Below are 144,179 nucleotides of genomic sequence, written 5' to 3' on the forward strand. Positions count from 1 at the left end.
AATGGAGCAATGACTAAAGACAGGCAGAGAACAGTATTTCTCAAACTTCCAAAGTTGCACGTTTTTCATTCATCTAAGCAGATGTGCTCGTGCAGGGTTCGAACAAACATTTGAAACACGTAATCTTGGGGGGTACTGAAAGAACAGAATTGAGAAACACATGGGATAAGGCCGTGTGACTTTGGAGTTGCATGCATGTTGTTATCTCGGGGTTGGATACCACGGAGCAATTTTAGGACCTGAATTGTTTACATACTGTATCTAGATTCCCATTGCTTCATGTTGCTGCAGGATTGTGTGTGTAATGTGAGGGCATTGTCACTATCAAATTGTTGTAATCCATTTAGCTGAAGAATAAGGCCTAGTTGAGATTATTTCCACATAGGCCTACAGCGGGGAGGGGGGGGGGGGGGAATAGGATAGGAAAAACCAGATGGCAGTTTCTAAAACTGTGAAAGAAAACAAATATATCTTCATGTTTTTGAGGAGAGAACAAAGACAGTGGAAGATGATGTCTTGCAGTAAAAACTCTAGTGGTGAAGGCTACAGTACTAGCCCTTTGGTGTACTCCCTGCTTCATCACATTCAAACACCGCAGTAGACATCTCTACCCTCTCTCTGCCCTCTCTCTAAAGGGTTATGTCCCTGAAATAAAGGGCCACAGACTTAATTAACTCACAGGTGCTCCATCAAATCTGTAGCTCAGTTGGTAGAGCATGGCGCTTGTAACGCCAGGGTAGTGGGTTCGATCCCCGGGACCACCCATATGTAGAATGTATGCACACATGACTGTAAGTTGCTTTGGATAAAAGCGTCTGCTAAATGGCATATATTATTATTATTATATATATAAATCTAACCCAGAAACGCTACTGACCTGTTCTATATCCGCTACTGGGAATGTTCAGCAACTACTACACTGCTTCTAATACTGTTCATGATCGACTGAACTGACCGCAGTAATAGGCCTTTGCCTCATAGAACTTTGGGAGGGTGGTGTTTTTCCCCCCTTACCTTTTCCAAGTTCACGTCGGCCTCAATGATCTGGTGCACGGCGTGTTCCGAGAAGGAGGCGTTTCGCAGGAGGAAAGTGGACAGGGTCTCATTATCGTGGAGGAAATCCTTCAGCTTGAATCCTGTGGGAAACAAACACAACAACGTGTTCAAACTAGCCCTCTCCTATACCCCGACATTACTAGGTATGTGTGTGTGTGTGTGTGTGTGTGTGTGTGTGTGTGTGTGTGTGTGTGTGTGTGTGTGTGTGTGTGTGTGTGTGTGTGTGTGTGTGTGTGTGTGTGTGTGTGTGTGTGTGTGTGTGTGTGTGTGTGTGTGTGTGTGTGTGTGTGTGTGCTTGGATGGAATGATCTATTGTAATAAGCCTATTTAGCAAGTTTTGGATGTTCCTTCTGCCAAATCATGCTATTTTCCTTAGTTGCGGGTAGTGTATTAGCTTTCAACCTCATTCAAACTTTTGTTTTGCCCAATTGTCATGGAGCTGCATCTGATTGGTTGCTAGTTACTCAGGTGACCAACCCTACAAAACGATTGCCGGATTATTTGGATAAGCTTTCTTTTCGTATTTTACAGTTCAAATTACAGGACAGTAAGTTATACCTCCTCAGACCACACACACACACACACACACATCTAAACAAACAACTACGCTGTGGCTCCAGCGGCACAAACAAAAGCAGGTTTCCCCATAAAGGTAGCTTCATGAATAGCTTTTCAGAGGCTGGAGAAGAGTTTCCCTATGCAAATACTGACAACAACACAGGCTAGGACAATTCTGTACATGTCCAAGGCAAAACGGCCAAGATTGAAGTTGACTGGGGTCCATGAGAGGTAAAATAGCAATATACACACATTTGCTGCCTGGTAACATCTTCTGATTGCCGTTGATCATTTCAATGAGGTGCCTTTAACATTTCATTCATTTAGCAGATGCTCTTGTCCAGAAGTACTTAAAAACACATCACAATCGTATGAAGTACATTTTCCCTCAACAATTGACATCCCTCAACAACAACAAAATCAACACCAAACACCTTGCAGACTGTAGCCCATTGCCAGATTACATCACTTTCCATAATTCATTGTGTGTGAACTGAAATAATCAACCGTTGACAAAGACCTGTGGAGATTTGATTTGATTTGATTTGAGAATGAGGTGACACATCCGCAGAAGGCTGCCGAGAGGAGGACGGCTCATAATAATGGCTGGAACGGAGAGAATGGCATCAAACACCTGGAAACCGTGTGTTTTGACGTATTTGATACCATTCCACTTATTCTGCTCCAGCCATTTCCACGAGACCATCCTCCCCAGTTAAGGTGCCACCAACCTCCTGTGGACACATCACACTTTCAACCACAGTGACGACGTTCACACTGCAAATCGTCTGCTAACTCAAATCAAAGTTCATTTGTCATGTGGACAGGATACAGCAGGTGTAAACAATACAGTTGAAATGCTTATTTGCAAGCTCGTCCTTAACTTTATTATTTTTTTTCCCACCTTTATTTAACCAGGTAGGCCACTTGAGAACAAGTTCTCATTTACAACTGCGACCTGGCCAAGATAAAGCAAATCAGTGCGACAAAAGCAACTACACAGAGTTACGCATAAACAGACATACAGTCAAAAACACAAAAGAAAAATCTATGTACAGTGTGTGCAAATGTAGAAGAGTAGGGAGGTATAAGGCAATAAATAGGCCATAGAGGCGAAATAATTACAATTTAGCATTAACACTGGAGTGATAGATGTGCAGATGATGATATACAAGTAGAGATACTGGGGCGCAAAAGACCAAGAGGATAAATAACAATATGGGGATGAGGTAGTTGGGTGTGCCATTTACAGATTTGCTGTGTACAGGTACAGTGATTGGTAAGCCGCTCTGACAGCTGATGCTTAAAGTTAGAAAGGGAGATATAAGACTTCAGCTTCAGTGATTTTTGCCATTTGTTCCAGTTATTGGCAGCAGAGAACTGGAAGGAAAGGCAGACAAAAGAAGTGTTGGCTTTCGGGATGACCAGTGAAATATACCTGCTGGAGCGCGTGCTACGGGTAGGTGTTGCTATGGTGACCAGTGAGCTGAGATAAGGTGGGGCTTTACCTAGCAAAGACTTATAGATGACTTGGAGCCAGTGGGTTGGCGATGAATATGTAGTGAGGGCCAGCCAACGAGAGCATACAGGTCGTAGTGGTGGGTAGTATATGGGGCTTCATCCAGTTTGCTGAGTAGAGTGTTGGAGGCTATTTTGTAAATGACATCGCCGAAGTCAAGGATCGGTAGGATAGTCAGTTTTACAGGGTATGTTTGGCAGCATGAGTGAAGGAGGCTTTGTTGCGAAATAAGAAGCCGATTCTAGATTTAATTTTGGATTGGAGATGCTTAATGTGAATCTGGAATGAGAGTTTACTGTCTAACCAGACACCTAGGTATTTGTAGTTGTTAATATATTCTAAGTAAGAACCGTCTAGAGTAGTGATGCTAGTCAGGCGGGCGGGTGCGTAATCAGATGAAGAGCATTCACTTAGTTTTACTAGTATTTAAATGCAGTATTCAATATAAAAGTTAAGAAAAACTTCAAATCCAGAATATAATCTTAAAAAGAGCACAGATTCAATACTAGGTCAGATAAAATAAAAACACACAAGAACACCTGGTGTTTACGTGCAAAATGACATCTAAAAGAAGGTTCTGAATAAAAGTTGAAAATACGTATTTTCCAGACGTTGAAATATATATTTTTTGTAACTTTCTATAGCTGTACATCAATTCACTTATATCTACATGTCAATTAAGAAATAATTATATCACATTCAAACATTCTTATTCCAATTAAAAGAAAATGGAGCCAATTCAATATTACAGCTTGGAACACCTATTTTTGCCATCACACGTTAGCTTTTTCAAAAGTTTGAAACTTGCATTGATTATGCTTGAAGTTACAACCAACAGAACTCTTAAAACTCTCAGTAACAGTTACAGATAAGTTTTTCTTGCTTTGACTGTGATATGTGGTTGTTATCTACCTTAGCTGAATGCACTGACTGTAAGTGGCTCTGGATAAGAGCATCTGCTAAATTACCAAATGTAAATGTTAAAATGAACTTTTGCAAAGCATGCTGGGTATTATGCTAATCAGCTCAACCCCAAACAAGACCAAATTTGGTCGGACTGGACTAAATCTGAACCAATCATAGTCTATGTTTCACAGTACATAGAGCACAGAAGAGTGCAATAGAATGCTATGCCGTACAGTAAAGTACTTTAGTAGAGTAAAGTACAGTAGAGTACTGTAGGGTACAGTAAAGTACAATATAGAACATTATACTGTACTCTACTATGCTGTGCTCCACTATACTGTAATCTAGTGTACTATACTCAAATTTTCTTTTCTATATTAAACTGTTCTATGCTGTCCAAAATTAGATCTGAACCAATCATAGATGTCTATGTTTGGGCCAAATCAAAGCCGGTCTGGACCAAACCAACAAATCAAGTCCAGTGCGGACCGGACCAAAACTGAACCAAATATATTTTATTTTATCTTTATTTTACTAGGCAAGTCAGTTAAGAACAAATTCTTATTTTCAATGACGGCCTAGGAACAGTGGGTTAACTGCCTGTTCAGGGGCAGAACGACAGATTTGTACCTTGTCAGCTTGAGGGGTTGAACTTGCAACCTTCCGGTTACTAGTCCAACGCTCTAACCACTAGGCTACCCTGCCGCCCCTAGACGTCCATGGTGGGTTCAGATTTGGTCTGGACGGACATTGAAATCAAGGCCAGTGAGGACGGACCAAATGCCAATGTATTTTCAACGTCTGTGCTCACAGGGTCAGTAGCAGTACTATATCAATGTGTAGGGATACTGGCCCCCCTCTCTACTTGGCTCCTTCCCTCAACTCCTGGGCTCTTTCAAAGAACAAACGCTGGAAGTGGGTTCTGATGGCAGTGGGGGGTCGGGGGAACAAAAGGCCAGGAGGTGGCAGATTCCTGAAACATTAACCCCCCCCGGCTGGATGGACGTTTGAAGACATACGAGGTGAGTGGGTGGGAGGTCAAATAAGGTCTCTGAAAATCTGGGGCCTTGTCAAAAGCTGACAGACTTGTTTAACTGTCTAAAACATGCACCCCTGTAAATCATTCGAATCAAATGTAAAAAGGAGTTACAAATTAGCAAAAAATATCCAACAAACCATGAACATGCTTTAGAATTTTGCGATAGGTCAATTGAATCAATGTTCCTCCACTGGTCACAGTCCACCCCCATCCCCCCATGACACCTTTCAGTTAATTTACTCTGACAAATCCTTCAGTCTATTGTATTGGGACATTCACAGGCTTCTGTGAATTCCTGTTGAATGCCTGTGAAAAGCCTCTCTGGAGGTAAGCCATAGTAGCCAAGGGCTTGGTTTTTACAGGACTGTCTGACAAAACATTGGTGGCCCTAGGTCGAGTTCATGATCCTTACGGCGTCCGCATGCTTCCCAGCCGAAACAGTTCATGCATATATTATGATAACATTTTGCGATGTTTTCGTTCGTTTTTGGTCTTCGGTGAGGAATTTTTCAGCTGCTCGGGCACATGACACTTTTCTAGAGGCAAGCTAGTGTTCAAAGCCAAAGTCTCCACCCCTTCGTCTGTGATTGGTCAACAGTAGGGATTCTTAAATAATGTCTTTAGCACATTGTTTCATTGAGAAATACTGCACCAAACATCTTAGTTAGATGTCAAATTGCTTTACTAAGATCTCCTCTGCAAAAATGTCAAAATTAATGACAGATTTCTTTAATTATTTTAGATGAATTCTGACAATTTTGAGAATTGGCTACTGCGTCTCAAAATGGACAAACAGTACTATTGCCACTTTTTTCTTGTTTTTCAAGCGAATGTCTTTTAAAGGAGTATGAGAGCACACTTGTTCAGTTCGCCTAGCCGAGTGAGGCGCCAGCCAAACTGAAGCATGCTGATGCCTTTATTGTTAAACGTGAGATTAATCGATCTAGATATTACAACATGTCATGTTAAAATCTGTCTATAAAATGTGTGCCCTGCCGAACACCAAAAAGATGACCCTTCCTGAAATATATTGGATCTAAAACTAGAAAATCAAATCAAATTGTATTTGTCACATGCTTCGTAAACAACAAGTGTGGACCAACAGTGAAATGCTTACTTACGGGCCCTTCCCAACAATGCAGAAAGAAAGAAAATAGAGAAATAATTGAAAAGTAAAACACCTAATAATAAAAGTAATAATAGATACATAATGATTAACAATAACTTGGCTATATACTAGGGGTACCCATACCGAGTCGATGTGCAGGGGTATGAGGTAATTGAGGTAGATATGTACATACAGTGCCTTGCGAAAGTATTCGGCCCCCTTAAACTTTACGAACTTTTGCCACATTTCAGGCTTCAAACATAAAGATATAAAACTGTATTTTTTTGTGAAGAATCAACAACAAGTGGGACACAATCATGAAGTGGAACGACATTTATTAGATATTTCAAACTTTTTTAACAAATCAAGAACTGAAAAATTGGGCGTGCAAAATTATTCAGCCCCTTTACTTTCAGTGCAGCAAACTCTCTCCAGAAGTTCAGTGAGGATCTCTGAATGATCCAATGGTGACCTAAATGACTAATGATGATAAATACAATCCACCTGTGTGTAATCAAGTCTCCGTATAAATGCACCTGCACTGTGATAGTCTCAGAGGTCCGTTAAAAGCGCAGAGAGCATCATGAAGAACAAGGAACACACCAGGCAGGTCCAAGATACTGTTGTGAAGAAGTTTAAAGCCGGATTTGGATACAAAAAGATTTCCTAAGCTTTAAACATCCCAAGGAGCACTGTGCAAGCGATAATATTGAAATGGAAGGAGTATCAGACCACTGCAAATCTACCAAGACCTGTCTGTCCCTCTAAACTTTCAGCTCATACAAGGAGAAGACTGATCAGAGATGCAGCCAAGAGGCCCATGAGCACTCTGGATGAACTGCAGAGATCTACAGCTGAGGTGGGAGACTCTGTCCATAGGACAACAATCAGTCGTATATTGCACAAATCTGGCCTTTATGGAAGAGTGGCAAGAAGAAAGCCATTTCTTAAAGATATCCATAAAAAGTGTTGTTTAAAGTTTGCCACAAGCCACCTGGGAGACACACCAAACATGTGGAAGAAGGTGCTCTGGTCAGATGAAACCAAAATGGAACTTTTTGACAACAATGCAAAACGTTATGTTTGGCGTAAAAGCAGCACAGCTCATCACCCTGAACACACCATCCCCACTGTCAAACATGGTGGTGGCAGCATCATGGTTTGGACCTGCTTTTCTTCAGCAGGGACAGGGAAGATGGTTAGAATTGATGGGAAGATGGATGGAGCCAAATACAGGACCATTCTGGAAGAAAACCTGATGGAGTCTGCAAAAGACCTGAGACTGGGATGGAGATTTGTCTTCCAACAAGACAATGATCCAAAACATAAAGCAAAATCTACAATGGAATGGTTCAAAAATAAACATATCCAGGTGTTAGAATGTATTGTCATATATTGTCATGTCTTGTCCCTGTGCTTTCTCTTCTATTCGTTTCCCCCTGCTGGTCTTATTAGGTTTCTTTCCCTCTCTTTATCCCTCTCTCTCTCTATCGTTCCGTTCCTGCTTCCAGCTGTTCCTCATTCTCCTAACGACCTCGTTTACTCTTTCACACCTGTCCCCTATTTTGCCCTCTGATTAGGTCTCTATTTCTCTCTCGGTTTCTGCCTCTGTCCTTGTCGGATTCTTGTTTGCTGTTTGCTGTGTTCTTGTTCCGTCCTGTCCTGTTTTGCCTTATCATCAGATGCTGCGTGTGAGCAGGTGTCTCTGTCAGCTACCGCCCGCGCCTACCCGAAGGGACCTGCAGTCTGTTGCCGCTTATCCTGCAATTCCCCTCTACAACTAGAGGATTTCTGTTATCCCCGTTTGGACATTTCCTGTAAAGGATTAGGATTATGTTATTTCTGTTTGGACTTAAATAAACTCAGTTTCTGTTAAGTCGCTTTTGGGTCCTCACTCACCTGCATAACACCAGACCTGAATCCAATCGAGAATCTGTGGAAAGAACTGAAAACTGCTGTTCACAAATGCTCAAATGAGCTCGAGCTGTTTTGCAAGGAGGAGTAAGTACTACCCTCTGTAGCGGTCGGGTGCCAAGCAGTTGCTATACCAAGTGATGATGCAGCCTTTCAAGATGCTCTCAAAGGTGCAGCTGTAGAACTTTTTGAGGATCTGAGGGCCCATGCCAAATCTTTTCAGCCTCTGGAGGGGGAAAAGGCGTTGTCGTGCCCTCTTTACGACTGTGTTGGTGTGTTTGGACCTTGATGAATCCTTAGTGATGTGGACACAGAAGGACTGGAAGCTCTCAACCCGCTCTACTACAGCCCTGTCGATGTGAATGGGGGCATTCTCAGCCCTCCTGTTCCTGTAGTCCACGTCTTCCTGACGTTGAGGGAGAGGTTGTTGTCCTGGCACCACACTGCCAGGTCTCTGACCTCCCTATAGGCTGCCTCATCATCGTCAGTGATCAGGCCTACCGTCGTCGTGTCATTGGCAAACATAATGATGGTGTTGGAGTCGTGTGTGGCCACGCAGTCATGGGTGAACAGAGAGTACAGGAGGGGACTAAGCATGCCCCGGTATTGAGGGTCAGCATGATGGATGTGTTGTTACCTACCCTCACCATTTACATTTACATTTACATTTAAGTCATTTAGCAGACGCTCTTATCCAGAGCGACCTGGTTAGGAAGCCCATGATCCAGTTGCAGATCCTGGACTTACAGCTCGTTGAGTGCAGTCTTAATGCCAGTATCGGTTTGTGCTGTTAAATAGAAAGCTACGAAAAATATTGATGAAAATTGTATGGTTTACATCTTATCATGAGGTATTCTAAGTCAGGTGAGCAGAACCTCGAGACTTCCTTAATACTAGAGATTGCGCACCAGCTGTTATTAACAAAGAGACACATCACCACCCTTGAGCTTATCCAACGCTGCCGACGCATAGAAAACACAGCTAAAATATTATCCATGTTTCCGAGACGGAGTTTGTCACGCCCTGACCTTAGATATCTCTGTTTTTCTATATATTTTGGTTAGGTCAGGGTGTGACTAGGGTGGGTACTCTAGTTATTGTACGTCTAGGGTTTTCGTCATCTAGGGCTTTTGTATGCCTATGTTGGCCTGATATGGTTCCCAATCGGAAACAGCTGTTTATCGTTGTCTCTGATTGGGGATCATATTTAGGTAGCCATTTCCCCATTGTTAGTTGTCGGATCTTGTCTACAGTAAGTTGCCTTTGTGCACTCCAGTAGCTTCATGTTTTGTTTGTGCTTTTGTTTAGTGATTTTCTCTTTATTAAATTATGTGGAACTCTATGCACGCTCTGCGCCTTGGTTTCACTCATACGACGATCGTGACAATTTGCCAATAGGCGTTTATTTACTCGCTGCCGTAGTTTCATCTGGGTGCCCGCACGTCAGCCACTGTACCACTTTCTCTTCCGAGTATTGGGGATCAGGGCCTGATCCGGGGTGTGCAGTACGTCCTGTGCCGCTGACTCATTGAAGACGAACAGTGGTCACTGTTCTGATGTCCAGAAGCTCTTTTCAGTCATAGGAAATTATGGCGGAAACATTTTGTACAAGAAAACTTCAGATCAGTGCAAAGAAACTGTCACGACTTCCGCCGAAGTTGGTCCATCTCCTTGTTTGGCCGGTGTTTGGCGGTCGACGTCACCAACCTTCTAGCCATCGCTGATCCATTTTTAATTTTCCATTGGTTTTTTCTTGTCTTCCATCACACCTGGTTCCAATTCCATCAATTCCATGTTGTGTATTTAACCCTCTGTTTCCCCTCATGTCCTTGTCGGTGGTTGTTTATTGTAAGTGTATGTGTACGTCTGTACTGGTGTGCGTCGGGTTATGTTACCCATTGATTTGTATTATTATGTTTTCCGGTGGGTTTTTGTAAATAAACTGTGCCGTTGGAAACGGTTATTTCTGTCCTGCGTCTGACTTCTCTGCCGCCAGTTCACACCCTTACAGAAACACACAAAATAGCCCGTAAACAGCCCCTATACATTCTAGCGCCATTCTCGTAACACAATTGCAAAAGTCAATGTGAGATTATACAAACCCACAAAAACATTGATTTTGAGTAATTGAGTTGGAGCTAAAAAACTTCTGTGAACTTTCAATAAATTCCCTGGTTTTCCCGAAATCCCGGTTGGAAGAATCCTAGAATCAGTAGAGAATAAGATAGAAATCTGGAATCCTCCAACCAGGATTTCTGGAAAACTGGGGAATTTATTGAACGTTCCCAGACTTTTTGAACCCTAGTTGGAGACAATCTTATCTACTCTTTTAGATAGATGGCTCCACTATAGATACATTTTACAGTGCCAAATTGTATCTACTAAGACGTGGGTCCACAATGTGTACAACAAGTAATACGTCTCTGCCAAAAACAAAAGATATTCAGATAAAAAAAACATGACAAGGAAGAATATCAGATTCTTTTGGTCGATGTGAAAGCTTCGAGGGCTTTTAAGGGAAGAGCACTGTGCAGTCAAAGCTCTGTTCAGAAACTCAATGACACCGTGTATAATCGAAAAGAGCTTGAACTCAGCATGAGGGAAGCACAACACCTGGCAGAACCTTTCAAAGAGTTCATGATGGTCAAGCAAAAGACTAGCTGACATTAAAGTTATTGTGGAATTTGCTGTTATTGTGGTCCTTCAAATCTCTGATAACCTATTCAACTATCCTCCGTTCTAACATCTTTATCCCATTCAGAAAGGCTTGATTAATGGATATCAACGTGGATCATCAGGAGTATCTTGATCACACATGTGACTGTACTAAAGGGCATATCGTCAGTGCACTGTGACCTCAGGAGCCAGAATGACCGAAATCAACCACCACTGGTGTTTTTGATTCATTTTGATAACATTGCTAAAAACCTGTTTTTGCTTTGTAAATTATGGGGTATTATTTTAGAACAAGGCTGGAATGTAACCAAATGTGGAAAAAGTGAAGGGGTCTGAATACTTTTCGAATGCACTCTGAACTCAGGAGCCAGAATGAACGTAATCAACCGCCACTGCTGAAGAGATATTGCGTCATCCCTGTTCATACTTATATATGGCGGAGTAATAAACCGAGCCGCTATTGGGATGCGTCGCAATTTAAAATGGTCCTATCAAACTCTAAGACAGGTTTATCAATATCATGCTTAGACTAGTAAATAGGTCGGGAGACTGAACCAGGAATTGATTAGCAATATCTAATAAGTTAATGGAAGTATGTTAAAACAATTGACCACTAGTCATTAGAGAGAGACCTAGCACATCTTTCACCTCTATTGCCATGAACAAAGGCTCAAATCAGATTTCACATCTGTTTTGGCTCATTTGAATGTTTTAGTTGTTTGAGGCACCTACACTTATGCCTAATTACACCTCAGCCGAGATTTTTCTACTATCAGCCAGTGGATACACAGACACAGCAAATATATCATTTATTACAGTAGTACTGTATTTGCCTTGATATTGAAGTCTCGTCTGTATGTTGTTATACTACTCCCGTGAAAGGCTTATGCTTTTATAAAGTCCATTACCCAAGCTAATGTAATATAAGGTCACATGGCTAAGAAGGCACAGTCCTATTGAGTATCTCACACTCTTTACAGGAATCTCACACCACTTACCCTGCATACAGCAAGTAAGGGAGTAGAGAAAATCTGTCCTATCATGAATGACATATGAGAATACCTCCAAGCCATGTGCCCAAACATCAGCCCACCCCATGGCCTGCCACAACCTGCCAGTGGGGAGAGGCTCTGCCGACTTTTCATCCACCCACGGCCTCTCATATCACGCCATCACTGCCACTCTAAACACAAACTCATCTAAACGCTCATAACGGAATGTAATTATAGAAGAAATCTGAGTGTGAAATTGAAGTGGCATAACCTATCCATCTACAGTCATTCACAGGCACAGGAGGATCCCCCAGAAGACAGGTTGGAGCAGGACAAAAGGGGATGGGAGTCCTGCTGTGAGTCAGCACAGTGTAAGGGAATTAGTGTTAACACTATTTTTTCTGCCCAGAAGTGGGCATAACTCTCGGGGGCCAGATCAACGGGGCGGAAAGTTCAGGGCACGGCAAACAGAAATGCACTACGTAGACCTGGACCTACTGTCTATTCTAAGCAGTGAGTTCCCCTCAAATGAATTGCCCCCTGGTGTTTCTTGTGAATGTAGTAGTATGTGTGTAGTCTCTAATAAGTTGGTTTCATTGACCTCTGAACTATTGCATTGACCCATGGCTTATTTAGAGTCTCACAGTGGAGGTGTCATAATACCCATAAAACCTAGCGGTCAAACAGGGAAATGGTTCCATTCATTTTTTCCATGGGGGATTTTAGAAACACTTAAAATAAGGGCAATGTTTCTTGTCGGCTTATCCTGGCGTGACGTTTTGATAACCATGTAAATCTCACTCAGACATGGTGACTTTAATCATTATATTAGGCTGTATTTACTCTCCGATTCGAAAATGCTAATTAGCATCAAAGTAGACATCATCCAAAACTACAAATCCCTTTGTTAACAAGCATTGTGTCAATTCTGTGTTCACAGAATTGTCCATTTAAAGAAATGTAGCCAATTTATGAATTACCTAATTGAACAAAAATATAAACGCAGCATGTAAAGTGTTGGTCCTATTTTTCTTGAGCTGAAATAAAAAATCCCAACAATTTTCCATATACACAATAAGCTTATTTCTCGCAAATGTTGTTCACAAATGTGTCTACATCCCTATTAGTGAGTATTTCTCCTTTGCTAAGATAATCCATCCACCTGACAGGTGTGGCATATCAAGAAGCTGATTAAACAGCATGATCATTACACAGGTGCACCTTGTGCTCGGGACAATAAAAGCCCACTCTAAATTGGGCCACAGATGTCTCAAGTTTTGAGGGAGTGTGCAATTGGCGTGCTGACTGCAAGAATGTCCAACAGAGCTGTTGCCAGAGAATTGACTGATAATTTCTCCACCATAAGCTGCCTCCAAAGTCGTTTTAGATCATTTGGCAGTATATCCAACCGGCCTCACAACCGCAGAGCACGTGTAGCCACGCCAGTCCAGGACCTACACATCTGGTTTCTTCACCTGTGGGATCATCTCAGGGGGGGAATCCTCAGGAGTATTTCTGTCAGTAATGAAGCCTTTTTCTGGGGAAAAACTCATGCTGATTGGCTGGGCCTGGCTCCCCAGTGGGTGGACCTGGCTCCCAAGTGGGTTGGCCTACCCAGTCATGTGAAATCCATCGATTAGGGCCTAATACATCTATTTAAACTGACTGATTTCCTTCTATGACCTGTAACTCTGTAAAATCTTTGAAATTGTTGCATGTTGCATTTATATTTTCTGGTCAGTATATGTTTCGCTAACGTTAGAAAATGAATGGTGGAGAAACGTTTGGAATCATTTCCTTGTTTAATGGGTATTATGACTCATACTGTGGCACTCTATGGAGGTGCCTCTTACCTTCGGTGTTGGCCTGTAGGGTCTTCAGGGCTTGGATGAGGTCTTTAAAGCCGTCCAGATTCCTGTCATTCTGACTGTACAGCAGGATCTTCTTGGCATCCGAGAACAAACGAGAGATTCTACAGACATCCCACAGTGAAACAGATTAACAGAGAATACAATTGAATTGGTTCAAATCGAGTTATAAATGGGATATTTTAAAGAAACATTTAAGAGACCATTTTCTTTATTTGGATGTTATTCATCTAATGAAACGAGCCAAGTACAAAATAAAGTGTATTAATATTTTCATGTCTTATTAAAGGGAAACTATCCGATATAGAGCTGCAGCTTGGGGTGGGAACTCACATGGACTCATTGAAGTTGCCCACGACCCCAGGGGACTCTCCAGGAGTGGGGTTGCGGAAGCAGGGGTTGTTGGCGTTGCAGATGATGCCTTGGATCCACGGAAGGGTGCCTGCCGAGGGCATGGCCTTGTTGGGGAAATGACCTGACGGAGACACAGGCAGGGATACCATCAGTAACATCACCGTCAGTTATGTAGTGGTGAAAAAAAGTAACACTTCCTATTTTTTTCCAATGCAAAAGGTGGGTAAACTGTTGGGCAAAAGAATTTACTCTACTACACCACTGGTCAATGTACAGTACATTCATAAGACACGCAGAGAGAGGACGCGGGAGAGCAGAGGAAGAGATCCAGGAAGAAAGAGTCAACTTGCTATATGTTGAAATGTAATAATGTTTACACTACATCTATGAATGTAAAATAAGACTTTTCAAAGTATTCAATTCCATCTTTCTATTCAGTCTATTCACCCACTATCAACAGAGAGCAGACAGGAGAGAACACTGGGTAATCCAGCCACGTTTGAACTGATACTGAGACACTTAAAAGGCTTCTACATCAACCTGCTGGATCTACTTAGAGTGGTCTTTGAACATCACGTACAGAGCTCCAAAATGCTATTTTTGTCTAGGCAAAATGCAGGTACACCTGGATGAGCACAGATAGCTGATGTGTGTTCTCAGATTGCCTTATCGGGCCAGCAGCGGATGTGCTAGCATCAGCTAACCACGTCTTGTCCCATCCTAAGGGTTTCACTCAGCTGCTACAGACCTTATTGACGTGAGGGAGTGATTGCCTAAGTAAAATGTAGGACCTTGCCCCCCAAGATGCCGTCTCTCCCTCCCCGAGAGGCAAGCAGTTATTTGTGAGTGTTATCAGTAAACCTTAAGACTACCAACTGTCCCACTGCAAAGGAAAGCAGAGATAAGAGATAACCCCAGGTAGCCAAGTGTTTAGCAGATTCAGGGTGGCCATCTTGCTTTTAAGAGTGATCGTCTTCAACAGCCTACACAGTTTTACGACTTAATTAACTAGTGGGTGATAAATCGGAATCCTTAAATGGCATTTAGCTGGGCAGTTTTCAAACTATCACCATATTCAACATAAACCATTTTAAATATTCAAAAAGGGCATTATTTGGTGAGTTATCGCTCTGTCTTATCGCTCTATTTGAATTTTGAATCATTTTATTTTTTTGTGTGGTTTACATCCATACCCAAAAGCAATAGGTTAGCCAGGCCCTGTGCAAGGAAGAACATGTCTTTCCTATCTGGTGTTTGAGCAGTTAGAACATACACAGCAGACCCATGTGATGTATGATTCAAAGAATAGTATGCCTCTGCCTAGTGCCAAACCAAGACTTTAGGTGGAATTGAATGCAATTTCCCAGCTAATGCTTCTGTTTTCTGGCAGATGGAAAAAGCACAGGCTTCCGGAAATGAAAGAAATTGGATATTCTGTTGTAGACAAGGATTTCTCAGGAGATGTGTTCATCCCATTGATAATAGTTATTAGTGGCTGTATAAATGCTTTGTCCTCCACAACTATATCCTAAAGCACGTTTGTAGACTCTTACACAAAGTGGGATCAATATGTCCACCAGTTTGACTTTGTTAAACACATAGCTGTAACACTTTATTTTGTGTCTCATAAAGAATGCAGAGTATCGAGTCCCATACTAATAAACATAAGCTTCTTTAGCATAGGGGAGGTAGCTGGCCAATTGATTGATCCTGTTCTGTGAGGTCCCCCCAGAGATATAATTAACGGTAACCCAAGGTTTCTCTAGCATATCAGAACGTCTACTGGTTATCTCATTCTGGTGAAAAGATGCTTGGTTTAGCCAGTGCATGTCCATTACGTACATTACCTGTGCCAAATAGTCTACCTAGGCCTTGCGACCTTCATCAGCTTTCACATATAGAAAGGTGATCATGAGAATGGAGTGGCAATAAAGATGTCAAACTCTGAAACCCCCCTAAAACCACAAATATGTCCACCGCCATCATGAGCCACTTCACGAATAAACTGTCAAATAAAATAGAACATGTAATACATATATTTGTACCGTTTTGTCTGATCAAATAGGCCCATTTGCCTTAAACAAATGATCAAATAGCCCCCCACCACTCTTTTGCATTCAGAACAGCCTCAATTCGTCGGGGCATGGACTCTACAAGGTGTCGGATGCTGGCCCATGTTGACTCCAATGCTTCCCACAGTTGTGTCAAGTTTGGCTGGATGTCCTTTGGGTGGCGGACCATTCTTGATACACACGGGAAACGGTTGAGCATGAAAAACACAGCGCTTGTCACCTACTACTTTACCCCATTCAAAGGCACTTAAATCTTTTGTCTTGCCCTCCCCTTCATCTACATTGATTGAAGTGGATTTAACAAGTAACATCAATAAGGGATCATAGCTTTCACCTGGTCAGTCTATGTCATGGAAAAAGCAGGTGTTCATAATGTTTTGTACTCACAGTGTGTTTAAATATATATACACCGGGCTACTGCAGAGGCTGTCGTTTTGTGTACTTTTTCATAACGACAACTACAAGTTTGATGTCGGACGACAGTAGAATGTTCATGATGTCGCTACAACAATTGTCTATAGAAATGTTGCTAGACAGAAAACCAGCCTTTAGGCTATATTGCCAATTGGTGCCTGTCATACAGTGTATGTGTTCCCCTGAATCAACAACTACCCTAAGAATGAATTACGAAAGGGTTCCGCAAACAAACATTTTCCCCTGGTGCCACTAGTCCCTCTAGCTTTTACAGTTGTTGGCACTCGTCCATGATTTGATGATTTGGTCAGACCTGAATCACGAGTAATCATCTTATTAAGTCCTTTGTGGTGCTTTATTAAGAAGTAGACTACTGAGGTATTCAAGGGATAAGTTGTTTCATCCAACAAGTCCAAGCAGGAAAGCATGACTCAAGATATTTTGGATGTGCTTTAGACAAAAAACCCAGTCATAAAACATCCACACCTGATCAAGGCCCACCATAAAAATCAACACGGTTATTAGGCTGTATGTGAAAAACTACATATTTCATTATTTTGCCTGAGTTTGTTTACTCAAGTGGCCAGCATAAATGCCTCCACATGGCATTGTGGCATGTCAGTGCATGATATTGCTAGCTTGTATACTGTAGCATCTTTGGCCTGTACAGTGTACAGTGTATAATTATTAAAAGGCAACAGAGTTCATCCCCAGATTTCAAATCCAAATGTCTCTGTGGCCAAAACAGCAGGATGCGTTAACCAACCAGTTCAGTGTCTTGTGAAGAAGTGGGTGCTGAAACAATGAAAAGGACAGAGAGGTGCGTCCTACTTACACTCATGTTGTTCGTACGGAGGGTAGTTCAGTCTCACTGATATCAAAATGAAGAAGATCAACAGGGGCCATACTATCTCAATCAGCAGTTGGAGCTAGAGAGAAAACACAAACAAGAGAAGAAAGCCAGTCAGCATTTTCATTAAGGAGCATGGCCTATGGAAACCATGACTCCTCCTCCTCCTCCCCACTTTATTAGCGTAGGCCTAGCTTGTCTGCTAATAGTCTGGAGCTCTTAAAAGCTGTCATTCAAAATGGCTCCCTCACTGCAACATATAATATGTCTGCATCAACGCCATACGCAGGCAGGATGTAGCTCTCTTAAGATGGCTTTTATTAGTAACTCATTCATAATAGATGCAAAGCTATCAATGCAAACAACCCTGACTTCAAAATAGCCAATGTTACACATCCACATCCAGCAACAGTGAAGTCAACTCTGTTTAAGGGTTATCAGGTGTATGCTGATTGAATTAGGAGACAGAGAGTGATGTTACTCCAGCACATGTAAAGCCATCTAGAGGCAGGATTCTAAGACATGTGGGAAGACTAGTACAGACAAGCTGTAGTAGCAATTAAAGCTAACGTTGCTAAGTTAAAGCGCTGTCCCTGTGGCAGGGTTGGGGAGTTGTGAATTACATTTTTTGTTAACCTTTATCTATGCAGGTTTTTCTCACTGAGATAAAATCACTTTTTTCGAGAGAGACCTGGTACAACAGCAGCAGAGGGAACAAAGTTTCAGACAAAACAACTTAGATACACTAACACAACATGAACAAAACTATAGACACACATACACTACAACAATTACATATTATGTAAAGAAACACACATGCAACGTAACTGGTAATTTAACTTAATTTTGCAGTAAAATGTGTGAAGTAAGCAATCATTTCCTTCCTTTTTCGGCATCAGACCAGCCTTAAGGCGAACACATACTTCCCATCCGAAACAGTTCTGAACTGTAGACCCGGTATATTCTTCTTAATATATGACAATAATACAGTAATAATACAGTAATAATACAGTCATTTCAACATTTTTTGAATATACTGTAAACATTATAACATGAACATAATTATACATTCTATTTCACTAACTTATTCAATTACGTTTCCAATCAAACAAAGCTAGGGAAAAAAGTCCCAATTCCATACAAAGGACTTCTACACTTCACACAATCTGATATAAAGATGGACTGCTTACTGTTTGCCTTCTTCTGTAGGTAAAGTTCTTCCACAACAGCAAGCCCAGCTGAGTTGAGATGGACATCTCTATTCTGGACCTCTTACGCGCAAGCTTCCCTTGGCTCTAATTCTCTCAACTGAAATGACACACAGGCTGTGGTGACGTGGGGTAAAAAGACACCAGCAAGTCCAGCCAGCCAGCACACAGCTCAAAGGTACAAGGTCAAGGGTCACTTGTCTATCTGGAGCTGACTAGATCACATCTCTCCAATATGTCCTCCTCATATGGGAACTTCTCTACAATGTTCCCAGGCAGACTGAGAGAGAGAGGAGGGGCGGCGGGGACGTTCATACATGCAGATACTTACAGGTTTTTAGTGCTTCCGTCAGTGCACTAATCACCGATGATCACTGATGATCCCTGATGATCACTGTGATGATCACTGATGATCCCTAAACAGCTTAGGATTGTTTTTTGAATGTGATTTAAATAGTAATTTAGCGTATGCACTTGGGGCACTACATTTGAAGTTGTTAAAGGAGATCCCAATTTTTTTAAATTAAGTACATGATTTAATCAGCATTTCACACAGCATTTCACACAGATTTAATTATGTGATGTCTTTGATAAAAAATCACAAAGGTTTTGGGGCTATCACTATCCTGGGTTGCAATGCTCTACCAACATGCATGACAAGGTTATAGATGCTTTGTGAAGCCTCAATTTAATATGATTTATAAAGCCTTTATTAAGCGGTGCTTATTATAAAGCACAGGTTTATGTCATATTTTACATAGTGGGTTATGTCACATTTGACTTTGGTGGTTATGTCACACAGTTATGCACCCTTTATAGAGCATGACATACGGTTATAGATAATTTGTGAATCATTTATGTGGTGCTTATGAAGACTTTGCTGAAGTTATTGTTGTTAGGCCTACGACTTATCTCTTAATGTAGCATAATAACTGTATGTTATCATGTACCGAGCACTATGCATATGCAAAAATCTGACAAGTTCAAACTTTAATGGTGATACTTGCATGAGATACCATTAACAAAATATATATCAAAACAACCCTCCTCTTTGCATTAGTGTGTTCAGCGTAATCAGTTCATGAACCCAATAAATGGGACATGGGTATAAGTGGATGAGTAGGCTACAATCAGCGCCTCTAGCAGTCTTTCAAAGAACAGTCGGTGTACAGTTGAATTATCTCTCTGTATTTTGTCCTCACACAAGAGCCAGGTGGTCTGCGCAGGTTATTTGACAATATAAATGACAACAAAATAAATTCTCACAAATGATTAACGGACTTATTAATACCATGTTATTTTGCGGGGCTTCACATGATGTGTAGCCTGCAATAGCCCATAATGTACATTGGAACAAAGTAACTAAAGCTTGTTTCTAACTTGATTATTACCGTGTTTGGTGGCGATATGTTGCTTCGTAACGTGCGCAGAGATAACTCAACAAAGAATATCATAAAATATGGGATAGTGTTTATTTAATACGTCTACTTTTGTCTAACACTATGTATGTGTTTACTGAGAATATTCGTGACTTGTGGTGTTCTCAGGTTTCCTTTCAGAGAAAAAGCGAATATTTTTTTACAACTAAAATAAACCTGCATAAGATTGAATGTAGCCTATCATTAGGTATTTTTCACATAAAGAGTAAATCAATTTTACATGACAACAAAAAACGTCGTTGCAAATGTGCCCGAGGACTAGGATACAGCAGCCTTGTACATGTTTTCTAATGAAGTAACCTACAATAAAAAGCTACGACAAACACCCTTTTGCTATAAAACAAAAAGTCTATAATTGATGTTGACAATAAAAATATCAGAAGTTTCATATTTTTCTTTAGTAGATATTTCTACCATTGAAATAAGAGAGAGAAAACAAACAAAAAAACGATTTAGAGACAATGAATGAGTGGAAAATGGAAATAGCCTACCTTTTTCCAAAGGCACGAAATCAGACCCCTTTCAGGAATTAATTGAGGTTCCTCCCAAGCTAAATAACACTCCTTCACTACTTTTTTGATGTTTTTGTCTCGGCTTGTTTATCCAGGCATTTGTGATCTGTACACAGAGGAGGAGAAGCGTTTGAAGCTAGACAAGCTTTTATATGGAGAGAACCGTTGCTATATCCGCTTGTAGAACTGATGTTATACTCTCGGTCATGGATATGTTCTGTGATTAAACCCCCCTCTAGTGGAGCACGTGTAGACTCAAAACAGCTCTTGAAGTGCCTACTCGCACTTCCCGACCTCCTAAAACATCTGGAACTGATAATCACAATTAGGAGAATCAAAATAAATACCACAGGCCATAAATAACATAGGCTGTACATGTATTGAACGTAGTAGGCTCCATAGTAAAAAGGAAATCCACACAGAATGTAATATGAAAAATCACAACTTTGAATCCATGTTTACGTTAATTCTCAAACATTACAGTCAACACATAATATGGTCGTGTTTGACTTTCATGAGATCAAACCATTAATTAAATATTTCTCCTGATTTCTTCCAATCATTTCCAGGTTGCATGTACTGGTAGCAATAGGCCAATGATTAATCATATCGATCACTTCAGAAACAACAATCAGTTCAGCTGAGGGGGTGTAATTCTTTGTAAAAGACTGAAAACAGATTCCCAAAGGCAAAACACCCATTACAGTGTCATTGAAAGGACATACTAGAAGAGACAACCAGACCTGGGTTCAAATACATGTGTATTTGAGTATTTGTTATTGAAATACTTTATTTTCTGTGTATTTGACTATTTTCAAATACACAGCTGAAAACAAGTACTTTTATTTGAGTATTTGAATAGTTATTTGCAAAAAGGTTGACCAAATTGTATTTTCTACCTTTTCAAATACTTATTTCAAATCCTGTTTTCCAATACATGGTTTAAAATATTTTAGTATTTTCTACATTTTCAAATAAAGATTATATGAATGCTTGATTTGAAATGTATTTAAAAGTATTTGAAATTCCTGAAATGATATTTGAACCCAGGTCCGTTGAAAACAGTCATTTGCTGTCCAAAAATGGCATAGCATCTCACCTCTAAATCAGATTAGTTAAAATACATATTTTAATAGATGGATATCATTAGGCCCATGAAATAGTAAAATAATTGCATCATAGGAAATGCAGAGAGTCATGAAACCAATCTTAGTAGATTTAATTTACCAATATTGATCATTCAATATGTGTGAAATGCTTGATAATGTATGTCATATCAACAGAGAAATATATTTTCTGTGTGATTTAAATATTGACTGGCTCTCTCATCAAGCTGCCCACTCAAGAAACAACTTCACACTGTAACCAGTGCCTGCAACCTGGTTCAGGTTATCAGTCAACATACCAGGGTATTTACAAACAACACATGAATGAAATCATCAACATGTATTGATCACAACTTTACTAATGCTGCAGAAATTTGCCTCAAAGCAGTATCCAAATCCATAGGATGTAGTGATCACAATATAATAATAATAATAATAATAATAATATATGCCATTTAGCAGACGCTTTTATCCAAAGCGACTTACAGTCATGTGTGCATACATTCTACGTATGGGTGGTCCCGGGGATCGAACCCACTACCCTGGCGTTACAAGCGCCATGCTCTACCAACTGAGCTACAGAAGGACCACAATATAGCAGCCATATCTAGGAAAACCACATTTCCAAAGGCTGGGCCTAATATAGTGAATAGGAGGTCATACAATACGTTTTGTAGTGATTCATATGTTGATGATATAAAGAATATTTTCTGGTCTGTGGTGTGTAATGAGAAGCAACCAGATGCTGCATTTGACACATTTATAAAATTGCTTATTCCAGTTACTAATAAGCTATTAAGAAAATAACTGTAAAAACTGTTAGAGATACTCTGAATGATCGGCTCTGAAAAGTCAACTGACATTTACTCCTGAGGTGCTGACCTGTTGCACCCTCGACAACCACTGTGGTCATTATTATTTGACCCTGCTGGTCATCTATGAACATTTGAACATCTTGGCCATGTTCTGTTATAATCTCCACCCGGCACAGCCAGAAGAGGACTGGCCACCCATCATAGCCTGGTTCCTCTCAAGGTTTCTTCCTAGGTTCTGACCTTTCTAGGGAGTTTTTCCTTGCCACTGTGCCTCTACACATACATTGCTTGCTGTTTGGCATTTTATGCTGGGTTTCTGTACAGCACTTTGTGACATCAGCTGATGTAAGAAGGGCTTTATAAATACATTTGATTGATTTGATTGATTGATTGTTAATTCCCCTTGGGTGAAAAATTGTATGGTTGAGAGGAATGAGACAAAAGGTATGGCAAATAAGTCTGACAGCACAACTGATTGGCAAACTACTGCCAATTAATCAATCATGTGACTAAGCTAAATAAAATTAAAAATAAACTATGCTATGAAAGGAAGATAAATGATAACAAGGAATGATAGTAAAAAAAGCACCTTAAAAACATTTTGGGGGAAAAAGCCAACTCGGCTCCATCATTCATTGAATCAGATGGCTCATTCATCACAAAACCCACTGATATTGCCAACTACTTTGATTACTTTTCATTGGCAAGATAAGAAAACTTAGGGATGACGTGACAGAAACAAACACTGACACAACACATCCAAATATATCTGACCAAATTATGAAAGACAATAATTATACTTTTGGATTCTGTAAAGTCAGCGTGGAAGAGGTGAACAAATTATTGTTGTCTATCAACAATGACAAGCCACCGGGTTCTGACAATCTGGATGGAAAATTACTGAAGATAATAGCGGACCATATTGCCACACCTATTTGCCACATGTTCAATTTAAGCCTACTAGAAAGTGTGTGCCCTCAGGCCTGGAGGGAAGCTAAAGTCATTCCGCTACCTGAGAATAGTAAAGGCAACTTGACTGGCTCAAATAGCCGACCAATCAGCCTGTTACCAACCCTTAGTAAACTTCTGGAAAAAATAGTGTTTGATCAGATACAATGCTATTTTACAGTGAAAAAATTGACAACAGACTTTCAGCACGCTTATAGGGAATGACACTCAACAAGCACAGCACTTATACAAATGACTGATGATTGGCTGAGAAAAATGTATCATAAAATGATTGTGAGGGCTGTCTTGTTTGACTTCAGTGCAACTTTTGACATTATCGATCATAGTCTGTTGCTGTAAAAATGTATGTGTTATGGCTTTACACCCCCTGCTATAATGTGGATAAAGATTTACTTGTCTAACAGAGCACAGAGGGTATTCTTTAATGGAAGCCTCTCAAACATAATCCAGGTAGAATCAGGAATTCCCTAGGGTAGCTGTTTAGGCCCATTGCTTTTTTCAATCTTTACTAACGACATGCCACTGGCTTTGAGTAAGGCCAGTGTGTCTATGTATGTGGATGACTCAACACTATACACGTCAGCTACTACAGCGACTGAAATGACTGCAACACTTAACAAAGAGCTGCAGTTAGTTTCGGAATGGATAGCAAGGAATAAGTTAGTCCTAAATATTTCCAAAACTAAAAGCATTGTTTTTGGGACAAATTGTTCACTAAACCCTAAACCTCAAATATGTCTCCTAATGAATAATGTGGAAATTTAGCAAGATGAGGTGACTAAACTGCTTGGAGTAACCCTGGATTGTAAACTGTCATGGTCAAAACATATTGATACAAAAGTAGCTAAAATGGGGAGAAGTCTGTCCATAATAAAGCGCTGCTCTATCTTCTTAACAGCACTATCAACAAGGCAGGTCCTACAGGCCCTGGTTTTGTCACACCTGTACTACTGTTCAGTAGGGTGTTCAGGTGCCACAAAGAGGGACTTGGGAAAATTGCAGTTGGCTCAGAACAGGGCAGCACGGCTGGCCCTTAAAAGTACACAGAGAGCTAACATTATGATATGCATGTCAATTTATCATGGCTCAAAGTGGAAGAGAGATTGACTTCATCATTACTTGTTTTTGTAAGAGGTGTTGGTTGACAAGTTGAATGGACCGAGCTGTCTGTTTAAAATTCTAGCACACAGCTCAGACACCCATGCATACCCCACAAGACATGTCACCAGAGGTCCCTTCACAGTCCCCAAGTCCAGAACAGACTATGGAAGGCACACAGTACTACATAGAGCATTGACTACATGGAACTGTATTCCATATCAGGTAACTGATGTAAGCAGTAGAATCAGATTTAAAAAGCAGGTAAAAATACACCTTTAGGGACAACAGGGACTGTGAAGAGACACACACAAAGGTACAGACACATATATATGCACACATTGTGATATTGTTGTATGGTGGTATTGAACATTTTGTGTTGTGGACATGTGGTGGTGTAGGGATGTTATATGATGTACTGTTTTATCTTTAGCTCATTCAGTACAAACATAGTTCACTGTTTTATCTGTTGTTTTATATGTAATGTGGGTGTTTTGGTGTGTTTGGGCCCCAGGAAGGCAGCAGCTAACGGGGATCCCTAATAAATGCAAATACAAATTCCATGAATAAAAGAGGAAACAGAATTGGACTATGACCTTTCCACTCTGCCAATCTGAATGGGAAACTCAGCTGGTTCAGAGGTCAACTAGGCCTACTCAAAGCTCAATAACTTATCAACACAATAGCCAGGCTTCTGATCAGATAGAGCATATTCTCAGCAGACCACCTTCAACACTCTAATCAGAAAAGGGACAGTTCAAAGTTTGGAAGCCAAGTTGATGTCATCCCATTATAGGCATCAGGAGAAATCTGCAGGTCATGCCTCACTCCCTTAATTAATGTGAAAGATGGGAAGAATGTATTAGTAATATTTGCAGAAGCCTAGTACTGTGAAACAAATTACACAGAAAATGTAATGTTATTAACCACCAACATTTGGAGTACACTGATCTGTGACTGGTGACTCAATTCTTTCCAACTTCCATTGCAGTAAATTAAAGGTCCAATGCAGGCATTTTTTTTTATCTCAATATCAAATCATTTCTGGGTAAAAATGAAGTACCTTACTGTGATTGTTTTAATTGTAAATGGTCTAAAAGAAACAAAAGTATCTTCTTAGCAAAGAGCAACTGTCTGGGAGTGGTCTGAGTGGGGAGGGGAAGACGTAAAACTAGCTGTTATTGGCAGAGAGGTTTGGAACTCTCTTTCTTATTGGTCTTTTAACTATTTTACTGCAGGCAGGCCAAAACTCCAACCCACCAAAACAGGCTGAAATTTCAACACTGAATCTTTGACCTGTCCATCCATTTGACCTTTTGCTGCTGGGATTGGGTAACCCTACTACTTTGCTGACTCCTCCAACTGTTTTTCACAAGGTGTGTCTGCTCTCTAGTGGTGGAAACGAAAATGGAAAGAAATTAAACTACTTCATCACTGTACTGTACAAAGAGAAATCATCTACAAAATGCTAACTCATCAAATGTTGCACGTTAATCTATTTAAATTATGGACATTTCATTAAAACAAACACAGAGAACGCTTAATCTGTTAAGAAATGTTTCGTCTGCATTGTAGCCATATAGTTGATGATTAAAACATGGAAGGATATTAGAAAAGGACAAGGAAAACAAAGCACTCACTTGTTATGAGGACACACACACCTCTACACTCCCTACATTTGAGAAAGGGGTGCCTGCCACAGGCTGATAATGCACAACTCACTCAGCCTTACAAATAAAAACACCACGTGCACGCGCATACGCGCTCGCGCACCCACCCACACTCACACACTACTCACTCTCTCCCTGGTACAACAGAAAACAATGGAACAAAGGCCCCTTTTTGCCCTCAGACTGCCATCTCCCTGCCATTGCTGTACACAGCCTAGAAGATGGAACAGAGAAGACCAACAAGCGGGTCTCAGCAAGGGAGACCCAGGAAAAAGGTGGATAACCCGTATTTGGGGACAGACTACAGCATGCAGATAAGTCCTGGATACCGTATGAGAGTGAGGAAAAGCTTTAATATATCTTGGTGGGGAACTTTTGAGGAAACGTTTTGGGAAAAGTGATTTGTGGTTATTTTTTCAGATTGAAAGACATTAGATAGGTATGTCTACAGTACTCATTTAATTATGATTATGAGTTTGTCAACAAATTAATATTTCAAAAACGAAATGGGCAGTTGATAGAATATTGATCAAGTAGTTTAGGCTAGAGCATCATCTTTTCGCTGATAAAAACGCATAAATGTATTAGACTCATGTGTATGCTATGGGTTTATTAGGCTACTGTTCACTGTAGCCAATTTGGAATTAGATGAGCAGCAATTGTTATTCCATTGTCTTAATTTTAATTTGATAATCGTGACACATTTTTTTATTGGAACATGCCCACTTAGTTATTCTACAACCATTTACAATTGTAATATGTGCATCATGTCTTTTTAGGCCCACAACATCTCCAGTTTTCATCATGTCTTATTGCCTGTTATGTACCAGTGCGTCATCATGTGTGGTCACAGTGGATGGACAGAAGGCGGGTAATAAAACGACAAAAGTGGCGCGTTTGGAAATCGCGCGCTCCGCCCAACGTCCCGCCATCCTCCTGTTATCTAGTCGGGTGCCAAATGCGCAGGCGCAATGAGATGAATGGACTCTACATTCCTTTTCCGGCTGCACCTGCACAATCCCCCAGGAAGTGTGGTGCGATAAATCCTAAAGTATTAATCCCTTATACCTGGAGGAAGGAGACCGATATTAGTATGCATTTCGGATGGAACATACCATTTGTGTCGCCTTTCTAATCTATAAGTCGTTTAAATCGGCGCTACACAATTAATGCAGGGTAAACATAATACCGTTAACTCCCTGCAAGTTTGGGTTATTGTTTTTATTGTGCTGTAGCGTTGAGCTATTCGAAAATCGAACCCTGTCCTGCAATGGGATGCTGCGGTAGTACAGAGGTAAGATACCGATTTCCTCCACCCCATGTTGCATTAATTATTTTAATGTTGCAAATTGAACATAATGGAACAGAGATTAGGCTACATTGTTGCGACCGCTGTCATCCAATGACCATTCTCACCACCCCAGTCAGATTAGATAAGAAGCCTAGGCTATGTTCATCGGGGAAGGCTAGTGTAATCCCTATTATTATCGAATCCGAAAATTAAATATTAGGCTATAGGCTGTAGCTTCCATTATAATGGGACAATAATTTGTCTTATAGTTGTCTAGTGCATTTACCACCGACATTTCGCACAGGCTACCGTTTGAAAGCAGTTTTGCATACCATAAATAGCTCGTGAGCACCGTTAGCCTTGTAAACAAACCTCACCTCTCGCAATGTGCGAGATTTGAAGCTATTGAACGGCGCCTCGACAATGAAGGAGAGAGTATGGTTAAATGTTTGTTTTCAAAGCAAAGTGTAACGTTGATTTACAGTCGGCCACAAATATCCTTTATCTATGAAAATTAGATGTCAAAGTGAAATTGCGGGGGGGGGGGGGGGGGACGGGGGGACACAAAGGAAGTCAGAACTTGACATTCACGGTGACTGCTAGAAGGGGCGCGTTCCATTGAGGGACATTTTTTTGTGGCATATGTGAAATAATATTTGTGTTGCCTACATTGTCACGATTTGAATTGACAAAGACTTCTATAGACTATTTGCTAATGTGGCTCTGCCGATGTGTTGGTATGTTGTTTTCCAGAGGACAAAGAGAGAATGGAAACCCTTGGAGGATCGAAGTTGCACGGATTTGCCGTGGTTCCTTTTATTTACTGTTTTCTGTGTCGGAATGGTAAGTAGCCAGTACGACCAATTCATTTGACTGTTGAAAACAAAGAGCAATGTTAAAAACATACATATATATATATATAGGTTAAAACACAATAAATACAAGGCTCACAAACGAAAGTAGTTTAACTTGTCATGACACTCTTTTAAATGTCCAGCTGATTGATTGCCTGACAAGTGTCACCTGTGTCAGGTTGCTACAAGCATGCAGACAATTAACACCTGCTGAAGTGTAAATTTGAAGAGTACTTTGACTTTTGAAAATGGGTGACATATGGCTCAAATTTCTGAAACAAACAAACAAACTCATCTGAATAGATCAATTTACCATTCATTTTCACTGTTCTTATGTTGTAAACACAGGCTAACATCATGCAGCACTATCTATTACAGACATGGAATGACGTGTTTCTTGTTACATACAGTAGGGGTTTTCATCGATGTAAGCCTGTTATTTAGGAATATCAGTATATTTTATATTTCCTACGGCATGTGCCTACTAGCCTATACTTAGAGTGAATATAACTTTTTGTTTGAATCTACAACTGAGTAAAGAGTGACTTGAAGAATGATGTTGTAAAACACACACACACAAAAACAAGGTTATGGCCCATGTTTCCACTCAAGCTTTTTTTTCTGAGTAGCTTTAGATACCAGTAGCCAGTTAGCTGGAAATTGGCTGTTTCAAATCCCGGTCCTGGCGAAGGAGGGCAAAGTAGGAATTTATTTCAGATTGTTTCCATTGCCTACTGTTTTGTCTTTCAAGCAAGATACATAATACACCCTAAATAGTTCCAGGGACACTGGCACTGCACGGCAGATGACCCTGTGCCTCTTCCAAAATGTCTGGTGTGTTGTTTGGAGAGTAGAATAAGAATAGCTGTTGTAACAGATGGACAAATTAATTAGAATTCAATTTCTGTGATTTTAATCTGTGTACTTTAAAAAACACAGTTTGGTCAGCAGGATTTGGCTGTTGGTGCTTTTCATTACACTATCCGTAAGCTTCACAGTTAGACAGTCAGGATGGTACATTACATTTTATAGCTGTCAACAATAAATTTTTACACAATCATACTCCACTGTCACGCACACACAAGTGTATTGAATTTGCAGCATTTCATGTTTCTTTCAGGGGAGTATCTTTGGGTTCACCATTGCCACAGGGGGCGCAGCCCGCCTGGTCTTCGGATATGACAGCTACGGGAACACCTGCGGCCAGCGCAATGAGCAGATTGAAGGGGTCAGACTGAGTGGACTGGATCAGACGGACAAAAAGTGAGTCTTACTTTCCTGCCCATCTTTCAATCTTACTCCACTCTCTCCTATCTTTTTCTCGCCCAACTTTCACTCTTTTAGCTCAGTGGCAGTGCCTTTTCAAAACCCACCACTCTGTTTACAAATTCAAATGTTAGGGTGAATTAGGCCATTATTGAGAAATGTTAAGAAATGGCTTTGCCCTGTTAGAAATGTCAAAATGTAAATTATTTTACCACTGACATATTGGAATCTAGCATAAATAAAACCTTGAATAAATATGCAGAGGCATTAGGACGTTCTGTCACGCTGAACTGTATGTACTTACTGCACACGCCATCCTCTGGGAACACAGGTATTTCAGCCCACTTCATCTGCATGGCAGGCTGATTACATCCCCCCTTTGGATTGACTGTGTGCTTAGTGCTTGGCTAGTAGTACAGACCTGTGAGTCATCAGCAGAGGGTCATTTATTTATTTTGGTTGTGCCACTGAAGAGATATTAATGGCTTTGAAATCGCTTGGCTTGATGTTTTTCCCCTTAACGTTCGGATAGACTAATGGAAGATGGAATTGTTCATCATTTGAAAGCATGATGCTAGTTCCTATTGAACACCCATGTTAATGTGTCTATGAATGTTATGCGTTGTTTAAGGTTCTTAAAAGATTCTAAATGCAGAAGCGTTAATCATAGGGTGTGGAGAACGAAATTGGCTTGGTATCAGTTTGACTGTTAGTAAGTGACCGGAGGAAGACGTTTCAGGAGAGGGTTCTGGCTGACACAAGGAGGACCCTGTCACCCAAGCACTTTCAGATATCATTGGCTGGGAGTCTCTGTCTCTATCTGTTTTTCTTTCTCGCTCTCTTTTGCTCAATTTCTGTTTATTTGTATCTCTCTCTCTTTCGCTTTCTTTCCATACATCGTTGTGTACGGCTCTGTATCTGCTGTCGGCTGGTGCCAACACCGCCTTGTCTCCGCAACACTTGGCGCGGTCTCACCAGTGTTTTCCCCAAGGAGGTTTTTTTCAGCAGCAGTGGCAGTTTGCAGGGTGGGGGGTGATGACGACACTGCTCCCTCTTCCTTTGGAACATCCACAAACTGGCTGACTTGAGCACAACACCCACACAGTTAATTTGTGTGCTGAACTGTCTTCGGTTCCATTTTAAAGTGGAGAGTTGTATCAACAATGAGTAAGCTGATTTCACTTGTAGTGTGCTCTTGATCTGTGTGGTAGGGTTGTGTAAAAACATGCCTGTGGGCAAGGCCATTTTGAAATTAATAGCTATAGGGATATTGGACCCTTTGCTGTTCATGGCTATTGCGTTGATTGATACCCCTGTGACTAACATGCCAGTTTGATAGTCACTTATCTGCCCAGTTTGAAATCATCCTCAAACATCTAGTCCTGGGTAATAGTGTGTGTGTGTATTGATAGGCCCTTAAAAATGTATAGCGGCTTTATTGACTGAACTATTTAGAAATTCAACATCCTTTTTCCCTTGATGACCCTTTTCAGGCTCACTGGTCAGCTCCCCCGGTCCATTATCACCACATTAGCCAACAATGATATGCTTCATCAAAGCACCTTGACAACGTTGGCCTATTGATGTGACTGACACTCATACTAGGGTTGAATACAGGTGACCGGTATCCCGGGACATCCCGTCCAAGCTCCTTCCCAATTCTCGAGGAAAAATAATGACGAGACTCGTGGACCAGTAACATAACAATGTATGTCGCACTTATGCAAAAATACAAGATATGCAGGTGTGACAAGCTGCATGAATTGGACATATCAACTCTCTGGCTTCATTCATATATTAGACCAGTCTTCACAATGCAAGCAGCCTACCATATTTAGCCTACTTAATGTAAAGTCTCCATTATAAAACATCACTTAGTTGTGTAACTTCTATGAATTGGATTGCTGACTATCATGTGTAGACTACAAGCGACCTCTCAACGTAGTTACTGAAGAAAAGGTCCATTTCACATTCACAAATCTCCAAACTACAGTGCCTTCAGAAAGTATTCACACCCATTGACTTTTTCCACATTTTATTGTTACAGCCTGATTTTAAAATTGATTAGGTGTAGATTTTGTTGGTCACTGGCCTACACACAATATCCCATAATGTCAAAGTAGAATTCAGTTTTACATATTTATTTTTTTACAAATTAATAAAAAATGAAGAGCTGAAATGTCTTGAGTCTAAGTATTTGATCCCTTTTAGTATGGCAAGCGTGAAGTTCAGGAGTAAAAATATGTTTAACAAGTCACAAGTTCCATGGACTCACTGTGTGCAATAGTGTTTAACATAAATTTTGAATGACCATCTCATCTCTCTACCCCACATACAATTATCTGTAAGGTCCCTCAGTTGAGCAGAGAATTTCAACCACAAAGACCAGGGAGGTTCTCCAATGCCTCGCAAAGAAGGGTATTGGGTAAAAAAAAGCAGACTTTTTTTTATTTTTTATTTTTTTACATTTGAACTTTATTTAACTAGTCAGTTAAGAACAAATTCTTATTTTCAATGACAGCCAAGGAACAGTGGGTTAACTGCCTTGTTCAGGGGCGGAACGACAGATTTCTACAACATTGTAGTTACTCCCCAATACTAACCTAATTGACAGTGAAAAGTAGAAGGTCTATACAGAATAAAAATATTCCAAAACATGCATCCTGTTTGCAACAAGGTACTGCTGCAAAAAAAAAGTGGCAAAGCAATTAAGATACAAAGCATTATGTTTGGGGAAAATGCATTACTGAGTACCACTCTCCATATTTTGAAGTATAGTGGTGGTTGCATCATGCTATGGGTATGCTTGTAATTGTTAAGGACTGGAGAGTTTTTCAATGAAAAACAAATAATAAATAAACAGAATGGAGCTAAGCACAGGCAAAATCCTAGAGGAAAACCTGTGTCTGCTTTCCACCAGACACTGGGAGATGAATTCACCTTTCAGCAGGACAATAACCTAAAACACAAGGCAAATCTACACTGGAATTGCTTATCAAGAAGACTGTGAATGTTCCTTTGTGGCAGAGTTACAGTTTTGTCTTTAAATTTACAAAATAAATCTATGGCAAGACATGAAAATGGTTGCCTAGCAATGATCAACAATCAATTTAACAGCGCTTGAAGAATTTTGAAAAACCATAATGGACAAATGTACAATCCAGGTGTGGAAAGCCCTTCGATATTTACCCAGAAAGACTCAGAGCTGTAATCGCTGCCAAAGGTGATTCTAACATGTATTTACTCGGGCTTATCTAATCAAGATATATTAGTGTATTATACAATTATTCTACAAATGTCAGAATTTTTCTTCCACTTTGACCGAGTATTTTTGTCTTGATTTGTCTTGATTGTTGACCCCAAAAGTACAGGGTGGTGAATACATTCTAAAGGTACTGCAGCTTTGTGGCACTGGTAGAGGCATATAAACTTCTCACTGTTAACAAAAGCGGATGGTGCGTTATGCCGACACACTCGAAGCAATATACATTTTCAATATTGTTCCATGATGTTACAGTAACAAAAGTGAGTGCATGGGATTAGCTAGTCAGATTTGCAGGGATTTGGTACTGAATCTCTGCTACTAGGCCTGTTTCTTTCTCTGTTTGTTTAGCTGAGAATCTGCTCCCTGTTCGCCACCACAATAATCGGGTTATCACGGCGCTACATCAACGAAATGGTGTGGTGACTGACAGAACTTTGAGTTGATTAAATTGTGACTAATACAACAAACTTAGATTCCAGTCCATATTTTTATGTCAGATTTATTTAGTTGGTATTACATGCTTTAAAATAGCATTTTCCGGTTCGAACAGGAATACCAGGATGGGTGCATACACATGGACAGGCGCTGTAGACTGAGATCACTGGATTAATGCTGGCCCCAGCGTGTGTGTGTGTGTGTGTGTGTGTGTGTGTGTGTGTGTAAAGAGTTTCATTAGAAGGCTATTTTGCCAGTTTGGGATTTGATAAGGTTGATAACCAGGAGAGAACTCACACACACACACACTTGCCCTATCGGATGCACAGGATGTGAGTTTTGAATGACGGCACTCGCCTCAAGCGCAACCACCTGATGCCGAACTCCGCTGAGAATGCAGCTATCATGGGATTCAATTAAGGACTACACAGCTGTCAGTCCTGTTTCTCTCACTCTCTCGGTCGTGCTCTGTGCTTCCCCTCCTCACTTCATAATCTGTTGGTAGATCTTCTCTTCATGTCATTAGACAAAATAACACAGCATTGGTCTATAAAGTATTACTTTCTTGGTGGTAGTCAGACATGGTTTGTCTGCCAGTTTCTGCCATTCCGTGGGCAAAAAAAAAAAGTCTAGCATCATCGGTGGGGTGGTTAAATGTAGGCCCAGTTGAGGTTGTGTTCAGTGCTGTATTCAGTCCTGCCCTCAGCAACCTTTTACATGACCTACCTATGTGAGGCATAGGCTAGTGTCACATAATGCGATCATTAGTGACAACAAAGTCAGAGCTTAAGGGATTACTGGTCAGGGTTTATTTGGCTAATACTGTTAAGCAGCTCTTCATTCACAAGACAGGGGCCAAACGTAAACAATACAATGCTGTAGGTCTATTCTTCTGGCCATTGCTGCTGGTTGATGATCCAGGATCAGTTGATCCAAGTCCGATCCTAACTTTTAGCTGTTAGGAAGAACTGACCTCAAAGTCAAACTGCCCTCGAATATTCTGATCAATCCAGTATGACTTGATTTTCATATCGGTCTTCCTTTCAACCAGCATGCGTGCAGTGCAAACCACTGAGCCAGCTTATGAATCACCAGAACAGTTCATTTGGACTACGTTCACTTTAGCCTGACCGAGACATTTGTCTGGACCAGTGTAATTACACCGGCCTAGACATAGACTGAGCTTCACCAATGTAGACACTACTGACTTCATTCTCCCAGCATTGTAATGTTTGTCTACGTATATTTTGTTCATTTTCAGCTTTTGTGTGCAACACCCAGGACAATTGCTCCTGCAAGTGTGGGTGTGTGTGTGGGCGGGCAGGTGAGGTGCCCACCGCATAGTGTATAAAAGCACCAGATAGATGGACTACAGTGAAGGATTCTCTTATAAAAATGTCCTTGTTCCTTTCTATCTGTTCCACTTGCCAAGTCCCATGGACCAGTTCCAACAGCATCAGCAGCCAACGGCTCTCTTGTCTCGTGCCATTTTTTTATCATTTCTCGGTGAATAAGGTATTGTGGAGGCATTGTGCTTTGCTTTGTCCCCAAAACGAACAGGACATTGAGGGGAGGTGTAGGCTTCAGGACTTTCAGGTCATTTTGTGGCTTTTGTTTTCCTCTCTCAATATCACATTCCCATGCCCACATTTTTACATTCCCTTCTTTCTCGTGACTCATTCCTCACGTTGGTGATGAGGGAAATGGATTTTATTGATAAAGATCAGATAAACAAATTGCTGATATTCTCACATCATTTGTTACTCATTCCTTATGTAGGTGTTGATAAAGAACATGTCTGTCTGTCTTTTTTTTTTTTTTATGTCTTTAGATACGTGTTCTTCCTGGACCCGTGTAACATTGACATAGTGCAGAGGAAGATCAAGTCCATGGCCCTGTGTGTGTCTGTGTGCCCTGATGAAGAGCTGAAGACGTACCAGGACCTCAAGCGGTTTGCCGTGCACAACGGTGGGTAAAGTGGGGGCCCCAAGTGAAACGGAGTGAACACTGTCAGCGTTACGCTTTTCTACCGTCAAACCACACAAAAGCATAAAGACTGACAGCATATTGAACCATTCACTGATTCTCTATTCCTCTCAGTAACTCTATTGGTCTTGCTGTGGAACCCAACACATGCAAGGTATTGATTTTGAAAATCTGCTTGTCGGTAGCGGGCATGTCATGATTTGATACAAATGGAATTTCTTTTAGTCATCACAATCTCACACATCCATATGTTTTTTTTTTTTTAGCACCACAAATCTTTAATGAGAAGGCATACAATCAACTCAAGACTGTCCCATTAGGAAAGAGTGGTATGAGGAGCTGGTGTTTCTCTTCCCCAATCAACAGAAGGCTACTAGGTCATCTTTACTGCAACCATCCATCACGTCATTGACAGTGACTCACTGCCATCCTATGGAACGACAAACACTTTCCACAAACAGTGACATGCCCGTGACCCTGTGTGCCATCGACCCCTTAATACTTTCCTTTCATTCACACACACACACACACACACACACACACACACACACACACACACACACACACACACACACACACACACACACACACACACACACACACACACACACACACACACACACACACACACACACACACACACACACACGGTCTGGCACAGTGGGGGCACCTTGGCACACGTGGAGAGAGAACTAGATTAACAAAGGCACCATTAAGGATAATTCCACCCGTTGCTGTATGGGTTCTATTGTTTGTGCCATCCTAGCCTGTCCTTCAGCTAGGCTTGTGTGTCTACTGCCAGTACTGTATATACTTATCGTGACACACACACTCCATGTATGCCCCCACGATAGACTGGACTAGGTTTATGTAACTTTGCTGTCTGAAGGGGTCTTGTGTTCCGATTCGACTGGCTGTTTCTGAATTCCCGGGGAGGTGAGCATAACACCGTTAATGAGATTGAGGAAATGTGATTTCATCCGTCATTATGCATAACCTGCTCAGTTGCATAAAGGGGAAATTATGGAATCTGGATCAGGATATTTTGGTCTAGACACGATATTGTGCAATAACTTTGATCACTTTTGGGGAGTTTGAATTTCATTTAATGATCCTTGTGTTGCTTGGTGTGTTTTTATGGCTGCACTTAAAAATAATATTTGTCTCTCTTTCACTCAGGGTCGGAGCTGTGCTCCTACGAGCTAGCCGGCCACAAATATCCCAGCCTTCCAGAGAGGTTTGACAAATGTCCCAAACTTCCAGTTCCACCAAGGTAGGAAGACTTAACATTAGGGGTGCATTTCAATGTGTAATGCGATTTTTCACTATTCTATATATACTGAGATTTAATGTTCCAAACATATTGTTCACTATATGTCTGCTACAGAGAGATGAGAGAGCATAAGAAAATTAGTTTTGATCAGTCATGGAAATAAGTACTCTAATTAAAAAGGTGGAGAACAAGCAATAGGATGAAAAATACCAGAGTTTTGATGCCGGTACAGATCACTAGTGCTAGCTAACGCTACATAGCGGAACAAAAAAACTACATCAATACTTGGATTCAAAGTATCAATAGATTTTATTTAACTGATTGGTTATTTTCCCCTATCACTTATTTCAATAGTCTTAGACCGCTTCCGTTCCTCTTCTCATTCAGACCCATTAAAAGGACTTTCACTTAACCAGTCATGTAGATCAGAGATTGTTTTAGAGAAACTCCCAGGTCATGTGACATTTGACCTCTACTTCGCTCCATCCCACAGCAAATCTCTCCCGGTGTTTAACCGCTGCACGCCGGTGGACATCTCCTGCTATGCCAAGTTTGCTGAGGCTGTGGTGACGTTTGTGAGTGACAACAGCGTGCTGCACAGGCTGATCGCTGGTGTGATGGCCAGCAAGGTGATCATCGTGGGCCTCTGCCTGCTGGCACTAGGTGATGACCTCATTTGCAGGCGTTTGTTGTCAGCAGTATCTCAGGGGGAGGCTGGATAGGTATAAGTGATATGGTGACATCTCCACCAATCGGGGTTAAGGTAGAGCTACTGCCATTCCTATCCAATTATTTCAGATGGAGAGCCAGGGCAAGGGGATACGGGTTGTTTCTGGACAGGGCCTCCATCTCTGAACCCAGTGAGAGTGAATAACCTGACTCTTCATTGTATTTCTGTGGCCCACTAGTCTCTGAGCCTTCCCTAATGTGAGCCAGTAAGAATAGGCCTGCATAGGAACCATCTGTCCTGCTCTAGTGCGTTCTGCTGATTCCTCCATATCGGTATGATGTGTCAGTACACAGGCAGTTACTGTAGGTCAGACATGGACGGTGGAGAAACACAGTGCTGGGCGGAAAATACAGCAATGTCATCATATTTTTGATTCTCCCTTGAGACTGTAGGCCCTCTTTGGAATGAGAGGAAGAAGGCTTGAGGTAAAGGGCATGCCATGGGAGCCATGAACTTGTCCATTTGGGAGTTGAAGCTGACACCTTCAGAGTACATGTGGGTTAGGGTTGGACAAAGTTCTCCTATGTGTCGATTCAAGGCCATTTTTTTGTGTTTTTTTTGTATCCTTCCAATGAAGGAGACGGATTTGAATATTGTTAGCTGATCCTTACTTGGGGAACTCCTGAGTGCTTATTCATGATCCGTTTTGATTTTTTTTGGGGGGGTAGGGTTGAGGCCGAGGGCAGGGTTAGCTGATACTAGATCTGTCTTTTTAAAGGTTAGTTTAAGTGCTGTTTTTCCTGTGTTGTGCTGCAGTGCTCTCCATGATCCTGATGGTGATCATCCGCTACATCTCTGCTGTGCTGGTCTGGATCTTCACTGCCACGGTAGTCCTGGGGTCTCTGGGTGAGCTCACTTCCTGTCTCTCCTGGGCTTACTTCCTGGCCAGGGTTTTGATCAATCAAGGAGATCTGAAAACAATGACATAGTTTTGCAATTAACAGTCATTCTATGATAATTCTTGGCTGTTCCTCTTTGCATTTAGCAGTGTGCAGCTAGCTGTTCAATCTGTCAATGATGCAGCAGCTTAAAAGCAGTCTGTTTTTCTGTAGCGGGCACAAGCATCCTGTGGTGGATGTACATAGACTACCGGTTAACTGTCAACAAGACCCTATCTAAAGAGACTGAAGATGCTAAGGAGGAAGCTGAGATGTCCAGGGACAATGCCCAGGTGCTGCTGGTGTATGCCATCGCTGCCACCGTATTCACAGTGAGTACAGTTAGTGTTTGGGGTGAAAGGGAGACTGTGGGCCACCAAGTGTTGTATGTTGTGGGTGGAGTGTTGGGACATTTTGGGATGAATGTCTAGTGCTGCTTTAATCTCAAACTCCTGGCACTGCCCACTTTTTTATTTTATTATTATTTATTTTTCCTTCTCCTTGTTGACTCTCACCTTCCTTTCTCTCTCTCCTCTTGGCCGTATTCCATTTGTTTTAGCTCTCTCATCCTTTGTCTTCCGGTCTCTTGTCTTCCCATGTTCCACCTTGCTCTTTTCTCTTCATTCACTTGCATCCCTTTCCCTCATCTCTCTCCCTCTCTTTCTACCTCTGATAGTCTGCTTGATTATCCCCTTCCTCTCTTCTGTTGTCTCATCCTCTGATTCACTCTCTTCAGGTGATCCTTCTCCTGCTGATGCTGTTCATGAGGAAGCGTGTGGCGCTGACCATCGCCCTGTTCCACGTGGCTGGCAAGGTGTTCATCCACCTGCCGCTGCTCACCCTGCAGCCCTTCTGCACCTTCCTGGCCCTGCTCCTCTTCTGGTTCTACTGGAGTCTGGTGCTGCTCTTCCTCGGGACCACCGGTGAGGGAGGGTGTCCGGGACGGGGAAAGGGGCATTGGTCCTCTTTTAAATGTGCTTGAAGTGAAAAAGGGAGGTATACATAGGAGAGGGAAGGGGAATGAAAACAGGAGAGAGGGAAAACCTCTTTACATAGGTAAGTGATTCATTCCAACAGGACACTGCACTAGTAGGGTTCAGTTCACTGGGTTGGCCTTATTGAGGAACTTTTCCAAACTAGTCCCGACCACTAGACTGAGTCTGACATGTACCCCTCAGGGAATCCGGTCCAGAACGAGGAGACTGGTCTGACAGAGTTCCGGCTGACTGGGCCTCTGCAGTACATGACGTGGTACCACGCTGTGGGCCTCATCTGGATCAGTGAGTTCATCCTGGCCTGCCAGCAGATGACTGTAGCTGGGGCTGTGGTCACGTACTACTTCACAAGGTCTGGTTCAGAAGTGTTTTCATAATTTATGTACAAATGTATGTTTATTTGATAGGATATCGGCTATAATCATGCTTAGTAACAATATTTGATTTTATTGTTTTATTGTTCATTCAATTTATCTTAATTTATTTTTTGAAGATTGTTTTTCTTACACTCCTAGTAGTTAATACAAACTGAAATTCATGAGCATACAAAATATTAATGGATAAGAGCAATAAAAAAATAAGCGTAAAAACGTCAATGTCGTGCATTCTTAAAGGTCCTGCACAGTCCAAGTAAAAATAGAATGACCAAACATCATATTTTAACACTATTAAAATGCTCAGAATTGAAGAAATTGTACCCTTTCATTTCTCTAGCTATCAAAAAGCCTGAAAGAGCAGGGAGATTATATTCATATGAGCTCACTTTGACTGACCACTCTTTGAAATGCTCTTGTGGTTGTTGCCAGGTAAACAATGGGCCACGTCATTCTGAGCCTAAATAGTATACTGTACCTCAACCAATTTTTCTCTGCAAAATGCTGTCATGGTCAACAGAGCTGATAATGGACTATTGGATGCCAGACAAACAACAGCAGTAGTCAATTTAATTTCTATTGTTTTGTAACTAATTACACAAAAGGGGAAGGCAGTAGTGCCTTCCCCTTTAGCCCTCAGAACAGCCTCAATTTGTCGGGGCATGGACTCTACAAGGTGTCGAAAGCGTTTAACAGGGATACTGGCTCATGTGGACTCCAATGCTTCCAACAGTTGTCAAGTTCTTTGGGTGGTGGACCATTCTTGAAATGCACGGGACACTGTTGAGCGTGAAAAGCCCAGCAGCGTTGCAGTTCTGACACAAACAATTGCGCTCGGCACCGACCGTTTCCCGTTCAAAGGCACTTACATTTTTTTGTTTATCATCTACACTGATTTGAAGTGTCATCAATAAGGGATCGTAGCTTTCACCTGCTCCGTCTGTCATGGAATGAGCAGGTGGTCTTAATGTTTTGTGTATAGCTCCTATTTTTAATTTAATGTAATATATTTTGTTCTTGTCTATAACTGTTCTGTACTTGTCATGTATTTGTACATCTTATGCACACCCCAGAAAGAGTAGCTGCTGAATGTAAGTCTCTTTGGATAAGAGCATCTGCTGAATGACTCCAGGTCATCAGAGTGGGTTTGGGTCAGTGAGCTGTGCCAAGCAGGGTCAGCATACTCCAGGATGTGGCGCATGTAGCCTGTGTAAATGCTCACCAGATCTTCCTGTGGCACATGGAACCTTAAGGCGTCGAAGGAGAACGTTGTTTTTTCATTATAATAGTAGCAACCTGCTCGCTCCATTGTAAGACCTTCTGTACTGTTCCCCTGTAAAATGTTCATGCTATCACACACTGGGCTTCTGGCCCTCGATCCGGAGAGGTGGATTTCTTGTGAAGGACACTGATAGGACCTTGCACTTGGCAGGGTTCAGTGACGTTCTGCTTGAATGAGCCCACGTGTCGAATTTGTTCAGGGCCTGCTGAGGTAACCTGTTGTGCACGTGTGGACCAGATTTTAGATCGCCAACATATTTCCACCTACTGTTGATGACCCAGGGACGCACAGTCAATGACCGTAAGGAAGATGAGAAGGGCCCATTCTGTCAGCTCCTACCAGTCTGACAGGCTGTCTCGGTAGTGTACCTGTTTGCGGCCGGTCACAAAACGGCAGAACCACACTGTGAGGGGGCAGGTCTGACACCCAGTCCAATGGCCACGGGTTGGTGTTTTTTTTTTGTCAATCAAAGGCCTTGGAGAAGTCAGTGGTGACTAGGGTGGTTTATGGTATTCTCTCTCCCTCTACCCCCCTCCCCCATTTCAGGGACAAGAACAAGCTGCCGGTGACGCCCATCCTGTCGTCATCGTTGAGGCTGATGAGGTACCACCTGGGCACTGTGGCCAAGGGCTCCTTCATTATCACCCTGGTCAAGATCCCACGCCTCTTCCTCATGTACGTCCACAACCAGCTCAAGGGCAAGGTAACGCACACAGTTTACGCTCTTCTTTCTCTCTTCCATCTCCCGCTGTCCTTCTGTCTCTCATTTGATTGTATAGAGAATAATAAAATGCTGTCCTGAGTGATGTGCAAGCTAATCAAGGCTAGCTTTTTGGCTTGTCAACAATCGATTGAAATTGCAGTCGATGCCAACATGACCGTGGTGTCACATCAGTTGTGACATGGCATCGGCTATAATGACTTATGAAGCCTATCTTCGGTTGATCCGTTTAGGACAGTTTACAGAAGGAAATAGAGGGAACATTTTTATTGTAAAGTCCTATGCAGAGTTAAACTGTATTTTAGGTTCAGAGAGCTGTTTGGGTTTGGTACGGTGCTGGCGATTTTTAGGGTTGTTGGTTTGGATCATAAATGAGACACAATGACTAGGTATTTTGCTTTATTCTCCTTGGTGGTTGACGTAAGCTAGTGTCTTGTCCTTAGCCTGCTGTTTTGTTGTTACGCCCCAAGTGTTGTTCATTGACTTGATCAATGGAGAGACACCCTGCAGCACACTGAATTGAAGGGATAAATTAACATTAGAGCTCTGAGAGGGGAGGTAACTTTACCTGAGTGATGCTCTGAAAGAGAGCTGCAAAGTTCGGCATGGCAATCTGACTTTGGGTCTGTCTGCTTCTCTTTTGGTTTGGCATTGAGATGTAAGACAACCAAGATTTGGAGCTTTGCGGGGAACATTTTTCGAATGTATTTATCTATTTTTTTTTTAAGTAGTGCACCTCGGATACCTCTCTCTCACACAGGAAAATGCATGTGCTCGCTGCATGTTGAAGACCTGTATCTGCTGCCTATGGTGTTTGGAGAAGTGCCTCAACTATTTGAATCAGGTAGGCGCTCTTTCTTTCCCCCTAATTGGATCATTGTAAATAATGATGGATGAAGAGATGTTTTGTATCCAGCTTGTTCGCTGTAGTGACTGTAGTCTCTCTCTCTCTCCGTGTGTAGAATGCGTACGCGGCGACAGCCATCAACAGTACCAGTTTCTGTACGTCGGCGCGCGATGCCTTTGTGATCCTGGTGGAGAACGCTCTAAGGGTTGCGGCCATCAACGCTGTTGGAGACTTTGTCCTTTTCCTTGGCAAGGTGAGGGGGCTGCTGGGATAATGTAGGGATTCAGAGTAGTGGACATTCATCCCTATACTTACAATGGAATTTTTACCCCCATTTTCAGTCTTGTCTCATCGCTACAACTCCCCAACGGGTTTGGGGAGGCAAAGGTCGAGTCATGCCTCCTCTGAAACATGACCTGCCAAATCGTGCTTAACACCCGCTCACTTAACCCGGAAGCCAGCCGCACCAATGTGTCGGAGGAAACTCGTTCAACTGACGACCGAGGTCAGCCTACACGCACCTGGCCCTCCACAAGGAGTTGCTAGAGTGCAATGAGCCAAGTAAAGCTCCCAGCCAAACTCTCCCCTAACCCGGATGATGCTGGGTCAATTGTGTGCAGCCCTATGGGACTCCCGATTGTGACACAGCCTGGGAATGAACCTGGGTCTGTAGTGACGCCACTACGATGCAGTGCCTAAGACCGCTGTGCCACTCGGGAGTCCCCCTTTACAATGGGCTATTTAAGAATGAAGCTGTTTCAATATTTAAAATGGGGTTGACTTTTGTATTAATGCAGGATGTAACTAATGCAGTCAGTCGTCATTATCATGTCACTGATGCATATTTTCTGTGTGTGTGTGCGGTCAGATCCTGATCGTGACGTCAACAGCGTTCGCCGGTGTACTGCTGCTTAACTACCAGCGGGACTATGCAGAGTGGGTCCTTCCCCTCATCATCGTCTGCCTCTTTGCCTTCCTGGTGGCCCACTGCTTCCTGTCCATGTTCGAGATTGTGGTGGACGTGCTCTTCCTCTGCTTCGCCATCGACACCAAATACAATGACGGCACACCGGGCAGAGAGTTCTACATGGACAAAGCCCTGATGGTAAGCTTACGCGAAGATATGGTATACTGGTGGGATTTAAAAATATATATATATTTATCTATTTGCACATGTATGTAGGAGTGTGGTTTTGTTTATTGAGCACTTCTCATGACAGTAGAACGGTATTCAGCCATTTTTGGTCCATGTCAGGTTTATCAATGCAAAATGTTTTTTATAGTGTTGTGGAGTCCTACTGTTCATTTGAGTTGTTGAACACACTTTTTAAAATATTTATCTTCCCCCTCACTACATGCATCTTTGGATGCTCCATTTATCCTACAACTCAAAATCATCCAGGGATGAACATGTATTCAAAATGTGGCATTGAATTATTTTTTTCTGTAACCTTATGCTCTTCTTTTGGGAGAGCTGTCAGCACACTTGTCAGGCATATCAGGGGGGAAAGAAACTCACAAAATATGCAAAGTGGCTTGTTTCATGTAGCACACAACCTTGAACATTTAATGAGAGGTAGTGGGAGAAATCAGAAGGGAGCCTTCTTGACTGGAGTTTTCTGGATGGATGTTTAAAAATGTAGAAGCTGAAAGGAAATTGAAAATATTCTTTGTTTGGGACTCGGCAGTCGCTCTTATATATATATATATATATATATGGGAACACTAAAATAACACATCCTAGATCTGAATGAATTCAATACTTTTTTTCTTTATATAGTTGAGTGTGCTGACAACAAAATCACGTAAAAAATTATCAATGGACAGTCTGCGGTGCAACGTGGCGTTGGTGGATGGAGCGAGACATGATGTGCTCAATTGGATTCAGGTCTGGGGAACGGGCGGGCCAGGCCATAGCATCAATGCCTTCCTCTTGCAGGAACTGCTGACACACTCCAGCCACATGAGGTCTAGCATTGTCTTTCATTCGGAGGAACCCAGGGCCAACCGCACCAGCATATGGTCTCACAAGGGGTCTGAGGATCTCATTTCGGTACCTAATGGCAGTCAGGCTACCTCTGGCGAGCACATGGAGGGCTGTGCGACCCCCCCCCCAAAGAAATGCCACCCCACACCATGACTGACCCACCGCCAAACCGGTCATGCTGGAGGATGTTACAGGCAGCAGAACGTTCTCCACAGCGTCTCCAGACTGTCACGTCTGTCACATGTGCTCAGTGTGAACCTGCTTTCATCTGTGAAGAGCACAGGGCACCAGTGGTGAATTTGCCAAACGTCCTGCACGGTGTTGGGCTGTAAGCACAACCCCCACCTGTGGTTGTCGGGCCCTCATACCACCCTCATGGAGTCTGTTTCTGACCGTTTGAGCAGACACGCACATTTGTGGCCTGCTGGAGGTCATTTTGCAGGGCTCTGGCAGTGCTCCTCCTTGCACAAAGGAGGTGGTAGCGGTCCTGCAGCTGGGTTGTTGCCTTCCTACGGCCTCCTCCACGTCTCCTGATGTACTGGCCTGGCTCCTGGTAGCACCTCCGTGCTCTGGACACTACGCTGACAGACACAGCAAGCCTTCTTGACACAGCTCGCTTTGATGTTCCATCCTGGATGAGCTGCACTACCTGAGCCACTTGTGTGGGTTGTAGACTCCGTCTCATGCTACCACTAGAATGAAAGCACCGCCAGCATTCAAAAGTGACCAAAACATCAGCCAGGAAGCATCGGAACTGAGAAGTGGTCTGGTCACCGCCTGCAGAACCACTCCTTTATTGGGGTGTCTTGCTAATTGCCTATAATTTCCACCTGTTGTCTATTCCATTTGCACAACAGCATGTGAAATTTATTGTCAATCAGTGTTGCTTCCTAAGTGGACAGTTTGATTTCACAGATGTGTGATTGACTTGGAGTTACATTGTGTTGTTTAAGTGTTCCCTTTATTTTTTTGAGCAGATATATATTTTTTTAAATAGGCCAGTTAGAAATGTTAGGTTTAGGATGATATAAGCTGCAATACGCAACTTATGTGGCACTCATTAGGAATATAGGTTTTTGCTTTGAAACTGAAGTACCAAGGATTCTGTGGTTTAATGACGTAGGAAATGCATTCCTATGGTAAATTAACCGACACGGGTGCGTTTCCGCACATGGTCTGTGACATTGCTTTCCATTACCCCCTGCAGGAGTTTGTGGAAAACAGCAGGAAGCTGGAGCGGGTGGCGGAGCGAGGGCGGAGCCGGCCCACTGAGGTGGTGTCGGTGGAGGGGGCGGAGATGAAGCCCATGGTGAGTGAGAGCGGAGGGGGCAGCGACTTGGGCGGAGAAACTGAGGCGGTGGGCTGGGGCTTGGATGGAGGCGGGGGAGAGTGGGAGGAGCTGCAGGAGTTCCATGTGTATTACCTCCTAGCAGGGGTGCTGGTGGACTGGGCCCTGGGGGAGCAAAGTACCGTGGTCCCCTTGATCCTCTGCCTGACTGAGGACATGGTCCTCTTCTTCTTCGTCTACCTGCCCACCTCCACACTCTTCCTCTTCGCCACGCTGCTCCAGAAACCCTCCCCCGCTGTCGTGCCTCAGCCACAACCGAAGCCAACTAAACCGTCTTCTTCTCATGCTAGCTAACGCATGCTATCTAATGCACAACCACGGCATCCCCCTCACCCTCATCACTACTAACTATTCAATCCCTTTCATTTTTTTTCTCGCCTGTCATCTCCTGGCTATCTTGAACCTGAAGTGTACATTTTGTTTGTTTTTTGCTGCCTTTTCATCTCCATGGTGCTTTTTGGTAGAGAAGGACATGTCTGGTAGTGCAGATAATCAGCTGTCAGCTTAGAAAGATGGGAGGGGGGATGGAACACAAAGGAACCGTATGAAATGAACAGTCCGCCCCCCCAAAGTAAACAGCAGTGAGCAACAACGAGGACAGTTTTTATTCTGCAATGCTAAAAGGGACCCATGGGGAGATAGATGTATGACTCATATTTCCTGTCTAATGTACCGTGCTACTGGATTTCCTGCCAGAATTATTTAGACAGCTGTTAGGAGCTACTGAAGTTGCCAACTCTGTTTACTTGTAGATTTGGCCTTTCCTTATCTCATAGATACACTCAGCTAGCATTATGGGTAAAATTAATATTGTAATTTGGTAGTTATAGAGGTAGTATCTCCCCCAATAGTTTAAAGTAATAAGCTATGTGTATTTGTCATAATGCACAATCAGTGTTGATAACAGCAGCAATTCAGCTTTTACACAAGGATACACAGGTGTTTCCCTCAGCCCTCCTCTGAATGTCCAGCCTTCAGGGCACAAGATGGAACCCCTTACCCCCTCACCATTCCACTGCATGGTGTCCATTTTTAAAAAATTATTTTGGAAATGGATCTAACCCTTTTTTTCACCCATTCCATATTTTTTTAAAGACTGCATGCGATACTGTGAATGGAGTAATAACACTTGAATAACTTTGCTTTCCAGGCTCCAGGAACAAGTTCAGCTTGACCAAAATCAACTAATGGAACTTTTTAAAAAGACATTCCAAAATGTTTATTTTTACCAATGTGTAACATGTTTACTATGGTTTCACTCCAGGGAATACAATATTTTAATAAGAAACTGTAAAAAAAACAACAAAAAAAAACACTATGTAATGAAGCACTTTATATTGAAGCCCTGCATATTTTAAAAGGCTGATGCATTTTTCGTAGTGATGTCCTTTTTTATAAGACTAAAAAAATGATTGCCATCTAGTCGAACACAGTACTAAAATGTATTGAAACACTTTGGGTTGGACATTTGTCATGCAATGATATAGCACTTAGATGTGTGTTTTTAATCAACCACTGAAACTTAAGTACGTTAGACTCACGTTTGCATTTGAATTGTGCGCCATATAAAAGTTGTTTTTAATGTAGGTGTATTTTTACCAGATTGCAGCATACTTCTGAAAGGTCCCACCCCCCCAAGGCTGGCTGTGATTGATTATTTTTCTTACATTTTTGGGATGTACAGAAACAGAGGAAGCGATCATACATCTGTGTGTAACAGCAGGGGGAAGACTACTTCTAGTTCCCATGGTCTGGAGGGACTCGGAGACAAAGTTACTGCCGATTGGAAGTGTATCCCCCTTATACCTAGACACTTCTTCTTAGATATACAAGGGACCATGAGAAGTTTCTAGGTGTTGGGACTAGGGCTGCGGCGGTCATGAAATTGTCAGCTGGTCTCATGGTAATTGACCGTTAATTAACATGAACATGTTTAGCATCTCCTGGCTTCCACATAGCCTACAAGCCACTGATGCAGTCCTTTGGAACATCAACATTTAAAAAAAGTATACATCTATTTAATATAGCCTACAGGTCTAAATAAACATGATACAAAGAAAATGTAGTCTATTTCAGAGGAACAGAATAGCATACTCTGAATTGTCTTTATGTTTGGCCCTGATCTGGCTATGCTACACTTCACTAGTGTACCTACTAGGTACTAAGGGCTCATTTCTTTGAATTGGACATGACATTAACAGAACAATCCAGAAGGCTGCAAAGTCTGTTGCTTTTCTTAGAACTCAACCAATTGTGCCCTAGTCTTCACTTGGTTTATTCATCAAACCAGTCAGTCTTTATTTGGATCGATGGACATTTGACCTAATTGGAGTCCTCTTCCACTGTTGTGGGACGTCTCAGTAGAAAGCAAACTCAGACTTTGTAGCCCTCAAGCAATAACGCAACACCGTCAGTATTTACCACTACAAAAATGTCTTCCTACTTGCACTACAGTTTTTCAAGACAAACGGTCCTGGCATAGTGATAGCATCTCTGTGATGTTAGGTGAGGGGGACACAAACTCGCACTTTGCCTTAACCGGTTCCATAGGCTGCGCCCACTATGTTATTGGTTAGTAATGTGACTCCCATAAGTGAATAATGGGGGTAGAAGTGCTGTAAGCCTTAAAGTCCCCTCTTCTTTTTGCAGTAGATTTGTGTATTTGATACCCAGAGCACTGAATCCATCGACACGACTGAAGAACAACTGTCTCCCCCCCTTTTTTTTGATTGATTAATATAAGTCAGAAAATGCTACCTATTTTGTTTATGTGAAGGGGTTCAGAATGGTATGAATTGCACATTATGATATATGCCGTTATTTTGTAATGGGAGTTTAATAATGTGTTGACAAGACCTGAATAGTATTCTGAAATGAAGTGATCCTGGTGGATATTTTCAATGTTGTTGAAAGGAGAGGTGGCTGTGACTGTTCACACAACCTTTCATTTTCAGCCTCGTGTGAGCGAACAAGCGCCAGCCGTCCTTCACAAAAACAATGTTTCAAGATAGGAAAACTAAAGTATTTTGGTAAGCTTTTCTCTGGGTATTGCCCAGGAAATATTAAGAGCATGCATGTAAAGGTCAAACCGAATTGTCCTTGCCACAGAAATCTAATGCGCAAAGCATGTTAAGAATTGAATACCACAGGTGGTATTCATTTCAACACAGATCAATTTAAGATATCTGTTTTAAAATAGTTAAATGTCTAGCTTGGTCAGTCAGTACAATTTAGAGCTTTTTCAGAGGACAGAACTTTCCCAAGTGAGCAATCAATGAATCCACTTATGACACAGGACATACTACTGATAACTCTGCAATTATCAGGGTATGTGTCCATTATAGAAGACAAAACGTATGCCCTAGGGACACATTACATCAGGCACTACCAGTCATAACCCACGCTGTTCTGTTTGCCAAACTCGACCAGTCGACGCACACAATAGGAAACTCAAACACTGACAACTTGGACAGAGACGTTGTTGTGCAAAATGGGGGAACACTGATGGTGTGTTCATTTTCAGTTCTGGTTTATTTTTCTTTCAATTTTTTTTAAATTCGCCTGTAAAGCAAGCTGCTCCGCCAACAGCGGAGACACGATGCTTGATTTGCCAGCTTCTATTGCCGCGCGTAGGAAAGCCCTACTACTTGGAAGAGCCAGTATTGTTAAAGCCAGTAGTTACTCAAAACGATGGACCATAAACATCCTGCATGTTTTCCGTCCCGGTTTTATTCTCGCTCCCTTTTTAGAGCGGGCCATCAATATGTTGGGTGTGAATATTACGGCATTAGATCCACGTGACTTAACACTGACTTTACTGATAGAACAATAGCTTTACTCAGCAACAAAGCCACTGTTTTTCGAGATGAGTCAACCTCTTCTTCGTTCTTGGAAACAAACTGCGCGTCTATTCTTGTCACACAGGAATGGACAATTCCTAGAAACAGATACTGTTAAGAATAGGCAACACATCAGTTTAATTGTCTGGTAACACTAGCTTTTAGCTACTTCTCTGCGGTAAGGTTGTTTAACATTGGACAATGTTTGATTTTTATATTTATTATTTATGTATATTTGTTAAAGATAAAGGTAATAAATTGGAAAATGTACACTTGTCGTTCACTGTCTTAATGGTACTGTACACATATACTTTTGGCCATGTCGTATGTGAACACCTGCTCGTCGAACATCTCATTCCAAAATCATGGGCATTAATTAATATGCTGCTATAACAGCCTCTACTCTTCTAGGAAAGCTTTTACACTAGATGTTAAAACATTGCTGCGGAGACTTGCGTCCATTCAGCCACGAGCATTAGTGAGGTCGGCGCTGATGTTGGGCAATTAAGCATGGCTCGCAGTCGGTATTCCAATTCATCCCAAAGGTGTTCGATGGGGTTGAGGTCCGGGCTCTGTGCAGGCCAGTCTAGTTCTTCCACACCGATCTTGACAAACATTTCTGTATGGACCTCGCTTTGTGCACAGGGGCATTGACATGCTGAAACAGGAAAAGGCCTTCCCCCAAACTGTTTCCACAAAGTTGGAAGCACAGAATCATCTAGAATGTCAGTGTTAATGCTGTAGAGTTAAGATTTCCCTTCACTGGAACTAAGGGGCCAAGCCCGACTCATGAAAAAGAGCCCTAGGCCATTATTCATCCACCAAACCTTACAGTTGACACTGTATTTGGGCATGTCATGTTCTCCTGGCAGCCATCGGACTGCCAGATGGTGAAGCCAGATTTATCACTAGAGAATGTGTTGTCTGGTGGCGAGCCTTGCATCACTCCAGCTGATGCTGGGCTTTGCACATGGTGATCTTAGGCTTGTGTGCGGCTGCTTGGCTATGGAAAGTCATTTCATGAAGATCCCGACGAACAGTTCTTGTGCGGACGTTGCTTCCAGAGGCAGTTCGGAACTCCGGTAGTGAGGGTTGCACTTCACAATAACAGCACTTACGGTTGACCTGGGGCAGAAATTTGACAAACTGACTTGTTGGAAAGGTGGCATCCTATGACGGTGCCATGTAGAACATCACTGAGCTCTTCAGTAAGGCCATTCTACTGCCAATGTTTGTCTATAGAGATTGCATGGCGGTGTGTTTGATTTTATACAGGTGTGGCTGAAATAGTTGAATCCACATACTTTTGGGCACATAGGGCAGTTATATACACCATTTAAATTATACATGATATTACATTTCATAACACTTGTGTAGCTACAAAGTTCATGACAAAATATGCAATTGAAATGTATAAAACTCAACATGACCATAGTTTGAAATACCTACTGTAGTAAATTGTCTTTGGCATTAATTCCCTTTGGCAGTACATATACAGTAAATAATACTAATACAATGATTCAGTGAGAATATGGTTGGTCAGGTTTAGTGTTCTTGACCATAACTGACATTTACCTTAAAGGCATAAAACAAATGTATCTTGGGTCAAATCTGTACCAGCTGGGCCACTAACAAGATGGCCCTTCCGTAGTCTACAACAGCGTTACCCAAACTCAGTCCCGTGGGCCCCAAAGGATGCACGTTTTGGTTTTTGCCCGAGCACTGCACAGCTGATTTAAATAACCAACTCCTCATCAAGCTTTGATTATTTGAATCAGCTGTGTAGTGCTAGTGCAAAACGGGGCCCCAGGACTGAGTTTGAGAAACGCTGTTCTACAAGGTGGCATTTCAAACCCGTTGCCTAGTAAGTCCACGGGATTCATCACCATCCCTCTCTGTCCAGAGTCCCTAATGGTCACTACAGCTCCTCATCGTCCTCGCTGACCAGTATAGTGTCCAAGTCCTTGCGCTGTGCGCTCTCTGTGACAAACTCTCTCTGCTGGGCCTCCAGCTCTCTGAGCTCTCCCTGCAGGCGCTCCAGATGCAGCGCACGCCGGTTCCTCAACAGCTTCATGGGGAACGGGTTCATGTCACTGAAGGCAATGTTGGTCAGCTTCCTATTGGACAAGCCCAATATTACTCAACCTGCTTATTTCCATACAGTAGAATGAATCTATATGCTGCATGGCTAAATAAATCAAAATGAACAAGCTGTATTGAGCTAACCCTAGGTCTCTAATTGACCTTTTTGTCATTTAGCAGATGCTCTTATACAGAGTCACTTACATGAGCAATAGCTCCATCTCTGTGTGTTTGTACATGCATGCATTGGTCGGACAGGAGTTTCTGAAAAAGTGATGCCGAGTAAGTCATCCTGGCTATGTCTATACAGGCAGCCCAATTCTGATATTTTTTCCACTCATCACATCTGATCTTTTCACATCAAAAGACCAATGAATGAAAAATGAATCAATTGGGCTGCCTATGTAAACACAGCCCTGGTATCTCATCTGCTATTTGTTTGGAGATAAGAGACAGACTGTGGTGAATAGTGCCCTCAATGCACTCATCTGGCTGTATAGCCTCTTATCTCCCAAGTGTTGAGCCCATAGCTCTGCCGTCACTGCTGCTATCTGAATTATATATGGTGATGTCTGTCTTGGCCTATGGAAAAAAAAATAGCTCCTCAGTCTGCTCTGCCATTAACACACTGACTAAATAGGGCACCAGAAAAATAATGGTCTCAGAAGGTACAGGACAAAAAGCACAAACCATATAGATAATAGAACAACTTAACGGGTTACAAATGACAAGCTAAATATGGTTTGGTGGAATGGTTCAAAATCCACATAGGGGTGTATCAGGTGTGTTAGTGCTGGGCTTGGCTGTAACAAAACAAATGCACACCAGTCCTCCAGGAGTTTAAGACCCCTGCTATAGTGGTTCCTGTCCCACTAGAGAAACACTGACCTAATATAGTGCTATATTTTCATAACACTGCCTCCACATTTTGACCTTCGATGATTTATTGTGGCCCCCTCACCTGCCGTCAGAGATGGTCTTGGCAAAAAAGCGCAGGTATTGGTAGATCTCCACACTGTCATGGATCTTCAAGATGTCCTCCTCTTTGTACTTGAACAGAGCCAGGGCATACCGAAATATCACCTGCACAAAAAACATGCACGCATGTTTACATTAGAAGTGGTTTATTTACTACTACTAATCATTTTATGCCAGGTCAGTCATCGAGGCCCAAATTTGAATGCCCCTGGGCTAGGGGCTGTTTACATGTTTCCAGCCCAGGCTCTAGTCTCTCTCAGGTGGGGTACCTTGGTACCCTCATAGAGGAAGGCGTCCCACACTCGCAGGAGGATATCGCTGGGCAGGCTCTCTACGAACACCACGAGGAACCAGTTGAAAGTGATGAGGGACACGTCCACGCTATGCTCCTCAAAGTGAGCCGCCAGCCGGGGTATCTTCTCAGCCATGAAGTCCTTTAGCACACACTGGTCTGCCTGCAACATCCACACACACCACGTCCCACCAGCAGACGACGTTAACCGATATTGACATGTGACAAATCTTGAATTCATTACATCGTTCATTAAACTATGCTCTATTCAGTTCCATGTTTTGGAACAGATGCAGAACTAAAATGAACTAAAATCAGTTAAAACCACAACTTCCCATAATGTTGTACATTTTTTACTACAGTGGAGAACTTACAGAACTGTAGATCTCGATGCCATTAATGCTACGCATCTATGCCGTTGTTTAAAAACATATATCCTTGGAGCCGAATCATTACCTGCGAGGATATGAGCGTTTTGGTGTAGTAGTCCTGGGGCATGATGGCCTCCACCACAGCTACTAGACACCAGAAGGCATCCTGCTCACTCTCCAGCACCAGGAGAGCTATGGCTGCCAGCCTGAAGGGAAAAGGAGTGGCCAACGTCACAGTTGTCCTTGGTCATTCATTTGACATTTTAGTCATTTAGCAGAGGCTCTTTTCCTGAGCACACATTTTCATACTTTTTTCCCCCTTACTGGTTCTCCGTGGGAATCGAACCCACAACCATGGTGTTGCAAGCACCATGCTCAACCAACTGTGCCACACGGCACCCCATATTCTGTAGAGATCGTTTTGAGGTCTGACAAAGCTTGTTTTGTATATGTATAGCCTGCCCTGAGTAGCCAGATAGAAGAAAATGTATGTTTTAGACAAGACAATTATATTTTCACAAAAATATAATTGTCTTCGTCAGGCATTCATTAAGCTGAGAACACTGTGTAGGTAATTGTTTTGGAGTCGGCACTATATATATATATATCAGTTTACAACTTTGTCCATTAGATGGCAGTATTTCTTGTTTTTTATATTTTATTCAGCACACTGCTGACTAATATAGATAGTCTTGTGCACCTGTTGAGGCCCTGGCAGTAGCCGATGGTGGGGTTTTGCCAGGAGAAGGCCAGCAGGATTCGTTGGAGCTGCTGCAGGGCGGGGCTGGAGGGTGAGGAGAAGTGCTGATTGGTGGTGAGAGTGCGGTACAGGTCCAACTGGATCTGTCTGGAGGCCTGGTGGGGCGATGAAAGGCTCTTCTGGCACAGCTACAACAATAACGGAAGGATTTCATGTAGGTGGATGGAAAGATGGACAGACAGATATACAGTCCATTCTAAAAGTATTCAGAACCCCTCGACTTTTTTCTAATGTTGTTACGTTACAGCCTTGATCTAAAAATTGATTTTTTTAATATTTTAAATCCTCAATCTACACACAATACCCCATAACAACAAAGCAAAAATAGGTTTTTTAGAATGTTGGCAAATGTATTAAAAAAAAAACATTTACATAAAGTATTCAGACCCCTTACTCAGTACTTTGTTGAAGCACCTTTGGAAATTGATTTTTTACAGAGCATAAAGTCTTCAATTACACATCACCCATAACAACAAAGCTTGGCACACCTGTATTTGGGGATTTTCTTGCATTCTTCTCTGCAGGTCCTCTCAAGCTCTGTCCGATTGGATGGGGAGCATCGCTGCACAGCTATTTTCAGGTCTCTCCAGAGATGTTCCATCAGGATCAAGTCCGGGCTCAGGCTGGGACACTGAAGGACATTCAGAGACTTGTCCCGAAGCCATTCCTGCGTTGTCCTGGCTGTGTGCTTAGAGTCGTTGTCATGTTGGAAGGTGAACCTTCACCCCAGTCTGAGGTCCCGAGTCCTTTGGAGCAGGTTTTCATTACATTTTGGCAAACTCTAAGTGGGCTGTCATGTGCCTTTTACTGAGGAGTCTGGCCACGCTATCATAAAGGCCTGATTGGTGGAGTGCTGCAGAGATAGGTGTCCTTCTGGAAGGTTCTCCCATCTCCACAGAGGAACTCTGGAGCGCTGTCAGAGTGACCATCGAGTTCTTGGTCACCTCCCTGAGCATGGCCCTTTCCCCCGGTTTGCTCAGTTTGGCAGGGAGGCCAAGTCTTGTTGGTTCCAAACTTCTTCCATTTAAGAATGATGGGAGGCTCTTGGGGACCTTCAATGCTGCATAAATGTTTTTGTACCCTTCCCCAGATCTGTGTCTCAACACAATCCTGTCTCGGAGCTCTATGGACAATACCTTCGACCTTATGGCTTGGCTTTTGCTCTGTGGTACCTTACATAGACAGGTGTGTGCCTTTCATGTCAAATCAATAGAATTGACCACAGGTGGACACCAATCAAGTTGTATAAACATCTCAAGGATGATTAATGGAAACAGGATGCACCTGAGCTCAATTTCAAATCTCATAGCAAAGGGTCTGAATACTTGTGTAAGATACTTCTGTTTTTTGAAAAAAACTTTTCGCTTGTCATTATGCAGTATTGTGTGTAGATTGATGAGGAGTTTTTATTTTATTTATTACATTTTAGAATAAGGCTGTAAAGTAACAAAATGTGGAAAAGGGAAGGGGTTCCAAATGCACTGTAGATACTGTATACCGAGACACACTACCGTTCAAAAGTTTAGGGTCACATAGAAATGTCCTTATTTTTGATAGAAAAGCTTTAAAAAAAATTATATTAAAATAACATCAAATTGATCAGAAATACAGTGTAGACATTGTTAGTGTTGTAAATGACTATTGTAGTTGGAAACGGCTGATTTCTTTGTGGAATATCTACATAGGCGTAGGAGTCCCATTATCAGCAACCATCACTCCTGTGTTCCAATGACATGTTGTGTTAGCTAATCCAAGTTTATAATTCTAAAAGGCTAATTGATCATTAGTAAATCCTTTTGCAATTAATGTGCTTGTCCTCTTGCTCAGTTGTGCAATGGGTCCTCCCACTCCTCTTTCTATTCTGGTTAGAGCCAGTTTGCGCTGTTCTGTGAAGGGAGTAGTACACAGTGATCTTCAGTTTCTAGGCAATTTCTCGCATGGAATAGCCTTCATTTCTCAGAACAAGAATAGACTGACGAGTTTCAGAAGAAAGTTCTTTGTTTCTGGCCATTTTGAGCCTGTAATCAAACCCACAAATGCTGATGCTCCAGATACTCAACTATTCTAAAGAAGTTTTATTGCTTCTTTAATCAACACAACAGATTTCAGCTGTGCTAACATAATTGCAAAAGGGTTTTCTAATGATCAATTAGCCTTTTAAAATTATAAACTTGGATTAGCTAACAACGTGCCATTGGAACACAGGAGTGATGGTTGCTGATAATGGGCCTCTGTACACCTATGTAGATATTCCATTTTTTTTAAATCAGCCGTTTCCAGCTACAATAGTCATTTACAACATTAACAATGTCTACACTGTATTTCTGATCAATCTGATGTTATTTTAATGGACAAAAAAAGTGCTTTTCTTAAAAAAATAAGGACATTTCTAAGTGACCCCAAACTGTTGAATGATAGTGTACAGTAGATTGAGCGAATGAGAGCTACATTGTAAGGAGGTGAACTTGCTTAATCCAATACCACCCACCTGCTGGTAGCGATCTGGGTGGCGCTCCCATAGCGCGCGTGTGCGCACCCTCACCACCCAGCGCCACACCCGTGGGCGGTACTCGCACGGCACGCCGCCCCGCAGAAGGCTTTTGAGCTCCGAAGAGGGGCAGAGGTTGTCGGCCGGGCGGCCCCCCAGATACTGAGCCCAGCGGCCCAGCAAGAGTCTGTCCCCGGCCTCCTGCCTCAGCAGGCTGTGGGAGCGGATCTCCTGGGCCTGGATCTTGGCCAGCAGTTTTATGTCCTCCACCTCGTAGTCTGGGATGATCTTGAAGCCGTACTCGTCGTGCTCCCTGAGGGACAGCCAAAAGAAAAAGATCAATGGTTTTGATGATATAAAAATTTTCACTCATTTGACTGACTGTGTTGTTGATTTAATGTATTGTCTCTCTCTTATGTCTCATTGTTAATTATCACAGGACATGACAGCTGAAAGCAGCATGGTGAACAACAATCCAGTCCTGTCATCTGTCAGTGTATTGAAGCAGAGGAGACAAGGAGACAAAGAAGGAAGCCATTTTAGACTATTGAGCCCCTGTTACCTGACAGGGTTGAGTTTGAGCACGTCATTCAGGTCTCCCTGTAGTGGGTCCTCTCCTTGTAGTTTCCTCACAGCCTCCCGCTGGCCCGGTTCTAGAACCTTGTTCTCCTGCAGCTTCCCCAGTACGCCCAGATAACGACTCTCTATCTGACAGTTACGAGCCTCCAGGTATGCACACTGCAACACAAAATAAGCGCCCCCTAATGAAGACTAAGGTCCAAATTCAATCAACTCTAGTGGCCATGAGTGTTTCACACTAACCGCAATCCACTCTAACCCTCTTCCACTTTTATTTTTCTTTATTTTGACTATTTTCTACATTGTAGAATAATAGTGAAATAACACAGTAACCAGAAAGTGCTAAACAAATCCAAATATATTTCATTTTTGAGATTCTTCAAAGTAGCCACCCTTTCCTTGATGACAGCTTTGCACGCACTTGGCATTCTCTCAACTACCTCCATGAGGTCGTCAACTGGAATGCATTTCAATTAAAAGGTGTGCCTTGTTAATTTGTGGAATTTCTTTCCTTCTTAATGCATTTGAGCCAATCAGTTGTGTTATGACATGGTAGGGGTGGTATACAGAAGATAGTCCTATTTGGTAAAAGACCAAGTCCATATTATGGCAAGAACAGCTCAAATAAGCAAAGAGAAACAAAAGCCCATCATTACTTTAAGACATGAAGGTCAGTCAATCTGGAATATTTCAAGAACTTTTAAAGTTTCTTCAAGTGCAGTCACAAAAACCATCAAGCGCTATGATGAAGCTGGCTCTCATTAGGACCGCCACAGGAATGGAGGACCCAGTTACATCTGCTGCAGAGGATAAGTTCATGAGAGTTACCAGCCTCAGATTTCAGCCAATTATAAATTCTTCACAGAGTTCAAGTAGCAGACACATCTCAACATCCACTGTTCAGAGGAGACTATTTCAAATCAGGCCTTCGTGGTCGAATTGCTGCAAAGAAACCACTACTAAAGGACACCAATAAGAAGAAGAGACTCGCTTGGGCCAAGAAACACGAGCCATGGACATTAGACCGGTGGAAATCTGTCCTTTGGTCTGTGTCCAAATTTGAGATTTTTGGTTCCAACCGTCGTGTCTTTGTGAGACGTAGAGTAGGTGAACGGATGACCTCCGCATGTGTGGTTACCACCGTGAAGCATAGAGGAGGAGATGTGATGGTGTGTGGGTGCTTTGCTGGTGATACTCAGGGATTTATTTAGAATTCAAGGCCAGCATGGCTACCACAGCATTCTGCAGCGATACGCCACATCATCTGGTTTGCGCTTATTGGGAATATCATTTGTTTTTCAACAAGACAATGACCCAACACACCTCCAGGCTGTGTAAGGGCTATTTGACCAAGAATGAGAGTGATGGAGTGCTGCATTAGATGACCTGGCCACCACAATCACCCGACCTCAACCCAATTGAGATGGTTTGGGATGAGTTGGACCGCAGAGTGAAGGAAAAGCTGCTAACAAGTGCTCAGCATATGTGGGAACTCCTTCAAGACTGTTGGAAAAAGCATTCCAGGTGAAGCTACTTGAGAGAATGCCAAGAGTAGGCAAAGCTGTCATCAAGGCAAAGGGTGGCTACTTTGAAGAATCTCAAATATATGGTTACTACATGATTCCATATGTGTTATTTCATAGTTTTGATATCTCCACTACTATTCTACAATGTAGAAAATAGTACAAATAAAGAAAAACCCTTGAATGAGTAGGTGTGTCCAAACTTTTGACTGGTACTGTATTTGCCACTGAATAGCCCACATAGTGACTAGGCAGGCCTACCTTCACCATAAGGCTTTTCTCCTGCTCGGAACTGTTGAGCCATAGCTTGGTCAACTGGTAGATCTCAGAGTTCAGGAACTTGTTCTGGATCTTGTAGGCCTCAATGTCATCCTGTGAAAAAGATGAATAGAGAGCTAGGAAGGACAGGGTATGGGTATTTGAAGAAGCAAAGAAAAAAATGCTTCAGATTTGGACTACCAACATAATCTACTTCAAAAGACTCTATGGTTCTGGTCTGGGTCTTGAGGCCGGACTTCACTCTGATGGTTGACCGATCAAACCACAAACCAACCTTGAGGTTCTCTGTGTCTTCATTTAACTGGCGGAAGGCCTGGGCCTCCAGGCCGTTGGTGGTGGACACTGTGCGTGTAGGGTCGGCCAAGCAGGCGGACACCTTCTCTAACAGCTTCAGGATCACCTGGAATGATACCAAGAGACAATGATTAGATCAGGAAGTGTAGAGCTACACTGGGAACAAAATAGAATAGAATAGACCCTCGAATCCCAAATCAACCCCTAGATCTACCCCTACTTTGCATTCTGATTGGTTACTTGAAATTTCACCGTAATGCTTAAAACCACCTATCCAATCCTTTCAGGATAATGATGACGACATGCCTATTCTAATCCTTCCCTAGCTGACCTTCCTGTCTGAGCCTCACTTCCTGTTTTGCGTGGTTCTTCTTCCTCATCAGGGTCACGTTCTCCTGCAGCTCGGCCACGTGGGCGTCCCTCTGGGCTAGGCTCGTTCTCAGGTCTTCCCCCTCGGCCTTCAGCTCCAACAAGCGGCCTCGTAGGTCAGCGGCGTGACGCTCGTAGTGCCTCAGCAGCTCCAGGCGCTCCTGCTCGCCCTCGGCCGCCAGGAACTCTGTGCACGTCCGCTTCTCCAGCTGAGCCACCTCCAGGGCCTTGTGTAGGAGCCACACCAGTTCCTGGATGGGGGAAGGGTGAGAAATAAGAGGATAGGATGCAGGAGCAAGGTGGGAATACAAATTAAATGTAATGGAGCTGCTACTCATATTAGAAGACACTGCTTACTAGTGTGATTGATGAACTTTGGTCTTAGCTCTAACCTTCTGGGCCTTGACGTCCTCATCCAGTATGTGCTTCTCGTGCTGGAGGCAGGTCGTCCTGTCTGCGCTTTCTGAAGGAGCTTCCCGGAGCACCGCAGGCATGGTGGCACAGCTTCCCCTCGTCTTCTTCCTGCTCCTCGGGGATGGGGACGGCAATGGGCACAACCTGCCCTCTACAGGGGAGAGCTGGTCCCTGGGGTCCATCAACAGCAGCAGGGGTGTAGGGGTCAGGGGGTCAACGGAAGTCCGAGGACCTATACACTCTTGGGGAGAAAAGGTGCCACCTTGAACCTAAAAGTGTTCTTCGGCTGTCCCCATGGAAGGACCCTTTGAAGAACCCTTTTTGGTTCCAGGTAGAATCCTTTCCACATAGAGTTCTACATGGAACCAAAAAGGGTTCTCCTTTGGGGACAGTCGAAAACCCTGTTTGGAACCCTTTTTTCCTACGAGTGTAAGGGGGCATGGCCCTGTGGTTATTATGGACTGTGACAAATCACTAAAGTGTCAAGGAAAATGTATTTTAGTTTAGTCAAGAAAAAATGACAATACTGTACATAGTTATCAGACAATGAGAAAACCTGATCCTTCTGACTTCAATCAGCTGCCAACAGAGGGCAGAAGTATGCCACCAGTGTAGAACTCCAGTGTAGTGAGAACATCTCCAGAAGCTGCGGTGTGTGTGAGACGTACCAAGCCTGTTGTGGGCTGTCTGGGAGGGAGTCTTTGAGGGGTTCAGTGGGTTCCAGGGAGGAGGCACCTCCAAATGGAACACACTCCGACTCCGCTCCAGGGAGGACCGCTTGGAAAACAGACTGTGCACTGAGTTCCTGTAGGAGCAACACACACACAAACGTAACCATGCACACCAACACGCACGCACAGCAGTATCATTAACATGCAATCAATCTGGCCCACACTTTTGAACAAAACAACTAAACCAGCTGCACTGAAGGTGAAAACCCACTACTAAAAAAATACTTTCATCTCAAAGTCACTTTTGCTACTAAGTAAATCTTGGCAAGTTAGCAGATAATAAGCACCTGTAGTCACAAAGCCACAAACAGTTGTAATGACTACAATCAACAAAGTCCAACGTCAACTACTTCAACGTATCCCATGCCGTATGTTGTACAGAACCAGTCATATGCCTCAATCACAAATGAACAGGATAAGACAGGAACATCTAAAAATGATGAGGCACTTACTGAATCTCTATCAGAGGGTGTTTGATGGAGAAGTTGCTTAGGGGGTTCCGTTGTGGCGGCGCGGGAAGATTGGCGGCCTCCTCGCCTATGAGGCCTGGCGGGGTCTTCACCTTGGGCAGGAAGTCATCTACATTACAGGAAGTAACAGCAAAGAACAACGTAAGTGTGTTCCCTGGAGCCAGGGAACACAAAGGACACAGCTACTCATGTAACAAGCAGGAAACTTCCGGCTAAAGACAATGAGAGTGACATCATGGGTTGAAATACAGAGGATAAAGATTATGACTGGGCATCAAGACTTGTGTTAACTTGTTCTTCAGGTGAAGTTGTTTGCTCTTACTGTACTGCTATGAACTGAAGATTATCACATTGGGTGAGAGCTGGGAAAAAAAATCCAACCCATTGAAATGTCAAGATATTCATATATTTTTGCGTGAAAGGAACAATTTCCGGACTACTTTTGGGCAGCCAGGTTGTGCACGCTGGATGAAACTAGTCAAAATATACTGTTTTGTTCCTCCATAAGCTTTGTGAAATATTTTGGGCCTGTCAGGACACGCATGAAATACCTCACAATTCAAACCAGTTGGTAGGAAAGGTTGTGTCTGTACCAGGAGCAAACTCAGTTATGTTGGTCATAGCCATAACAGGGTAGTAACAATAACATAACTTTCATGTTGTTCATTCCAGACATTATGACTTGAACACTTGAATATCTTAGGTCATCTTATGTCTCTTATATTCAAGCTGTTTGCGCTTCAAAATAACACAAGGATGTACAGCACCAGTCAAAAGTATGGACACACCTACTCATTAAGGGGTTTTTCTTTATTTGTACTATTTTCTACATTGTTTCTTTGCAGCAATTTGACTATGAAGGCCTGATTCACGCAGTCTTCTCTGAACAGTTGATGTTGAGATGTGTCTGTTACTTGAACTCTGTGAAGCATTTATTTGGGCTGCAATCTGAGGTGCAGTTAACTCTAATGAACTTATCCTCTGCAGCAGAGGTAACTCTGGGTCTTCCTTTTCTGTGGCGGTCCTTGTGAGAGCCAGTTTCATCACAGCGCTTGATGGTTTTTGCGATAGCACTTGAAGAAACTTTAAAAGTTCTTGAAATTGTCCCGATTGACTGACCTTCATGTCTTGAACTAATGATGGACTGTTGTTTCTTTTTGCTTAATTGAGCTGTTCTTGCCATAATATGAACTTTGTCTTTTACCAAATAGGACTATCTTCTGTATACCTCCCTACCTTGTCACAACACAACTGATTGGCTGAAACATTAATTCCACAAATGAACTTTTAACAAGGCACACCTGATAATTGAAATGCATGACTACCTCATGCAGCTGGTTGAGAGAATGCCAAACGTGTGCAAAGCTGTCATCAAGGCAAATGGTGGCTACTTTGAAGAATCTCAAATACATTTTGATTTGTTTAACACTTTTGTGGTTACTACATGAATCCATATCTGTTATTTCACAGTTTTGATGTCCTCACTATTATTCTACAATGTAGAAAATAGTACAAATAAATGAAAACCCTTGAATGAGTAGGAGTGTCCAAACTTTTGACTGGTACTGTATGTTGATTTATTGGACCAGAATAGCCTGTAGCCTGTGTGTAGTGTAGCCATGCTGTGTTGTAACCATGGTTATATTTAGTCTGTGGGCCCTGCAGCCACCTGCTCCTAGTGCAGCAGGGTGTCAGACGTGCACTTCCTCTCTCTCTGGGCAATGCAGAACCACTTCCTGCAGCTGTCAGAGGGGCTGTAGCCTAAACCAGAGTTACCCAGACTCCTCAGGGGGAAAGAGCAGGGCACGCTGGAATCACCTGGGACACGTTCGGTAGGCAAACTTTGTGAAACTCTCAGAAATATGTCTCTGAATAAGATAGAAATATGTCTCTGAATAAGATAGAAATATGTCTCTGAATAAGATAGAAATATGTCTCTGAATAAGATAGAAATATGTCTCTGAATAAGATAGAAATATGTCTCTGAATAAGATAGAAATATGTCTCTGAATAAGGAATGTTAGCTCTGTTCATGACATTGCTATCTGCAACATTCTACTACTTTTACCCTGGTTAGATTTTGTTTACCACTTCATATTCTACAGTTGAAATACTATTGTAAAATTGGTGGTGCTTATTTAATTGACTAGCTAAGAAAGTGTGGCATAGCAACGGAGTAATTCCATTGGGTAATACAGTACTGCAACCAAGTCATATCTAATACCAAGTGGATAAAATCCAACTGAGCTTATCTTCACATTCAGATTGAATGACGGTACATTAACTTCTCCATTCCTGTAAAATCACTAATGGTATATAAGTGGCTTAAGTCTCCAGAGATGAAAGCGGAAACGCATCCAGCGTGAGCATTATAGCTTTGCGATCCAGTCAAGCCAGGAAATGTCTTCAATTTGCAGATGGAAAAATCAAAGCACATCTTATCAACGTTGTTTCCTGTCCCAAACCCCACCCCAGCAATCTCAACCTTGGCCAGGTCACCCATGGGACATGAACTCCACTTCAACACCGGAATGTTGAATCATTTATTTTCAATGATGAAAGCCTGTGTAGGTGAAAATAACCTTCAATCTTTTTCATGAAAATGCCATGACCCGAAAGGCTAAGTAGTAAATCTACATTTAGGGCCCAAAAAGGGAAGCCGAACCTTAATTTGTTGAGTACCTTTAAGACATTCTAATGTTTAGACAGCAAATACCAGTGTGTCAGTTATTATCTGTTTCGAAGTTGAAACATGAATGTTGGCTATGAATGAACATTCTTCTCTAAACTATTGCAACAGATAAAAGCAATCTGCCAGGGCCAGTCATTGTGTACAGTCACCTCCAAAACTATTGGCACCCTGGATAAAGATTAGAAATAATAGACTTGATCAAATAAATAATACAAATACTGAGCTATACTGTATGCAGAAAAAAATCTAAAAAGGTTTTAGTTTATAGTAGTACAATTCCTCAGAGAAAAACATTGTTTAACAAGCAATACAAAAAAAATCTCCCAAAGATTCTTGCCACCCTTTGTCATTACTTTGCCCACCTTCCACTTGCAAGGATAACGACACTGAGCCTTTTTCTATAATGTTTTATGAGATTGGAGAACACATTGGGAAGGGATCTTTGACCATTCCTCCATACAGAATCTTTCCAGATCCTTGATATCCTTAATCTGCGTTTTTGGACGGCCCTCTTCAATTCAAACCACAGCTTTTTAAATGGGGTTCAAGTCCGGAGACACTGATTTTGCGGTCAATTAACAATGTGTTTGGGGTCATTGTCTTGCTGGAAGTAATCAGGCCCACCACTGTTGTGTCGTCAGCATACTTGATGATTTAGTTGGAGACCTGCATGGCCACACAGTCATGGATGAACAGGGAGTACAGGAGGGGGCTGAGTTCGCACCCTGAGTACGCACCATACATACATATTCCTCTTGTCCAGATGGGATAAGGCAGTGTGATGGCAATTGCGCAATCTGTGGATCTGTTGGGGCGGTATGCAAATTGCGGTGGGTCTAGGGTGTCAGGTAAGTAGAGGTGATATGATCCTTAACTAGTCTCTCAAAGCAGGTGAGTGCTACGGGGCGATTGTCATATAGTTCAAACATATCCAGGTGTTAGAATGGCCAAGTCAAAGTCCAGACCTGAATCCAATCGAGAATCTGTGGAAAGAACTGAAAACTGCTGTTCACATATGCTCTCCATCCAACCTCACTGAGCTCGAGCTGTTTGGCAAGAAGGAATGGGAAAAATTTCAGTCTCTCGATGTGCAAAACTGATAGAGACATACCCCAAGCGACTTACAGCTGTAATCGCAGCAAAAGGTGGCGCTACAAAGTATTAACTTAAGGGGGCTGAATAATTTTGCACGCCCAATTTTTCAGTTTTTGATTTGTTAAAAAAGTTTGAAATATCCAATAAATGTCGTTCCACTGCATGATTGCGTCCCACTTGTTGTTGATTCTTCACAAAAAAATACAGTTTTATATCTTTATGTTTGAAGCCTGAAATGTGGCAAAAGGTCGCAAAGTTCAAGGGGGCCGAATACTTTCGCAAGGCACTGTAGATCTTTCTATGACATAGACTGATCAGGTGAAAGCATGATCCCTTATTGATGTCACTTGTTAAATCCACTTAAATCAGTGTAGATGAGGGGCGGCGGGGGGCGTTAAAGAAGGGTTTTTAAGCAATGTGACAATTGAAACATGGATTGTGTATGTGTGCCTTTGAGAGGATGAATGGGAAAGAAAAAGATTTAAGTGCCTTTGAATGGGGTATGGTAGTAAGTGACTGTGTGAAGAACTGCAATGCTGCTGGGTTTTTCACGCTCTACAGTTTCCCGTGTATATCAAGAATGGTCCACCACCCAAAGGACATCCAGCCAATTTGACACAACTGTGTGAAGCATTGGCGCCAACACGGGCCAGCATTCCTGTGGAACGCTTTCAACACCTTGTAGAGTCCATGCCCCAATGAATTGAGGCTGTTCTGAGGGCAAAAAGGGGGTGCCACTCAATATTAGGAAGGTGTACCTAATCATTTGTACACTCACTGTAATATTGAGCAGACAATATACTAGAATCAGCTGCGAGATGATCTTTTCTTGAGCAGATGATAGTGGGGCCGGAACTTAAGTACAAATAATTAGTAGACTGCAAATTGACTGCAAGAAGCCGAAACCGATATAATATTGAACTAAAACGTAACCATTTCAAACCTTCTTACATTTATATACGATCGCATGTCTTACAGACATTCTATTATCTTTATCAAGGGTGACAATAATTTTGGAAGTGACTCTATATTCTTTATATATAAATGCCTGATTTTACTATTGTGGAAATATTGTATCTTACACGACGGAAACTAGTAGCAAGGAGAGCTTCCTTATTATTTTGAAAAACAGATCTCTATTCAAAAAGACTTTAAAAAGGAAAAATAGGCCAGTTGTTTCCCAGTGCCAGACATCAGCTGACTGGACTGTTGGAGGAGCATGACACAAGTCTGTTGATCCTCCAGAAAGGTAAAACATTGGAAGGGCCTGTTCAGAAAGCAGCAACGTTACAGAATGTTCAGATAGAAATTAATTGTGTAGAACAGATATGACGGTCTGATATTTAAAAAAAAAAGGGAATCATGTCAACGCTTCTTATAGTATTTCTATCTGAACTCTATGGCCAAGTGGTAAGACTTTTTGAAAATAAGACATTACATGAGTTGTTGTTAAAGCTGCTTGGCTGTCTACCCTTCAGTGGATAATCCTGCCAGCCACTGTAAACTGGCCCAATGTACTGGCCTCAGGTCATCACTAGTTACCTCAGCCACAAAGTAATAACTATCAAATTGTATTTGTCACTGTGAAATGCTCACTCACAAGCCCCTAACCAACAATGCAGTTCAAGAAATAGAGTTAAGAAAATATTTACTAAAATAAAGTAACACAGTAGAATTACATAACAATAATAAGGCTATATATACACATGTGTGCGGGGGTACAGGTTAGTCAAGGTAATTTGTACATGTAGTTAGAGGTAAAGTGACAATGCATAGATGATAAACAGAGAGTAGCAGCAGTGTAAAACAAGGGGATGGTCTGGGTGGCCATTTGATTAATTGTTTAGCAGTCTTATGGCTTGGGTGTAGAAGCTGACTTGTGTGACTGGAGGATTTGACCATTTTTGGGGTCTTCCTCTGACACCGCCTGGTATAGTGGTCCTGGATGGCAGGAAGCTTGGCCCCAGTGATGTATTGGGCTGTACGCACTACCCTCTAGCGCTTTATGGTCAGACACAGAGCAGTTGCAATACCAGGCGGTGATGCAACTGGTCATAATGCTCTTTGATGGTGCGGAGACACCTGAAACCCCACCTCTTTAAGGAATACCTAGGATAGGATAAGTATTCCCTCTCACCCCCCCCCCCTTAAGATTTAGATGCACTATTGTAAAGTGACTGTTCCACTGGATGTCATAAGGTGAATGCACCAATTTGTAAGTCGCTCTGGATAAGAGCGTCTGCTAAATGACTTAAATGTAAATGTAAAATGTGGAAAGTTCGGAGTGCTTCAATTACCTGAATACACATTACTGCTTCCTTAGTAACCTTAGAGTGTAACAATGATGAGTTACATTATTCTTGTTTGCACAGTGCAACAAATATTGTAACATTAAAGCTTCAATTTTGTATGTATACTAGTTGGTTTTGCCCAATGTTACCCAATGTTATGTTCATGTGTCTTGACAGGCTTGCTACACTTGATGTGCACAGTGGATTTGCTCAATCACTGAGAGGAAGTGAGTAAAAGTATTTTGGGAAAGCTAGGGGTCAGTGAATAGGGAAATCCCTAGTGCCTAACCAACCAGGGACATGATATTTAATTAAGTTACTATGTAGCCAAGGGATGAGTGTGGTAAATATGAACACCACACTGCAATTTATTTATGTCTGTTTTCACCTCATTGATTTACAGTAAACTATTGGAGTGTAGTATACTCAGGTTTGGGGGGGGGGTATATCGCCTACATATCACGGCTAAAGGCTGTTCTTATCTACAACGCAACGCGGAGTGCTAGGACACAGCCATATACAGTGGGGCAAAAAAGTATTTAGTCAGCCACCAATTGTGCAAGTACTCCCAATTAAAAAGATGAGAGGCCTGTAATTTTCATCATAGGTACACTTACACTATGACAGACAAAATGAGAAAAAAAAATCCAGAAAATCACGTTGTAGGATTTTTAATGAATTTATTTGCAAATTATGGTGGAAAATAAGTATTTGGTCAATAACAAAAGTTTATCTCAATACTCAATACGTTTTCTGTAAGTCTTCACAAGGTTTTCACACACTGTTGCTGGTATTTTGGCCCAATCCTCCATGCAGATCTCCTCTAGAGCAGTGATGTTTTGGGGCTGTTGCTGGGCAACACAGACTTTCAACTCTCTCCAAAGATTTTCTATGGGTTTGAGATCTGGAGACTGGCTAGGCCACTCCAGGACCTTGAAATGCTTCTTACGAAGCCACTCCTTCGTTGCCCGGGCGGTGTGTTTGGGATCATTGTCATGATGAAAGACCCAACCACGTTTCATCTTCAATGCCCTTGCTGATGGAAGGTTTTCACTCAAAATCTCACGACACATGGCCCCATTCATTCTTTCCTTTACACAGATCAGTCGCCCTGGTCCCTTTGCAGAAAAACAGCCTCAAAGCATGATGTTTTCACCCCCATGCTTCACAGTAGGTATGGTGTTCTTTGGATGCAACTCAGCATTCTTTGTCCTCCAAACATGACGAGTTGAGTTTTTACCAAAAAGTTATATTTTGGCTTCATCTGACCATATGACATTCTCCCAATCTTCTTCTGGATCATCCAAATGCTCTCTAGCAAACTTCAGACGGGCCTGGACGTGTATTGGCTTAAGCAGGGGGACACGTCTGGCACTGCAGGATTTGAGTCCCTGGCGGCGTAGTGTGTTACTGATGGTAGGCTTTGTTACTTTGGTCCCAGCTCTCTGCAGGTCATTTTCTAGGTCCCCCTGTGTGGTTCTGGGATTTTTGCTCACCGTTCTTGTGATCATTTTGACCCCACGGGGTGAGATCTTGCGTGGAGCCCCAGATCGAGGGAGATTATCAGTGGTCTTGTATGTCTTTCATTTCCTAATAATTGCTCCCACAGTTGATTTCTTCAAACCAAGCTGCTTACCTATTGCAGATTCAGTCTTCTCAGCCTGGTGCAGGTCTACAATTTTGTTTCTGGTGTCCTTTGACAGCTCTTTGGTCTTGGCCATAGTGGAGTTTGGAGTGTGACTGTTTGAGGTTGTGGACAGGTGTCTTTTATACTGATAAAAAGTTCAAACAGTTGCCATTAATACAGGTAACGAGTGGAGGACAGAGGAGCCTCTTAAAGTAGAAGTTACAGGTCTGTGAGAGCCAGAAATCTTGCTTGTTTGTAGGTGACCAAATACTTATTTTCCACCATAATTTGTAAATAAATTCATTAAAAATCCTACAATGTGATTTTCTGGATTTTTTTCTCTCTCATTTTGCCTGTCATAGTTGAAGTGTACCTATGATGAAAATTACAGGCCTCTCTCATCATTTTAAGTGGGAGAACATGCACAATTGGTGGCTGACTAAATACTTTGCCCCACTGTACCACAAATCCCCGAGGTGCCTTATTGCTATTACAAACTGGTTACCAACATAATTAGAGCGGTAAAAATAAATGTTTTGTCATACCCATGGTATACGGACTGATATACCAGGGCTTTCAGCCAATCAGCATTCAGGGCTCGAGCCACCCAGTTTATAATCCTTTATATTGTAGTGCTTGGTTGCAATTTTGACTTCAGTTCAACTAACTGTATTTATCCCCTCATTAACAGTTAAGAGGGTTTTTCTACCTCTGCAATCTGCCGTAAGACATTGTAGTCACACATTGTCATAGGGTGTGTTCTGCAGCAGTGTTTGCAATCTTGTAGACTACATGGAGATTACATTTAAAATAGCTTGTATCAAGAGGGAGCGGCATAACTTGCGACATAATTGTTTTTGTCAATATACTTGAATAAAAGTTCATTTGAGGTACAAAACAAAGTATTCATATTAAACGTTTTATTTACATATTTTTATTTATTTAACTAGACAAGTTAGTTAAGAATAAATTCTTATTTACAATGATGGCCTACACCTGCCAAACCCTAACAACGCTGGGCCAATTGTGCGCCGCCCTACGGTACTCCCAATCACGGTCAGTTGTGATACAGCCTGGAATCAAACCAGGGTCTGTAGTGACGCCTCTAGCACAGTTCTTTAGACCGCTGCGTCACTCAGGAGACCCAACTTTAGTATGACATCAACAACAAACAGAAAATGTTATCAGCTATCAAAGCAAAACTTGTTCCAACTGGTTACAACATTTTCATAAATGAAACCGGTCATTGTTGATGGTACTGCAGTGGATAGCATCCATTTTACGGACTGCTGACCAATTCTGCTATTCTGTGTGTTTTTTTTACGCTGATCTTATTTTTATTTGCATTAACTTTAACTCTGTATTGTTGGAAAAGGACCCATATGTAAGCATTTCACTGTTTGGCCACACCTGTTGTTTCCGAAGCAAAAAAAATCCCGCTGAGGAACAGATATTGAAACTATGCAAAGTATATTGTTCCTATTTTATAAGTGTGGCACTGATTACGTGTCTGATGGCCTGGTTGCCAGATCTGTTTCTACATGAACAACCTTCTGTCTTTCAATGTCATGCCGAAAATAATCTTGATCGGTGTCTGGGGCCACTTCATCCTACTCTCCGTCTTACTGTACCTGTGCAGGTGGTGGGTAGTTCCCCCTGTCCCTCTGGTCTCTTGTGGTCAGTGCAGTGGCTTGTGGATTCTCCTGTCAGCTGGTCTCGGTGCTGCCATCTCTTCAGCTGCAGCTGCTGTAGCCAGTACATCATGGCCTCCTGGTTAGCTGCCTGAAACAGACAGAAGAGATATTGTTAGCCTACTGTACATACACGAGTGTGCCATGAGTCAGAATATCTGTAATGCATGACTTCTGAAATTATTTGGAGTTATTTTTCAATCAGAATGTACCTTTGTGGACCAAGATAAAGTATTCCAATGCCAATGTGTGAATATGAGTGTATTTGTCTTCCTGTATATCAAACATGGACACGATAAAGAATAATACAACAGTTTCTTCTACTTTAAGGAGAAACAGAATAAGAGATGCCTCCATTTTGTATTAGTAAGCGTTCCCATTCAGCTCTCATGATTCAGCTCTTTGACACAAAGGGATCTGTTGCTTTCTTATTGAGAGGAATACTGTAGATTGACACTACACAGCTGTGTGACCCAAAGAGCTGAGTTAACATGAGACAGGTATTCAAATACAAGAGCACCACTGTTTCACTGCCTCGTTTTTTATAACCTCTTAGCGGTCTTCCCCATCCCTCCCCCAAAAACAATGACCTTTCAGAAATTTTGATGACACTCACATTCAGAACAACGTCCTATATTTTAAACCCTGGTGATATAGTGAACATCTGAGGGTCCCTAATGTGATTCCCCTCTAATCAGGGACTCTCTGGCCAACCAATGACATTAGTCATTAATTAATTAACTATTCATTCAAGAAAACCAGCAGAACTGTCAACATCAAAGTTCAGATTTAAATACCCATTGAATTGAATATTTGATAAACCTTACCTTGAGGACAAAGGTGCGCTCGGGGGTCTGGATGTGAAAGGTGCCCTGCTCTCCTTGGAGGGGGTATCCGAGCGTGGCGCTGCACAGCTGGATTCTCCCCAGAGAGGTCACATCCAGCGCCGTCCTGTAGTAAAACAACTGTCTCTTCTTCACCTCGTATGTGAACCAGCGAGACTTCCATGTCTTCAGGGGACCTCCTTGTTTAAGGAGGTACCCACAGAGTTTACTGTTAGACAGGCTTTCCGTGGGTTGTTGCTGGGCTTGGTCGTCCGTGGTGGTGGCGGACTGAGTAAGGAATGCTTGGCTCTGGCTGTTGTCTGTGGTAGCGGTCTTAGCCGGGACCTCTTCAGTCTGGTGGTCTTGACTCGGCTGGCCCATGCTGTTTGTGTGTGTAGCGGTTTCTTCAGTGCTCCCAGTCCCCAGTGTTGAGATACAATCATCACCATCATCATCCGCTGGGCTTACCGCCTCTGCTTGCAGAGGAAGTGAGTGAGACGAGGCAGCGATGGGATTTCCTTCTGGGCCCTCTCCCTCCATCACGCTGAGAGAAGAAGAGGGAGAAGAAAAAGGAGAAGAAAAACAAAGCAAACAATGACTTGGTAGCCTATAATAGAGAGGTCAGGATGCTATATTTAAACAATTGGACACTTGACATAGGAAGTGAGGGCTTCACGATGGGATCAGCATGAACACATGTTAAAGGTCCTATGCAACTGTTTTTATCTCAATAACCACTCATGTGTATTAAATTATTTAATAGGCCAATAAGAAAGAGTTCCAAACCTCTCTGCCAATAACAGCTAGTTTTTAGTTTCCCCTTGCCCACTCAGAAAACTCCCAGGCAGTTCTGGCAAAATTCTTGCTTGAGAAATTTGTATTTTTATTTATTTTTGACAATTTTAATTTATAACAATCACAGAAAGGAACTTAATTGTAACCCAGAAATGATTTGATATTGAGATAAAAACAGCTACATTGGACCTTTAAGCTTTTAACTGGGAATTTATTTAATACACACTTCAAAAGATTCACACTCACGTACAGACACACTTGATATGACCACATTTGACGCTCCATTGATGTCATGTAGGAAACTTGTAAATACTGGTGCTCTCAAGACAACTCCTAACTTGGGAATAACCAAGGTCAAATCATGACCTTGGTGATCTTCTGGTCATTAAGTCAGAGCTCTAGAAAGATGCCCCAGTTTCTGGCATGGAATTCCGAGATGGAAAAATCTTTTTGAATTGTTATCTCAGTCAAAAATTATTTCAGATTTCCAAGTTGTCTTGACCGCACTGATGTTGGAAGTCAAAGATTTCCGAGTTCCCAGTTGTTTTGAATGCGGCATACGACCTTCCTACAGGGAATAATGCATGTGAATGCCCCTCCATCGTAATTATGCCTAGCGGCTCGATCACACTGACAGCGTCTTTGCACAAAATGGTAAGCAGCATCATCTGAATATGTGTGCAACAAAAGTTTAACATTCGTCTTCTGCTACCATTTCTGTCAAGCCATCTATGCATACAATTCGATGCATACGCTCAATCCAACGTATGCACCACACAGAACACACTGCAACTGCCTCTGCAATGAATGTACTTCAGGTGTAACAAAGCGCCAAAACACTGTAGGTGTGATCGAAGCGTTATGCATTCTATTGACCAGATACTCTAGTGGCCACATGAACAATGAAAGTAAACATCTTCAAAAATGGAAGATAGTTGGGAGGAGGCAAGATAAGGTGGGACCAATCTAGCCAATGAGAGGGAAGATATGGGTGTGAACAACAGGCACAATGGTTTCCACTAGTTACAACAGCCAAGTCCAAATTGGCTATAGCACCAACATTTAAGGAAACAAAAATGTGCTTTTTTGGAGTCTTAATTTAAGGTTAGGCATAGAGCCCCACAGTGGGAGTGTCATAATACCTAGCAGTCAAACAGGGAAATTGTTTTTAGAAACACTTAAAATAATGGCTGTGTTTCGTGTAGGCTTACCCTGCGGGATGTTTTCATAACCATGTAAATCTTTCTCGAACAAGGAGACTTTTAGCAATATATTCAACTATTTGCTCTCCGATTCGAAAGTCCTAATCAGCGTCAACATAGACATCATGCAAAACTACAAATCCCTGCAAGCTCCTTGCACATCATCTCTAGCTGACACCTTTGCTGACAGGTAGTGTCAATTTAAAACTTGCACAAGACACTTCACAGAAAAAAAGAGAGAAAAAAAGACAGTTCACAGAATAGCCACATTAGCAGCTAATTATCGTTTCGTTTTTGGAGAGTAAAAACAGGCGAATATACTGATAAAAGCCACATGTTACTAGACAGATTTACACGGTTATCAAAACGTCACACCAGGACAAACCTACAAGAAACACAGCCCGTTTAAGCGTTTCTAAAATTCCCGATGGGAAAAATGAATGCTGTAAAAACAATTGGAACAATTTCCCAGTTTGACTGCTAGGTTTTCTAGCTATTATGACTCATACTGTGGTACTCTACTATAATTGTATCAGTGTAGTTAAGATTAGGTTTAAAATCTCATTGAAGATAAATTGTAGAAATAAGCGGGGTTTCTTTTCTCAAAGTTGCCGGGATGTCACTTGTCCTACTTATATCAGTACACTTGTAACAACCTAAACATTATGGAACTTAAATAGTGCAAGAGGCTTCACTGCAGTACCTGGTTCGAATCCAGGCTGCATCACATCCGGCCGTGATTGGGAGTCCCATAGAGCGGCACACAATTGGCCCTGCGTCGTCCAGGTTTGACCGGGGTAGGCCGCCATTGTAAATAATAATTTGTTCTTAAACTGACCTGCCTAGTTAAATAAAGGTTAAATAAATAAATAAAATAAAATACAAAAGTAAGCCATTACAATGTTGTTAAACAAATTCGTCACTCTCTCAATGAACTTCATACAAAAACTCCTCACTTTGTGAGCGAAAAAAAGCCACTTGCTGGAAAAATAGATGTTGAACCAAGTTATCCGTCTCGAAGCCCCTTCCTCTGGAATAGCTGGCTTGGACCTGGTCCGTTGTCAAAGTCACGCAATTTCCCTCCGTACAGGAAGAGGGAGACATTGAAAGAGGGCTCTTCGTATTTCGGCATTTTACGTCAGGATTGTAAAGTGAATAATTTGACAGCGCAGCAGCACGTGTGTTGTTGTTGATACAGCAACGTTAGCTCTTGCAAATGTTATTAGAGCTACGCAAAGGTAGGTTAGTTAGCTATGTGTCACATCATGTAACTTCTTTATTTTAACTTTAACACTGAATGCCATGGCTTGCCTCTGCACGCACAGCTAAGTTAGTTAGCTACCTTTCCATATTGGCTAGCTTGCTAGCTACAGATGCTAATCAATGCTCATTGCCCCAATCTGCGTATAGGTAAATAGGATTTGTGTGTGATGCGCAACTTGAGGTTGCTGAAGAGCCTTCGTTGCTTGAAGCTGCAAGGCCCGGGCACGCCGCAATGTTTCACTATTCGGACGGACACAGGCACCTTGCTCATCGCTTCAGAATACTCCGTCACAGAGTTGGACACACGAGCTGGCCAGGTACTTTACGCATCGAAGTGTTCTCCAATCCTAGTCCTGGAGAGCCACAGGGTGCAGGTTTTTGTTCCAGCCCCTCACTAACACACTGTATTCAACTATTCCTATACCCATCATGTTCAGGTGGTGAATGAGGTGTCGTTGACAGTTGAGAGCTATCTTCCAGAGGATGGTGGTGGGACAGTTGTTGGTATCCAAGACTTACCAGACCAGGAGTCTGTGTGTGTGGCAACAGCCACTGGTGATGTCATTCTCTACAATCTCAACACTAACCAGGTATTACGATTTTAAGTAGTAACCCTGTTTATTTTAAATGACACAAGATTGCACTCATAACAGGTCTATTTCTGCCTCTGTTTTCACATGTGTGTGGGTGTCCATCTCAGCTGGAGTGTGTGGGCAGTGTGGACAGTGGTCTGTCAGCCATGAGCTGGAGCCCGGACCAGGAGCTGGTCACTCTCACCACTGGTCAGTATACCAACCACCTCTAGATGATGGTCATTTATTGAATAGTCTATTGTTCATGGGGCCTATCATGAGCCATCGGAAGTCATGCTCTCTTTCTTGATACTTTTCAGGTCAGGACACCATTATCATGATGACCAAAAACTTTGAACCCATCACGGAGGTTGGGATCCATCAGGATGACTTTGGAGCGGGTAAGTGATCAAATTACATTAAGATGGGGCCACAATGTGAAATCTCTGTGTATGTACACGACGCATATGGTTGACTGACACACCTTTTTTATGTGTTTTAGGTAAGTTTATCACAGTGGGCTGGGGGAAGAAAGAGACACAGTTCCATGGCTCAGAGGGCAAGCACGCTGCCCAGAGGAAGACTATAGTAAGGAGTATTATTCACCCTTCACCCTAAAAAGAGCAGTTGAACACTATTTGATGAAGGTCTCTGTCCCTCCTCGCTCTTTCTCTCTCTCTCTCTCTCTCTGTGACAGGCGGTGCAGCCGGCCATGTCGTGGGACGACCGCAGGCCGAGGGTGACGTGGAGAGGAGACGGGCAGCTCTTCGCTGTGAGCTCAGTTTGCCACCTGACTGGTGAGAATCAATGTTTTTCACAAACTCTAAAGAGTGAAGTGAAAAATTTCTGTAAAACGATAAATACTGTAGATTGTGTTGGTATCACATGCATTGCATATGTGTGGTGTTTCAGGTGCCAGGAAGGTCAGAGTGTGGAACAGAGAGTGTGTCTTACAGTCGACAAGTGAAACCGTCAACGGTCTGGAGCAGTCACTGTGTTGGAAGTAAGATTTCTGTGGAGAATCCTTCATATTTGAGTACCTTGTTGTATTATAATTTAGGGATTAGGTAACTCCAATACAATGAATATCACAACATGGTTTGCGTGTGAGCTACACTGAAACCAATGCCTTGTTTCAGACCGTCAGGTAGTTTGATAGCGGCCACACAGCGTCATCCTAACAAGCACAGTGTGGTGTTTATGGAGAAGAACGGCCTCCTACACGGCGACTTCACCCTGCCCTTTGGCAAAGAACAGGTCAAGGTAGGTGACGGTCACACAAATACTATACACTGATCTAAGATCAGTTTATCATTTTCTTAATGGTTAGGATTTGGGGAGGGCAACTGATCCTAGATCTGTGTGACTGTTGCAGGTGAAGGAGCTGCTATGGAACAGTGACTCGACTGTGTTGGCTGTGTGGCTGGAGGACATGACACCGGGAGAGGGGGGTCAAGTCAACACATACAGTAAGATACTCTACCCATTGCTCTGACTATTTTGTCTTACCTTTATAACATTGGTTAATCAAATTTTCTTTCAGTCAATTTGTTGCCTTTTTACCAAGTAGATGTTCTAATGTGAGGAACTGATCCGGAGGGACGTTCAGCATACATTGTAGTATCAAGGATGAAGCCAACCGTGGCGTAACTTTTTTTGACCCCTGCCTCACTCCCTCACCGTCCCTCCTCCAGTTCAGCTGTGGACAGTAGGTAACTACCACTGGTACCTGAAGCAGAACCTGTACTTCGGCAGTGACCCCCAGAGGGCACCGGCCTACGTGAGCTGGGATCCTGAGAGGCCCCTGCGGCTGCACCTGGTGACCCGAGGCTGGGTCAGCCTGAACTACGACTGGGGCTGGAGCACCGACCGCAGCCACGGGGATGACGGGCATGACAACGCCAACGTGGCCGTGATCGACGGCGGTGAGTCAGTCAGACACGGACCCTGTTTGTAGTAATCTTTGAGATCACTGATATATAAGTGAGTGGATAGATGAAGACATGGTTTCCAACCCCATTGCTTTCACAAACCGTACTGTGTCAGATCAGTGATTTCCTCAAGGACAGGAAGAAAGGAAATGTGCCTTTAAAAAAAAAGTATTCATAAAGGGCCAATGAATTAGAGCAGTGGAGATATGGAGCATCTAAAACGCATCGAGTTTGTCTGAATGCCTCTGTTTTGTAGACAAGCTCCTCGTGTCAACGTTTCGTCAGTGTGTGGTGCCCCCGCCCATGTGTGCCTACGACCTTCAGCTGCCCGCACCCGTCAACCTGGTGACCTTCCAGTGCCAGAGAACCAATGAGCTGGCAGCGCTCACAGCCGACGGACACATCTCTGTCTACGGCCAAGGTGAGCCACCTGAAGTTTCCTCTTATTTCTCAGCCATTATTCTTCTCTCCCTCTTCGCCCCTAATCCCTTGATACATGTATCTCCATGGCTGCTTTTTCCTCTACATCTCTTTTCCCACTTACACTGCTATTAATTCATTAAGACAGGTACTGGTTACATTTTTTTTTTTTTATTTAACCTTTATTTAACCATGTAGGCTAGTTGGCCAAGATAAAGCATAGCAGTGTGAACAGACAACACAGAGTTACACATGGAGTAAACAATTAACAAGTCAATAACACAGTAGGAAAAAAAGAGTCTATATACATTGTGTGCAAAAGGCATGAGGAGGTAGGCGAATAATTACAATTTTGCAGATTAACACTGGAGTGATAAATGATCAGATGGTCATGTACAGGTAGAGATATTGGTGTGCAAAAGAGCAGAAAAGTAAATAAATAAAAACAGTAGGGGGATGAGGTAGGTAAAAATGGGTGGGCCATTTACCGATAGACTATGTACAGCTGCAGCGATCGGCTAGCTGCTCAGATAGCAGATGTCTGAATTTGGTGAGGGAGATAAAAGTCTCCAACTTCAGCGATTTCTGCAATTCGTTCCAGTCACAGGCAGCAGAGAACTGGAACGAAAGGTGGCCAAATTAGGTGTTGGCTTTAGGGATGATCTGTGAGATACACCTGCTGGAGCGTGTGCTACGGGTGGGTGTTGCCATCGTGACCAGTGAACTGAGATAAGGCGGAGCTTTACCTAGCATGGACTTGTAGATGACCTGGAGCCAGTGGGTCTGGCGACGAATATGTAGCGAGGGCCAGCCGACTAGAGCATACAGGTCGCAGTGGTGGGTGGTATAAGATGCTTTAGTGACAAAACGGATGGCACTGTGATAAACTGCATCCAGTTTGCTGAGTAGAGTGTTGGAAGCTATTTTGTAGATGACGTCGCCGAAGTCGAGGATCGGTAGGATAGTCAGTTTTACTAGGGTAAGTTTGGCGGCGTGAGTGAAGGAGGCTTTGTTGCGGAATAGAAAGCCGACTCTAGATTTGATTTTCGATTGGAGATGTTTGATATGAGTCTGGAAGGAGAGTTTACAGTCTGGCCAGACACCTAGGTACTTATAGATGTCCACATATTCAAGGTCGGAACCATCCAGGGTGGTGATGCTAGTCGGGCATGCGGGTGCAGGCAGCGAACGGTTGAAAAGCATTCATTTGGTTTTACTAGCGTTTAAGAGCAGTTGGAGGCCGCGGAAGGAGTGTTGTATGGCATTGAAGCTCGTTTGGAGGTTAGATAGCACAGTGTCCAAGGACGGGCCGGAAGTATATAGAATTTTGTCGTCTGCGTAGAGGTGGATCAGGGAATCACACGCAGCAAGAGCAACATCATTGATATATACAGAGAAAAGAGTCGGCCCGAGAATTGAACATTGTGGCACCCCCATAGAGACTGCCAGAGGACCGGACAGCATGCCCTCCGATTTGACACACTGAACTCTGTCTGCAAAGTAGTTGGTGAACCAGGCACGGCAGTCATCAGAAAAACCGAGGCTACTGAGTCTGCCGATAAGAATATGGTTGGTTGACAGAGTCGAAAGCCTTGGCAAGGTCGATGAAGACGGCTGCACAGTGCTGTCTTTTATCGATGGCGGTTATGATATCGTTTAGTACCTTGAGAGTGGCTGAGGTGCACCCGTGACCGGCTCGGAAACCAGATTGCACAGCGGAGAAGGTACGTGGGATTCGAGATGGTCAGTGACCTGTTTGTTGACTTGGCTTTCGAAGACTTTAGATAGGCAGGGCAGGATGGATATAGGTCTGTAACAGTTTGGGTCCAGGGTGTCTCCCCCTTTGAATAGGGGGATGACTGCGGCAGCTTTCCAATCCTTGGGGACCTCGGACGATATGAAAGAGAGGTTAAAAGGGGTTGCGACAATGGCGGTGTAGTTTCAGAAATAGGGTCCAGATTGTCAAGCCCAGCTGATTTGTACTGGTCCAGGTTTTGCAGCTCTTTCAGAACATCTGCTATCTGGATTTGGATAAAGGAGAACCTGGAGAGGCTTGGACAAGTGGCTGCGGGGGGGGGGGGGGGGGTTGGAGTAGCCAGGCGGAAGGCATGGCCAGCCGTTGAGAAATGCTTGTTGAAGTTTTCGATAATCATGGATTTATCGGTGGTGACCGTGTTACCTAGCCTCAGTGCAGTGGGCAGCTGGGAGGAGGTGCTCTTGTTCTCCATGGACTTCAGTGTCCCAGAACTTTTTGGAGTTGGAGCTACAGGATGCAAATTTCTGCCTGAAGAAGCTGGCCTTAGCTTTCCTGACTGACTACGTGTATTGGTTCCTGACTTCCCTGAACAGTTGCATATCGCGGGGACTATTCGATGCTATTGCAGTCCGCCACAGGATGTTTTTGTGCTGGTAGAGGGCAGTCAGGTCTGGAGTGAACCAAGGGCTATATCTGTTCTTAGTTCTGCATTTTTTGAACGGAGCATGCTTATCTAAAATGGTGAGGAAGTTACTTTTAAAGAATGACCAGGCATCCTCAACTGACGGGATGAGGTCAATGTCCTTCCAGGATACCCGGGCCAGGTCGATTAGAAAGGCCTGCTCACAGAAGTGTTTTAGGGAGTGTTTGACAGTGATGAGGGGTGGTCGTTTGACTGCGGCTCCGTAGCGGATACAGGCAATGAGGCAGTGATCGCTGAGATCCTGGTTGAAGACAGCGGAGGTGTATTTGGAGGGCCAGTTGGTCAGGATGACGTCTATGAGGGTGCCCTTGTTTACAGATTTAGGGTTGTACCTGGTGGGTTCATTGATGATTTGTGTGAGATTGAGGGCATCTAGCTTAGATTGTAGGACTTCCGGGGTGTTAAGCATATCCCAGTTTAGGTCACCTAACAGAACAAACTCTGAAGCTAGATGGGGGGGCGATTAATTCACAAATGGTGTCCAGGGCACAGCTGGGAGCTGAGGAGGGTCGGTAGCAGGCGGCAACAGTGAGAGACTTATTTCTGGAGAGAGTCATTTTTAAAATTAGTAGTTTGAACTGTTTGGGTATGGACCTGGACAGTATGACATTACTTTGCAGGCTCTCTCTGCAGTAGACTGCAACTCCTCCCCCTTTGGCAGTTCTATCTTGACGGAAAATGTTATAGTTGGATATGGAAATCTCAGAATTTTTGGTGGCCTTCCTGAGCCAGGATTCAGACACGGCAAGGACATCAGGGTTAGCAGAGTGTGCTAAAGCAGTGAGTAAAACTAACTTGGGGAGGAGGCTTCTGATGTTGACATGCATGAAACCAAGGCTTTTTCGATCACAGAAGTCAACAAATGAGGGTGCCTGGGGACATGCAGGGCCTGGGTTTACCTCCACATCACCCGCGGAACAGAGGAGGAGTAGTATGAGGGTGCGGCTAAAGGCTATCAAAACTGGTCGCCTAGAGCGTTGGGGACGCTCTAGGCGAAAATAATAGCGATTCCGTATCACATTGGGTGAGGCAGGTTACCGGGAGGTATAATCAAATAAAAAATCGAAAAGAGATTGAAAGTAAATATGGGTCCAGTGAGTGGTTGGGCTGGCTGGGGACGCGGCGATTCAGACAGTTAGCAGGCCTGTGCTAACAAGCTAACAGTTAGTAGGCCGGGGCTAAAGACATAAAGTCTGGTTATGTGTTCAGGTACTGAGAAACTGAGTGAGCCTGCAGCCGGATTGGGAGGATTCCGATCTGTCACACACGCCCCTCAGCTAAAGACAACCTACAGGTACAATCAGGACAGTCATTCTCCAAAGCTTTTTCTATTGTGACCCTCACACTAACGTTGTATTGCGCCCTAACATTGTGGCTGTGTTGCAGGGTTGCGGTGGATCAGGAGGAACCCCTGGCTCTGCGTCTGCTGCTGTGGCTGAGAGAGGATGTGTTCCTGGGGGTGGGGGCCTGTACAGACGGGCCGTCCCAGTCCAAGATGCTCATCCTGGGACCCTCAGAGGCCCAGGGCCCCCAGCCAACCCTGGAGATCAGGTAAGGATGAATTGTAGTTGACGACAACAACACAACATATGTGCCGTCAAATGTCCCCCTAACTGTTTCTATATGCCCAGGTCACATGTGGAGGTTGAAGGTCACGTGATCAGCATGTGTCACAGCTCCAAGACTGGCACGGTGGCGCTGCAGCTGGAGGACGGCCAGATCAGGAAGTTCCTCTGGGGTGAGTAACGACTACTTCCTGGGTTATGAGAATATTGCTTGTAGATTTACTTGCAGAGTTCGATCATGATGTCTTTTACGTCTCCAGCTTGAACAGCCCTGTATGTAAAAAAATAAAATAAAAAAAAATATATATAATAAAAAATATTAAAATTTGATCTGTGCATGGTGTCCCCAGACTCTTTGAAACCTAGTGTGGTGGAGTGGCAGGACTCAACAGGCTGCAGAATCAACTTCCCAGATCCCTGTGTGCAGACGGCCCTCTTTACCATAGAAGAGGTAAGGAAACTATCTAACTGAATACTGTTCTCACAGAAAATGGCAATATTGCTATAATTTGGTGATTTGATCATTTTGATTGTGCCAAAAGTACCTACCTACTGGTCTCTAATCAAGGTGATTATTATTTTTTTTTTGGTAATGTCAACAGGAGCATCTGTTAGGGCTTACGGACCGATCTCACCTGTTTGTTGGTGAGACAGAGGTATGTCTATTGTTTTGCCTTAGTGATTCAGCACAAAGGCAGAGTTATCATTGTGATGAATGGAAATACCTCTTACTTGAATGAATGAGCTGCAGTGAGTGTGGCACTCAATGTCATATTCATTAAAAACATTTAACTTTATTAACCAACCCGATGGTGCCATTGCCTCCCTCTGTTCGTCATCCACAGGTGGCCTCCAACGTTTCCTCCTTCGTGGTCTACGACGACTTCCTGCTGCTCACCACACACTCGCACACTTGCCGCTGCTTCCGACTCACCACGCTCACTGTCAAAGGGCTGCAGGTGGCCTTGGCTGCCGACGGAGGTCAGAATCAGAATGACCAGAATGACGAGACTCTCCGCAGGATAGAGAGGGGCTCCAGAATCGTCACTGTGGTCCCCCAGGACACCAGGCTCATCCTACAGGTTTGAACTGTTCCGTCTGTCATAAAACAAATTAAAAATCCAGGTTACATCATCGCTATTACCCATATTGCTTAGCTCTACGTCTCTGGTCGTGTTGATTTTTGAGCACGTTGGATGTGTGTCTGCAGATGCCTCGCGGTAACCTGGAGACCATCCGCCATCGAGCACTGGTGTTGGCTCAGCTCCGAAAGTGGCTGGACAGTCAGAGGTTCCGAGAGGCCTTTGAGTGCATGAGGAAGCTGCGGATCAACCTCAACCTGATCTACGACCACAACCCCAAGGTGGGTGAACGCACAACCAGGTCGCTTCTTCTTTTTCAATTAACCTGTCTGTGACCTTCTGGTGTAGAATGGCACATGCAACAAGACTGTATGCTTTCGGGCAGGTGTTTTTAGAGAGCGTGGAGACTTTCCTGAGACAGCTGGACTCTATCAATCACATCAACCTGTTCCTCACAGAGCTCAAGTAAGAACGTTCAGCCTTTTGTTTTTTTTTCTACAACAATGACAAAATGATGCCCATTTGTAATGTATTTTAGGAAATTGTCATTTGTTTCAGTATGTACTTATTTTGTCCTTTTTCAGGGAGGAAGATACCACTACAACAATGTACCCTTGTCCAGTGAACACTACAGGACAGTCAGCCCCTGCGGCTTGTGGGAAAAAGGTGGATATTGTCTGTGATGCGTTACGCTGCACCATGGAATCTATGGACCAGCATAAGTGAGTGTGCTCTTGATACGGTTATCCTTATCCTTTTTGTCATTGAAAACAAATAACATTTGCTTTGTATTGCACTATTTACAGAGCATTTGAACTAAACTCAGCAAAAAAAGAAATGTCCCCTTTTCAGGACCCTGTCTTTCAAAGATAATTCGTAAACATCCAAATAACTTCACAGATCTTCATTGTAAAGGATTTAAACACTGTTTCCCATGCTTGTTCAAGGAACCATAAACAATTAATGAACATGCACCTGTGGAACGGTTGTTAAGACACTAACAGCTTACAGACGGTAGGCAATTTAAGGTCACAGTTATGAAAACTTAGGACACAAAAGAGGCCTTTCTACTGACTGAAAAACACCAAAAGAAAGATGCTCAGGGTCCCTGCTCATCTGCAATAAATTGCAATGTCTGTCCTGTGAGACGACTAAGACAGGAGGAGACAGGACGGACAGCTGATCGTCCTTACAGTGGCAGAACACTTGTAACAACACCTGCACAGGATCGGTACATCCGAACATCACACCTGCGGGACAACAACTGCCCGAGTTACACCAGGAACGCACAATCCCTCCGTCAGTGCTCAGACTGTCCACAATAGGCTGAGAGAGGCTGGACTGAGGGCTTGTGTATATATATCTGTTGTAAGGCAGGTCCTCACCAGACATCACTGGCAACAACGTCGCCTATGGGCACAAACCCACCATTGCTGGACCAGACAGGACTGGCAATAAGTGCTCTTCACTGACGAGTCACTGGAGCAGGATCGATTTGGAGGGTCCGTCATGGTCTGGGGCGATGTGTCACAGCATCATCTGACTGCACTTGTTGTCATTGCAGCCAATCTCAACGCTGTGCGTTACAGGGGAAGACATTCTCCTCCCTCATGTGGTACCCTTCCTGCAAGCTCATAAGCTTATCCTGTTATGACCCTCCAGCATTACAATGCCACCAGCCATACTGCTCGTTCTGTGTGTGATTTTCTGCAAGACAGGAATGCCAGTGTTCTGCCATGGCCAGCAAAGAGCCCGGATCTCAATCCCATTGAGCACATCTGGGTCCTGTTGGACCGGAGGGTGAGGGCTAGGGCCACCCCCCCCCCCCCCCCCAGAAATGTCTGGGAACTTGCAGGTGCCTTGGTGGAAGAGTGGGGTAACATCTCACAGCAATAACGGGCAAATCTGGTGCAGTCCAAGAGGAGATGCACTGCAGTACTTAATGCAGTTGGTGGCCACCAGATACTGACTGTTACTTTTGATTTTGACCCCCCCCCCTTTGTTTAGGGTCACATGTATGTGGAACTTGTTCAGTGTATGTCTCAGTTGTTGAATCTTGTTATGTTCATACAAATATTTACACATGTTAAGTTTGTTGAAAATAAACGCAGTTGACCGCGAGAGGACGTTTCTTTTTTTTGCAGAGTTTAGTATTGCACTTGAATCATGTTTCTTTTACAAGATTCTTGATTGAGAGAATAATATTTTCATTGTCATCCTCAGGTACTGTCTGTCTATTTTGACGTCACACGTGAAGAAGACTGTTCCTGAGCTGGAGGTTGCCCTGCAGAAAGTCCACGAGCTTCGAGGTAAAACGGACGCGAGCAGATCAGCCAGACGAACAAGGAATTGTTATCAAGATATCTGAAATCTGTGTTTGTAACGTGTATTTGTAGTGAACCCACCCAGTGCTGCCAACGCAGTGAGTGCGGAGGAGGCTCTGAAGTACCTCTTGTTCTTGGTCAATGTCAACGAGCTGTATGAACACTCTCTGGGCACCTACGACTTTGACTTGGTCCTCATGGTGGCCGAGAAGTCCCAAAAGGTGAGTGACAGTCGAATAGTACTTCACTGTACAGAACAGTATCTAATATAGTTACCGTGACGAAGCCATTGCTGCAGAAACTTTGGTGGACGACTGGGCGTTCACTGCAAATAGAGAAACAACTGTGCTACTTGCATCCATTTTTATGGGTATTAAAGCAATTTGATTCAAATCAAATGTATTTATATAGCCCTTACATCAGCTGATATCTCAAAGTGCTGTACAGAAACCCAGCCTAAAACCCCAAACAGCAATGCAGGTGTAGAAGCACGGTGGCTAGGAAAAACTCCCTAGAAAGGCCAAAACCTAGGAAGAAACCTAGAGAGGAACCAGGCTATGAGGGGTGGCCAGTCCTCTTCTGGCTGTGCCAGTTGGAGATTATAACAGAAGATGGCCAAGATGTTCAAATGTTCATAAATGACCAGCATGGTCAAATAAGAATAATCACAGTAGTTGTCGAGGGTGCAGCAAGTCAGCACCTCAGGAGTAAATGTCAGTTGGCTTTTCATAGCCGATCATTCAGAGTATCTCTACCGCTCCTGCTGTCTTTAGAGAGTTGAAAACAGCAGGTCTGGGACAGGTAGCACGTCCGGTGAACAGGTCAGGGTTCCATAGCCGCAGGCAGAACAGTTGAAACTGGAGCAGCAGCACGGCCAGGTGGACTGGGGACAGCAAGGAGTTATCATGCCAGGTAGTCCTGAGGCATGGTCCTAGGGCTGAAGTCTGACATCTCGGATTCTCCTTTGCCTTCCCAAACATTCAAGGACCCCAAAGAGTACCTTCCCTTCCTGAACATGCTGAAGACTCTAGAGCCCAACTACCAGCGCTATTCCATCGACAAACACCTCAAGAGATACAGGAAGGCCTTGCATCACCTCAGCAAGTGTGGTGAGTGTGTCCTGCCATGGTCATCTCAGCATGTTATCAAGAGGACAATTCATAATTTGAAATGAATGACCAAAACTGGGTGTTGTGTTTTGTGCCAGGTGAGGAGCACTTCACCGAGGCCCTGAATCTGGTGAAGGACCAGAGGCTGTATAGTGAAGCCCTGGGTCTCTACCCAACAGACAGCCCTCAGTACAAGGTAATGCACATTTTAATAAATAAGTAGCCTCACTATTTGCTACTGTTGTGTCTCTGACCTCTAACCTCTGTCCAGGCGCTGAGCTGTGCCTACGCCGAGTACCTGGTGGAGCAGCAGCAGGCAGAGCAGGCAGGGTTGTTGCTGTGGCGCTGCGGTGAGGCGACCCGCGCCCTCCAGGCCTTTGTGGGCAGTGCCAGCTGGAGGAACGCCCTCTGTGTGGCAGAGCAGATCCCCCTGCCATCTGACCAGCTGGCATTGCTGGCCAGGGACCTGGCAGGTACAGTGGCTACTCTGCGCCTCACAGCTCCACCATCAAGTCTTTAAAGTTGCTGTGATATTCAATATGTGCTGCTCATTTGGTTTCATATTTCCCCCTTATCATTTCAGAGAAACTGATAGAGCTCAGAAGATATACGGAGGCGGCCATATTGTTGGAGCGGTATGCCAAGGACTGTGAGGAGGCCATCTCAGCTCTGATCACAGGTGCAGTCTGGGAAGAAGCACTTCGATTGGTGAGTTAACAAGATGGCCTCCATCGTTCAACAAGCTCTTCAAACATTTCTCAAACCAAGACAAAATGGCATTCTCTTTTGTCTGTTCTAGGTGTATTTGTACAACAGACAAGACATAATTGAAACAAACTTCAAACCAGCTCTCTTGGAAGGTAAAACCCCCATTTTGCATGACAAAGTGCTAATGATATTTCGATGTTCAATATTTTTGTTATATAGGTCATCTTTTTGGCACCAAATGTATATGCATTGTTTGTATCAACACTGTCTTCAGCATGTAGTTCTCAGGCCTCTTACCTGGAAGCTCAGAAGGCGATGTTCACTCGTCACAAAACCCGTCTGTCCGTGGTACGGGAGCTTAAGGAAAAAGCCAGGCTGGAGTTACTGGGTAAACCATTAATTGTTGCGTTACTTACGGAAGTATACAGTTTATAGTAGTTTTAAGGCTCTGACAATTTGGCTTTTCCATGTTACATTGACCTGCCTCTCTCGCTTTGTTTCTCCCTTTCTCTTGTTCTGTCTCTCCATCTCTCCTTCTAGATGAGGATGTCCCAGACTGTCCGGAGGCAGAGCTCTACTCAGAGGCCAGTAGTGTGATGACAGGCAGCCATGCTGGCTCCAAGTACTCGCATAGTAACTCCCGCATCTCCTCGTGAGTTAGCATTTTACACATTTGTATAAATGACATGAAATACCTAGTGGGGTTAGATGTGGGTTTAGGAGTAAGGTGTCAGCACTATGAGATAGGAACTGACCTCTGTCTCTCAGGAGGTCGTCTAAGAATCGCCGGAAGGCCGAGCGCAAGAAGCTGAGTCTGAAGGAAGGGACCCCCCTAGAGGACATGGCCCTGCTGCATGCCCTGGCAGAGAACATCCACTCTGTGGACAAGATGAGAGGTGGGAGATGCACATCCTTAACCCTTCCCCCTTTATTTCTCTCTCCCTCTTTCATCCCTATGACCTACTCTCACACAATGATTTTCTCTGAAGTCCTCAATGGAATTACAGTTACCTGGTTGGAGTAGTTTTTAATCATCTCATTCATGTTTGTTATAGTGCTACTTAAACTGTAGAGTGGTGTGGGCAGCTCCTGTGTGATTTACATTGTTTTGTTCCACCCCTGCAGAAGAGGTGCACAGCCTGCTGAAGGCCCTGGTGCTGTTCCAGTTTGACGGACAGGCGGGGAGGTTGCAACATGCCTATGGGGAGGCTCTCCAGATGATAGAGGTGGCCCTTCCCGAGGTGTGGCAGGAGGGTCTTCAGCAGACCCAGGCACCGGTGAGACACACACACACACACACACACACACACAAGGACTTGTTCTTAAGAGTTAATTTAACCTGTTTCCATTTTGTTCTTCAGATCACAGGTCCTAACTCCACAGCCAACAGCATAATGGCTTCATTTCAACAGCCAAGACCCTCAGCAACCCAAGGTCAGTTTTAGTAGTATTCCTATTTATTGCTATTGAAAACATAGTATTTACTTATTTGTTTAGCAATACTAGGTGCTAAAATGTTATAATTCCCTTTTTAGTTGTATTAATAAAATATGCTCTTCCTTTTTTGCAGATTCAGAGACCCCATCAACCCCAAAAATGAGAAATGGTGTCAAGTGGAAGCTGAGTATTCTGAAGTAGCTTTTTGTCATCACTGTTTTCTTTTTTTGAACTGTAAAGCAATAATCATCCTATCTTATTAATAAAGATGTATACTGGATCTCTCGTCATTCTTGTACAACTAACATGCTGACCAGACCAGACACGTTGCGTGCGTCCCAAAATAAATGTAGAAATCCCTGTTATTCAATTATTGCACCCATCTGCAATGCCAAGGGCTAAAATAGAAGTCCTTTCTATATCTGATGCAGATCGTTCTGCAAGTCCTGCCTCTCCCATCTCCTCATTGGTTTATAGAAGCAGGTACCCTGGTTATACCCACGTGATTGAAAGACTAACTGTTTTGCAGGTTGTTGTGGTAAAAGTGTAGATGCCAATCACCATATAAATTCAAAGATGAAAAAGCATGAAAATAGGAGAGATGACTAGAAACGATTCTGTTGGCTGTTTTATGTGTGGATTAATTGTCGGAATAGAGGACCTTGTGCATTTCAGGTAAAATAACATGTTTATATCCAAGGACAAATTCGCTAGCAACAGCAAGCTAGCTAAGTAGGACAAATTAGATAGCCAGTGCAAGCTAACTAGTTAAAGTGCCATACATGTTCAATGCTTTTCGACCTGTCCCCAAATTGTCATTGGTTCAGTTTTTGATATTTTAACCTGCGTGTTGTGATCGCGTTTGGTTTGGGTGGACAAAATACATGTATGCACGATAGCGCGCGCGCAGCCGGTGTGTTCCGTGTTAAGGCATTATGAACAGAGCTCTTGTCTTGTTAAATGGTACAATTTATAGCATTATTTTCTGAAAAAAACTTAAGAGGAAAAAGGCCCGTTTCCTCTGTCTTTCCTCCGAATCCGAAGTGACTGGAACGAGGACAGGGGGGCAAGGATGGAACCTCCAAGCCACAATGTGTTTTGACGCTCCTGGGATGCCACAACCGTAGTCCCACTGCATGATGTCATTTGGTGGAAGACCACTGAACATTGTGCCTTCGCATATTAGGATGTTTTGTAGTATGTCTCCAGTTTGATGTCACATTTATTGATACAGTTCATGACCATAATATGAAGTCATGGGATCCAATCATATTTGGCTGGAATAGCACCTCTGGACAAAGAACACTCCTTACCCAATGAGATAATTCCCATCTGGAAGCTTGTATTGCACCTTGTCACTTTCTTTTAATTCAGTGTCTATATCAGGCTACATACAGCAACAACATTTTGCCTTGATTAAATCCATTAGGCCTAATTGGTCAACACTTTTTCCATACTCCTGCCGTAACTTCTGTATGTAGAGGTCAAGGCTTCATCCTGCACGACGTGTAACTTGGCATGCAATGGGGACTGGAAAAGGTGTCCGTGCCCTCACCTCAAAACCAGTCCACTTGCCCTACCATAGGAATACGTGGATACAACTGACTGATGCCGAAGCTCTCGAACTTGATTTCGGCTAGCTTTTTAATGGTGGTCGGACTATGGTGGGTCACGTAAAAGCGCGTCGTGCTCTTCGCTTGGGATACACAGCCTCTCTTTGGCATCCCATTCTGTTACTATGCCAGTATCCCACGTTAGCCGGTGCATATGTTTGGGTTTTCTAAGATTTCACTTCCCACATAGCCGCGTTTGTGACCCAAGGAGCATTGGCGCACCAAACCCATAACACTGGGAATTACGCACGAAGGCACATCCGCCCCAGCGAACCCGGCTTTCAGGTATCTAGGCTCGACATCGATGACTACACACTTGGTGCACTAACCATTTGGGAGGCAGCCAAGACTTTCTCTCCTACATAAAAGTAACAATTATTCAATTTGTTAATAGAAATATGTAATATTTTTGCATTGTCATTTCAGAAAATGTCTTTAATACCAGACCCCAGCTTTTCGTTCATCTGCATGTCCAGCCCTTATAGTTTGCCTCACAATGAAGTGTTTTATCATTTAACAGTGTTTTACAATGTTTCTTTTTCAATAAATAAAATATTGGGGGCCAACACAAAATTGCGTAGATTGTTCAGCTTTCCTATTGGTCAACAATCCGAACCAGCTCTTGTCAAAGTGGCAGGCTGCACATTTAGCAGACGCCCGTATCCAGAGAGATTTACAGGAGTGAGTGCATACATTTCATACTGTAAATCTGACTGTCAAGGCTCAATAAGAGGGCTGCTCGACAGAAAATACTTTCACTTTGTTCCTGGTCAAAAATATTTTTTATTGGCCCAGACAAATGGTACATGTAAAATGTAAATCCAGTCAACCAACCACCACGTAATCAATACATAATAGCAATCCATGCGTTTCACATCTAGGAACACACATGGAAAGGAATACCATCCATTGGGGATTCAAAAATCAAAAAAGGAGACACATAACTGCCCTTTTTATTTCTTGCTGTGCAGTAAAACAAAGCAATGGCTGACCAGACTGAGGCAAAATATTGAACCAGACATAAAAAAAAACGCAATTAAAAAAAATATTTACATTAATCATTTTTAAAATATATATAAAAAAAGTTTTTCTAATGCCCATCCCTGCACTCCCAATACCCCAGTGTTTTCCCTAGTTAGATCTTGTCTTAGGCATGGCGCAGGAGCCCCACAACAGCAACACGGACTGTCAATGTGAGACATTACCCGGCCCGCCTAAAGCAATGGTAGGGAAAACACTGCACAGTCCCATGGGCAGAGCAGCTGGCATGCCGATGGAAGGGAGCTTGTGGGGTTAAGCAGGGCCATACTCAGGGTTTCCAGAGCTTGAGTAGGCCGTCCTCGCTGTACGTGGAGATGAGGTTCTGGTGGGGGTGGTGGGCGATGCCAATCACATCCTTCTCATGGACCTAGGGTAGGGGAGACGAGATGTCATGATGAGTTTCTAATACAACCTTTAAACTAGTCAATCCTGGCTCTTTTACATTCATCTAACTAGGGCGACAGGTAGCCTAGTGGTTAAAGCATTGGGCCAGTAACCGAAAGTTTGCTGGTTTGAATATCCGAGCGAAAAGGAGAAAAATCTGCTGATGTGCCCTTGAGCAAGGCACTTAACCGTAGTTTGTTTCAGGGGCGCCATACTACTATGGTTGACCCTGTAAAAACAACACATTTCACTCCACCTATCCAGTGTGACAATATACAGTACCAGTTAAGGGTTCTTCTTTATTTTTACTATTTTCTACATTGTAGAATAATAGTGAAGACTTTCAAACTATGAAATAACACATATGGAATCATGTAGTAACCAAAAGTATTAAACAAGTCAAAATATATTTTATATTCTTCAAATTAGCCACCCTTTGCCTTGATGACAGCTTTGCATTCTCTCAATGGAATGAGTAGGTGTGTCCAAACCTTTGACAGGTAATGTATAGTTTGTTCCAACGGAAATGTTGAATTACGTGTATTGTCCCTGACCTTGTCTGACTAAATTACATCAACACAAATGATTTCTCAAGTAAAATAGACAACTCTTATTTTTATAATTTGGGAAATTACAGTTTTAACCTGGCTTGAGTTAAATGTTAATGATTGCAATGCAATTTCCCCCACCTGCAAAATCCAAATGTGTTCATCGGTACAGTTTTTGGGTGTCTGGATATATAGCAGTAATATTCTCTCCGGAGCATAAAAAAAACTACCATAGGCCTATTTCCTGTGGAATCATGGCGCTTGTTCTCTTTAAAAAACAATGTTTTGATAGGCCTACCATGAAACCATGTTATGTATAATATTAAATACAGAAGACCTGTAGGTTAGGGCTGGTCCTGCATGTCCGATGTGCATCCAAACCGGGAATGTAATTTCCACCCCTACTTTGATTTCAGATCACTCTAGTCTGAGTGTATAAGAGCGTAGAATAACTGATGAATACTCAACACCCGTTGAATATGGCCGGTGTCAGTAAACGTTGGCAAAAAAGCGTCATTAAATTACCAGCAGCACATTTAGTCACCAACTCTCTGGATAACATGAAAACAGCCTACCCATCTCTGCTAGGGTGAGTAAAATGGTCAGAGTGAGGTGTACTCTCATTTGAGTCGAAGTAGCTAGGAAGTTAGCTTCGGGGCTTGACTGCCACTGGGAGGTCAGAACGCTCGGATCAACCCTACCCCTCGGCCTGAGCGTCCAGTGTGCGCTCTGAACATTCCGAGAGAGAAACACTCTGAATTTACAAAACGGACAATCTGGGACTCCAGATTTAATTAACGAACACACCCTAATATAACTATCATGATAGATAATTGCCATGGTAATTTGGAATTACCCATCAACGAGCATTATAGGCAATGTAGTCATTCTACAGATACATTGGCCTACAAGTGATTACATCATTTCCATTGCGAGAACATGGTAAATAAGCAAACAATACAAAACACAGCACAATCTTTAAGTGGCCAGTGGCATGTAAGAGAACAACCTGCTTCTTTTGAGCCTGAAATGAAGACAATCGATTTGGAATTAACATACTGTCAGGGTTCTCTCCAGCTTGCCAGTGACCGTGCTGAAGCAGTAGAGCACAAAATCCTCTCCTACACAGTAGATCCACTCGCCACGGGGAGACAGCGTGCAGCAGACAAAGTCTCCTCCCTCCCTCTTACCAGAGCTAAAACTCCTCACAATCTGGAGGACAGAGGGAATAAGGTCATACATGTCATGCCTATCATTTTCAAATATTCTAAATTAATACTCATGCAATTATACGTGGGTTTATGATGACCGTAAGTGGTCAAGTTGAGTCCTGACCTGGCCCTGCATGTTCATGATGACTACGGTGTTGGAGCGGTTGCACACCACAAAGTGCTCTGGGTTCTTGGGCAGCAGGATGACGTTGTTGACTGTGATGTCGGTGCCGGCCGAGGTGCCAAGGGACTTGAAGGTGTTGGTGCATTCTGTGGTTTTCATGTTCCACACCTGACAGAGATTCACAGACAAGGGTTAACAATCAAAAGCCGAGAACATTTATTATGCTATAAATGCAGGTATACTGGTCATACTATGAACTAGCCAATCTGGTTTAGGGTGGAGACAAGTCAATATACACGTGTGTGTGTGTGTGTGTGTGTAGACACACATTCAAATGAGTGGATTCGGCTATTACAGCCACACCCGTTGCTGACAGGTGTATAAAATCGAGCACACAGCCATGCAATCTCCATAGACAAACATTAGCAGTAGATTGAAAGTCTCTGAGCTCTTCAGTAAGGCCAAAATGACACAGTCATAGGATGCCACCTTTCAAACAAGCCAGCTCGTTAAATTTCTGCCCCGGTCAACTGTAAGTGCTGTTATTGTGAAGTGGAAACGTTTAGGGGCAACAACGGCTCAGCCGCAAAGTGTTAAGCCACAAGCTCACAGAACGGGACTGCAGAGTGCCGAAGCGCATAAAACAATTGTCTGTACTCGGTTGCAACACTCACTACCAAGTTCCAAACTGCCTCTCGAAGCAACGTCAGCACAAGAACTGTTCATCGGGAGATTCATGAAATGGGTTTCCATGGACGAGCAGTTGCGCACAAGCCTAAGATCACCATGTGCAATGCCAAGTGCCGGCTGGAGTGGTGTAAAGCTCGCCGCCTTTGGACTCTGGAGCAGTGGAAATGCGTTCTCTGGAGTGATGAAACACACTTCACCATCTGGTAGTCCGATGGACGAATCTGGATTTGGCGGATGCCAGGAGAACGCTAACAGCCAGAAAGCATAGTGGCAACTGTAATGTTTGGTGGAGTAATGGTCTGGGGCGGTTCTTCATGGGTCAGGCTAGGCCCCTGAGTTTCAGTGAAGGGAAATCTTAATGCTACAGCATACAATGACATTCTAGACGATTCTGTGCTTCCTACTTTGTAGCAACAATTTGGGGAAGGCCTTTTCCTGTTTCAGCGTGTCAATGCCCCCATGCAGAAAGCGAGTTCCATACAGAAATGGTTTGTCGAGATCGGTGTGGAAGAACTTGACTGGCCTGCACAGAGCCCTGACCCCAAACCCATCGAACACCTTTGGGATGATTTGGAACGTCGAGTGCGAGCCAGGCCTAATCGCCCAACATCAGTGCCCGACCTCACTAATGCTCGTGGCTGAATGGAAGCATGTCCCCGCAGCAATGTTCCAACATCGAGTGGAACGCTTTCCCAGAAGAGTGGAGGCTGTTATAGCAGCAAAGGGGGGACCAACTCCATATTAATGCCCATGATTTTGGAATGAGATGTTTGACCAGCATGTAGTGTAGGTGGAGCAAAGTCAAAATATATGATGCAAATAACTTTTTTCCTTGTACATTATGGGACTGCTGGCTTCTAGCAGCCTTTTGCAGCGTTGGGCTTCATACCTTTACAGTGCCGTCAGAGGAAGCGCTGATGATATGGTGTCCGTCAGGTGTGAATGTTGCTTCATTAACAAACGAAGAGTGTCCTCTGAACTCTTTCAGCGACTTGCCCGACTTCAGCCCATGAACCCTGTGGAATGCAAAAACATAACGGTTATGGTTCCTTGGTGACCACTGATGTACAGGTAGGAAGAAAAATAAGAGGAGAAAGTTAGAAATGAGAAAGCATGAGAGAAAAATAGTTTCATTTCGAAAGGTTACCTAATGGTCTGGTCGAAGGAGGCACTGAGCAGCTGGCTGCTGTCTTTGCAGAAACTGAGGCAGGTGACACCTTTACTGTGGGCACGCTCAAAGCGTCGCAAGCACTGGCCACTCTGGATCTTCCACACCTGTCAGGGGACAGACGAGGTAGGGAAGATGGGTTGAGTGGATACTCACACTAATGCAAGAGTTTGAACATCAAAAGGAAGGAAAAGTGACACTCCTATAGACCTTTTTAAGGAGGCGTGGAAGTGAACCCTGGAGTTGTGCGTTTGTAAAACAGCCGTTCCATCACAGCTGTGAACAGCTAGGCTAGCTAGCTTAGTCTAGTTCTTTTCTCAAGGTCAAATTAGCATTTCAACCATAGTATTCATGTATTGGATGGTCCTTACGATAAGGGACGAATCTATTTTGCAATTTAAAGACTTCCCAAAGAAGCATCGCTGTGTTGCCTGCATGGATAATAAAGTCATCAGGACGATGTGCAGCACACAGGTAATTTGTTTACGGCATCTATTTTAGCCAACGTCAGCTACATATTAGGATAGACAGCCACCCCCCAAAAATGTATGACAAACGTTCGCCACCTAGCTAATAAACCCATTTCCGGAGAACTACGACACCACAAAAACACAATTGCAACAATATCAAATGTAATATCACTTGAGAATAATGAAGCAAGTCCTGGTCTAATTTGGATCGTTTCCTAACTTCAGACACAGACTTGTGAAATCTGTTAACCCGGTCTGCAGATTAAGTTCTGGGGGGACTGAAGGGTATATCTCCAATGGGTTATATATGATATTGGTTTACTGTTAGAATTGCTTGTAGGACTAAAAAAAATGAATTAAAAGTAATATTACATAGATTTAGAACATGTATGGCCAACCTTGCTCCTAGAGCTCTAGCTACTGGTTGTGCAGGCTTCTGTTCCAGCCCAGCCCAGACATACTGCTTATTATGTGTACTAGACACTATTCAATCATCCCTTGTTTTGGAGTAAGATGGATGTCTAAACCCACTAATCATTTACATAGGCTTTCTTTGTAGGATATGAAATAAAGTTTTGATTTTTTGAATTCAGTATAGTGCATTGTTTGGACATTGAACATTCCCTGTTTTATTTGGTTGTCACTCACTAGATTTGCAGCTGATGTCCTTGATCATTGGTGTGGGTGTAACAATCCCTGTATGGCTGACCTAGGATGCCACCACTGTCTACAGCAACACTTCATACACCCAAAGCAGCGTCCATTATCCTAACAAAACCATGATCTTGGTTGGGCTAGGATAACAGTACTTGAGGTCTCAGGGTGGGTGACATCACCACACAATGGCTACTAGGGCTTTGTCTCAATTTGTCTTTCCTTGAATACTCACATTCTATCGCAACTGTATTGGAGGAGAAGGTACAAGATCCCCCCCCCCTCTGAATTTCTTCTCCAACGGGTTTTCAGGTGATGAGAGTAATCGAGGCAGGATGAATTGAGAAAGCACCAGTCACCCCTCCTGCAATTTTGCTTCATTCTGCTACACTCACTCTCCTCCAGTGGTTGGAACACTAGCTTCAAGTATCATTTGATTAAGGTTTGCGTCCCGGGATGGAACTCATACAATTAATGGCTACTTTGCTGCCCATGTAAAAGTGACCCTTCACTGTGGACACTCTCCAGGGTATTTGTCTAGCCTCCACTATCCGTGCTCTAACCTTTCGGTTCCATAGCTTACAGTGGATGTGAGATTATTTTTGGCATGCATGCCTCATGCTGACATATGATAGGATTAGTATCGGCTTCGTGGGCATGTCCAATGAACATGTAGATGTGGCTTGTCATTTATATACGGAAACAGGATTAACAAATCTTCACACATTGGCGTTTTGTTCATGAGACAATGAGGCTAACCATGTTGAAGGACACCAGATTTGACTTCCACAGCTAGTGGACATGCAGTCATGAAATGGATTAGTGCAAATCCGACCCTTGTAATGAAGGTCGGCCTTCAGGGTGACATGCACAGGAGCGAGACATTAATAGCAAATATCACCACCATGAAGGTGTTCAGAAAGGAAAGAAAGGTTCATTTGATTTAATTACAAAATATATTTGTTTGCTTCATGTTATGCATGATCCTGGTGTAATCATATGCAGTCCAACATTATAACCACAAGGTGTCAGCTCTAGTATTTGTATACTAAACAAAAATATAAAACGCATCATGTACTGTAGTGTTGGTCCCATGTTTCATGAGCTAAAATATTTGACGTGTATCTTTTTTGACACACAAAGACCCAAACGGCGTCTTTGTGTTGGTTGAGAATGAAATGACTGAACAATGAAACAGCACAGCAAGTAAGTGAAAGAAATAGGTTTTAATGATGTTTTATTGTTAATGGGGACATACGTAAATGCCAACAAAATAACTTTTTGGTGTGTGTGTGTAACCTTTATATAAATAGACAATTCAGTTAAGAACAAATTCTTATTTACAATGACGGCCCAGACGACTGGGCCAATTGTGCACAGCCCTATGGGACTCCCAATCCCGGCCAGCTGTGATACAGCCTGGATTCGAACCAGGGACTGTAGTGATGCCCCTTGCACTGAGATGCAGTGCCTTGGACCGCTGCGTCCACGTGTGTGTGTGTTAATTATTTAACTGTTCTAAAACAGCCACAAAAATGTTAAATATTGGTTTGTCTGTATGTTTTTTTTTGCGAGGAATGTCATATCGGTGCATCACTACTAAGTAAATAAGCCATACTTTTATAACCGCTGAACACCAACCATCAACCACTTAGATCATACATTGTCAGTCTCCGTGTCTGCTCTTCGCAGTCCGGACAAGTTTAAGCAGGTGCGCAGTGGATTATGGTTATTGTAGTCAATTACCACATTTCCAGCGCTAAACTATGTAGAATATTAGTCTGTTGGAAACTACTAGGTCCTACTACATTGCACACTTCAGGAGTGACCTGATTTAGCACTACAGAAACCGCACATCGAACTCAGAAAAAAACCTGAACAAAATGGAATTCAAATTGAACTGACGTCGGTCAATTAGATATTTTTAAAAACTGAAAAATATCCATTATCTCAGTTACTCGTTTAGCACTATAGTACATACCTTTATTTTGCCGTCCTGGGCCCCTGTGGCCAGCATCTCTGTGTCCCTGCTGAAGCACATACATAACACGGCATCGTCCATCATCATGAAGTTATCCTGCGCCTGGTACTTCAGATCCTATCACAAACATTTGATTAGGTCATTTTACAAAATGCTAGCAAGGGTATTTTCAAAACTCCATGAATTGAAATCCAGTGATATTTCCCAAATTGCCACAAATCCGAGTATCATTTGGTGTTGGATCGCACACGTACCTTCCTGATTTTGCCCGTGGTGAAGTTCCAGACCTCGATGAAACCATCAACTGATCCCGTGACCAAGTACTGACCATCAGGAGAGAAGCGGGAACACTCCACGTGGGACTTCTGCCCAAACTAGTAAGAATAAGAATAACACTGCATTATTATAACACCCAAATAGCACTCCTTGTTCTTGTTGTCATGCGTTAATCATTTTTATGCATCGTTTTATTCAATTATGCTTTGCATAACCAAGCCAGTACCATTGAGATCCAGGAATCTCTGTTGTAAGAAAGAAATGGCCAAAAAGAAGCATCAAAAACACCCTCACTAATAAAATACACTGACAGTACACCATCTGGGCATACAGTACCTTTATGTGTCTGGTGAGCTGTGTGGGGAAGCGCTCCTCCTCCACGTCCTTCACAGCTGCCTTGCCCCTGAACAGGTCAATGGTCATACCTGGGGGCAGGAGACCCTGGTGCTGCTGCCATTTTAGGGACTGAGCGAGATGGTGGTTAAAAGATGGCGGTTAAAATACTAAAATCGGTGGTCTCAAAATGTGAGACATCAAGCTGCTGCAACAGAATATTAGCCAGGTCGTAGCTCACACTGTGTGTGCTGAACTAACGTGAAAAGACCCTATTGGTGCCCAGAGGTATAGGAACATGTCACCCACCTGTCCCAGCAGGGCCATGAGACGGGAGGGGGGCACCACGCTGACCTCCCCGGCCAGGGCCTGGGCGATGGCCACACGCCTCTTTTCCTTACTGCTTCCGTCTGGGTAGGCCTGGGAGGACACAGAGGGAGGAGAGCATACAGACACTGGGCAATGACAAACAAGACTGCAGGAACTCGTAAGATACCGTAACAAAAACAGACCCAGTCCCGGTTTCCCGGTAGAGGTAGAACTTGGGCTTACGAGTGTTTTAACGATGCACCCTTCTTTCAAATGGCCAAAGATTTAACGTGTTTCCCCAAAAAAGCACGCAGAGAAAATGTTCGCTAAGGCATCTGTCGATACCGATAGGATTGAAAGAAAGGCAGCGCTGCTCTCTGATCAGATTTCTTCATTCATAATCGTGTTATATTTATTCCACAATACTGCCGACAGATCAGCTCCTAGAGAGATATCACCTATGGCTGAAAATGTTTAGGCGGCTCATTCTAATGCTTAACCAATAGGCAAATAATGCATTAAATCAAGATTTGGCACATTATTGCACACGTTGTTACGCATTATTAAATATATTGAGAAAATGATTTCAATATGATTGAAATATATATAGGCCTCTGTAGCCTAAACTGTGTTCATCTTTTAACACAGTCATCTGTTTTCATTTAATTCATATTTTTATCCATTGCTTGTTTGTAACAATTGCAAAAACAAACTTTTTATTTGTAGTCGACTTTGTTCTGAAGTTATCTGCGGTTACAGAGACAAATAAACATCTTGATTGTGTGTTTAGGAGAGATCTTCTGTATATAAAGTGACATGGAAAAGCAAAAAAAGCATCTAATAACGCACTTAGCTGTTCTACGAGTGGTCTGAGGCAGCCTGTAAATAACAACCGTTTTCAAGTGCAACTTTAGTAACAATGGTTTTGGGACACAACGATGCTCCTACACAGCGGCGACCCGTCATTCAGGGCAGGTGAGGCAGAGCACCACCTGTTTTGAGCACCACACTTAAGTAGAAGTGAGTAAGGCAGCTCCAAAATGCAGGTGTTTCAGCCTAGCTCAGTGCTTTCTGTGGTGGGGATAGCCAGCAGAAAATGCAGAGCGGTGCACCTGATTGGCTCAGTTTTCTGTTATGATTGACTCAGTTTTCTGTCACTCATGGGACAATATGTCATCCCCAATTCTATGGTTAGAGCTCAAAACTTTTAACCCCTTGGGTTCTGCCATGGAGTTATATTAGAAAGCTCAAGGTTATTAGCTGCAGATATAACATGATTTGATGTCATTCTATCTACAGTAGCTTTGATTGGACTGATCACGTCAACATATTACTTTTAAAGTCTTAGCTAGCAGTCATCATCAAGTCGACAATCTACTGGCAAATCCTTTTTAATACTTGTCATATGAAGAGAAATAATGGGGAAAATATAGATACAACTTATCGATGCTCATCGGCCATTGGACATAAACATTACATAAGTTGGAAATCGCAAATTCAATAATGAGTCGTTTGGAAGTAATCAGCGGCTAACTGCAAGCGTTGCAAAGAAACCACTAATGTTAGCCTGCTATTCAATGGAGTGACTGCCCCCCCAAGTTCCCACCATAATTCCAGAGAATGCCAGACTTCGATGACAAAGTTAGCCAACAAAGAACCGCTGCGCCACCTTCACAAGGTGAGTCCAAAAATATATTGTATGCTGCTCCATAAATAATGTCATATGCAAGGGAGATATGTATACTGTAGCTAAGAAAGTAATACTAAGTGTATCTAAGACACTGCATCTCAGTGCAAGAGGCGTCACTGCAGTAACTTGTTCGAATCCAGGCTGCATCGCACCCGTCCGTGATTGGGAGTCCCATAGGGTGGCGCACAATTGGCCCAGCGTCGTCTGGGTTTGGCCGTCATTGTCAGTAAGAATTTGTTCTTAACTGACTTGCCTAGTTAATAAAGGTTGTGTAGTAAGCGGTTAGTAGCCCATGTGCCTCACCTTAATAATTTGGTCTATTTTCACCAAAGCGGTATTGTAAACACATCGTTCGTGGTATGTGCTTGTTTGGCTACTTTTTTTGGGGTACAGGTTTGACAGTGCTACTGATAGTAGTTGTGGTGCTTGTCTTGCACATGCAAATTCAGCACACACACAACATTCTATAACATAACATAAGATTATTTAAGGCGTCAAATAGTGTTAAATGATGTATCTTTTTTGACACGCAAATACCCAAACGGCGGTCTATGTGCCTCACCCTAATAATGTGGTCTATTTTCACCTCTTAATTTCACCTACTGTTCTAACTTGGTGGTGCACATATAGCCTATAACCTGTTTTAGAGAAATGTAATCATTGAATATTGTAAGAGCTTTCATTGTCTGTTTATATGTCCCATTTATTTATTGTACGGTTCTGACGTGTACAGGTAGTATACTGTAAGAACTGCCCATGTTCTGAATTCTGTCGCTGTACATTTCAAAAAGTGCTGAACAAATAGTTAGTGACTACGTCTGTCGTCGCTTGCTCATTAATGTCTTAATCGAAATGACGGATTGCCTCTTATCCACTTGTCTCCTTACGCTATCTCAATGGTCAGTAGAGGCCACATTTATTTAAGCAAGTCTGCCATATCAGATATGTTTATGTGTAGTGGCTTTGCTGGCATGCATCCCACTTATTATTTTTTTGCCCCACCAAGATTTAGATGCTAAAATCGCCACTGATCCTACAACGGTTCTAACAACGAACTTAGCCTTAAGATGCTTTTAGGAATCCGGGCTTCATTTCTGAGTGACAATGGAAGAAATAGATAGAAGTGGCAAAGTCAAAATTCTATACGACATTTCTTCATGCTTTTTTTCAGGGGAACACAAGTAAAGTTAGGGTGATTTTTTTGGTGTTCAATAAAAGGATGTCCAGGCATGCAACTGATGCACAGAGAACCAGACTCATGACAGAACCTGGAAAACAGTGCATACGGAGTTATATCTCCCCTGTGCAGGGTGTAATGTTGAGAGATGTCAACTCACCTCTCTGGGGTCAAAGTAGGAGCGAGCCAGCAGGTTCTCCAGGTGAATGTACCTCTCTGGTTGGGTCTGCTTCAGCATGATCATGGGGTCCGTTTGCCTTAGCAAAGACCTGGCTGCGCCCAACTCTCTCAACTCAATGAGCTCCAACACCACCTGGGGGGAACAAACAAATATATTAACTCTCCATCTTACAGAAAACATATTGACATAGCAGTAAATTACTAGATGGTAAATACAGTTATGGTACATACAAATTCAAAATGCAAAACACACCAACTTCTTACCTGTTCATACAAGTCTATCAAAGTCTTGTCAGGGAGCTTGAGTGACTGGATAGCTTGCAGCACAGTGTCCCAATGGCCACTGTTGATGTCTGCCACGAAACTCTCGATACTGTCCACAGTGTTCAACGACACGGTGGTCTCTTCCTGAAGGGTGGTCAGTGTTCGGTGCAGATTGTTCTCTTTCAGGTACTGCATTATCAGACGAATCACGCTGCAAAATCAAGGTAGACTCCATCAAGGTACGTCATGTTTTGATGCAAGACAAACTCGGTCTATCTTGTTCGCTTGCAAACTAGCTAACGTCAGCCAGCTGGGCTGATTAACGATGCAGCTAGCTAGCCTATCAGAACAGCTAAGTTAGCGAGTACATACTATATGGCTGCAAGACTATCATAACCTAAGCTAAAAGAACACTAGTGGTTACAAAAACACACAACACTTGCTAATGAAACATAACTAGGTATCTAGTAGGCTGGTTAGCAAAGTGATGTTAGCTTAGCAAGCTGGGGGTGGCTACAAGCTGCTTGCAGGTTGTGGTACCGGTAGGCCTCAACTGAGTTTAGACCTGCCACGTGAACCATAATAAAGAAACAAATCAAACAACCATTTACAGTTGTGCAAATATGAATACCTAGAATACTTACTCTGCCGATTCCACCTCCAAAGACATGATTAAATCGCCAAAAAGTAGGTAGTTGTGAGGAGAGAACACAGCGCAAACGCAATGAACGAAGTCGTAGACGTGGGCGGAGTTTCCACTAGACGAGAAATATGTTTTAGTAAAAGACAAAAACGTCCACAAGATGCAACATGCGCACCGCATTCTGGATAGTAGCTAAACGCCCGCTCAGGGTCTTATTCGCGATCAACAGTTTACATGCATGTGCCTTTGATATTTCCCGCTCACGAGTAGGCTATCCCTTTTACCATGATTAAACATATTTTTCCTCGTTTAAATGAACATGGGTTAAATGGAATAGTCATTTAAATATGGATACTTGGTCGTAGGCCTATAATCTCTCACATGTCGAGTACTATAATATGTACTCCTGCAGGATTATCCATTTCTTGCAGTCAAATGATCAAATAAAATAAAATGTATTGGTCACATACATGAGTTTAGCAGATGTTGTCACTGGTGTAGCGAAATGCGTGTGCTTCCAGTTCCGATATTGCAGTAATATCTAACAATTCCACAACAAATACCTAATAGTATTGAGTATCAGCAAAATAAATTATTACGGAAATTATTATATTGGATGAACTGCACAGGTAGCCTGCTTTTTTAAGTGATTGGTTTGACAATCAGACGAAAACATCATAAACAACACCCATGATAAACCCATGACATTTTTTAACTGACCAAATTATTAGATGGCCTGGAAAAAATGTATGCACTGAAAAAATGAGGGTTGACCAGAATTTGTATCTATATTGTTCCTTACCATCTTCAGAGAATGTTTTTATAATTTATCTGCAGATAAATTTTGCCTGGAGCTCAAAAAGCAATAGTAACAGTATGCAAATCAGGAAGCAAAATTAATGGCCCTTTCACAGATCATTCAATCAGTCAAATGTATTTCTAAAGCCCTTTTTACATCAGCAGATGTCACAAAGTGCTTGTACAGAAACCCAGCCTAAAACCCCAAAAGAGCAAGCAATGCAGATGTAAATGCATGGTGGCTAGTAAAAACTCCCTAGAAAGGCAGGAACATAGGAAGAAACCTAAAGAGGAACCAGGCTCTGAGGGTTGGCCAGTCCTCTTCTGGCTGTGCCGGGTGGAGATTATAAGGGTACATTAAAGTAAGATCGTTAAAGTCAGATCGTTCTTCAAGATGTTCAAACGTTCATGGTTGACCAGCAGGGTCAAATAATAATCACAGTGGTTGTAGAGGTTGCAACAGGTCAGCACCTCAGGAGTACATTTCAGTTAGCTTTTCATAGACAAGCATTCAGAGGTTGAGACAGCAGGTGCAGTAGAGAGAGAAAGATAGAGAAAGGGAGAGAGGGAGGGGGAGAGAGAGGGTCAAAAACAGCAGGTCAGGGACAATGTAGCACATCCGGTGAACAGGTCAGGGTTCCATAGCCACAGGCAGAACAGCAGAAACTGGATCAGCAGCACGACCAGGTGGACTGAAGACGGGGACAGCCAGGAGTCGTCAGGCCAGGTAGTCCTGAGGCCATGGTCCTAGGGCTCAGGTCTCCAGGGAGGGGAGAAACAGAGATGGGACAATTAGAGGGAATATACTTTTGTTCACATAGGACCCCAGATAGGACAGACTGATGTGATTTCGTTCCCGATTTGTTCGTTCCCTTCCAAAAGAGCTGCTTTTACTCTTGTGTCTGAATTTGGCTGCAGGCAGTTAAAAAGCTGAATTGTGCTGGAAAACGGTTCATTATGTCATGTTTGTCATTTATTATCATGTCTTGTCCCTGTGCTCCCCATGCTATTCGTTTCCCTCTGCTGGGCTTATTTGGTTCTTTCCCTCCTTCTATCCCTCTCTCTCCCCCTCCCTCTCTCACTCTCTCGCTCTCTCTTCTCTCTATCGTTCCGTTCCTGCTCCCAGCTGTTCCTATTCCCCTAATCATCATTTAGTCTTCCCACACCTGTTCCCGATCCTTTCCCCTGATTAGAGTCCCTATTTATTCCTTTGTGATCCGTTCCTGTCCCGTCGGTTCCTTGTATTGTATTCACCATGCTGTGATTGCGTTTCGCCCTGTCCTGTCGTGTTTTTGCCGTGATTGTGTATCGCCCTGTCCTGTCGTGTTTTTTGCCTTCATCAGATGCTGCGTGTGAGCAGGTGTCTCTGTCGACTACGGCCTGCGCCTACCCGAAGCGACCTGCAGTCTGTGGCCGCTTCTCCAGTTGTTTCCCCTCTACAAGTCTAGAGGATTTCTGTTATTCCGTTTTGGACTTAAATAAACTCTGTTTCTGTTAAGTCGCTTTTGGGTCCTCTTTCACCTGCATGACAGAAGGAACCGACCAAGGAATGGACCCAGCGACTTCAGACGCTCGTTACACTGCCGTCGAGATCCAAGGAGCCATGCTCGGCAGACACGAGCAGGAATTGTCCGCTGCTCGCCATGCCGTGGAGAACCTGGCCGCTCAGGTTTCCGACCTCTCTGGACAGTTCCAGAGTCTACGTCTCGTGCCACCTGTTACTTCCTGGCCTGCCGAGCCTCCAGAACCTAGGGTTAATAACCCACCTTGCTACTCCGGGCAGCCCACTGAGTGCCGCTCCTTTCTCACGCAGTGTGAGATTGTGTTCTCTCTCCAACCCCACACATACTCTAGAGAGAGAGCTCGGGTTGCTTACGTCATTTCACTCCTTACTGGCCGGGCTCGAGAATGGGGCACAGCTATCTGGGAGGCAAGGGCTGATTGCTCTAACAAATTCCAGAACTTTAAAGAGGAGATGATTCGGGTTTTTGACCGTTCAGTTTTTGGTGGGGAGGCTTCTAGGGCCCTGGCTTCCTTATGCCAAGGTGAACGGTCCATAACGGATTATTCCATTGAGTTTCGCACTCTTGCTGCCTCTAGTGAGTGGAACGAGCCGGCGCTGCTCGCTCGTTTTCTGGAGGGACTCCACGCAGTGGTTAAGGATGAGATTCTCTCCCGGGAGGTTCCTTCAGATGTGGACTCTTTGATTGCTCTCGCCATCCGCATAGAACGACGGGTAGATCTTCGTCACCGGGCTCGTGGAAGAGAGCTCGCATCAACGGTGTTTCCCTGCTCCGCATCGCAACCATCTCCCTCCTCTGGCTTTGAGACTGAGCCCATGCAGCTGGGAGGGATTCGCATCTCGAATAAGGAGAGGGAACGGAGGATCACCAACCGCCTGTGCCTCTATTGCGGAGTTGCTGGACATTTTGTTAATTCATGTCCAGTAAGAGGCCAGAGCCCATCAGTAAGCGGAGGGCTACTGGTGAGCGCTACTACTCAGGTCCCTTCATCTAGATCTTGTACTACTATGTCGGTCCATCTACGCTGGACCGGTTCGGGTGCTACATGCAGTGCTTTGATTGACTCTGGGGCTGAGGGTTGTTTCATGGACGAAGCATGGGCTCGGAAACATAACATTCCTTTCAGACCGTTAGACAGGCCTACGCCCATGTTTGCCTTAGATGGTAGTCATCTTCCCAGTATCAAATTTGAGACACTACCTTTAACTCTCACAGTATCTGGTAACCACAGTGAGACTATTTCTTTTTGATTTTCCGTTCACCGTTTACACCTGTTGTTTTGGGTCATCCCTGGCTTGTATGTCATAATCCTTCTATTAATTGGTCTAGTAATTCTATCCTATCCTGGAACGTTTCTTGTCATGTGAAGTGTTTAATGTCTGCCATCCCTCCCATTTCTTCTGTCCCTACTTCTCAGGAGGAACCTGGCGATTTGACAGGAGTGCCGGAGGAATATCATGATCTGCCACGGTCTTCAGTCGGTCCCAACTCCCTTCCTCCTCACCGGTCGTATGATTGTAGTATTGATCTCCTTCCGGGGACCACTCCTCCTCGAGGTAGACTATACTCTCTGTCGGCTCCCGAACGTAAGGCTCTCGAGGATTATTTGTCTGTGTCTCTTGACGCCGGTACCATAGTGCCTTCTTCTTCTCCGGCCGGGGCGGGGTTCTTTTTGTTAAAAAGAAGGACGGTACTCTGCGCCCCTGCGTGGATTATCGAGGGCTGAATGACATAACGGTTAAGAATCGTTATCCGCTTCCCCCTTATGTCATCAGCCTTCGAGATTCTGCAGGGAGCCAGGTGCTTTACTAAGTTGGACCTTCGTAACGCTTACCATCTCGTGCGCATCAGAGAGGGGGACGAGTGGAAAACGGCGTTTAACACTCCGTTAGGGCATTTTGAGTACCGGGTTCTGCCGTTCGGTCTCGCCAATGCGCCAGCTGTTTTTCAGGCATTAGTTAATGATGTTCTGAGAGACATGCTGAACATTTTTGTTTTTGTCTATCTTGACGATATCCTGATTTTTTCTCCGTCACTCGAGATTCATGTTCAGCACGTTCGACGTGTTCTACAGCGCCTTTTAGAGAATTGTCTCTACGTAAAGGCTGAGAAGTGCTCTTTTCATGTCTCCTCCGTTACTTTTCTCGGTTCCGTTATTTCCGCTGAAGGCATTCAGATGGATTCCGCTAAGGTCCAAGCTGTCAGTGATTGGCCCGTTCCAAGGTCACGTGTCGAGTTGCAGCGCTTTTTAGGTTTCGCTAATTTCTATCGGCGTTTCATTCGTAATTTCGGTCAAGTTGCTGCCCCTCTCACAGCTCTTACTTCTGTCAAGACGTGTTTTAAGTGGTCCGGTTCCGCCCAGGGAGCTTTTGATCTTCTAAAAGAACGTTTTACGTCCGCTCCTATCCTCGTTACTCCTGACGTCACTAGACAATTCATTGTCGAGGTTGACGCTTCAGAGGTAGGCGTGGGAGCCATCCTATCCCAGCGCTTCCAGTCTGACGATAAGGTTCATCCTTGCGCTTATTTTTCTCATCGCCTGTCGCCATCTGAGCGCAACTATGATGTGGGTAACCGTGAACTGCTCGCCATCCGCTTAGCCCTAGGCGAATGGCGACAGTGGTTGGAGGGGGCGACCGTTCCTTTTGTCGTTTGGACAGACCATAAGAACCTTGAGTACATCCGTTCTGCCAAACGACTTAATGCCCGTCAAGCTCGTTGGGCGTTGTTTTTCGCTCGTTTCGAGTTTGTGATTTCTTACCGTCCGGGTAGCAAGAACATCAAGCCTGATGCCTTATCCCGTCTGTTTAGTTCTTCTGTGGCTTCTACTGATCCCGAGGGGATTCTTCCTTATGGGCGTGTTGTCGGGTTAACAGTCTGGGGAATTGAAAGACAGGTTAAGCAAGCACTCACGCACACTGCGTCGCCGCGCGCTTGTCCTAGTAACCTCCTTTTCGTTCCTGTTTCCACTCGTCTGGCTGTTCTTCAGTGGGCTCACTCTGCCAAGTTAGCTGGTCATCCCGGTGTTCGAGGCACTCTTGCGTCTATTCGCCAGCGCTTTTGGTGGCCGACTCAGGAGCGTGACACGCGCCGTTTCGTGGCTGCTTGTTCGGACTGCGCGCAGACTAAGTCGGGTAACTCTCCTCCTGCCGGTCGTCTCAGACCGCTCCCATTCCTTCTCGACCATGGTCTCACATTGCCTTAGACTTCATTACCGGTCTGCCTTTGTCTGCGGGGAAGACTGTGATTCTGACGGTTGTCGATAGGTTCTCTAAGGCGGCACATTTCATTCCCCTCGCTAAACTTCCTTCCGCTAAGGAGACGGCACAAATCATTATTGAGAATGTATTCAGAATTCATGGCCTCCCGTTAGACGCCGTTTCAGACAGAGGCCCGCAATTCACGTCACAGTTTTGGAGGGAGTTCTGTCGTTTGATTGGTGCGTCCGTCAGTCTCTCTTCCGGGTTTCATCCCCAGTCTAACGGTCAAGCAGAGAGGGCCAATCAGACGATTGGTCGCATACTACGCAGCCTTTCTTTCAGAAACCCTGCGTCTTGGGCAGTGAACAGCTCCCCTGGGCAGAATACGCTCACAATTCGCTTCCTTCGTCTGCTACCGGGTTATCTCCGTTTCAGAGTAGTCTGGGTTACCAGCCTCCTCTGTTCTCATCCCAGCTTGCCGAGTCCAGCGTTCCCTCCGCTCAAGCGTTTGTCCAACGTTGTGAGCGCACCTGGAGGAGGGTGAGGTCTGCACTTTGCCGTTACAGGGCACAGACGGTGAGAGCCGCCAATAAACGCAGGATTAAGAGTCCAAGGTATTGTTGCGGCCAGAGAGTGTGGCTTTCCACTCGCAACCTTCCTCTTACGACAGCTTCTCGTAAGTTGACTCCGCGGTTCATTGGTCCGTTCCGTGTCTCCCAGGTCGTCAATCCTGTCGCTGTGCGACTGCTTCTTCCGCGACATCTTCGTCGCGTCCATCCTGTCTTCCATGTCTCCTGTGTTAAGCCCTTTCTTCGCACCCCCGTTCGTCTTCCCTCCCCCTCCCGTCCTTGTCGAGAGCGCACCTATTTACAAGGTACATAAGATCATGGACATGCGTTCTCGGGGACGGGGTCACCAATACCTAGTGGATTGGGAGGGTTACGGTCCTGAGGAGAGGAGTTGGGTTCCGTCTCGGGACGTGCTGGACCGTTCACTCATCGATGATTTCCTCCGTTGCCGCCAGGATTCCTCCTCGAGTGCGCCAGGAGGCGCTCGGTGAGTGGGGGGGTACTGTCATGTTTGTCATTTATTATCATGTCTTGTCCCTGTGCTCCCCATGCTATTCGTTTCCCTCTGCTGGGCTTATTTGGTTCTTTCCCTCCTTCTATCCCTCTCTCTCCCCCTCCCTCTCTCACTCTCTCGCTCTCTCTTCTCTCTATCGTTCCGTTCCTGCTCCCAGCTGTTCCTATTCCCCTAATCATCATTTAGTCTTCCCACACCTGTTCCCGATCCTTTCCCCTGATTAGAGTCCCTATTTATTCCTTTGTGATCCGTTCCTGTCCCGTCGGTTCCTTGTATTGTATTCACCATGCTGTGATTGCGTTTCGCCCTGTCCTGTCGTGTTTTTGCCGTGATTGTGTATCGCCCTGTCCTGTCGTGTTTTTTGCCTTCATCAGATGCTGCGTGTGAGCAGGTGTCTCTGTCGACTACGGCCTGCGCCTACCCGAAGCGACCTGCAGTCTGTGGCCGCTTCTCCAGTTGTTTCCCCTCTACAAGTCTAGAGGATTTCTGTTATTCCGTTTTGGACTTAAATAAACTCTGTTTCTGTTAAGTCGCTTTTGGGTCCTCTTTCACCTGCATGACACATTAGGCCTACTCTGAGCTTCATTATCAGTTCACAATGCACATTTGTGACATCTGTTGGTCAGCAATAAATAGGAAATCAAATTTTATTGGTCACATACATATGGTTAGCAGATGTTATTGCGAGTGTAGCGAAATGCTTGTATCCTTCCTGTTTGGCCCTGTCCGGGGATGTCATCGGATGGGGCCACAGTGTCTCCTGACCCCTCCTGTCTCAGCTTCCAGTAATAGTGGAGTTTGGAGTGTGACTGAGGTTGTGGACAGGTGTCTTTTATACTGATAACAAGTTCAAACAGGTGCCATTAATACAGGTAACGAGTGGAGGACAGAGGAGCCTCTTAAAGATGAAGTTACAGGTCTGTGAGAGCCAGAAATCTTGCTTGTTTGTAGGTGACCAAATACTTATTTTTCACCATAATTTGCAAATAAATTCATTAAAAATCCTACAATGTGATTTTCTGGATTTTTTTTCTAATTTTGTCTGTCATAGTTGAAGTGTACCTATGATGAAAATGTCAGGGCTCTCTCATCTTTTTAAGTGGGAGAACTTGCACAATTGGTGGCTGACTAAATACTTTTTTTGCCCCACTGTACTTGTGTCTGAGCCGCTGAATTGCGACTCCACTTTGTCTCTATACTGACATTTTGCTTGTTTGATTGCCTTGCGGAGGGAATGATTACTCTGTTTGTATTCTGCCATAATCCCAGTCGTCTTGCTATGGTTAAATGGTGTGGTACGTGCTTTCAGTTTTTCGTAAATGCTGCAATCTATCCACTGTTTCTGGTTAGGGTAGGTTTTAGTCACAGTGGGTACAACATCTCCTTAACTTCTCTAGGGTAGGGGGCAGCATTTTGAATTTTGGATGAAAAGCATGCCCAAATTAAACTGCCTTCTACTCAGGCCCAGAAGTTAGGATATGCATATGATTAGTATATTTGGGTAGAAAACACACTCGAAGGTTTCCAAAACTGTTAAATTAATGTCTGTGAGTATCACAGAACTGATTTGGCAGGCGAAACCCTGAGAAAAATCCATTCAGGAAGTAGGGTTTTTGTGTTTGTTTGTTGTTTTCTATTCAATAACAGTACAGTATGCATTGACTTAGGACTCAAATTGCAATTCCTATGCCTTCCATTGGATGTTAACAGTCTTTAGAAATTGTTTCATGCTTGTATTCTGAAAAATGAGGGAGTAAGAGCAGTCTGAATGAGTGGACCCTGCCGTGTCACAGAGCTTTTTCATGCGCGCGACCGAGAGTGCCTTTCTTGTTTACCTTTTTATATTGATGACGTAATTGTCCAGTTGAAATATTATCGATTATTTAGGGTAAAAACAACCTGAGGATCGAAAATAAACATCGTTTGACATGCTTCTATGAACTTTATGGATACAATTTGGATTTTTTGTCTGCCTGTTGTGACTGCGTTTGAGCCTGTGGAATACTGAAGAAAAACTGAGGTTTTCGGATATAAAGAAAGACTTTATCGAAAAAAATGAACATTTATTGAATAAATGAATGTCTTCTGAGTGCAAACATATGAAGATCATCAAAGGTAAGTGATTAATTTTCTTTCTATTTCTGACTTGTGTAACTATTCTACTTGGCTCGTTACAGTTTGTAATGATTTGTCTGTTGGGCTATGTTCTCAAATAATTGTAAGGTATGCTTTCGCCATAAAGCATTTTTGAAATCTGACACCGTGGTTGGATTCATAAGAAGTTAGGTTTAAAAATTATGTAAAATAGTTGTATCTTTTCTGAATTTTTATAATGATTATTTCTGTATTTGAATTTGGCGCTCTGCAATCTCACTGGATGTTGGCCAGGTGGGACGCTAGCATCCCGCATACCCAAGAGAGGTTAACACTTCCTTATAAACTCACTCACCGAATCTGCATACACGTCGATACAATGCTCTGAGGCTACCCGGAACATATCCCAGTCCGCGTGATCAAAACAATCTTGAAGCGTGGATTCCGATTGGTCTGACCAGCTTTGAATAATCCTTAACATGGGTACTTCCTGTTTGAGTCGTGGCCGTCGTGGTATCGGCTTGAGGGGGATATAAACGGCTGTGATAATAACCAAAAATAATTATCTTGGGAGATAATACAGGCGGCATTTGATTGTGAGGAATTCTAGGTCAGGTGAACAAAATGACTTGAATTCCTGTTTGTTGTTACAATTACACCACCATACATTGTTAATCATGAAACATACACCTCTGCCCTTCTTCCCAGAGAGATGTTTATTCCTGCCGGCACGATGCACTGAGAATCCAGGTGGCTGTACCGACTCCGACAGCATATCCCGAGAAAGCCATGTTTCCATGAAACACACGGTTACAATCCCTGATGTCTCTCTGGAAAGCAACCCTTGCCCTGATTTCGTCAACTTTATTATCTAGGGACTGGACATTAACGAGTAATATACTGTGGGTGGTGGGTGGTGTGCGCGTTTCCGAAGTCTGAAGGGAAGACCGCTCCGACTCCCTCTCCTCCGGTGGCATTGTTTTGAATCGGCCTCTAGAATCAGTTTAAATGCACCCTGGGTGGTGCGGACAAAGGATCTGCTTTTAGAAAGTCGTATTCCTGGTCGTAGTGCTGGTAAGTTGACGCAGTTTCGATATCCAATAGGGATTTCTGGCTGTATGTAATAACACTTAATTTTGTAAGAAATAATGCATAAAAAAATACTGCAAAGTTTCCTAAGGACTTGAAACGTGGCAGCCCTCTCTGTCGGCGCATCGTTTTTATTGTCAGAGTTTTTTTCCTACTGTTTTCATTAAAACTATATGGCGCAGCGGTAAGGGGTCGCATTAGTAGCCTACTGTCAGTTGGAATGCCAGGTTTGCATCTTACATCATGCTTCCCCCCTTTTTGCATTTAACTATAAAAAACCCTGTGAATCTATGGCATTTAGGATGCTTAAGACAGAAACTTATACTACACAAAATAAACAAATTATTTGACCAACAATGTGCAGAAAGTGTGGTTTCACATAAAATTTTTCCAAATAATTGTCCTTCTCCAAGATTCGACTAGATACCCTTACATTGCTGAATGTTCCATAATATCATACTTTACCTGCTATGTTACCGGTCAAATAAAACCAGGCCTACATGTAAAAAATCCTAACTGCATTTGTAAGTACGTTATCCAGTAGAGGTCAGTGTTTGGATGCATTTTGGAATTGAAGATTGGCACACTGTTTTGGTAGTTTGGGGGTTGACAACAGAGAGGACCTCGAGCGAGCAATGGCGGAAGTGGAAGTATTGTGCGATTCTGTTGGCGTGAGTAAGTTGGTGAGAATGAGTGTGCGATGGTAAAGAAGAATGGAACTTAAAAGGGTTAAAGTTGGAAATGTACACCAGTTTGATGGAGTGCAATTCACGTGTAGTTATGTTTTTTGGGTGACCCAATTTGCCGTCTAAAGAATTTTTTACGGACGAATTGGGAAAAGCAGAATCGGTCAGAGTGACATGGAGAGGAATTATGTTGATTTTGTGTGTGTCAAAAGAGCAAAAGGAGAAAGCTCTACAAGCTATCGACATATGTGGAAAGCTATGATTTTCTGAGTCAGGCATTAATCTTGTCATCTCTGGCATCTTGTTGGACATAGGGCTTTGTGGTTTAGGTTGAACATGCCAGGAATGGTAAACGCATGATAGCCAGAAAGAAGGAGGAAAGCCAATCAGTTTACTGTTGTTTAATGAAGTGTTGCTCCCAACTCATGTAAAACCTAGGTCTGTGAGATACAGTTGAAGTTGGAAGTTCACATACACCGTAGCCAAATACATTTAAACTCAGTTTTTCACAATTCCTGACATTTAATACTAGTAAAAATTCAGTCTAAATTGTTTCCAGCAACACAGTTGCAGTCACCAACGCTCTGGATAACATAAACATTCTTCTACACCTGCATTGCTTGCTGTTTGGGGTTTTAGGCTGGGTTTCTGTACAGCACTTTGAGATGTCAGCTGATGTACGAAGGGCTATATAAATACATTTGATTTGATTTAAACACAGCCTAACCAGCTCTGCTAGGGCGAGTAAAATGGTCAGTGAGCTGTTCTCTCATTTGTGGCTGGAATTAGTTAGCCAATGTTAGCCAGTTAGCTTGGGTGCTTGACTGCTGTTGTTAGGACAGAACACTTGGATCAACCCTTAAAGAGATGGGTGGAGCTAAAGCTTAAGAGGGTGGGAACGATACTGAATGGGTGTAGACAAAGAAGAGCTCTCCAGTAGATACCAAAATATTCAAAGGCCATTTGCTGAGGTTACAAGTTTATCAACTTTCAAAGCAGAATTGCTTTCCCATTGTTCCTCAATGTAGTGTATGAAATACCATTTTCTAGCTCTGATTCTCTACTTTTAACCAATGTAAAAAACACAATTGCAAATTTTGCCTCGAATCGAGCCGGTCGGTCACATTTGATTTGTCACCTTACGGTGAAATGCATATTTACTTACAAGCCCTTAACCAACAATGCAGTTCAAGAAATAGAGTTAAGAAAATGTTTACTAAATAAACTAAAGTAAAAATAAAAAGTAATACAATAAAATTTCATAACAATAACGAGGCTATATAAAGCGGGTAGCAGTACCGAGTCTATGTGCGGGGGTACAGGAAACGTTGAGGTAGATTATACATATAGGTAAGGGTAAAATGACTATACATAGATAATAAACAGCGAGTAGCAGCAGTGTAAAAACAAAGGGGGGGTCAATGTAAACAGGTGCAAAGTTTATGGTCATGTCGCAGCAGTGTGCAGGAGGGAGATTCGAAGACGTGGGAAGTATGCAGGAGGGCATGGGATAGAGGATTGTGTAGTTTCGGTGGATAAAGTTGTGTGTCAACTGTAGGGGTACCCGTGATGCTGGGATCGGAAGTGTCCGATCCGAGAGAGGCAGGTTGAGGTGGCTAGATTCAGAGTAGTGCAGAAGGTGTCGTATGCTGAGGCAGTGAAGAAAGTAGATGAGGATGGGGGATACAGTATATGCTTCAGTATGTTTGGATTCTTAGCGTTCATAGCAATGGTTATGAACTGTACCATAGAAATGGAACGTAAATCACAGCAAATAGATGCTGTGGTGGCAGCTGCAGAGACGTATTTGGGTATATGAGATTTGACTTCAGAAGAGTTACAGGGTGTGTTGAGTGGTAGTGTCTCGTCCTCCCAGGTCGTTGGCATGGTGCAGAAGCAGATAGGGTCAAAGTAGTGGAATGGTGTAGTGAGTTTTTTAATGACTGTAGGGTTAGTAAAATGGATTCATAGTATATTGCAACATATTGGATGCCAATTGACGTTAAACTCCAAAGAAGAAGTAAACTGATTTTTGATTTTTGACACGTCTTTGGGCTCCAGTATCAAATGTAACATAACTAATGATTGGTTGTTATGTTTTGATAACTTTTTGTTTTAATCATGGCTACAAAATAAATGTTTGTTTTCAGCAGCGGAAGTTCAGGTAGGCCTACTTGTTGATCGCTAGCAAGCAAAGTGTAGACCTACGTCAATGGACAACTGAACTAGCGCAATCACACACATTTCAATAGAGGGGCACTGTTCGGACTACGGTAGGCCTACTATGTACTTGAGATTTTTAATTGGCTGAAGCTTCTTATTTGATTATTTTATCTGGTTTCTCACTTGTTCTGGATTCTTAGCCTACTGTGTGCCAATTGGCTGTGGCTGGTAATTGGATAAAGTCATGAGCTGTAGTGTATTTGTTTTGTTCCCCGGTTCCTAATCCAGAGTACAGGTTAGCACTGAGGGGATTCGATTAAACTGTCCCGGCACCTCTGCAAAAAGTGATTACATTTGTTTCGGAACCAGGCTGCCTCCCATACGTGAACCTGGTTCACCGTTCTGGCTGTCGGCCAAAGAAAACTATTTCAGGGTAATGAGTAGGAGTAATAAGTAGGATTCAGTGTTTTCATATGCAAAAGTGATTGCTTTTGATAAAAATGATTTTTCTGCATTCCCAACTAAACCTAGTTTGAAAATTCAAACATATGTTTAATGGAAAAGAGATGTTGTATGTTTCTGAACAATACATCATGCTGGCTTGGTGACGACATGACCGAGCACCACAAATTACAGTTTGAATTGAGCAGGGTAAGCCTCCCTCACCGACTTTGCCCGGTCACGTGACGGGCCATAGCTCTGTTCAACCCGGGCTATCTTAATCCAATCCCCTCAGTGATTGCATTTGTTATGTAACTCGGGCGTCCTCCCAGACATGCACACTGAGTCAGGTAGAATTGTTGAGAGAGAGATAGGCCAGAGTGCAATACTAGAACTTTAAGGTTAATATGCTACACTATGTATAATGTTTTCTGTACAAGTTTCATTTGAGTATAGTGCTATAAAACACTGTTAGATCATACTCAATCTTTGAATCAAACCACAGTAGGTTAGGTTTAATACCACCCTGGCACCATCCCTTGAATGGCCCATGGCACTTTGACGTCATTTGCTGCTTTCTCCAATTTGTTCAACAGGGGGCGATAGGTCCCCGTTTACAGAGAGGACAGTGTCTTCTCAGTATTCTCTGCCAGTGAAGGTCTTTCAAGGTTATGATGTTCAGTGCTGTGCTACACCAGTCCACCTTGTAATTTATTTCATGCGTGTTGGTGAGGACACTGGCACAATCCTGCTCTGAACAACATCCACATTGCAAATTAATTTGTCAGACTGCAATTCAGGCTTGGTTATTAAATGACCTTTGACAGAAAAAACGTATCGGTTTGCATTGTTTGCAATGCAATAATGTTGCAGACATTTGAACATAAATAATTTCCTCCTCCTCTATCCTCATTTGAATGTGTTTTGGTCTTAAATGTTAGTATTTGGGATGTTGATTGTCACATGAAAATGTATTGTCACTGTGCATGATATAACACTAATAGCTGTTTGAGCCCACGCATGATGGGCCTTTCTCATGATAACATCAAATACATTACCTTATAAGGAAGGACAAGATGGCTGTTCTGGAGAGAGCCAAAGACTTGAGAGGAACCAACATCGTCAACGAGGGCTACTCGGAAGCTGGGCCCCAGAGGCGGAAAGAACTTATCCCAGCCATGAAAGCTGCCAGAGAGCATGGGGACATTGCGTACATCTGCTAGATTAGACTAGAAGTTTAATAGTCACATGTACAGGGTTGCAGGTGTAGCTCCAACAATGCAGGTCCAAAATTAAAAACAATACATGTAATAAAAGAAGATAAAATATACACAACTGAGCAAAAGGACAAGTACATTAGTGTCTAGTTAGTGTCTAGAAACAGACGCCTCACAAGTCCTCAACTGGCAGCTTCATTAAATAGTACCCGCAAAACACCAGTCTCAACATCAAAGTTTATTTGTCACGTGCGCGGTGTAGACCTTACAGTGAAACGCTTACTTACAGGCTCTAACCAATAGTGCAAAAAAGGTATTAGGTAAACAATAGGTAAGTAAAGAAATAAAAACAACAATAAAAAGACAGTGATAAACAGTAGCGAGGCTATAAACAGTAGCGAGGCTACATACAGACACCGGTTAGTCAGGCTGATTGAGGTAGTATGTACATGTAGATATGACTAAAGTGACTATGCATATATGATGAACTGAGAGTAGCAGTAGCGTAAAGAGGGGTTGGCGGGTGGTGGGTGGCAGGACACAATGCAGATAGCCAATGTGAGGGAGCACTGGTTGATCGGGCCAATTGAGGTAGTATGTACATATCTACATGAATGTATAGTTAAAGTGACTGTGCATATGTGATAAACAGAGAGTAGCAGCAGCATAAAAGAGAGGTTGGGGAGGCACACAATGCAAATAGTCCGGGTAGCCATTTGATTACCTGTTCAGTAGTCTTATGGCTTGGGGGTAAAAACTGTTGAGAAGCCTTTGGCACTCCGGTACCGCTTGCCATGCAGTAGTAGGGAGAACAGTCTGTGGCTGGGGTCTTTGACAATTTTTAGGGCCTTCCTCTGACACCGCCTGGTGTAGAGGTCCTGGATGGCAGGCAGCTTAGCCCCAGCGATGTACTGGGCCGTATACATACAGCCAGCTGGTTCTCAGTACATTGCGCAGACAGGAATAAAGAACTCTCTGGGAAAAAGAAAGGCAGAGGTGTATGTTTCATCATAAACTACTCATTGTGTGATTGTGGTAACGGACAGGAACTAAAGTCCTTTTGTTCACCCTATCTAGAATACCACACAATCAAATGCCGACCGCATTACCTCCCGAGAGAATTCGTCACAGCCATGTATATTCCCCCTCAAGCCGATACTACAATGGCTCTCAAGGAACTACACTGGATTTTGTGCAATTTGGAAACTGCATATCATGATGCCGGATTTATTGTAGCTGGGGACTTTAATAAACCAAATCTGAGGAAAACGTTAGCAAAGTTTTACCAACACATCGCCTGCGCTACTCTCGCATCAAAAACTCTCGACCATTGCTACTCACCCTTGCAGGATGGCTACAAGGCCCTCCCCGCCCTCCCTTTGGTAAATTAGATCACACCTCCATTCTGCTCCTCCCTTTCTATAGGCAGAGATTCAAAGCGGAAGTACCCACGGTAAGGTCTGTTCAACGCTGGTCTGACCAATCGGAATCCACGCTTCAAGATTGATTTGATCACACAGACTGGTATATTTTCTGGGTTGCCTTTGAGAAGAACATTAACGTATACACTGACACGGTGGCTGAGTTCATCATGAAGTGTATAGGAGAATTTGTTCCCACCGTGACGAATAAAACCTATCCAAAGCAAAAAACGTGGATAGATGGCAGCATTCGTGCACGACGGAAAGTGCGAACCACCACATTTAACCACGGCAAGATGACTGGGAATATGGTTGAGTACAAACAGTCCAGTTATGCTGTCTGTAAGGCAATCAAACAGGTAAAATGTCAGTACAGAGATAAAGTGGAGTCGCAATTCATTGGCTCAGACACGAGACTTATGTGACAGGGATTCCAGACAATCACGGATTATAAAGGGAAAACCAGCCACGTTGTGAACACCGACTTCTTGCTACCGGACAATTAGCTTGTGGCAAGCGTTGGCACCACTGTGTTTTTCTCTGAGCAGGAGAAAAACACAGTGGCGCCAATGCTTGCCACTGCCGCCTCCGAGGACTGTGAGCTCTTGTTCTCCGTGGCCGACGTAAGGCATTTAAGCGTGTTAACCCTCGCAAGGCTGCCAGTCTGCTTTCCCCACTTGCTTCAAGATGTCCACCATTGTTCCTTGTACGCAAGAAAGCAAAGGTAACTGAACTAAATGAATATCGCCACTTAGCACTCACTTGTCATCATGAAGTGCTTTGAGTACTTTTTTTAACAAGCTTTTCACTACACCCGTAAAATATGTGTGTGCGACCAATAGCATCTTATTTGATTCGACCTGTGTAATGTTAGTCAGCTTCTTGATATGCTACACCTGTCAGGTGAATGGATTACGCTCACTAACAGGGATGTAAACAAATTTGTGCACAACATTTTAGGGATATAATATTTTTGTGCTTATGGAGCATTTCTGGGATCTTTTATTTCAGCTCATGAAACATGGGACCAACACTTCATTGGTATTTATATTTTTGTTCAGTGTGTATTATCCACGTGTATTGATCACATTTTTACCAATGCTGCAGAACACTGCTCTAAAGCTGTATCCATACCAATTGGATGTACTGACCATATTATAGTGGCCATATCTAGAAAAGCCAAAGTTCTATAGGCTGAGCCTAAAATAGTGTATAAGCGATTATACAACATGCTTTGTACTATGTTGAAGATACAAAAAAGTATTTGTTGGTCTGATGGGTGTGATGAGGAGCATCCAGATGTTGCACTTGGTGCATATATTTTTTTTAAATCCAGTTATTGATAAGCATACACCTATTAAGAAATGGACTGTTAGAACTGTTAACTTTCTGTACATTGAAAAATTGTGACTAAACTGAGGAAAAATAACAAGAAATTGTGTTATGAAACCAAGATAAATTATATCATGTATGATGTCAAAAAAACTTTGGAATACTTTAAATGAAATTATGGGCAGAAAGACTGATTCATAGCCTCATTGAATCAGATGTTTAATATATCAGAAAACCTTTTGATATTGCCAATTTCTTTAATGACTATTTAATTGGCAAAGTAGGCAAATTTAGGCATGAAATGCCAACAATGAGCCATCATATTCATGCATCAAATACTAAATAATGAAGGAACCGCATTGTAATGTAGATTTTTTTAAAAAAAGTTAGTGTGGCTGAGGTGGGAAAATGATTGTTGTCCATCAATAATGAGAAACAACCAAGTATTGACAACTTAGAGGGAAAGCTACTTGAGGATAGTAGCAGACTATTGCCATTCCTAGGTCATATCTTTAATCTGAGTCTGGAATTGTTTTCTTCTTGTCAGACCTGGAGGGAAACCAGTCATTCCGCTACCCAAGAATGGTAAAGCACCCTTTACTGTTTCTAACAGCCGACCAATCAGCTTGTGTTTGACCAGATACAATGTTATTTCTCTGTAAACAAATTAACAACAGATTTTCAGCATGCTTATAATGAAGGGCATTCAATATGTACTGCACTGACACAAATGACTGACAATTAGTTAAAATAAATTGATAACAAGAAGATTGAGGAAGCTGCGTTAGATTTCTGTGCAGCATTTGATATTATTGACCATATCCTGTTATTGAAAAAACGGACGTATGTGTTCAACCTCTGCCATATTGTGGATCCAGAGCTACAGTGGGGCAAAAAAGTATTTAGTCAGCCACCAATTGTGCAAGTTCTCCCACTTAAAACGATGAGAGAGGCCTGTAATTTTCATCATAGGTACACTTCAACTATGACAGACAAAATTAGAAAAAAAATCCAGAAAATCACATTGTAGGATTTTTTATGAATTTATTTGCATATTATGGTGGACAATAAGTATTTGGTCAATAACAAAAGTTTCTCAATACTTTGTTATATACCCTTTGTTGGCAATGACAGAGGTCAAACGTTTTCTGTAAGTCTTCACAGGGTTCCACACACTGTTGCTGGTATTTTGGCCCATTCCTCCATGCAGATCTCCTCTAGAGCAGTGATGTTTTGGGGCTGTTGCTGGGCAATACGGACATTCAACTCCCTTCAAAGATTTTCTATGGGGTTGAGATCTGGAGACTGGCTAGGCCACTCCAGGACCTTGAAATGCTTCTAACGAAGCCACTCCTTCGTTGCCCGGGCGGTGTGTTTGGGATCCTTGTCTTGCTGAAAGACCCAGCCACGTTTCCTCTTCAATGCCCTTGCTGATGGAAAGAGGTTTTCACTCAAAATCTCACGATACATGGCCCCATTCATTATTTCCTTTACACGGATCAGTCGTCCTGGTCCCTTTGCAGAAAAACAGCCCCAAAGCATGATGTTTCCACCCCCATGTTTCACAGTAGGTATGGTGTTCTTTGGATGCAACTCAGCATTCTTTGTCCTCCAAACACAACGAGTTGAGTTTTTACCAAAAAGTTATATTTTGGTTTCATCTGACCATATGACATTCTCCCAATCTTCTTCTGGATCATCCAAATGCTCTCTAGCAAACTTCAGATGGGCCTGGACACGTATTGGCTTAAGCAGGGGGACACGTCTGGCACTGCAGGATTTGAGTCCCTGGCGGCGTAGTGTGTTACTGATGGTAGGCTTTGTTACTTTGGTCCCAGCTCTCTGCAGGTCATTCACTAGGTCCCACCGTGTGGTTCTGGGATTTTTGCTCACCGTTCTTGTGATCATTTTGACCCCACGGGGTGAGATCTTGCGTGGAGCCCCAGATCGAGGGAGATTATCAGTGTTCTTGTATGTCTTCCATTTTCTAATAATTGCTCCCACAGTTGATTTCTTCAAACCAAGCTGCTTACCTATTGCAGATTCAGTCTTCCCAGCCTGGTACAGGTCTACAATTTTGTTTATGGTGTCCTTTGACAGCTCTTTGGTCTTGGCCATAGTGGAGTTTGGAGTGTGACAGTTTGAGGTTGTGGACAGGTGTCTTTTATACTGATAACAAGTTCAAACAGGTGTCATTAATACAGGTAACAAGTGGAGGACAGAAGAGCCTCTTAAAGAAGAAGTTACAGGTCTGTGAGAGCCAGAAATCTTGCTTGTTTGTAGGTGACCAAATACTTATTTTTCACCATAATTTGCAAATAAATTCATTAAACATCCTACAATGTGATTTTCTTGATTTTTTTTTCTGATTTTGTCTGTCATAGTTGAAGTGTACCTATGATTAAAATTACAGGCCTCTCATCTTTTTTTAGTGGGAGAACTTGCACAATTGGTGGCTGACTAAATACTTTTTGCCCCACTTGTATCTAATATAACACAGAGGGTTTTCTTTAATGGAAGCTCATTTTAATGTTAAACATGTGAAGTGTGTTGTACCGCAGGGGAGCGCTCTTGGTCCTATACTGTTTTATATTTTTTACTAATGGCCTAACACAAGCCTTAAGTAAAGCCTATGCGTCAATGTATGCTGATGATTCAACATTATACACGTCAGCAACCACTGCTAGTGAAATAACTGCCCTAATCAAATAGTGGCAATCAGTTTTAGAATGTGTGGCCAGTAATAAACTAATCCTGAGCATTCCCTAAATTCTAGACCTCAGTTGATATCTGGTAATGAATAATGCGACTGTTGAGTAAGTCGGGGAGACTAAATTACTTGGTGTCTAGCTCCCTGGTATACAGAAAATACCTGAGCCCTGAAGCAAGCTTCCAGAAAATTCGAAAGGAAATGGTGTTACACCAAACTGAAAGTCTTCCGATTAGCTTGGATAGACAGTACCGTGCAGTATCAAAGAGCCCTCACTGCTGCTCGATCATCCTATTTTTCCAACTTAATTGAGGAGAATAAGAACAAAACTAAATGTATTTTTAAAAACCATAATTCCCCAAGCGAGGATGCCTTCATTTCAGCAGTGATAAATTCATGAACTTATTTGACGAAAAGATCATATCATTAGAAAGCAAATTACGGACTCCTCTTTAAATCTGCGTATTTCTCCAAGGCACAGTTGTCCTGAACCTGCACAACACTGCCAGGACCTAGTATCACTATTGGACCACTATTGTTTTCATTATATATGTTTGCCTCTTGGTGATGCCATTTAAACATAATGTTAACTTTTATTGCTATGCGGACGATACACAGCTGTACATTTCGATGAAACATGGTGAAGCCCCAAAATTTCCCTCCCCGGAAGCCTGTGTTTCAGACACAAGGAAGTGGATGGTGGCAAATTTGTATTTTTTAAACTCGGACAAAACAGAGATGCTAGTTCTAGGTCCCAAGAAACAAAGAGATCTTCTGTTGGATCTGACAATTAATGTTGATAGTTGTACAGTTATCTCAAATAAAACTATGAAGGACCTCGACGTTACTCTGGAACCTGATCTCTTTTGACGAACAAATCAAGACTGTTTCAAGGACAGCTTTTTTCCATCTACGCAACATTGCAAAAATCTGAAACTTGTATCCAAAAATGTATCCATGCTTTTGTCATTTCTAGATTAGTCTACTGCAATGCTCTAATTTCCAGCTACCCGGATAAAGCACTAAATAAACCAAAGTTAGTGCTAAACACAGCTGCTAGAATCTTGACTATAACCAAAAAATTGTATCATATTACTCCAGTGTTAGCCTCTATACACTGGCTTCCTGTTAAGGCAAGGGCTGATTTCAAGGTTTTACTGCTAACCTACAAAGCTTTACATGGGCTTGCACCTACCGATCTTAACAATTTGGTCCTGCCATACATACCTACACGTATGTTACGGTCACAAGACGCAGGCCTGCTTATTGTCCCTAGAATTTCTAAGCAAGCAGCTGGAGGCAGGGCTTTCTGCTATAGAGATCAATTTTTATGGTTTACATATACTTAGATCATTAAAACTTGTTTCAACCACTCCACAAATTTCTTGTTAACAAACTATAGTTTTTTCAAGTTGGTTAGGAAATCTACTTTGTGCATGACACAAGTAATTTTCCCAACAATTGTTTACAGACAGACTATTTCACTTATAATTCACTGTATCACAATTTCAGTGGGTCAGAAGTTGACATACACTAAGTTGACTGTGCCTTTAAACAGCTTGGAAAATTCCAGAAAAGGATGCCATGGCTTTCGAAGCTTCTGATAGGCTAATTGACATAATTTGAGTCAATTGGAGGTGTACCTGTGGATGTATTTCACGCCCTACCTTCAAACTCAGTGCCTCTTTGCTTGACATCATGGGAAACTAAAATGAAATCACCCGAGACCTCAGACCAAAAACAATTGTAGACACAAGTCTGGTTCATCCTTGGGAGTAATTTCCAAACACATTCATCTGTACAAACACAGAGGGACCACGCAGCTGTCATACCGCTCAGGAAGGAGACGCGTTCTTTCTCCTAGAGATGAACGTACTTTGGTGCGAGAAGTGCAAATCAATCCCAGAACAACAGCAAAGGACCTTGTGAAGATGCTGGAGGAAACAGGTACAAAAGTATCTATATCCATAGTAAAAACTAGTCCTATATCGACATAACCTGAAAGGCCGCTCAGCAAGGAAGAAGCTACTGCTCTAAAACCGCCATAAAAAGCTAGACTACGGTTTGCAACTATACATGAGGCTAAAGATCATACTTTTTGTGGAAATGTCCCCTCGTCTGATGAAACAAAAATAGAACCGTTTGGCCATAATGACGATCGTTATGTTTGGAGGAAAAAGTGGGAGGCTTGCCAGCCGAAGAACACCATCATGGGGGTGGCAGCATCATGTTGTGGGGGTGCTTTGCTGCAGGAGGGACTGGGGCACTTCACAAAATAGATGGTATCATGAGGTAGGACAATTATGTGGATACATTGAAGCAACATCTCAAGACATCAGTCAGGAAGTTAAAGCTGGGTCACAAATGGGTCTTCCAAATGGACAATGACCTCAAGTATACTTCCAAAGTTGTGGCAAAATGGCTTAAGGACAACAAGCTAAGGAATTTGAGTGGCCATCACAAAGCCCTGACCTCAATCCCATAGAACATTTGTGGGCAGAACTGAAAAAGCGTGTGTGAGCAAGGAGGCCTACAAACCTGACTCAGGTACACCAGCTCTGTGAGGAGGAATGGGCCAAAATTCACCCAACTTATTGTGGAAGCTTGTTGAAGGCTACCCGAAACCTTTGACCCAAGTTAAACAATTGACAGGCGCAGGGGGGCAGTATTGCCTGCTACTCTGTCCCAGATGCTAATATATACATATTATTTGTAGTATTGGATAGAAAAAAATCTGAAGTTTCTAAAACTGTTTGAATGATGTCTGAGTATAACAGAACTCATATGGCAGGCAAAAACCTGAGACAAATCCAACCAGGAAGTGGAAAATCTGAGGTTTGTAGTTTCATTTAAGTGATTGCCTATCCAATATGCTGTGTCTATGGGGCCAGATTGCACTTCCCAAGGCTTCCGGCAGATGTCAACAGTCTTTAGAAAGTTGTTTGAGGCTTCTATTGTGGAAGGGCGTCGAATAAGAGCTGTTTCAACAAGTGGACTAGGCTGAGGCCAATCAGTTGTTCACTGCGGGTCACGCGGGCACGCCGTGCCTTCTTTTTCCTCTGTAATGAATACGCTATTGTCCGGTTGGAATATTATTGAAGATTTATTATAAAAAGACCCAAAGGATTGATTGTAAACATCTTTTGACATCTTTCTACAAACTGTAATGGAACTCTTTTGACCTTGTCTGGATGTTGCGCTCACGCATTGTGCCTTTGGAATAGTGAACTAAACGTGCGAAGAAAACTGAGGTATTTGGACATAAATATGGACTTAATCGAACAAAACTAACATTTCTTGTGGAAGTGGGAGTCCTGGGAGTCCATTCCAACGAAGATCATCAAAGGTAAGTGAAGATTTATAATGCTATTTATGACTTTTGTTGAATCCACAACTTGGCGGGTAACTGTATGGCTTGCATTGGTGGCTGAACGCTGTTCTCAGATTATTGAATATTGTGCTTTTGCCAGTCTGTTTTATCTGGAGTATTTCTCTTGTCTTCTTCGGTGTCCTGTGTGAATTTAAGTATGCTCCCTCTAACTCGCTCTTTTTTCTCTCTTCTCTCAGAGGACCTGAGCCCTAGGACCATGCCTCAGGACTACCTGGCCTGATGACTCCTTGCTGTCCCCAGTCCACCTGGTCGTGCTGCTGCTCAAGTTCCAACTGTTCTGCCTGCGTCTATGGAGCCCTGACCTGTTCACCGGACGTGCTACCTTGTCCCGGACCTGCTGTTTTCGACTCTCTCTCTTCGACTCTCTCTCTCTACCGCACCTGCTGTCTCTAACTCTGAATGATCGGCTATGAAAAGCCAACTGACATTTACTTCTGAGGTGCTGACCTGTTGCACCCTCTACAACTACTGTGATTATTATTATTTGACCCTGCTGGTAATCTATGAACGTTTGAACATCTTGGCCATGTACTGCTATAATCTCCACCCGGCACAGCCAGAAGAGGACGGGCGACCCCTCAGAGCCTCGTTCCTCTCTAGGTTTCTTCCTAGGGGGGGTTTTCCTAGCCACCGTGCTTCTACATCTGCATTGCTTGCTGTTTGAGGTTTTAGGCTGGGTTTCTGTATAGCACTTTGTGACATCAGCTAATGTAAAAAGGGCTTCATCAATACATTTGATTGATTGGTGTTACCTTAGATTGTAAACTGTCATGGTCAAAACATTAATTCATTGGTTGTAAAGATGGGGAAAGTTATGTCTGTAATAAAGAGATGCTCTGCTGTTTTGACACCACACTCTACGAAGAAAGTCCTGCAGGCTCTAGTTTTATCTTGTCTCGATTATTGTCAAGCCATATTGTCAGGTGCTGCAAATAAGGACCTAGAAAAACTGCAGCTGGCCCAGAACAGAGCTGCACGTCTTGCTCTTCAACGTAATCAGGGGGCTAATATTAATACTATGCATGCCATTATCTCTTCCTTAAAAGTAGAGGAGAGACTTGATTTTTATACGAAAATAATTAGCAGATTCCAAATGGTTTGCATAGTCAACTTACACACAGCACTGACACACACACTTATGCCACCAGGTTGTTTAAGTGTGTTCCCAGCCAGAGTATGTGAGCAGAGTGGAGCAAGGAGCAGAGCGTGCTCAATTTGACTGGACTGACTAGCGAAATTCCCAAAGGTTGCAGTGTCGCCTTCTCACCTGCTCCAATTTCTCACCTGCTCACTTCGAGCTCAGGGCATGCCCGCCCTAGCCTGTATACTTGTGTGCTGCTATAGCCCCTTGCTTCAGCTACTGTCATGGAGTTCGCAAAAAAAAATGTTTTATTATAAAATAACCGATAAAACACACAGGTGCTAAATCAAGGTGACTTACAAAGATGAGGACCTAGAGCACGAGAGGGAGTGCGGTGATGTAGTGTCCACAACTAAATAATCATTGTGGAATATGAAAATACACTTATTCCAAAAGCATGATGGTGTACTTACTACGTGCATATGCTAATTGAAATGAACGAGGCGGGTAGAGAACTAGGTGTGTCATTGTAGCAAAATATTTATTAACTAAACATCAGATCTCGTAAACGTTTAGTTCATTTTCGTTCTATTATCTATACAATAGTCCAGGGTTCATCAACTATTTAATTCTGAGCTAATAGTCAACGGGCCAGAACATAATTAGTACATAATATTAGCACAATTACTTGACCTACAACATGTTTAATACATATGATTAGTACATATTACATTCTGTGACAATAACAAAATGAATTCGATCTGATTACACTCATAAAATCATCATGTCTCTATTCAATTATAATTTTTGTCTATTTCTCTGTGCGTTCATTGGTGGGGGAAAGCAGGGCTAAGAAGCCTACTGTAGGCTACACTACTTTTAAAAAATGAATTCAGAACAATTAGCTTGATAGCGAGAGAAAATGTTGCGCTCAAAAAGTAACACAAATGAATTCAAAGGTAAGTCATTTTTAATTTAATTTGTACTTCATTTTTAACAAGTCATAGTCCATGTGCGCAACTTATAGACTATAATGGTTTAATACAACAAATATTATTTAAATTCTGAGTGCTTTATGTCCCTACCAGCCTATTGTGTCGCACTCACAAATGCTTCACATTTCTTAGTATGCTATAGCCTTGATGCTATATGCTATAGCATTTCTTAGTATGCTATAGCCTTGAAATTACTTAAATAAAATAGCCTAAATAATTAATTGTCTTTCCTTCTTAGGCTCCCTGTCTGGCTCCTAAACTATTTAGTGTTTATATGCTGTTTAATATGATATGTAGCCAATTTGAAATTGTTTGAATGTAAATTCACCTTTTCATGTTTATTAAACTACTTTTCATTCAAATCCACATGGTTTGGTTTCAATACTTAAATACCTATTGTTAGGTCCAGGTAGCCACAAAAATAGATGGGTGTTGGTTAAATTTTAAATTCTAATGAAGAGAAATTTGTGGAGCTGCAGTTCTTTTCCTGTGAGTGTGGAGCGTTTTTTAGCGGAGCAGTTGGAAAGAACATGGAGCACTGGAGTGATGCGCAAACACCGCCCGACGAGCGGGATTTCCAACCGCTCAACACCGCTTACATGCTCTGTGCCCAGCTGATACACAATACACAAGGGGCCATTCATTTGTCCCAAGAAGCTATTCACCTCTGTTCACTAATGGCCGACGTGTGCATTAGTCTGCTCTCGAGTCTGAAGCAGGGGATGGTGGGATTGGGCCATAGATAGATTTTCCCTCTAGGCAGCTTCTCCCATGGATCCTAGCTCTCCTATTGGCACTTGCATCCTTTTCACATGGCATTGGAAGGGAAAGGAGATTCATTGATAAGCCATTATTGATCCTTCAGTCTCACATGCTGAGAGAGGAGAAAATGAGTGCGAATACTGAAGCAGAGGTCTAACCCATTCAAAAGGCGGTAACATTCACATGGCTTACAGTGAAAACAAACCCCACTCAATTGGGTCTTTTCATATACAAACCAGCTGGCGTTGGAATTACAATGAATGATGGCACACCAAGGTTATAAAAATGCTTTACAGTAAAAATGAGATTGTGCCTGTGAGGTAATGGGTCTGCACACACACCGGGACAGATGTATGGGGCTCCCTGAACAGCCTGGCTTCGGAGAGATACACAACAGAAGGGAATCCGTCTTCCTGTAATGCAATACATGGAGTCTAGGCTCACCACAGAGCAACTGCTCAACCGCTCTTAAGTGGAAAAGCTGTTTCACATTGTATTGACATGAAACTCCCAGCAAAGTGCTGACACAAGCGGATGTTCTGAATAGTGCTATCACTATCTTTTCAGGTGCTGGGCTGTCTCCTCGGCTGAGGCCGCAGCCTGGATTTAAGTAAATGTGACGTACAATGTTTGTTCTCTCTTTGTAAAGAAGCCCCGCTATTTGGTGCGTTTGCTGTTGAGAATCCACAAGAGGTCTGTATGAGCATTATAGGATATGACTGTCTTGTCAGTTCAATTGCTGATCAAAGGGATTATTTTGGGGGGGTTGGATGCATTGGCTGTACTGTGGTTTGAAACTTATATAGTAGAGTTCTGTTATTGAAAAAAGGGAATGAAGGAGAATGCATCACAGGTTACCATGTGGCTTATTTGTATAAACTAAATTAGCCACCAGAAATGTTGCGTACTCCGTGTCATAACATACGTTACAGTAAACTAATTCAGAGGAATCGATCAAATTCTATCTACACCACAGTTGACTTTCTAGCCACTTGCTAGCTTGCCTGCTACAGTAAGTAAACAGTGAGCTTGCTATCTGCCAATGGAGATGCAGCGAAGTGACAGGCTAAATGGTAATTGTTGAGCCATCCTTGCTCATTGTCATCAGCGACACTAACACTCCATACCGTACAGCTCAGAGTGGAGTCATAACATGACGTGCAGTCAGTAACTGCTGTGATTACGAATTTACATTTGCACATGCAGACTCAGGTTCATACTGAAGCAGCAGGTAAGTTTAGCAAGTTAATGAGGCAACAAAAGACAAAGAAAGACAATTTGCGGTAGCCTAATTATTGCTGTAATGACAAAGAAATTGTGAAACGCTAGATAAAGTGCTAGAAGTAACATGTACTGCATATAAGCCTTTCTTCCATTGTTTACAGACTTCAACAATACATATGTATTTGCCTCACACTTCCTGAGTAGTTATATACTCCCAGTGTCTACTCAATTGGAATGCAGAGTCGAGATAATAACTACATCTATCTTCTGTTGCTCTCTGCTTAAAAGGATACGTACTCCTTAGCGGTGGAGATGCTGTACCAGGCTGTGAGGACAGTATGCTCTCAATGGTGCTCTTAGCTATGCCAGGCTAATTATCCACCCTCCCACCAAAAAGCCTGGGAGTATTGAGAGCTTCTATGTCAGTAGCTTCAGCACCACATCACATCACATCACACACACACCCCTTGCAGTAAGGTCTAAAGAGGTAGGACTGGTGTGGGTCCATTTCAAATATTAGAACAGGCTCAACAGCGCTTGCTGGGGAACAGCGCTCGCTGAGAGGGAACCAAACCAAAATATCACTGCCTCGCACCTACCCATTGTGCTCCTTTGTGTAATAATACTTTTTAAAATGAGAGTAGCGTTTGTCGCCATGTGAATAGGCCTGGCTGCCGGAAATGATTGAAAGTACAGAAAAACCGAGTTTGAAATGGTAAAACCCCAGTAATGAGAATTGAAGGCCATTGTTCCCAGGATATCAAAGTTCAATTTCAGGATTCGACATGAGTTATGACCACAATTACCTTGATGAAGTACTTATTATTAGCATAGCATATTATTATTGAAGAATGAAGTTATTATCAAAATGGAGGAAGATGTCATTCTCTCTCTGAGCTTGCAAAAATAGGACGTGTGATAGGCTAATTACTACCATCAAAAATTGGAACAGTCATATAGACTTTAAAGATGCCACTTAAATTTGTCACTTCCTAGTCAGCTGTTGATTTACATTTGCACATATTCCAGCTACAAGGAAGGCCGCCTTTCCTATGTGAATGAGCTGTGTGCTGTGCTACAGTATTTCCATATGTCTTCATTTCCAGGAAGTAAGCAAACCCCTGCAACAGATGAATGAACAATCGTTCCAATGTCCATCTAGAGTGCCCGTTTTTTTCCACCCTATCAGTGGGTGAATGCTCCTCTTGCTCACACAGACACACTTGTGGTGACTGGAGTGTGAAGAGGAAGATGTGTGTCCATCCGTCAGCCTTCCCCACCGGTGCATCTGATGCATTCTTGATCATCACCAGGGATGTAAACTCAAGTAAACACAGTTTACAGACCTTTTTATTTGTGAAATAGCGCTTACTCACATTTTTGTTTGTTAATTATTGTTTACCCACTTATCTCAATTGCATACTCCTCGCATCCTCTCGCCTTGCCTTCTTCTCAAAACCCATTGGATTAGAAAGCCAGAGGTCCCTCCCCTATGACTTCCTTCTCTAATGGAATTTTTGAAGGAGCCGAGGAGAGAGGAGAGATTCTATCAGTATTCTTGTGAGATGCCAGACATAAGTCAATTTTTTAAATGTCCCTCGACTCCTGCCGAGTCAACAGACATCCCCCAAACAAAAAACCTAGACTCTCGGAGAATGAGTACACTGTACAACTGGTAAATAGTCGCTGATATTTCAGTCAGATGGCTAACTGGCTAGCTCAAGGCAGGGCTTTGGCTACTGTTAGCCAGATAGCAAGCTATAACCAGCTGCCTAGAAGCATGAAGTGAGAAGCTAACGTTAAATTGCGCCTGACCTTTGCAGGAGCAGTTGACTGAAATTAAGCTATAGCTATATCTTAACAAAATATAGGATACTATAAATTCTCATAACAAAATAACTTTGCTTTACACAGAGTAGTCAGACAGACAGTGGTGAGGCAGGCTGCAATGCAGGAGGCAAAGGAGAGAGGAGGTGAAGGAGAGAGGAGGCAAAGGAGAGGGAGAGGTTAGTAGTACAGTAACACAGTGGTTCCCAAAACTGGGGTCGGGTCCCCTGAAATGTAAACGGAGTCCCACGAGAGAATCTTTAATCTCATCAAACACATTCATAATTTGTTTCTCTTCAAATGGGTATGGGTATAGTATGGGTATAGAATACAACATTTTATAGTCAACTAAGGGCCTTTAACACTGGTGCACTTTACAATACAGAAAACTGAATTGCAGTGCAGCTCACATGAGATACTATGAACATGATTAAAAAGATCACATTTGAATATAAACATCCTATTTTTCTAGACTGTTCTAGTGTCCAGTCCAAATTAACCGTTGGGATGGATCTTGTGTAATTTTTTGTGTAATTTTTTACTTCAGAAAACTACATTCGGTTTTCCCTATAGACCTGCATGAAAATGCGTTCAAACAATTCAGTTTTAAAAATGTAATATGTTTTGGTTGATATCGGTGGTTTGCTTGTCTTATCTCGATCGCCCCCCTGGTGTTTATAGTTTACCCACTTACATTTTTTTTTACCACTACATCACTGATCAGCAAGTAAAGGGAAAGGTAAAATACAAGTGGCTGTACTATAGACAACCCACAACCTTACAATTCTCCCAAACATCTCCTCAAGTAAGGTTGTTCCTGGCATCAACGCAGTCAAAAGCTATGATCCAGGAGGAGCATGTCAGTGTATAATGGCTATAATCATTCATCAAGACACCTGTAACTGAGCTGCAACCAAGCTCGGTTGCTTTCAGAACATTCATTGAACTTTGAATGTAAGTCCCAATTAAGAGATCCCTCCCGGGGAGAACAAGAGGTGTTCAATATAATCACCTGTGATTTATTGACTTCTCATGGACGGCGTGGAAGAGCACCGGTAAGCCAGTGACTCAGCCCCTGTAATAGGGTTAGAGGCAGAGAATCCCAGTGGAGAGAGAGGAACCGGCCAGGAAGAGACAGCAAGGGCGGTTCGTTGCTCCAGAGCCTTTCCGTTCACCTTCACACTCCTGGGCCAGACTACACTCACTCATAGGACTTACTGAAGAGGTGAGTCTTCAATTAAGACTTAAAGGTTGAGACCTAGTCTGCGTCTCTCACATCGATAGGCAGACCATTCCATTGAAATGGAGCTCTATAGGAGAAAGCCCCGCCTCCAGCTGTTTGCTTAGATATTCTAAGGACAGTAAGAAGGCCTGCGTCTTGTGACCGTAGCTGTCCTTGAACGTCGAGGTCCTTTACAGTTTTATTTGAGACGACAGTACAACCATCAAGATGAATTGTCAGAATGTTCTCTTCACATCGATATAATAACATCATTGCTTCACTGCATTCTTCCAACATTGCACACATGAACAGCCACAGACAAGGGAGGAATGCTTCCCATTTGTTAGGGAGACATTTGACTCTCATGGGCCCACAACTCTCTGACCCTACTACAGTACACAGGAAGTCGATTCAGGTATAATAACATTCTGGGAGTCAGCCTAGATCATACATATGCCCTTTTACAGTGTGGCCGCAATGCTAACAGGCTGTCTTCAATCTGTTTTCTCACAGTAGTTTAGCCATTTATGCTGAACAGCAAATTCCACATAGTACACAATGAGGGCTCTCTAACTTCATATGGCTGGGGGGCAGTATTGAGTAGCTTGGGTGAATAAGGTGCCCAGAGTAAACTGCCTGCTACCCAGGCCCAGAAGCTAAAATATGCATATTATTAGTATAGTTGGATAGAAAACACTGAAGTTTCTAAAACTGTTTGAATGGCATCTGTGAGTATAACAGAAATATGGCAGACAAATACCTTGGAAAAAAATCCAACCGGGAAGTGGGAAATCTGAGGTTTGTAGTTTTTCAACTCTTTGCCTATCCAGGATACAGTGTAAATTTGGTCCGGTTGCACTTCCTAAGGCTTCGACTAGATGACAACAGTCTTTAGAACCCTGTTTGAGGCTTCTACTGTGAAGCGGGAGAGAATGAGAGCTGTTTCAACCAGAGGTCTGGCAGAGTGCCGTGAGCTCAGTCTCACGAGCGCCCGTGAGAGTTAGCTGCGTTCCATTGCATTTCTAAAGACAAAGGAATTGTCCGGTTGAAATATTATTGAACATTTATGTTAAAAACATCCTAAAGATTGATTCTATACAGTTCGTAGAAACATGTCAAACGATGTAACGGAACTTTTTGACTTTTCGTCTGGACCTAGTGCTCACGCCTCATGAGTTTGGATTTGTGAACTAAACGCGCTAACAAAAGTAAGTATTTGGACATAAATTATTAACTTTATCGAACAAAATAAACATTTATTGTGGAACTGGGATTCCTGAGAGTGCATTCTGATGAAGATCAACAAAGGTAAATGAATATTTATAATGCTATTTCTAACTTCTGTTGACTCCACAACATGGCGGGTATCTGTATGGCTTGTTTTTGTGTCTGAGCGCTGTACTCAGATTATTGCATGGTGTGCTTTTTCCATAAAGCTTTTTTGAAATCTGACACAGCGGTGGCATTAAGGAGAAGTGGATCTATAATTCCATGCATAACACTTGTATCTTTTATCAATGTTTATTATGAGTATTTCTGTAAATTGATGTGGCTCTCTGCAAAATCACTGGATGTTTTGAAAGCAAAACATTACTGAACATAACGCGCCAATGTAAACTGAGATTTTTGGATATAAATATGAACTTTATCGAACAAAACATACATGTATTGTGTAACAAAGTCCTATGAGTGTCATCTGATGAAGATCATCAAAGGTTAGCGATGAATTTTATCTCTATTTCTGCTTATTGTGACTCCTCTCTCTGGCTGGAAAAATGGCTGTGCATTTCTGTGACTAGGTGGTAACCTAACATAATCGTTTGGTGTGCTTTCGTCGGAAAGCCTTTTTGAAAATCGGACACTGTGGTGGGATTAGCAACAAGTTTACCTTTAAAATTGTGTAAAATACTTGAATGTTTGAGGAATTGTAATTATGAGATTTCTGTTGTTTGAATTTGGTGCCCTGCACTTTCACTGGCTGTTGTCATATCGATCCCGTTAGCGGGATTTCAGCCGTAAGAATTAAGGGTGTGTTTCCAAGGATTTATAAAGACATGGTGAATGTCTAGCCGTACATTATGGATCTTTTAGTAATGTGTATAGTCCAGCAACTAGTGACAACTGATTTTAGATTTTCACAAAAACAAATTTTAAAAAGCCATGAAGCCACAAATTCACAGCCATTCTAGTTCTCATCAGGTGAGACACTATCGCTTGTTTTATCGACTATCAAACTCTCTACTCCATCTCAAGGAGTCAGCCTGTATCTCACAGGGCTGTAGAAAGATTAAAAATAATTAGTGACACGGGGGAATTTCAGGACATGTTCCCTGCGATATTAAAGGACATCCAATCTTTCTCAGATTATCTCTCCCCTGTTGTCTTTCTTTCGGTCTTGAAGCCACAAAGAAAACTTTACTAAACTAGGAGTTTTCTCCACTGAGACTGCAGGCTATGAGAGAGCAACACATACTGTTTTAATCAATAGCCACCCTCATGAATAAGGTGTTTTGATGGGTTTAATTAGCTGCTTCATCCCTAAGAGTGCCATGGGGGAATTCCCAGATTAACGATTGCAGTCTGTGTTGGCGTACAATCCCCTCAATGGGAGACAGAATTAGCCCATGCCTAAACTGTTAGGGTTTGTCCTGCACTGCAGTGGGATCCCACTTCTGACACCAGTGTAATCATGTTTGACTCCATCTTTATTCCCATTACTGTTAGTAGTAGACTCCTATTAATTTTGTGGTACTCACAATGAAGACATGCCTTGCACTTAAAACAATGTCTTCAGGAGTTAATGAAACTCAAACGTTATCCAGATAATAAATCAATAACAGTTTGAGGGCTTCAGTATATTTTGTGATGGACCTATGTCATGCCATATTAGTCAGTCCAATACGTCTTAAAATACACGTCTTTTCAGTGGCTATTATTCATATTATAGTTTTTGAAAGGTTGATGCTCAGCCACACAACACTGTAGGCTGCACCTGTTCGGTGGTGAAAAAGACTACAGACAAAAAGAAGAACCAGCCATATGGTCCCCAGATCCTCTTGACGGAACATGTTTTGAGCTCCTCCTGCAGATTCATTCAACGTCATTACACACCCCCTGAAATACTCTCAGCTCTGTGTGTGACTGAGCATAAAGACCCGTCTCCTTTTTGTTGGCTCAGGAACACAGACGGTAAACAAGTCTGCCTTGTTAGTGTCAAAAGTAGTTTAATGTACATTCAACCATCTGATCTCCCCGAGGCAGTCATCCAAGAAGAAAACAAGTCACCAGCATCTCCTAGCCTCTGTAATTTCATACCGTTTGACAATACAATAATGGCTGTTGAATACATCTGTTGATATGGTAATCACAGGTTGGCCTCAGGAGTCTCCATGGATGACTGCTCTCTGGTGGTTCATTCTGAAAATAAATAAGTTCCTCTAAAAATAGTAATGCAGATCACGCTTGCTGGTAAATGTAAATGTTCTCTAAACTGTAAAAGAGAAGGTCGCCTTGCAATTCAGTCATGTTTGATCGTGCCATTTGTGGCAATTTTAGCAAGTCATTTTGGATTGTGGTTGTGTGGTTTCGTAAGAGATATAGACTTTATTTAAAAAAAAAATAATCACAGAATCATTTGAATACCTTCACCAACAGGAGCTACTAATTCATGAGTGCCGAGTTGTGAATCTGTTACGACACCTCCGCTGAAGATGTGACCGTCTTCATAAAGGCCATCTTGTAGTAAAAAGGTTATGGATGTTATAGATGTGGAACTCTGTTAGAACATGTCTTATCCATACAATGCAACTCTGTTCTAAAAAGGCTTTTTAGGAACTCAATTCACATTATTCTAATACAACTCGTTCCAATATTTTATTTTATTTAAATAATGTATTTTCTTATAGCATTATGTTACTAGCCTGAAAGAACATGATTCAATTGTCTGCTAGGATCATAACATACAAATACAACTATAGTAAAGTCTACTCCTTACGTTTGATTTGTCTTTTCCTGTAAAGAAAAATAGAACTACATAAGTTGAAATCAGAATGTCACAGGAATTGCTTTAAATTAGAGTTGCTTTAGTATCGTAGTGTGGTAACATGTAGTCTCGGAAACCCAGACCTAGAAGCAACAGCACTTGGTCTGGGAATAATGACGAGTTGTCTTGGTAACTGTGTGGGGGGGGGATACAATTGTCCTCTTCAGACAGACAACTCTCCCAACAAATCACAAAGCAGACATGCCAGAACATTGCAATTCGAAACCAAAGTGTGCAGGTAAAGACTTTGCAGTGGTTTTAGTGAAGGTCGTTGATGCAAAATACACTCATTAACCTATCTTGCAAGCTACTATTTTTGTGTCTGGGGAATGTTTACGCAACAAGGCAGTGATGTAATGGCAGCTGGATGTCTCAACTCCGTCCTTTCCTCTAGTCTATGCCAAACTGGCATTGTATCCATGCAGAGGTGTCAGCAGGATCATTGATACATTGTTGGAGGCAACCTGTCTGTCTACCTAACATGTATCTGCGCTGCCAGAGAGGTGTGGGAAGATGTGTCTTCGCAAAGCCGCTGTCAAGCTCTGCTGAAATGACATCTAGATTCCGTACTCTGGGCCTCTGTGCTTTCAGGGCACTTCATAGATTTCCTTAGTTAAGAGAGCCATTGGATGGAGATTAAATTTATGATCAGTCACATATCAACTTAAAAGCTTATTGAACAAGCAAGCATTTAAAAGTGTATCCAAAGGAATTTACTTTGCTATTATTGGGTAACTGTATATTAAGATCGTTGAGATAGTTTGGAACCATTTATTGTATTGTCTGGAGAGTTGAGAGTTAGCACATCAGATCAGACATTGCAGTGTAGTGTTTCTGTAGCCATGTTGTCAGACTGTCACCGTGTTGGTGGTACTGGGAGGATATAGAATCCCTCTGCCAGTCCTAATCCACTCCGCACCGACGGCCCAGGCTCCCCATCCAATCCCTATTCCCCTATGTCAAGCAGCTCCACGCATTTCCTGGGCCAGACAATGATCAAACCTGGCATCCTCAAAGCAGAGAGATGGACTAGTACACCATGTCTGTCATTGAATTGTCCTTTCCAGGATCCTGAATTCTCCGTCTTTGTTCCACATGTCCTAATTTACCTTCTCTAGTTTTTTTATACTGACATTTGCTTTCATTCTTGTAATATTGCGAAGCCAATAAATTATAGGTCTGTGTAGTCTTTGTAATACGGCAGATGTATCAGGTTATAATACTGTTGTGAAAAGAAAAATTTGATCCAAAGATTAAGGTAGAGACTATTTAATGATATAACAAAAACATCTTTAAAATACAAGCAGCAGCAAGGGAGATCTATCTCTGATTTCACAGGGAAGAACTCAGAGTAAATGATTGTATGTCTCATATAGTGCGAGGTTATAATGCATTCATATTGTTTCACAACAGATTGCTCAATACAAGCAACAGTTCCAGAACACATTGGCCTTGTGTTAGGATGCAGACATACAAGGAGTCTATAAAATGCATAACATCACAGTAAAACAGAGAACATATCCCTTGAGAAGTTACAATAGCTCAAAGGACCCAATCACGTGACGGACGGCTAATAAGAATTGAGAGAGCCATGTGAGTGAGAGGTGCTTCGGAGCATGGAGATTGACAGCTGGGAGAATGTAATTATAATCTTTATGTTCAGCACAAAGGCACAACGGCCACTTTGGCTGCAAGGCATGGATTATTTTAGGGGACATTATGGCCACACCAGGGCTTGAATTTCCCGGGGGCAAAGTGACTGCTGGCAGGTCCTGAAGCCTGATAGCAGCCATGACTACTTTAACAAGGCTAGGTCATTCTCAGCTACCATATGGGCAATGCCAACACTGAAGTAAGGGCTTGAATAATTTACTGTTGTCTATATATAAACATAATACCTTACCTTTCACTTCTTTCCCAGGCTGTATATTTTCATCTTGGTCTGCTTTGAGGATATTTTCACCTTTTGTATTTTTCAACATTGTTCTCACTTTCTCATCACTCAATTTTATCTCATTCCATCAGACACTCATAGACTTTGATTTTAATTAGTCACTGCAGCTAAATGTCACCCATCTCTTGATATTCTGTTTTCATAAGTCCTAAAATTTCATTCCATAGTGTTTCCATATTATGTTCAATATTACAAATATTGAAGCTAATCAATGTACAATTTTTTTTTACCGTCCTGTCAAAATGACCAATTTAGGGTTGGCACTGAGTGGCAGTTTCAAACCTATACATCCTTTGAATAATAGTTCTGTCAGGACCCGGTTACGAACCCGGGTCTCCGGAGTGAGGAACAGTCACTAAACCAACTGAGCCACAAATAGTCAGCAGAACCCAGAAGATGAGGCAGACACAGCAGTACTTGAGACGGTGTATTTAATGAAGTAAAAAGTGAAGTTCTTCAGGAAAACATGTAACTCCACAACCTCAAAAGGAATTCCACAAGAACAAAGGTAATCCTCCAAGACAAAAAGGTAAATCCACAAGGTGGAAGGTATAGCACAAAAAAGCCTCAAAAGATACTTAAAAACAAACAAACAAGAACAAAAAACAGAATTCCACAAGAGAGTCCACCGGGATCAACAAGAGTTCACAGAGTACTAGGGCTGGGTGCTAACATACAAACACAGAGCAAAGAACTGAGTAAAACAAAGGGTTTAAATACAATCAGGGGATACGAGGCACAGGTGCAAATAATAATGGGGATCAAGGGAAAAGAAAAGGTCAAAAGGCACAATGGGGGCATCTAGTGACCAAAAACCGGAACAACCTTGGCCAAATCCTGACAAGTTCCTTAATTGCTCAGTTTTTCTATACTGGATTATTGACTTTTGAGAGACCAATTGTCCATTCAGCTTCTTACCTCTTTAATACCCCTGTGTACAGTTGAGACAAAGTGAAAATGGATTTGTGTCCAACACAATGGCTCAGTTTAGTGAATTAATCCCAACTAATAATTCAAATTGGGGAGGGGGTACAGACTTTCCTAGTTCTGGGCAATTCCACCAACAGAATGATGCTGAGACTGAGATGTTTTCCTTTAAAATGTATGCTAAACAAAATCCAGTGATTTCAAAGTTCAATAAACCATACAACTCTATGCAGAAGCACAACTTTGGACAATGTCCACTGAAAATCTTACCAAAACACATTTACTTGAAGAACAGTTCACATGCAAAGTTTGGTAACAGTATAACAGCACAAACAATCATTCTGTTACTAAACTTTGCATCTGCGCTGTTACCATGCAATTGCCCTTCTGTAATGGATGTTACCAGTGCTCTCAGAACTGCTGAAACGAGTTATCCACTACTATGAACCTCCTATATAGCCTAAAACCCCTTGTAATTCCTTGAAAGTAGCATCTGTATTATTATTATTATTATTATCTGTAAACATTTCCAAAAACATCCCACCTTTTTAAGTAAAAAAATCCTCAGGCTCAAAGAAACAATGTGATTAATGCCACAAGAATATTCAATTAACTTACCTTGTCTTTTCCATCAAAAAAATAAAATAGTGTGGCAGAGGTGTGGACTCGAGTCACATGACTTGGCCTCGAGTCAGACTCGAATCACAAATATGATGACTTGCAACTCGACTTTGACACCAATGACTCGTGACTTGACTTGAGCCTTATGACTTAACCTGACTTGATACCCTCCCCAAGCCCAAATATAAAAAATGAGGCTATTAAAAAAAAAGAGTGCGCAGCGCATCAACTCTTCATTTAACAGATTACAGTATGAATCGGACAACAGCCAATCAAATTGTCCCAGCTGAGAAAAAGTTGTGCGTGGCACTGGAGAGGAACGTCGGCGGGTGAATTCAGATGGAGCCCTTGGAAAGATGATACCCAAAATGATTATTTTCGGATATAACGAGACGCTGTATCAACAAAAAACGGATTGCAACTTGCAAAACATGCGGGAAGAAAATTACAGATGGAGGCGCAACAATTTCCAACTTTGTTCGACATGCACAAAGAACGGTAAAATCGTGGCTAATATAGCCGACAGCTATATATTTTATTACTTTACTAGTGTATCATGTAGGCTAAAGTAACGTTAAATCAATGAGCCTCCACACAGTCAGTCAGTGCGGGGAACGTGATCATTGCACCCCATATTGAGCTACAACTGGCTAGGCAGTTTCTGCTGTTCCTAAAACCATTGACATACGTTAGCCAACTGTAACCACACAGTGTGTGTGTGTGTGTGTGTTATAGTTGGGCGATTGTGTACAAGCAAGCCTACATCTCCCGATTGCGCCCAATAGCCATCCTCGATAGTCGATCACTATTGGGGGGGATCTTTCTCATGGCTACCCATGTATTTCCATGGAAATATCAAATTTATTTGGAAAGTAATAAATATATAGATATTCTTAAAAGCATTCATGATTTGCATAAATGTAATATCCTAACTATTAATCTTGTTAAAAATATGAAATGGTTTGGTGAAGAGCACATTATGACATGTTTAGGACTCGAAATTTGACTTGATACTTGACGGTCTTGACTTGGGACTTGTAAAACAATGACTTGGTCCCACCTCTGTAGTGTGGTATTATGTTGTCCATAAAAATGAATTAAAGCAAGGTTGGAGTCAGACAAATCCTGGCCGTGCAGTCACATTCAGATAAGCCTCACACTCTCTGATTTAATGAGGGGGAAAACATTGAGCAGAGAGAAAATGGAGAGAGAGAGAGTGAGAGTGTGGCATGGCCAAGATTGGCCAAGATTTAACAGAGATGCTCCCTGGTCAATATCTGCCTGTTCAGTTGGGACTGCAGCGAGCGGATTAGCACCGGAAGACACTCACTCATCATGCAAGGCAAATCAGCCAGTCAACATCAGTCTTTAGTATAGGGGGAGCAGGCCCCTGTCTTCCTGAGCATTGGTCGGACCACACACACACACACACACACACACACACACACACACACGCACACACACACACACACACACACACGCACACACACACACACACACACACAGTAGAGCAGCGGAAGCAAGAGAGGAAATCTAATCATAGCACTGCAGAAGCCCTGTATGCTGTGAGTTCTGAGACAAAGGGAAATGGGTGTTGAATAGCGTTGCATAGACGCCATCATTCTAAGCCAACGTGTAATACATCACCCGCTCACTCATGACCAAAGAAAAAGGGCAAGAATGAGGTGTCCCACTAAAGGATCATTAGTGGGGTTGATGAATGGGACAAAATGGGGTTGATGAATGGGACATATAGGCCTATTTGTTGTAAGTTTGGGGGTTTGTTAAACCCCAACCAACTTCCTGCCAACATTTCTCTCTTTTGGATTAAAAGAAGTGGATCACTGTATGTCAGGAGAGAATGTCTGTCAGCTACAGTTTAGGACGTTGCGTCATCCCCATTAGTTTCTCACAATAGAACCATTAGTTTCTGATAAAATCTCATAGTAACACGTTTAATGATTTTTAGAGCGTGTCCGTGATGGTGTTCCAGTCAGACAGGTGCACAGATGTTGGCTTCCCAGGGGGATATGGGACTTGCATCAGCATGGCAGGAGAGGGTATGGAATCAGAACACGAGACGACATCCAGCCTGAGGAAGAATATTTAGGACGGGGAGAAGAGGGGGGGGGATGTTTTAATGCCAAAAATGAGTGCTTCCTACATGCTCATGTACTGTTCTCAATGATGTGGGAGGTGTTCACAGAGTTCAACTTTGATGCATTCAGGAGACAAGATTGTATGCAAACAGTAAAGGCAATGTATTTTACAATATAAATAGCTAAATACATAACAGCTGTTCATGGCAGCTGTTTAAAAAAATAAACTGTTGTGTAAATACTAACATATGCTACACAAATGGTTGATTGATAAGTTGTCAAACTACAGGGTTGACTGAAAACACCCTGAAATTCTATTTTGCTTCTCACAGGGAATTTGTTGATCTATTCAAAGATACTATGATCAATGTTAGCGTACTAACATGTTTGGATGTCAAACTCTTTACCTCAAATACAGTTGAAGTCGAAAGTTTACATAAACCTTAGCCAAATACATTTAAACTCAGTTTTACACAATTCCTGACATTTAATCCTAGTAAAAATGTGAAATATCAGAATAATAGTAGAGAATGTATTATTTCAGCTTTTATTTCATTCATCAAATTCCCAGTGGGTCAGAAGTTTACATACACTCAATTAGTATTTGGTAGCATTGCCTTTAAAACTGTTTATCTTTGGTCAAACATTTTGGGTAGCCTTCAACAAGCTTCCTACAATAAGATGGGGGAATTTTGGCCCATTCCTCCTGACAGAGCTGGTGTACCTGAGTCAGGTTTGTAGGCCTCCTTGCTCCCACACACTTTTTCAGTTCTGCCCACAAATGTTCTATGGGATTGAGGTCAGGGCTTTGTGATGGCCACTCAAAATCCTTAACTTGTTGTCCTTAAGCCATTTTTCCACAACTTTGGAAGTATACTTGGGGTCATTGTCCATTTGGAAGAACCATTTGTTACCAAGATTTATCTTCCCAACTGATGTCTTGAGATGTTGCTTCAATGTATCCACAATTTTCCTACCTCATAATGCAATCTATTTTGTGAAGTGCACCAGTCCCTCCTGCAGCAAAGCATCCCCACAACATGATGCTGCCACCCCCATGCTTCACGGTTGGGATGGTGTTCTTTGGCTTGCAAGCCTCCCCCCTTTTTCCTCCAAACATAACGACGGTCAATATGCCAAACAGTTCTATTTTGGTTTCATCAGACCAGAGGACATTTCTCCAAAAAGTACGATCGTTGTCCACATGTGCAGTTGCAAACCGTAGTCTAGCTTTTTTATGGTGGTTTTGGCACAATGGCTTCTTCCTTGCTGAGCGCCCTTTCAGGTTAT

General features: G+C 42.8%; 5 protein-coding genes across 10 annotated transcripts in view; 2 read left to right on the forward strand and 3 right to left on the reverse strand.

Moving 5' to 3' along the window:
- Positions 1 to 20,596, reverse strand: part of LOC124011088 (phospholipid-transporting ATPase ABCA1-like) — a 45,779-nt gene extending 25,183 nt beyond the window's left edge. The window contains exons 1-6 of one of the 2 annotated variants that reach the window (XM_046324084.1): positions 20,465 to 20,596; positions 18,517 to 18,634; positions 17,312 to 17,405; positions 13,970 to 14,111; positions 13,622 to 13,740; positions 1,015 to 1,136 (exon numbers count right to left, since the gene is read on the reverse strand). In XM_046324084.1, coding sequence (XP_046180040.1) covers positions 1,015 to 1,136; positions 13,622 to 13,740; positions 13,970 to 14,111; positions 17,312 to 17,405; positions 18,517 to 18,582 — 543 coding nt within the window. In that variant the 5' untranslated portion in view covers positions 18,583 to 18,634; positions 20,465 to 20,596. Of the gene's footprint in view, positions 1 to 1,014; positions 1,137 to 13,621; positions 13,741 to 13,969; positions 14,112 to 17,311; positions 17,406 to 18,516; positions 18,785 to 20,464 lie in introns of those variants that run through there. The other variant, XM_046324085.1, reaches the window with a different exon arrangement.
- A 5,713-nt stretch (positions 20,597 to 26,309) lies between these two features.
- Positions 26,310 to 49,786, forward strand: LOC124010856 (choline transporter-like protein 1). Of its 3 annotated transcripts, XM_046323586.1 has the most exons (16): positions 26,313 to 26,481; positions 28,188 to 28,277; positions 29,409 to 29,551; positions 35,086 to 35,222; positions 36,420 to 36,513; positions 37,007 to 37,176; positions 38,000 to 38,089; positions 38,296 to 38,453; positions 38,858 to 39,044; positions 39,300 to 39,468; positions 41,319 to 41,475; positions 42,254 to 42,337; positions 42,456 to 42,593; positions 43,209 to 43,445; positions 45,535 to 45,636; positions 46,826 to 49,786. In XM_046323586.1, the coding sequence occupies exons 1-16, from the start codon at positions 26,365 to 26,367 to the stop codon at positions 46,847 to 46,849; spliced, it is 2,097 nt and encodes a 698-aa protein (XP_046179542.1). In that variant the 5' UTR covers positions 26,313 to 26,364; the 3' UTR covers positions 46,850 to 49,786. The 3 variants fall into 3 exon arrangements, with proteins under 3 accessions (XP_046179540.1, XP_046179542.1, XP_046179541.1); XM_046323584.1 differs by having other exon boundaries at positions 26,310 to 26,481; positions 45,535 to 49,786; XM_046323585.1 differs by lacking the exon at positions 26,313 to 26,481 and adding an exon at positions 27,115 to 27,437 and having other exon boundaries at positions 45,535 to 49,786.
- A 1,047-nt stretch (positions 49,787 to 50,833) lies between these two features.
- Positions 50,834 to 74,121, reverse strand: LOC124010806 (TBC1 domain family member 2A-like). Of its 2 annotated transcripts, none has more exons than XM_046323483.1 (16): positions 74,065 to 74,121; positions 71,368 to 71,908; positions 70,481 to 70,631; positions 61,127 to 61,253; positions 60,612 to 60,748; positions 59,922 to 60,184; positions 59,511 to 59,780; positions 59,141 to 59,266; positions 58,849 to 58,959; positions 57,048 to 57,223; positions 56,486 to 56,798; positions 53,938 to 54,125; positions 53,323 to 53,443; positions 52,844 to 53,029; positions 52,558 to 52,679; positions 50,834 to 51,631 (listed from the first exon to the last, which is right to left on the reverse strand). In XM_046323483.1, the coding sequence occupies exons 1-16, from the start codon at positions 74,112 to 74,114 to the stop codon at positions 51,433 to 51,435; spliced, it is 3,081 nt and encodes a 1,026-aa protein (XP_046179439.1). In that variant the 5' UTR covers positions 74,115 to 74,121; the 3' UTR covers positions 50,834 to 51,432. The 2 variants fall into 2 exon arrangements, with proteins under 2 accessions (XP_046179439.1, XP_046179440.1); XM_046323484.1 differs by lacking the exon at positions 74,065 to 74,121 and adding an exon at positions 72,410 to 73,023.
- Positions 74,122 to 74,448: 327 nt separating this feature from the next.
- Positions 74,449 to 88,511, forward strand: LOC124010805 (elongator complex protein 1-like). Of its 2 annotated transcripts, XM_046323481.1 has the most exons (34): positions 74,449 to 74,599; positions 74,772 to 74,941; positions 75,062 to 75,214; positions 75,325 to 75,406; positions 75,517 to 75,597; positions 75,699 to 75,784; positions 75,894 to 75,993; positions 76,109 to 76,199; positions 76,336 to 76,459; positions 76,572 to 76,665; positions 76,891 to 77,121; positions 77,384 to 77,548; positions 81,216 to 81,300; positions 81,393 to 81,557; positions 81,638 to 81,744; positions 81,922 to 82,022; positions 82,174 to 82,227; positions 82,417 to 82,653; positions 82,782 to 82,934; positions 83,039 to 83,118; positions 83,238 to 83,375; positions 84,877 to 84,962; positions 85,050 to 85,198; positions 85,963 to 86,086; positions 86,185 to 86,282; positions 86,358 to 86,559; positions 86,670 to 86,794; positions 86,886 to 86,946; positions 87,069 to 87,182; positions 87,335 to 87,446; positions 87,563 to 87,690; positions 87,920 to 88,071; positions 88,156 to 88,228; positions 88,365 to 88,511. In XM_046323481.1, the coding sequence occupies exons 2-34, from the start codon at positions 74,792 to 74,794 to the stop codon at positions 88,430 to 88,432; spliced, it is 3,969 nt and encodes a 1,322-aa protein (XP_046179437.1). In that variant the 5' UTR covers positions 74,449 to 74,599; positions 74,772 to 74,791; the 3' UTR covers positions 88,433 to 88,511. The 2 variants fall into 2 exon arrangements, with proteins under 2 accessions (XP_046179437.1, XP_046179438.1); XM_046323482.1 differs by lacking the exons at positions 74,449 to 74,599; positions 74,772 to 74,941; positions 75,062 to 75,214; positions 75,699 to 75,784.
- A 2,096-nt stretch (positions 88,512 to 90,607) lies between these two features.
- On the reverse strand, positions 90,608 to 103,404 carry LOC124010910 (WD40 repeat-containing protein SMU1-like). The gene is made up of 12 exons (XM_046323703.1): positions 102,989 to 103,404; positions 102,345 to 102,555; positions 102,061 to 102,213; positions 99,034 to 99,144; positions 98,728 to 98,856; positions 98,370 to 98,489; positions 98,116 to 98,232; positions 94,990 to 95,117; positions 94,732 to 94,858; positions 93,153 to 93,320; positions 92,877 to 93,029; positions 90,608 to 91,252 (listed from the first exon to the last, which is right to left on the reverse strand). Exons 1-12 carry the CDS (start codon positions 103,165 to 103,167, stop codon positions 91,154 to 91,156), a joined length of 1,695 nt encoding a protein of 564 aa, XP_046179659.1. The 5' UTR covers positions 103,168 to 103,404; the 3' UTR covers positions 90,608 to 91,153.
- Positions 103,405 to 144,179: the final 40,775 nt, after the last annotated feature.

The sequence above is a fragment of the Oncorhynchus gorbuscha genome, linkage group LG23 (assembly GCF_021184085.1).
Source record: "Oncorhynchus gorbuscha isolate QuinsamMale2020 ecotype Even-year linkage group LG23, OgorEven_v1.0, whole genome shotgun sequence".
Taxonomy (NCBI): Eukaryota; Metazoa; Chordata; class Actinopteri; order Salmoniformes; family Salmonidae; genus Oncorhynchus; species Oncorhynchus gorbuscha.

Excerpts from the sequence above, each read along its gene's own strand:
- LOC124010805 (XM_046323481.1), top strand. The coding sequence starts at position 74,792 with ATGCGCAACTTGAGGTTGCTGAAGAGCCTTCGTTGCTTGAAGCTGCAA. Across the intron at positions 76,460-76,571 it reads TTGGCAAAGAACAGGTCAAG|GTGAAGGAGCTGCTATGGAA; the intron begins GTAGGTGACGGT and ends TGACTGTTGCAG. Across the intron at positions 88,229-88,364 it reads AAGACCCTCAGCAACCCAAG|ATTCAGAGACCCCATCAACC; the intron begins GTCAGTTTTAGT and ends CCTTTTTTGCAG.
- LOC124010806 (XM_046323483.1), bottom strand. The coding sequence starts at position 74,114 with ATGGGACTCCCAATCACGGCCGGATGTGATGCAGCCTGGATTCGAACC. Across the intron at positions 54,126-56,485 it reads ACCCAGATCGCTACCAGCAG|CTGTGCCAGAAGAGCCTTTC; the intron begins GTGGGTGGTATT and ends TTATTGTTGTAG. Across the intron at positions 52,680-52,843 it reads TCCTCTATGAGGGTACCAAG|GTGATATTTCGGTATGCCCT; the intron begins GTACCCCACCTG and ends TTTTTTGTGCAG.
- LOC124010856 (XM_046323584.1), top strand. The coding sequence starts at position 26,365 with ATGGAACAGAGAAGACCAACAAGCGGGTCTCAGCAAGGGAGACCCAGG. Across the intron at positions 37,177-37,999 it reads CCTCTGCCTGCTGGCACTAG|TGCTCTCCATGATCCTGATG; the intron begins GTGATGACCTCA and ends GTTGTGCTGCAG. Across the intron at positions 43,446-45,534 it reads ACATGGACAAAGCCCTGATG|GAGTTTGTGGAAAACAGCAG; the intron begins GTAAGCTTACGC and ends TACCCCCTGCAG.
- LOC124010910 (XM_046323703.1), bottom strand. The coding sequence starts at position 103,167 with ATGCGGTGCGCATGTTGCATCTTGTGGACGTTTTTGTCTTTTACTAAA. Across the intron at positions 102,214-102,344 it reads TGATAGACTTGTATGAACAG|GTGGTGTTGGAGCTCATTGA; the intron begins GTAAGAAGTTGG and ends TGTTCCCCCCAG. Across the intron at positions 99,145-102,060 it reads CCTACTTTGACCCCAGAGAG|GCCTACCCAGACGGAAGCAG; the intron begins GTGAGTTGACAT and ends GTGTCCTCCCAG.